The 144179-nt window shown below is 39.3% G+C and overlaps 2 protein-coding genes across 7 annotated transcripts; both read left to right on the top strand.

The window, feature by feature from the left end:
- The first annotated feature begins 31609 nt into the window (after positions 1–31609).
- Positions 31610–112001, top strand: CNOT2 (CCR4-NOT transcription complex subunit 2). Of its 6 annotated transcripts, XM_039391325.1 has the most exons (17): positions 37291–37368; positions 61836–61908; positions 77487–77609; positions 88113–88179; positions 91510–91657; positions 92271–92453; positions 94433–94512; positions 95648–95773; positions 98328–98452; positions 99907–100027; positions 100139–100295; positions 102110–102171; positions 102268–102317; positions 103141–103241; positions 103812–103956; positions 110857–110962; positions 111716–112001. In XM_039391325.1, the coding sequence occupies exons 3-16, from the start codon at positions 77499–77501 to the stop codon at positions 110941–110943; spliced, it is 1563 nt and encodes a 520-aa protein (XP_039247259.1). In that variant the 5' UTR covers positions 37291–37368; positions 61836–61908; positions 77487–77498; the 3' UTR covers positions 110944–110962; positions 111716–112001. The 6 variants fall into 6 exon arrangements, with proteins under 6 accessions (XP_027577737.1, XP_039247258.1, XP_027577738.1 ...); XM_039391324.1 differs by lacking the exon at positions 37291–37368 and adding an exon at positions 31649–31685 and having other exon boundaries at positions 110857–112001; XM_039391323.1 differs by lacking the exon at positions 37291–37368 and adding an exon at positions 32209–32289 and having other exon boundaries at positions 110857–112001.
- A 6206-nt stretch (positions 112002–118207) lies between these two features.
- Positions 118208–141770, top strand: KCNMB4 (potassium calcium-activated channel subfamily M regulatory beta subunit 4). The gene is made up of 3 exons (XM_027721953.2): positions 118208–118572; positions 128803–128930; positions 136822–141770. The coding sequence occupies exons 1-3, from the start codon at positions 118234–118236 to the stop codon at positions 136988–136990; spliced, it is 636 nt and encodes a 211-aa protein (XP_027577754.1). The 5' UTR covers positions 118208–118233; the 3' UTR covers positions 136991–141770.
- Positions 141771–144179: the final 2409 nt, after the last annotated feature.

Below are 144179 nucleotides of genomic sequence, written 5' to 3'. Positions count from 1 at the left end.
ACAAATTATATGATCTCTAACAGATTTTTGCAACTGGATGATTATAGATTTACCTTATTCAATAGATTTACCTCTGGAATAGTATTTGAATTTCCACTACCACTTTTACACCTTGCATCAGGAGGAGAGAAAGAAGAGTGTGCTCAGGAGAAAGCCCCAGCAAAGCTCCTGATGGCAGCAAAGGTGGCTGGAGAAACTTGTGATAAATTTCAGGGAACCAGTACCTCAGCAAGAAAGGGGATTAATTGCTGCATACATGTATGCAGTCAGTAATGGCAGATAACTTGGAATGAAGATTAATTGTTTCCCTAATATGTTATGTTTGTTGGCCAGACTCTGCTTGCCTGGCTGCTACAGTCCTGTGGGAGCCCAGCCAAACAGTCCCTTAGGACCACGTGAAAAAATGAGGGATTATCCCTTCATGTGCCCTTTATGGTAATTTCTAAATATTTTAGTTTAAACTGTGCTCATGTCACCATACCAATCTAAGACTTTCCCTGAGGCCGACCTGTGCTGTGAAGCTCGCCATTTCCCCAGGCAGAAAGCTTTTGGGTTGGAGAGATCTGGGAAAATGGAAAAACTGGCAAATAAATAAGAAATATAATGTCTAGGGAAGATCAGTATTTATTCTCTAAGGATCGCTTTTCTTGAAGAAGACTGGGATTTAGTGAAGCTGTCACTCTGAAACACCTGCCCTCACTTTGTCAGGGTCCTCATCTGAGTCTGCTGTGTGATACGTGGCATCAGGGAGGCACTTTCAGATGCACATTTGTCACAATTAGCACTAAAAATGACTCATCTGCAGAACCTTGGTTTCTCTGCTGACTTGCATTAGTCCTGCACCTGCAGGTTTCTTCTAAGTCCAGAGAAACTACTCACCATCTATATGGTGATCTTAGAGGAAAGGAGAATCAGGCCTTGTGTCTATCTTACAAAATCACTCTCATCCTGGAGCCAGTGGCATCTGATATGGTGGAAATTGTCATTACAGGACTAGGAGCTGGCTTTTAGAAAAATGAATAGTCTTCTCAAAGACATATCAGAGCCTGGAGTATTGATGAGACAGATCACTAATGATAGTTTGCGTTAAAAGTACAGCACCAAGGAAGTTGAAGTTCCATAAGATTAAGCACTTGAAAAGTTTTCATTATTATATAAGCAAAGTTCCTCATAATTTGGATGTCTTGAGGATCTCTGATATTTACAGAGTCATTCAGCTCTCTGCAGGCAGTTGGCTGAAATTCACCCAGATCTTTATTAATTGATGTTTGCAAGCGACTCTGATCCTGGAAGCATAATTCCCCAGGAATCTTTTGCATGCATCACAAAAATGACGAAGACATCCTTGTCTGTAATCCCGTTGAAAGACTAAGTAGTAAATGGATGTGTAGCCTGGATTATTCCATTCCTTTTGGAGGCAGCTCTTGCAGTTAAGGAATAGCTTGGCAGAAGACACCTTGAATTCTCAGTTCAGGTTTTGAGTCTACATTTCTTCTTTTTTTGCTTGTAATAAGCACTGCATTATTTTCACAGCACAAGATTTGAAATCCTACTCTCGCACTGAAAATGTAAATACCAAAGAAGAATAAAAAGCAGCAGCGAAGATGGCAGGACCTTAGAAGTATAGATCTTCCTAAACACTAGTGTTGTTTTATATGTCCTTGGTGAGCCAGCAATTCCTTGTTTCACTGAACTACAGAAAAGTATGAAGAATTACTAAATTGGTGCACGATATCCATGAAATGGGAATTTTTATGAATGTCATATATTAATCCCTCTGATCTAGTAGCACGGTTGCAGAATATAATTAGTAGCTCTTTCACCAAGAGTCAACATTTGTCAAGTTATCATTAGATTAAAAATGGCTTTATGTGCACATCTTGTATAATCTCAGAAACCAAGTTCTTGCATACTATCAAGCAAGTACAGCCTTCCTGTAGAGGTGATCCCAGTGACTTTTTTGTGTGCTCCAAGAGTTAAGGTGATATAGAGCACCTAGTTAAGGTTATGCAAGCATCTGGCCCTAAACACTATGTAGTGCTCTCAGTTGCCTAAATAACATGGAAGAGAGTGAAAGCACATTGATATAATACTGATATAAATACCTCCTTAGCCCAGATTACTATGGGTCTCCTCACAAGAGTTATGAGAGAAAAAAGTAAGGGTAAGGAGGCTAGAATGAGAAAAGAGGCATGTAGCAGTGATCAGTCATCTGTAGTTCTCAGAATTTAATCAGGTACATATTTTTTATTTTTAATTTAATTTATGTTAATTTAATTTATTTTTATTTTATTTTTAAGCAAGGACTGGACAGATCATGGAAAAGAACTGGTTGTAATTATGACTTCTTACAAATTAGGACTTGTAAATTAAAACTTCTGTGCTACTTGCAGAGCTGTTTGATCTATATCCAAATGTACTGCTGCTGTAGCAGACATGGCCTTTCACTGCAGTGAGTGGTCTGATAGCTCACAAAGTTTAATGTTGCAACAAAAAGTCACTGCTTTTTAGTGTCATTTGTTACTTATGATTATTAATGAATACTATACAGAAGGCTGTCTATACTTAGCAGTCCTCATAGAACAACATTATCAACCTTTCCCTTGCTTGTAAAGATATGTTATTTCAACATGTAATTTAATTAGCACTTTAAGTAATGTGGTATTTTCTGATGAATGAACTTGGATGCCTGTCTTATGGTTTAATACTAGACCCATGCAGTGCCAAATTCTGCTCTTGTGTTTATAACTTCAAGCTTGCTGGCACTTAGTGCATCTTGCTGAAATGAGGCAACTAATGAAGTGAAGCATGTATTAACCTTGATTTCCTTTCCAGTCAGTGGAGAGATTTCAGTGGACTAATTAGCCAACTGGAAGATGCCTATGTTCCTTATTGATGACTGAGCACCAGGCACTGAAATAGGTGAGATGAATCTGAGCCACTGAACTAGGATATCCTTATATGCCTTTAGGGTAGATCTCAGACCTTAATATTTTGAACTGTTCATTTGCAGAATATGCATATGCTCAACAAATTAACACACAGAATATGCAATCAAACTGTCAAAAATACAGTATCTTTCTTGAGAAAAAGAAGGAAAAAAGCCCACACCGTGGATCAAAATTAGTGTTTATTTTTTCTAATGTTGCTCTCCACATTGGTGGTATTGGTCACAGCTTGGTATAATCTGTATACTTCTTCCTTCTTTTTACTTACTTCTTACAAACTTAAATTAAAAGTTAAAATAATTTGTGGACTTCTTAAACTCGCTAGGGGACAATGCATACTATTTTATGTCAGAAAGCAATGTCAGGAACTAGATCTTAGTACAAAAACATTGAGAGTGCTCCTACAAGGCAAGATGTCGACATCAAACCAAAGGTCACTTAATAGTGCATCTAAAAGTAATATTTTAACTGAAACCTGATGGACAGGGAAAATCAAAACCAGCAGGAGAAAAATAAACTCCACTTGTGTTGGAATCTTCCATTGAAAGCAAGTCCCATGTAAAGGATGATACTGCAGCCAAACCAAATTTATGTTTAACTGATTGGTAAATAGGACTTATACACTGCACAGATGTAGCACTCTGGTGCTCTCTGCTTCTTGTCCTCTGTTGTGATGGAGAGCATGTCAAACACTATATAGCAAGGATTCTGGTGTAGGCTTGTCTTGATGAAGAGCTAGATTGTAGTCAACAGCAGAAACTTCCAGTCACCATTTTCCAAGTGTCTTCTATTACCATTTCCTCTTGGGGCCAGGAAGAGGGGGGAAGTTATGTTTGGTAGTCCAGAAGTAAACAGATCTACACTGGCTTAAAATCTCTAAATAAGCCAGTCTCAGGTTTTGAATGAAGTTGATTCATACGGCTTAGCCAGTTTTACGAATTTCCTAACTTGCAGCGTTCCATTGCAGAGCCCTCGAAAGTTTCTGTCTGGGTATTGCATGTAATATTTCTTTCACTTAAAGCATAGGTAAAATTCTTAACATTTAACACTGTCACTTGCAGAGGTCAGCTGCCTCTTTCCCTCCCCTTAAAAGAAATATCGTATATGTGAAAATCTCCAAATATGAAAATCAGTGACAATAGCTCCAATAAAACATGTATCCCCAAACCTGTTGGTAAATTCAAAGAAGAAAAGCAGAGTTTACTCTAAGCTAAATTTAGAAAGCCAGTATTTGATTTTCAAAGCTACACTAATGCAAGAAATCCATTTCTGTGGGTATACAGAAAACACATTCACCAAACATTTATTGTTTTCAAGAATTCTCCTAGAAGCATTAAGTTACTTTGGAAAAAATCTTCATCTTCGTTTTCAATTTCTTTAATACTTTTTTTTATCCCCATCCCAAATAATTTCAAAGGTGTTTTACGAACAGACAACAAACCAAAGTGTTGGGAAAATCTTTTAAAAGTTGGAGAAAACAAGTATGTACAGATGAAACAGCTAATACTTTTTCTTTCCATGGCCCTTGGCTATCCAACAACATTGAAAATATTGCCATGTGTATCTACCATTAGTAGAGAATGAAAAATATAAGATACTGGAGATGGTAAAAGATAATAAAAATTAACTGGTTAAAATACTAATTTGGACCTGGACCACTCTTATATTTTTGTCTTTTAATCAAAAGTATTCTCTTTACTTCTGGCCATATTGATGGTATATGAGGATCTGTTATATTTACTAAAAAAGCCCCCCCATTTATGTTTTTGTGTAGGTGCATACACATTTTCATGAATATTAATGGAATAGTCTACTATGTGGAAATATATTGATTGCTGTCAATAGGAGCTGCAATTATAGATCCTACAAAATGTAACATCTTCATCTTCAGAAATTTGAAAGTAAGGCTCACTTTCTTGCCCAAAATTGCAAGACCAGAGCATTCTCCTGGACAAATGAAGCAGAGCTCCACAAAGGACTGACTTATAAATTAATAAGAAAACAAAAAAGTTTCTCTTAGAATGAAGAGGCATAAATGCAGCTTATGCAGAAGGACAGAGCAATACTCTCCTAATATGGACTTCCAGCATTTAGCGATATTTACATTATTCTTGGAGTTGTTCCTGACCATGACATATTGGGCTACTTGCAGCAGCTGGAATCAGCTAGTGTATGATGGTATTTTAACCAGCTTTTAAGACAGCATATATGCTGGCCAGTATTATGAAAGAAGTTTTACAGCAGGAACTATTGCATTCTTTTCCTGTAATATTAAATTTCTATTTCAATAGCTAGCAGCATGAAGGTGGTCAGACAATGCCTTTGAACAGGCTGGATTTTAATCCTGGGAACTCTCTGCAAGAACGTAGTACTCCAAGAAGATAAATTGGTGTACATGAATCAGAGCATAGAAACTATTCTATTTATTAATGGTGCCAGGTAATTTTCAATTATAATAATAAACCTCTATACATAAACTTGAAAAATAATTCTGTATGTAAACTTTCCTTTTTTAAAGGAAGACTTGTGAGGACAAAGTCACAGGAGATGAGGTAGTTTCTTCCAATAGGAAAAATCAACATAGAACAACCCAGAGAATAAAACTCTGAAATGCAAAGCATGTATTTGTTTCTGGTTTAGTGTATTGGTGCAAAGAAGTAGAACCGTTTGACGTGTATGATCAGTACATTGCCTGGGCTAGTCTAGGATAGGCTTTGCCTTATCTATTTTGAAGTTTGCAAGAAGATGCTGGAAACCATACCTCTTTCTTCAGCCTCCAGCTGTTCCTGTAGCCCTGCTTCCTGATTTCCCCCCTGTACCCAGGCACCTGGTTTCCTACCGCTGCATCCACTCTGCTTCTGGACAAGTCTCAAGATTCTTGCACCAGGATGTCTCCATTGCATGCTCACCGTACTCCTCTTTAAGGCATATTGCAGCAAAACAGGCTTTGGGCAGACTGCCAGGGCAGTGCATTTTGCATTCCTCACACAGGGTTTATCGCTGAGCAAAGCTGGTTGTCAGTATCTTAACCTTCATGAGAAAAAAATGTCATCTGGAAAAGGAAGTACATGTGTTTGACTTGAACTAAAGGCTTACAGAGACAACCTCTCAGGGTTGGACATGACTCTTTTACTAGTGCTTAGTCCTTTAGGTCTGGCCTGCAGAAGTCAGTGAGCTGGGCATCCCTTATTCATTAATACTGAATTAACATTGAAGCCTGGAGAAGAACAACTTCAGTCTTGCCCAAGCATGTCCACGGACTGGAGGTAGGTTAACCCAGACACACGACAGAAAATTCATATTTCCAGCCTGGCTGTGGGAACACAGGCATTACCTGATCCAATAGAAACTAGAAGTAGCACAGAGAGACAATACATGATCAGACCTAAACTCTGTTGGTGCAAAGTTAACTTGTTAATACTAGGTTGAACTAGTGAGTGTGTTGTACAGGACACATACTGGTGCCCAGTGTGGTTTTGATCTGGCTCCAGGAATACGACCAACAGCTTTGTTGCATGGTCCAGCCAGAGCCTGAGCTTTTCTTGCACAAGCTGTGCATGCCACTTCCCAAAGATCTGTCAGGCATCTCAGAAAGGGAGAGAAGCCAAACTATAGAAACACTGAAAAGTCGCAAAAATGGTTATTCTTCAAATCTGTTTGATGTTCCTGTTGTCAGTTACACAAATATAGCAGGGTCATTGTTACAGGATAGGCTATTTTAAGACAGACTAACAGAGTCAGATTTCAAGATTTACTTAGATTCTTAGCTTTGCCATTGCATATGTTAGCTTTTTTTTTTCCCCAAAAATGGCTCAATTAGACCTAATGTCTAGCACATATTCCCTGAGGAAGGATGCCAAGCTGAGCTGTGACATATACTTGTTATTTCACACTCTTCTACTGTTACTTGGGGTGAATTTGGTCACACCGGTCCTGCTCAAGCTCTTTCAAAACAAACTAATCAGGTAGAGTCTGTGGTCCTCCACGATTTTTAGGAGACATGGTGCAGTGATCACGTGTTCAAAGACTTTTCAGCAATTCAATTTCTTTCTGCTCCTTCCTTGGTAAAATAGGGGAACCTAGGAACCTTGGTAAAGCAAGTTAAAGTCCATGAACAAAAGTACTAGAGAACAAGGTTTAGGTGTTATAAGACTTGGCTCTCAATAAAGAATTTTCTTCCTTCCCAGTGAGGTTACTGTGCTATTAAATGAAGATTGCCATCATTATTTTTTTCTCCAGTACTTTCTTGTATTTCACATGGTTTTCACTATTTTTGAGAGTAGAAAAGACCTTACAGTGACCTCTTTACAAGGATTAATAATTTAAACTCCCTGCAAATGAAAATCCTTTTGTCAGGGCTCCTCAGCCTCATATAGAGGACTTTCTTAGGATATGCAATATGATCTCCATTAGTTTCTTCTTGTGGTCTGAATTTCCTCTTTCGTGTCCTCTCTTGCGTTTTAACACTCTGGAGATTGTTTGAAGCCAGCAGCAAACTACAGAATTTTTTCTCTGCTAGCATTTCTTTTTCAAAGAAGGCTTGCAATGGCCACTCCAGTCCCTATTAGCAGAGAAAGGCTTTGAAATGCACGAGGCTCCAAAGCATGGTCATAGTAATGATGAGCATACTCACAAAAAGCCAAAACCAAAACCCACACACAAAAAAAAGAGTTGGTTGTTTAAATTGATGGTAGCCACTATACAATTAAAGAGATGAGAAGGTCTGTTTGTCTTTTAGAGGAAGGTTACCCAGACACTGGCTTCTGCTTTACTACAGGTTGGGTCAACTATAGCCCTGCGACTCACCCTGTAAATGCCTTGTTATTGTTTCCCATATGGATTTTGCTCTTGCGTCTTGTCACAGCCTCAGGATGTCCCTGCTAACCTGTGACTGTCCATTGCAGAGTAAATGTGAGGTTACCCAATACCTCCCAGTGCAACTGCAGGATGTCTGGGCTGGGAGGCTGCCCACTGACCTTAGAGTCTGACAGAGACAGGACAAATCTGAGAAGCTGTTTGGCCCTGGCCCCAGGGGATTTCTTGTCATTCAGCAAAGAAGGTAAAAGCTAAAAATACCCCCACCCCCATCCTCAGAAGCCATGTGATGAGCCCAGAGTGGGGAGGGCAAAGGCCCTGTTATCTGGGCAAGGTCCTGGAGAAGTGCTTCAGCTTCTTTGCCTGACATCCTGCCAGCGGCTGCCCCACTCTGTGCAGGAGCAGGCAAGTGCTGGCAATGAGGGACTGTGGCCAGAGATGGAGTTAAAACAGGTTTTGTTTGAGGATGAGTCTTCAGCTGCTGTACCCGCCACCAAACCCCTCCACGTGGTGAGACCTCACAGCAGCCTCATGCCAACAGTGAAAGTCCTCAGGCTAAGTCCAGGGATAAGTACTTTCCAACAAAGTAATGCAAACAGAGCAAATAAATGAGTCAGTCTGTTTAATCCTATCTGTAAGCACACAAAATTTCTCAGTTACTCTGTCAGGTAATCCTGGCCTGGATAGAATTAAGTTTGTTAGCCCCTTCAGTAAGGCAGCATTAGTTAAAACGAGAATGCATTATATTCAATCTATCAAGCTAATCTGCTGTGCTAATGCGATAATCTTGGAAAGACAACTTGTGGGAGATCTCTAAGAAGCTGAAGTTTACTTTTTCTTTTATTTTTACCATTTTTAGGGGAGTTCTAGGATAAATATATGAAACATCCAAATTCTGAGAAGGTATTGGTATAAAAAAGAATTAGTATATGACAATATAGCTTCAGCTGTGGAATGACAAAGCACTTCATTGTCCCAAAATAAGCATTTTGTTACTGTTGTGGCAATGCTTTTTTTATAGTGCATTTCAGAATGTAGCCATGGAAGATTAGACAAATATGCTAATAAGAGAGGAAAATATGTGAGATTTTACATGAGTGTAGGAGAAAAAAGGTGATATGGATTAAACACCCTCTTGCTTGCTCCTGCAAGTTAGTCTCTCTGCAGCATTTATGCTTCCCTGTCATACCTGAGAACCTTAATAAGAAAGATGCAAAGCCCAGTTTTGAAGGTGTCAAGCTTTTTAACTTCATGGAGTTTGGATCAGGCCTGGAGGATCAGAGTGCACAAAATGATCTGTAACAAAACACTAAGGCATTTTGAGTTTAATGAAATCTGGAGGGAACCACTTTCATGACAAAATGAACCATGGCAATGTGGATACCTCACTGACTGGGCTTTGCCACAGATGAGCAAATACTGTGATTTGCTTGGCAAACTCAAGGTCTTAGCAATTTCCTCTCATGACCATGTGACCTGAAGCACACACCCACAACATGTCACCCATGTCAGCCTGACCCTGAGTTCTTACTCATGAACTCTCATTCTTCATCAACCCCTAGGCAGTGCTCCTCACATTCCAATTGCTCTCTCACATAAAGAGTAGCTGCACCACTTTGCCTTGCTGGCCTGTCTTTCCTAAAAAGTCCATAGCCATGCATGGCAGCACTCCAGTCCTGTGAGCTATCGCATCATGTCTCTGTAATGGCAATGGGGTCATGGCCCTGTGACTGCACACAGATCTCTTAATTTTACCTGTTTATTCCCCGTGCTGCATTTGTTGGTGTACAGGCATTGCAGAGAGGTAATCAAGCATCCAGACTTCCCGGGAGGGATGCAAGAGGATCCACCATAGCCATACGAACCCTTGAGGTGGTTGGCTTTATGGCTCTCATCTTCGGAAGTAGCTAAGGAATATTTGTTGCTGCTTTGATTGGCCTGGCTTATTCCCCAAAAAGCCACTTTGGATTATTCCCCAAAAATTCCTCAAAGCCATTTTGGTAATGTTGTGCTTTGGTCAGTCCACTTAAGCTAATGTATCCCTATTTGAAGGAATGACTCCAAAATAATATGCTGAGTACTGTATGTAAGGGGCTGGAAAAGCCTGTCTGTGCTGTAATCACCTTGGACATCCAAAGATAGTAGAGCTGCAGGTGCTCTATATGTGTAGCCTTTAGTTTTCATAAATCTGACTAGATGGATATGTGAAAATAGTTATATTTTATTCACCAGTAATATCTGGAACTTGTTGAAATTTTTATTTTCATTAAACATGCAAGAACACTATGTACTGTGGTGTGATTTGAATGCATAATTTAAAAGGAAAATTATTTTTTTATATTTTACGAGGGTTATTTGCTGCTATTTCTACCTAGAGTTTATTAAATCAGATTTTTTTTGGTAAAAGCAGTTACATCCAAGGTGAGGATGCAACACTGCATTTACAAATTCTTTTACCAAAAGCAGTACTAATCACATACTTACAAAACTTTTTGGAAGATTTTTGTCAGTCTTTATGAACCAGCTAAAATATATGTTTTTTAACAAAAAGAGTCTACAGAGTATAGAAAGTTGACAAGTAATTCCCTGTACAATGTATTCAGCAAGTCAGAGTGATTATTACTCAGACAGTGTGGACTGTCTGCCCAGACTTTTGCAGACAAAATCTCTGAATCACTGCTGCCTTTACAGTTGTGAAGATTATTTGGCTGGACCCCATACTTTTAGTCTCCCCACTCATCTGAACTCTGTCACTGTTCCATTGCTTTCTTCTGCAATGAAATTCAGCAGAAAATATCCTAGGCCTGTATTGCTTTTGATATAATCCCATCAGATGCACTCAATAACATACTGCTCCAGACACCCTAAAACTGTTCTCCTGTATACAAGTTTTATCAGGTCACTTAGTGAAATTTGCTTTAAGATGAGTGTGCTCACCATGGAGAGCGCAGACTATGAATATTAATATCACAGTATATAATTGCAGTGTTTAGTATGAAATTCAAAGTGCAGATACAGATATGCACCATAAAGTTCTTGCTTCCACGAAGTCCACTGAAGTAGAAAATCATTTTGAAGCTAAGCAAGGCATGATCAAATAAAATCCCTTGACTGATTCTCTGGATCTTTAAACTCGCTTAAGTTTTATGTGCCTTAGTCAAGTAATTTTCTACAGTTTACAAAATGCTAACAACAACACAGCTGAAAAATATGATCTGGTATTTGAAAGGTCTTTCAATTTGTCAGGAAAAATGTCACCATGTCATATTTGTTAAAATGCATTAACATTTGTGACTATTGTTTTTTGTTTGTGGGATGAACTTCTTTATCTAAACTACATGACAACAGCTGAATTGCTACCCTCCTGGTGCAGAACTTCAAAAACATTAAGATGTTAAATTTTTATTTCAAAAATTTTTACTAGAAAAAAGGAGACGGGGAAAAAACTATTTTCTTTCTTGTTCCCTTTAAAAAGATAGAAACAGACAGAATAAGGTGAAAACTGTGGGAAGGCAAACACCTTAGCTCTATACTTTTTGCTGGAAATACTGTGTATATTACCTTGAAGTGCTTGTAGCATTCAATTTTACAAACCCTTAATATGGAAAAAGAGTTCTCCAGTTGATGTGCAGAGTGAGAGAGGAGATGGAGAACTTGACTTTGTCTGTGCCATGCGGGTACTGAACTGTGGAGGATTTGTGTCTCGTTGAGAACCAGGGAGGATGTCCTGGGCCAGATGCAGATGGACATTTTGTCCCAAGACTCAGCATGGGATAGTGCCTTCCACTCATTACAACTGCCCAGACTTAGTGAGGTCAGGCAGCAGCAAGCAGGGAAGGCAGAGTGCAGGAATTTCCTCTGGTGTCCTCCCAGGATGTCACACTGCTGCTCAGTCAGCCATACTTTGTGTTCTCACGTGGCAAATGGACCCTTAAATCAGACATGACAGATGACATTTTCCATTTTCATACTTTTAAGCTCCGCTTCGTCTTTGCTGAACCTTCAGTGATGCCCTGAACATGGGCTCATTAAAGGTCTTCTGTGCTAGTACCAAAGTGTTGCTACCAAGCTCTGGTGCCTATATATTGTGCCAATAGGGATAGCCAAATTTAGCTATGTTTATCAAGTGCTGCATGATGAGGTGTGTATATTTGTCATTCCCACACTTTAACTTGTGCTGTCATAGCATTAGCAGAACAAGCATTTATTTGTAGCAGTAACCTTCATGAGGAGATACTAGAAGAGATCCATGTGATGGGATGCAACATGCTGTTAAGAGCTAGCTGAGTGCCTGAAATTATCTCACTAATACTTCCTACTATAAAGTGGTAATCACGGGGGGCTGGAATTGTTTATAGGTGACTGGGTGGGGAGTTTCAGAAATTCTTTTGCACATATGGAGAAAAGTATTCAGGCTGTTTCTGGTTTTGAGAGTATCAAGGAACATGAAAAAGAACTAACCATTTGTCCCGAAATTATTAAGAACAGACAAATGAGTTGTTTTGAGGAAGCTGACATGATTCAGGAGCAAGAGACAGTGCCTATGTGCTCTCAGACCTAGAACCAAGCTAGAAAGCCCAAAGCCATCCGTGATTTTCTCAGCTTTTACTTCGTCTCATCTCCTGCTATCACCAATGTGTGCCCCTCTGACCTTCCTCCTGGGAGGGAAAGCAGTATGAAAGAGACAGTAAGGCCACCTGGATGCCTGCTCGGCATGAATGCCTGCCAGAATTTGAAGAAGTGCATGCCCATAGCTACTGAAACACCTGGAAACCCACAGAGGACAGGGGCATCTGCGAAGGCAATGGCAGCATCCCTCTCTGTGTGAATGTGTGTGTTGTCAGGCTGTTAGGAGGGATGTAAAGAGAAATGTCAGGAACACCTTGCTCCCTATGCTTGTACCATGTAACAAGAAGGAAACAGATTTGGTTCCCCTGGCCTGGTTTATTGTGAGAAACACATCTCAGCATGTCTGACATCTTGTGGCTAGTGAAACACCGGGAGGGCCACTAGAGGGCTCAGAAACTGCTACTGAGTTAGGAGTGAGGAGACGCTCGAATCCCATATATTGCCACGTACTGCAGTTCGGTCATGATTGCAGCACATACTTGTGTGATTTATTGTGGTGTTTACTTCATTGACCACTACCAGGATTAAATGGCATCTGCAAAATATATTCTTGTCAGTTTGACACATCAGTCTATTTGCTCAGCGATGCATGTCAGCATCATTGAGTCCTGTTTGCAAATGCAGGGTATTAATTGTCATTGAAACTGAGTATCCAGAGGTTGAAAACAATTACTTAAGAAGTGAATAAATTCCAAATTGCCACCTACAGGGGATTTGCCATTTTGGAAAACTTTTTACTTTCATCTTACTGAAAAAAGACATAATAATATACTGAACACTTCAAAGGTAATACAATAGGGAATTATGTCACAGATTCAGGTTATGGTGTGCATAGCTTATCTGTGTTTCTCAATTACTGAATAAAAAGGCAAGCTGTTGCTCGTGTTGAAATTACTGATTCCTGCAGTTATTTTTTACGTAGCCTGCGAAAGCTGTTCAAAACCATTTTGGCTGAATTGTGTTCTGTCAGAAAATAGTTTCATTAAAATATAAATATTTTGTAGGAGTGTTTAAATTTAAACAAAGTAAGAGATGAAATAAAAAGTCTGACATAAGATTTCATCCTGTCAATTTTTTTCATGTCGATTACTAGCTCAGTGACTCCAACAGAACATCTTCACTGAATAGCTAAAACTAATTACCATAACATGTCTGCTTTTTCTGGGATTCTTCCTGGGCCCTAATCTACTGAGTTCTGTGAAGTAATATACCTTTAAAATGCAAAAAAAGCTTTCACATAAGAAAACAGCATGGCCTGATGTGCTCCTGTTTATTTTCACTAGTTAAGTTGTAAGTTTAAAGTAGAGAGCTCACGGTTCATGTTCTTATTGTCACTTATCCATCTGCAAAACAACACATTGTCAAAGCATCATCAAATCACTGCTTAATTCTGCAGACTGGACGCTTACGTTTGTTTTGATTTTAAATATTGTACAGTTTATTTTGTTTTCTAAAAGTAGTTTTATCATGAAGATGGTACACAGTTTGAGAGTGTCAAGGAAACTAAGTTTATCAGCATAAATAATGCGATCTTATATTGCTGCCCTTAAAATAAACAATGAGATGTGTGATGGCTTCCATTCCTTTCTTACTATAAGGTATGTAGGTAGGCATAACACTTTTCATTAAATCAGCTGACATAGCTGAATTAAATGAACATGCTGTCAGACAAACAATTCTTATCTCAGTCTAATAACATTATATAAAAAGAAAATATTTCTAGCCTGGGGTTTTGACCCTTTTTTGCCAGAGCTGACAGAGATACTGTGTGCTCAAAAGTTTATTTAGTTTTTGCAGATGGTTTAACAAAAATATCACCTCTTTCTACAAGCATTTGCTTGTACTGGATTTTGGAACATCATGCTTAAAACACTGCTTTGATGAAACACTTGTTCTTTGTTGCTTGACATAATTTGCTTTAAATATTCATTTAAAATATATATTCTTGTGTATGATTTTTACTGGTTCACTACCAGTAAAATATTCATTTCAGTGCTTATATCAGCAAAGCGGTGTCCTGTGGAATTTTATTTTCTTAGACCTGGGAAGATTCTTCTTGTGTGTAGAGGTCCAAGTTACAGCTCCTTATTGTTTGTATGAGTGAATTACACTGTTGTTTCCATTATTAGATATTTCACTGAGGCAGCTCAGTCTAAAAATCTATGACATACTATAACTAAATATCAGAGTTTCAATACTGGAAAAAACTCAGAGTAAAATTCAGCACATGCCAGGATTTAATCCTGGTGGAAGGTGCCTACTGCATAACCACAAGTTACTGCATGATGGGTGCTGACTATAAGACCTTTCTGCGAGCTGCCAAGATCGGAGACCTACAGGGACCTAAGCATGGTGCAGAGAATAAAGACAGCCTGTTCTGAGAAAGTGCTTCTCTTAGAGAAAGTTTTGCAATTTTTTTTTTTCTTTCCAGGGCTGAAGAACCTCACTGTCAATGAGTTACTTTCTAGCTGGTTTTAGGAGATGGACACAGCCTCTCAGCATCCTGACAAGGCATTGATTCAACCGTGACTCAGTGACTCAGAAGGAAATGTGTCATGTAATGAGTCATCAGCATTGCTACTCCCAACACCTTTGCTCTAGCAATTTAGATCTCCCATATGAGAGCTGACAGTGACCTCATCTTACTTGTGGTTCCACAGGACAGTGAAAGCAAGAGATGTCATCACTATGAGGCAAAAATACAGTGGAGACTGTTCAGTTGTTACTCTGGAGTTTGACATCTGAAGCCCTTTGTACTAGTCTTCCTTTTTTTGTGGTTTTTAATAAGGATGCACAGCTGCTCAAGTTTTCAAGAAATGAAAAGCCAGGATAGAATTTACAGTATATTGTGGCCACTGTTAGGATAAAGATCAATCATATTTATTCACACTTAAGACTATGGATATCTAAATATGATCTACAGCTGGAGAAAAGACCCTGAGATTAGCTCAGTTGATTAGAGCATGATGCCACTAACACCAAGGTTTGTGGGTTTGATCCCTCTATAGGCCATTCACTTATGAGTTGGACTCATGATCCTGGTGGGTCCCTTCAAGCTCAGAATACTCTATGAAGAATTGGAAAATTGTGTCATTTTTTTTTCTTGTTTTTTAATCTATTAAAAACACTATTACAAGGAAGAATCAGTTCACTTACAAAGAAAATTGGAAATTAAGAAGGTTGGGCCATTAAAGGAAGCAGAACATGCCCAAAAGGAGCTATTTCTAAATAGTATCAATTCTTTTGTGGGAGGACCTAATGCAGTAAAGCATCCCTTACTTCGTTTCCATTTTCTGTATAAATATTTCTCATTTTGATAAAGAGTTCGAGTTTTACTTTCCAATTTTTTAATTTTACTTTTAAATTTAATATTTAATTTAATTAAATTTTTATTTTAAACATTTAACTAATTTTAATTTCATTAATTTTTAATTTAAGTGGGTGTTTTGTTTCCTGTGCTAGTATATTTAACAATCACACCACCTTCTCTAGTCTGGCTACTCAGAAAACACAAGAAAATACAGTAGCACACTGTCAAGGGGAAAATGCTTCTCTAAAAGCTGGCATTTCTGTTAGTAAAATATCATAAAACATTTTTGCTTCTGCATCTTTTATCAGAAGTGGATCGCATTCCACTGAAGATTTTAAATCTCTTTGTTTGAAAAGGCACCAAGCCCATTAAGGGCACCTGAAAAATGAGAGCCTGCCATAAGGTGCACACAGCCTTTGCCTTGTCGCTCTAAACCCCATCCTGGGTGCCACAGAACAACAGCCACTGATGTCTAAAAGTTGGCTGTAGTCAAGGAGTATGATCAGAGGTGCTGCTGTGCTGGCATCAGGCATCCTCACAGAATTTAATCTCATGACTAAAAACGCATCGTGTAATCAGAGTTGCACTGTATGAGACAGAATTTCTGAAATGTCAGCAGTTTGGTGACGTGCTTTTATGGGACCTATCATCAACCCATATGCATATAAAGGCTCTTGATTTTCCAGGTAAAAGGGTGAGTTCATCTTGATTCCCCATATGCTTAGTGAGGTTGATGAGTTAAAAATACAAGGGTTTGAAACTTTAGCTGATTATAATTAAGACTAAATTATTCATTGCAAATAAATTATCTGACAAGTTGACCATTATCTTGTTTCTGAACTGATCAAAAACCAATCTAATGTTCTCAATCCCTATTTTGTAAGTTATTTCCAAGTATTGACAACACAGGACAAAAACATTTCAGAAGACAACCATTGGCACTTATATTAGTTGTCTATCAATGTAAGATAGATAAATTTGAATAACTTGGACCAGTCTTAAAAGTTCTACTAAATGTCTGAAAAAATATATACATACACCTTACGGACCTTCCAGTACAACACTCTTTTGCGTATCTTGGTAAAAGATATTTAGTTGTAAAGGAACTTGTTTTCAGTTAGAGGAGGGGCACAGTGAGGCATTTCCTAATGTATTTTTATGTTTCTGGAGAGGCTGGCCTAAACAGCTGCAGGATGCAACACAGTGGTCAAGAGGTTATGGCCTTTTTCATTGTTTTTTATGTCATGCAAGGAAGGCTACAATAACCCCTTTTCTTTTATAAAATCAGATCTACACCCAGTAATAGTGCTTTTTCTGCCTATATCATCTCAAAGCTTCCTGCTGCTTTCAGAGAATCAGTCTAGCAAAAGCTTTCTGTACTTCACGCTGACAGGTACGTAAGAAAGCAGCATGACATACCAGCTTGCCATGGTGCCCTGTGGTGGCAACACGCCTCGGTGTACTGGTGGGATGTGGCCCTGGCTCCACTGGCTGCCCTCTGGAGAGCTGGAACCAGTGCCCTCCGAAGTGCTGTCCAGCTGTCCCAGTTTTCTTCAAGGCTCAGTAGCCACTCACTAGGTAACTGCAGGAAAGAAACCCGGGGGAGTGAGCAAAGGCTTTTGTAACCCCCAGAACTACTGTTTGTTGTGGGATGCCAGATACCCTGCGATGCCTGTATGCACAAACAGCCCCATGACCCAGCTGCCCGAATGCAGCGGTGCCTGTGATGGGAACAGGGCTATCTGCACCCACATCACAGCACTGGTCGCTAAGATGGGCACAGGCCCTTGACAGTGGGCTGGGTGCCATGTGAGCAGATGAAAAGCAGCAAAGCCATGCCAGGGATCTGGCTGACTTCATTCCAGGAGCAGCAGCACCGGGGTTGGCAGTATCACACCTGCAAGCTATTGGTGCCAGCTTGGCTAAAGATTTTAGACTGAGGTTAATAACTGGCAGGCCATGTGGATAGAGGAGCATGTTTATGTCACTTCAGGTAAGAAGTAGATCATTCTGAAAATTTTAAATAAGAGTTTAGTGGCCACATGTGAGAAACTGTTGGATTGAATTTTTAAATAAGCAAAAAGAAAACAATTACTTCCAAGGTTTGGGTGGGGGGTTTGCCTTTTAGGGGGCTACAGGCTGTCAGATTTTTTGCATTTCAGAGTCATGAGATTAGAAATCCTGTTTGAATTCTTCACACTAGAAGATGACTGGCATGATTGGTGTCCGAATGTTGATCAGATTTTTGAACATTTTTCTTCTTTCAAACCAAAACATCTACATAAATGCTTCCTTCAAGGAATAATGTCACCCCGTTTGTTCCTAATTAGAAGGATGTTTTGGGAAAGCAAAAGCTCTTATCCACCTTTTAAATGTGAACATTATATTTCTGAGTAGGAGGGTTATTAGACTTTGAAGCTGAGGTACATAAAATGCATTTCCAGGAAAGAAAACACTGTTGCTGAGCAAGGCTGCAGTTTTTTAGACTCAATCCTCCTGTCACAGTTCTTTGAGACAGAAAGAAGATGTAAGCAGCAAATGTAAAAGAGCCAGAGTTATGGACTCTGTCTTTATTCTTCTCTTTCCAGTCTCCTTTTGCAAAAGGATGGGAATAAGAGTGGCTAAAGAGAGGCGTATTTGCAGAGAGTCGTGCTCCTGTAAATACTGTGTGTCCTCAGTTGCCAGACTCGTGCGTGTGTAGCTAATAATAGCAATGCCAGACTTTTGTCTAATCCAAGCACTTTTTTAGCTACACTCCTACTCACTTCTGGGACACAAATTCATGTGTGACACCACAGCATGGCCAAGGCTGAGAAGAGCCAGAGCATAATGCAAGTCAGCATGCTGGTGAGTCTACAGCTGCACTCCAGCCATCATTGCCTCCCACAGTGAGAGATTTCATGATGAATAGTGGTGGTTGCCACATCCTTGGCCTTGGAGATGATCCTCCATGATGTGTCATGGTTGGAAAGAAGCAGTTGCAGCTGAGGTGGTTTCCCAGATGCAAAAGCTTGTTTTGGCATTGTGGTGGATCAGTACAATCCCTGATATATCGGTGTGCTCTGACGGAGCTGAAGAAATCTGTGTACAATCCCTTCCCCCCAAGAGCAGCATAACAGCTAAAGGCTTATAAAAATCCTGTCATGCAAAAGAGTAAAAAGGTCATTAAGACTTCACAGTGAGAAGAGAGAGGCAATGCTAAAGAAAATGCCGGATGAAGGCAAGTATAGAGTGCAGAGCTATACCAAGCAGGGAACAAAAAACAAGGACCCAAACAAGAATCCAGGCTAGCAACATGCTTATGAAAAGCTGAGACACTGAGAACAGCCTAAAAGACAGAGGTTTTATGGGCAAGATACCCATTTCCACTGATGGGTCAAATGGACCTGAAGAAATTATCAAAGGCCAGAGGGAGAAAGAAAGAAAGAGTCCCTGATGAGATGAAGAGAGTAACCTAGGGGGGAATCCCAGAAGAAGGGAGAGAAGGTATGAGGAATGGTGTCATGAACAATAAAAATTTACTGACCTAAATCCCAAAGAACACTAAAATGCAGCAGGGAAACCAAGCAGAGATTTATATGCTAAATTTCTTATGCTGCTTAAAATGAAATTCAGTTGAAGGTATTTAATTCAGAACTAGGCTTTCCATAGGATTTGGATTCTGGGACAACACAAACTAAAATAATGTGATGTATTCAGTACTTATCACTGCTCCAGAGATGTTCACCACAGTTGTGCTGGAGCATCCCAGATACAGGTAGTAGATCATAGTATATAGATCTATATATCCATAGATCTATAGTACCTATACCAACACAAGAATTCAGAGGGTGAGCTGAAAGGACCAATGCCAGTGGCAGTGCTGTGGGTTACCCAGCCCAGGAGAGGCTTGCAACTACACAGGTCAGTGCTGGCACTCAGCATGCAGACATGCAGCGAATGTTCAGCAGGGACTTTTGTCTTAGGTTATGACATTCTCCAGGCACTTCACGCAAGATCAGAATTTAATTTCAGAAGGTAGACTTAAAATAATTAAATGCTGAATATATGATTTAGAAAGTATCAATGGATGAAAAATGTTACTGTTGTAAGATGTGAAAACAAAATCACTGCAGGTCACTCGGTTGAAAAGCTAAACGGGAAAATATTCTTACATATAAGCTCTAAACAAAGTAGAAATGTATCTATAATAGAATTGAAGTGCAGACATTTCTGTTATGCTTTGGCATTTTAGTTCCTTTTGTATGTGAAGTGAATTTCATTTCTCTGGCAATTTTGATTTGGTGTAGAAGTAGTGTTTCAATACTTCCACCACTGACTTAAAATAATCAGGGTATATCCCCTCTGGAAGAGTTCACAGTCTAAAATAAACAAATACTAGGACTTGGGAAGTCATTCTGTTGGACAATGAGTGCAAATGCCAGCTATATCTACCAGACAAGAGAAACTAGAATGTATTTTAAAAACAGTTTGGTTTTACAAAATTTTTCCAGTTAATTGTTACACCAGAATTTCAGGGAGCGAATGTTTGTGTGAAAATTATGACGGGGCATCTCTTTCAAGAAACCCAAAGAAAGTCATGTGATATGCCGCAGCAGGGATTACTTGTGAGCTTTTATTTCTACCCCAGGAGATGGGTTTAGAAAGTAGGATCCACAACTGCACTGTTTCTCTCCAGAGAACTGTAACAGTACAGTATTCACACACATGACACATATGCATGTGACACAGCCCTTAAAACACAATTCTTATTTTCCTTGCTGTGGGTGGGTAAAGCCGGAGTGCTTATAAAATGTCTCTTATAAAGAAGTGAAGGATTGTTTGCCCAGTTTAGAGAATACAAACGAGGAATTATTCTAAACTAATTCAATAGCTTTTTTTCCCCCAGACTGCCATAAAATGTAAAATATTTGATAACACTGTAAACAAAAACATCATTGTTTGCATTTTTCCAGATGAATTTGTAAAAATTACTACTATATTATACCACAGGAATTTTAATTATATGTTACAAGTGATGAATTCTTTAATGCATTAGATATGATTAAACTTATGAAAATGTTCAATGGTGAGCTTAGAAAGATATGTTTTTGTCCCTAGGGTTAATCCCTTCCCTCCAACATAATTTTTATCTATAGCATCAGTAAAATCTTCTACTGAAACTAGGATGAGGCCAAGACACAAAAGTCACTTCACAGTAGATTTGAATTAAGGTATTTATTTCCTGATAACTAGTGAGAATTTAAAAGAATCATGCATTTCTTTATTTACAATGGCAACAGATAATGGAAGGAAAAGCTGAGACTGGACACTTGGAATAGAGCAACCACCTGGAAAAACACAGAGAGAACAGACTGCTTCTGGGGGCAGGGCTCAAGTGATCTGCTCCAAGCTTCACTGGAAACCGATATCCTCTGCTCCACAGAAGCTGGCTATGGTTCTGGGAACCTTCCAGGGCAGGTCCTGACCTAACACAGTGCAACGTGGGCTCAGTTAAACACAAATCTTCAACAGGTAATTAGCAACTATAACAAGGATAATACTAACAATAACATTGAATTTTCTCTCCCCAAATCCTTCTTATGAATGCCTATGGGAATTGCAAGAGAGTATATGAAACTACTTAGGTAAATGGGAATTCACTCATGAAAAGTTAAGCTAGCAGCAGTTAATGCCCAGCAATAAATGTTTCAGTTTCAGTTCAGACCCAGATGATATTGGCAATGAGCGTCCTACACTGCACTCCCTTTTATTGCTTTAGTGGTTCAGCAACTAGCAGTGATGGCTACAGATACTGCTTTAATGATTGATTGGACGGTGAAACCCCCATCTGCACCAGAGGACAAAGCAATGCCATCTGAAGTACCCCAAAGGCAATGAATGATGACTGACTCAGGTGCTTCCCCCAAGAAAAGGGGGAAGAAGTGCAAAGGCCAAACTTCCTAGTGCTTCACTGCACAGTGGAGCAATGCACAAGCTGTGCTCTCAGGGTAGGTCCAGTCGATGTTTTGCAGACAGATGTGAAGCTTCTCTCACAGCTCATCCTCCCTGAAAACAACACAACTTTGTTAGCTGAGCACAGAGACCTAATTATCAATGTTCCTGGGGTAAGCACCTTTTTGTCAGTTTGCAATGTGAGTATCTGTAAAAAAAACCCCAAAGAAACAACCCAAAATACGGCTACCTACCCCCAGGCCGTGATGTCATGATGGCTCCTGCCAGGTCTGCAGGGTCACTGCACACTCTGATCCACTCCAGTATGGGCTTGCTGACCCACACTGAGCTAGTCCAAAGCTTTTCCTGATTTTATGTTGACTGTGGAAGGATGGACAGTATCTGGTTTGGTATTAAGCTAGGCTCTTGATTTGGCTCAAAGCCTACTGTTACAAAATTATTCCATTTATGTTTTTTTAAACAAGTATGAACCAACCAAAGAAGGGCCACGACCTTTTAGAAACAATATTGGGATTTGTGAAGTCAGATTTCTTTTCTGACCAAACGTCAGTTGGTTTCAGGGGTTAGGGCACCAACTGTCTTCACTGGATTAGCATGAGAAGTATCCATAAATGTTCTCAAAAAAGAAACACTGGAGATTGAGTGGGAAAGTTGGCATGGGGCCAGAGTATATCTGGTCCACTGAAGATGTCTCAGATTATCTCGCATTTGTACACTTAAAAAAAAATCATGCTCATAAGCCTTCAGCTAGTATTTCACTTGGGTGCTAGTACAGATTGCTAACAAGGATGCAGCAACCACAACTATTCACCCCAAAATCTTTTGCCATTCTAACAATACTAAAAATAATAAAAATCTTCCTCATGATATTCCACGTTTGAATATAAACTGCGATTTGTCATACTGTTTTTCTCCCAAGGGAACACTTGAACTGGAAAGGCCAAGCTAACTAGGGTAAGCTAGTCCATTCGAAGTCCCAGTCAGCAGCTTTACTCCCTCACTGGAGCTTGGGAGAGGAGACTGTAACAGGACTTTTAACAAGTCACTCAAGTTCTTTTTCATCATCTCTTCCATTTCTATCTTGTCTATTTTGACAGTAAGCACTCAGGAAAGAATTTTCTCCAGCTATGTATTTATAACACTAGAACCTTGATCTCTGGAGCTTGTAATTTAAAATAAATATGCCTTCATACTAAAAAAAACCCCAGATATAACTTAATCAATATGAAAACAGAGGATGTTAGAATTGCCACTTACATTTTAAGAAGTTAATAACAATTTCATGTTAAAAAAATTGTTTTCCTGCAGTAGATTTTTCCAGCCCTGAGAAAGGCAGGGTTCTTTTGAAATTGTTCTTAGGACTATACATTAGGTTTACATTATTTTATATCTAGGATCTTCCTACTAAATTAAATCTTGCAATCAAGGGAATACTTCCAATTCTCTTACGCCAACATAATATTTCACGACTAGATTTACCGTCTAGTGCATAAAAGAGAGACCTTTCTGTATACTTTTCAAACACAGGCCCTGAGCAGTAAATCCTTATATGTGCGCACAACCTTATTTTTTAGGAAACAACTCCTGAATATGCAGAGCTAGTAATATTTAGTCTACCCATTTGAGTAAATAGATTGTACAATTTGTCCCAGCTAGAGCTAGCCATCTGAGCACCACACATCCCACCTATGGTAGCCCTCAGCAGACACACCCACACTCGGAAGGCAGTAGAAGGAGTAAAAATTCCCTTCTCTCTCCGCTGATTTGCAGGAAGATTGGATTAATAGCTTAGATCAGGCACCTCCTTCTCAGAGAGCTAAAGGTGGTGAGATGAATCGTGTCCCTAGCTTTCAAATTCACCTGACTTAACACTAAAGGAAAAATATTAAAAGTAAAATACAATTGTGTGTATGAGACACAGGACTCCTGCCAGTGTGTGATACTGTATTCTTTCAGTTACCAGTTGGAATCAGTGTTACACTGTTGCTTAATTATAAGGGAAAGTGTGTATACCCCACAGGCTTGCTGTGAACATAAGCTGGCTGGGATCATACCTAGGAAAAAAAGAATTTAAAATGTGGAGGGCTGTCTTTGTGGTTCTGTCCCTCTGCTCAGGCATGTACCACCTGCCACAGCTTATGCCTGAAAAAGTGCTGCAGAACTGTGATTTTAATGCTTTCATTTCTAGCTATCACAACACATAATGAAATAGGATACATCCTGGATACAGAAATCATATTTGTAAGTTTTGCACTATATGATCTCTGTGTTTCAGGCCTATACCAAAATCTTTAGGGCTCCCCAACAAGCATAGCAGTTTGTTTGCACAGGAGCCACAGCAGGAATAGGACTAGTCTCTTGTACTAGAAGAACTTGCTGCTTATTGCAAGCATATTTACATCACTGTGTGTGTGTTCTCAAAAAGAGAGCAAGATGAGAGAAAGAGATAAATAGAGAGAAAGAGAAAGAGAGAGAGAGGGGGAGAGAGAGGGAGAAAGGGAAAAAAATTTCTTACTTTTCTTCTCTGTAGATGCTGCCACTTTCTTCCGTGCCAACTCAAGCAAGAAGGAGAGCTAGACAAGGAGCAAGGCTGCAATTGGAACCTTGGGCTCTGCTGGAGCTCATGGGAGCATGGCAGGCCACTGACTTTAAAATCCTGCTTATTTCTACTGAGACACGTCCGACTGAGGAAGCAGCAAACTGCTTTGGTCAGTTGATCTCTGCATGCAGAATAGCTCCATTGCTCTCAGATGTGAGCAGTTCTTCCATTAAGAGTCCTGAAAATGATGAGCAGTATTGGAGTGGGAAGAGGTGTGGGAGGTTCAAATATTTGAGCATGCAATATTTACAGCTGAATTTCTGCATCATGAGACTTCACAAATAGCTTGGCTTCATGGTAAACAGAAGTCTGAATTTATGATCCTGAATGGGACAGGAATAGGGAAGCAAGGCAGTATTCAAGGTGTTTGGGGAAGTTTTGTAACAAACCAGCATCCTATCAGCTGCGGCAAATCCGAGGCCAAGGACATGTCTGGAGGGTCCTGAGCTGGCATGTGCCCATACTTGTATCTCTTGCTGGGCTGTGTAATGAAGCTGAATAAGAGCTCAAAAGTTGCTTCTGTTGCTCCACTACAGAGCACTACAATCTGTGATACAGCGGTGTTGTTGCTTAGCTGGAAAGGCTCAGTCACAGTCCTGTGATGGTAATGGTTATGGAGTTTCCTAGAAATTCTGGGGGTTGGCTTTATGCAAGCCACAATAGAAAGCAATTCAGTTCAGTGTACTGGCTGCAGACAGATCAGCTTTGATGCAGGAGGTTTCTCCTCTCACCGGCCTAGCAATGTTGCTGCTTGAATTGGCTAAGGAGGCAAGCAACAGCTCTGGGCTTACAAATCTGGGTTTCAGCCTTCACTGGATGAACAGTCAGATACACCAGACTCTATGTCAATGTTCAGAGTCTTCCAATGTGATGATCAGGATCCCAGCAAAGTTTTCAGCTTAACAGCTGACTCTCCTCTCAAGCAAGCACAAAGCCCAGACAAACACTTCCACAGATAACAAGTACTCCAGGGGTCTGTCCACATGTGAAACTATCTCCAGGTTTCAGGGCCAGCATGAGACATGAGTGGCTAAGAGCACCACTGGCAAGCTCAGGAAACCTTTTCCAGGCACTACCAATATTCTAATAAGGGAATGAGTTGGCTGACTTGGGCTGCCCAGGCAGCAGTGCTCTTGTGGGTCTTCTGTAGCTTCATGTTGGTAACTTGCTTGAACGGGGCTGAGGCTATGCTGCCAGCGTGCTGCCCAGTGGGACAGTGATACCGGAGTCCTCTGGCTTCTGGTGGGATAGCAGACTGTCACCATCTGATGTAGCCAGGGGTCCTTTGTTGGGCTCATTAACACTTATTCAGGGGAGAGCACATTTTTGGAGATAGGCCTGGCTGTCAATCTTGAAAAACTGTCAAAAAGCAAGAACTAGAATTCAGCACTCTCCAGCCCCCTAGGCTGTTCCCTTCCCCACTTGAGACCTGTCATAAAGGAAAGGAATCATCCTTTACTGTAATTGTTTTCCTCAGGGTCCTGGTTACATGTTTTCTGATCATTTTTTACAAAGCTGTTGTAATCACTCTTTATTCCCAGGCTAACTTTTAATTATGACCATTTTAACCGCTTAAGTTTATGTTTCTATTAACAGAGACTGCAGCTTAACGGAGAGAATGTAGCTCATATTCATTGTAACTACATTAGTTAGTCACGTGGAAAAGTCATGCCAAGGACACCCCAACACCTGGAATAAAACATTGACTGTCTTTTGACAGGATCACAAGTGATGTTCCCCAGGACTCAGTATTTGGGCCAGTTTTGTTTAATGTCTTTATTGATGGTCAGCATAAGGAAATTGAGTGCACCCTTAGTAAATTCACAGATGACAGTATGTTGGGCGGGAGTGTTGCTCTGCTGGAGGGCAGGAAGGCTCTGCAGAAGGATCTGGACAGGCTGGATCGATGGGCTGAGGCCAATGGTATGAGATTCAACAAAGCCAAGTGCCAGGTCCTGTATTTGGTCATAACAACCCCATGCAGAGCTCCAGGCTGGGGGCAGAGTGGCTGGAAAGCTGCCTGGCAAAAAAAGGTCCTGGTTGACAGTCTCAACATGAGCCAGCAGTGTGCCCAGGTGGCCAAGGACACCAATGGTATCCTGGCCTGTATCAGAAAGTGTGTGGCCAGCAGGACCAGGGCAGTGATCATCCCCCTGTACTCAGCACTGGTGAGGCTGCACCTCCGATCCTGTGTTCAGTTTTGAGCCTCTCACTATAAGAAAGACATTCAGATGCTGAAGTGTGTCCAGAGAAGGGCAACAAAGCTGGTGAAGGGTCTGGAGTACAAGTTTGATGAGGAGCAGCTGAGGGAGCTGGGGTTGTTTAGCCTGGAAAAAAAGAGGCTTAAGGGAGACCTTTCCACTCTCTATAGCTACATGAAAGGAGGCTGTAGCCAGGAGGGGATTGGTCTCTTCTCCCAGGTAACAAGTGATAGGACGAGAGATGACCTCAAGTTGCACCAGAGGAGGTTTAGACTGGATATTAGGAAAATTTTTTTCACTGAAAGAGTGGTCAGGCTTTGCAACAGACTACCCAGGGAAGTGATGGCATTATCATCCATGGAAGCATTCAAAGAATGTGTGACTGTGGCACTTGGGGACATGGTTTAGCTGTGAACATGGCACTGTTGGGTTAACTTTATGATCTTAAAGATATTTTCCATCCTAAACAATTCTAGGATTCCATGATTCAATAGTTTCAAATGAGAAATAGCACTTCAGACCAGGCAGCTCTCCAACACTACCAGAAAGCATGACACTGACTAAAGTCTCAAGAACTAAGGGAGGAAGGGTTTCTCTTTCCCCACTGCCATAAATTCCATCTCTCTGGGGATAATGTTGCTTGGGAATGTCAGTCAGCACCTATTCTGGCACTGACTTGTGCCTCTCTAATACTTCCCTCCTCTGGAAAACATATTTCCATCTGCAGCATTATTCTTCTCTTTGTCTGAAAAAAATACTTGGAACTGCTGCTATCTCTAACTCTTGATTTATCCTCTCATTTACTAGCACTCTGGCAGACCTCTTAGTTCCTATTCAGCAATGTGAAGCATCTTATTTTTGGAAAATTTTACATTTTATCTCCTCTTCAGGGTCATATTATTTTCCAGAATTGGCAGACTTCTTTTTAAACTTGGTATTTTTTTCCCCCCAATACTCTGATATAATTAGCACTAAATCAGACACTGAAGGCACTAGAGCAGAAGGCTGAGAAAGGGTTTCCTGATAGTAAAAATATGAAAGGCTGAGATAAAGATACTTCTGCTCCCAATATTCCCTCCTGGAAACTACAAATCCAGCAGATGAGAAGCCATCTGTGTGGATACCTTGTGATGCATTTTAACACTAAAACAGTAATTGAGCTGCACTTCCAGGGCTTCCCTTGCCAGCAGCCATCCCTGGAAATCCCCTGTAGGAGTGAAAGGATAGATAAGGACAGTGCCATGGAAACAGCTGATCCTTTCCTTACCTTTCCTAAATACACTACCAATTGGAAACTAACTTGCAAAAGTCAAACTAACTAACCAAATCCATATAAATCTAAACATTTTATGCTCAATTTAAGTGGTGTAGTAATTAAGAACTATGAGAAAATACAGTAAGAAAATGTGAGGTCTTAGTGTTTTTATTCTTTAAAAAAATGCTTTAACACCTCTTTGTGGCGAGATCTTTAATATTAGGTTTGGTGTGCACTTTGACACACCTTTATCCTTGTGTTTTAGAAATATTTAAAGAATCAAAAAGGCTATACTAAAAAAAAAAAAATCCACCATGTTCTTCTAGAGCAAAGATGAATGCCCAGGAGTGCTGTAACCCTACAACTTTCCAAAGAGAGCAACTGAGAGACTTCTGCACATCATGCAGCAACAAGGATATCAGGGAGAAGCTGCAGCTCCATATTCATGAGTGTCACACAGTTGTGAGTTCAGCAGAAAACAGAAATTTCTGCCTCTTGCAGAAGAGGTATTTATTTTACTGTTTTATCTAATCAAGTGCATCTTGCAATCAATGGGCAGTATCTTCTGGTTCAAGCTATTTCTTCCAAGGGATTTAAACTCTAATCTGAGAAAGGAAAATACAGCCTGTTTCACTACTGCTGAAAAGCTGCCAACCCTTGCTCTAGGTGATTGCTTTGACTGTGTTTGTTTTTCCTGAAGAATACTGGGAAAATATGTAGGTGGGAGAAGGAAGGACTCTTGCTGCGTTCCAATGAATTTTTTGTTCTGTTTAAAAATGGCTTACAAGGTTATTTATCATGTTTTGCCTCTACTCATAATTGAGAATCGTGATCTTACTATGATTAATTTAATTTCATGTTTTGGTGAAGTGGAACAGCCTAACTCTGCCCTGCACATACTCTGGGCAATTCGCCTTCCTTCCTCTTCTGTGGCTGCATTGTCCACATCTTTTGGAGACACCTGGAGTCATCGAGCACCCACAGACTCTCTGGAGCAAAGGTCCAGAAAAACTGCAGAGAATTTCCAGTGAACGCTGAGATCCATAAAGCATTTGGGTATTCTAAGCACACCTGACTCTCTTGATGACCTCTTCCCAAATTTTCCACCCTTTGGAAAATTTAGCCCTCTGTGGGCATTAGCAGAAGCAATAGTCAGCTGAAGTCCAAATGGCTCCTAGACATGTATCACGACTTCAGAACATGCATGTTAAGGCCCCAGCTCTCAAGAACATTAGGTCAAAGGTTGTGTCAAGTGACTTTAACAGCACCACTTGAACTGTTGACTGCAGGGGCCTGCACACACGATCACATGCAGGACAGGTTTTCTGTAGTCATGTTTTATAGTTCATTCACCTGTGCTGCCATAGACAAAAGCTTGCAGATTCACTCCCACAGACCTTACACTGGTTCAAGATGGATGTGTATCAGCCTGTGAAGTAAGTCAAAGGAAAAAAAAGGGACCATTGATTAAATGAGATTAAAAATAACAAATGCATACCTGTTTGTAGACAAAGACTTGTAGGAGGTAAAACAGTACTATATATGGCTCAAAATGGATTAGGAGTGTCCACACATGATTACCAGTCCCTGCATTAAATGGGCTCAGAGCACCTCTTTACTTAAGCAGGTGCAACTATGGGAAACAGGCCTCACCATTGTGGAAAAATGTATTGAATCAAGATTAAAAGTAGCAAACGTACAAACACATACTTGAACACACCCTCTTTAGTGGCTTCAGGGTTTTTTTAAAAACATTAAAACGCTAACTGCTTTCACTTTCTTTAAGAAAACAAATGAGGAAGTCGAATACACAGCCACTACAGCCTGAGTAATGAGGTTGCTCAACTAAACACATCTTTAGGAAGGGCAGGATAAATTTTTTTAATTAACAGAATTTAAACCACAATTTACACACGTTGTGGGTGCTAGGTAGGTAGTTGTATTAAGCTAACCAGTCTAAAAAAATAAATGGTACTTTTTTCCCATTACCTAGCTCTGTTGAACTATACAGGCTTCTAGTCTTATAAATGTTAATTGTTTTGCATGTAAACTGTAATTTTGCAATGGCCAGAGAGATCAGTTCATGTAGATGCAATGACAATGTCAGGTGCTTAGTTCACTTGCATCACACTGTTGAGTACCATCTTAAATGACTTCTCTTTGGGACACTGGAAAAAGAATTAGCTTTTGAAAAAGAAACTCATAATATTAAAGTGTAAAATAAAACATAATGAAGCAAAGTGTTTATAAATGGGTATAAAAGAGTCTGACTATCCAAACGGTTATTTAGCAACACTGCTGATGAATAACATTGTTTATTGTTTTCAGTCTAAAATAACACTGATTATTGTTTTCAGCTTTTATATTTGTCACGTGGTATGAAGAACTGTTTGATTTTTCAGATTGAACAACAAAAGTAGTCCAGAAGTTCACACTCTACTTTAAACAGCATGTCACTTTTGGTGCTTTTAAAATGGTTTGTTTGTAGCAAATATATGCATATTTGAGTCACAAAAGAAAGGTTAACTTATTAGAATAGTAAAACAGTGTTTTCCTGGATGATGTGTATAGACATTCATTTCAGTGACATGGCACTCACGCTCATCATACAATTGAGCTGCATAAAAAGGTGGCAGCATTAAGAAACTGTCCTCCTGTCTTTGGTTAAAGACTGTTCTTTCATCTTCAAAACATGTGTATGTTGACAGACGTGTTACTGTAATACTAATGTTTCTATAATAGTGTTGTGCAACCTACTGAATTCTTAATTCAGTAATTCTAAAAGCAGTTTGAAGGGTCAAAACCAAACCTGAGAAGAAAGCAGACATGAAACTATTGACAGAAACCTGCTATTTCTGGCTAAGTATCACATGCTCATCTTTTTGTTTGAATTATTAAACTTTATGATGATTTCACAATAATATTAAGGTAGAGTGCCATTGTTTTTCTTGATGGAGCAGAAAGCTCACCAATAATGTTGGCCTTGATCCTGTAAACACTTGTGCAAGGCTTAGCTTTTGTACCATTGACAGTCTCATTGAATTCAAGAGGATTATTTGCATTATGAGTGTTTTGTGCATCACTTGTACTTGCTGTACTTGAGCCATTGCTGTAACATTCATGTTTTCAGGGTCGATAAATTGAAAACAAACGCCCAGTTGCATCATCTTGGTAATGTTCTTCCACTTTACTAACACACGAAGTGGATAGTAGGGCCTTCCTCTCCGCTGCTATCACACTGCAGAGAAAATAGGAATTTTCGCACAATTTCCCCCTTCGGGATGTCGTTCTTGACCTAGATCCCCCGCAGGATAACACACAGCCTGCGGTGAAGCCAGGCCTTTCCTTCTGCGCTCTGTAACCCACGGGCAGCGGACAGGCCAGGGCCACGGGGGATGGCACACCCCCTCTGGAAGCTGGGGCGCTTCCAGGAGAGTGCGTCCCCCCGGGTTAGGTCTGCACAGGCCCCCGGCACCCGCGGGGGCGCACGGGCGAGGAGAGGACCGGGGAGCCCTGCTCCGCCCGGACCCCGCTCACCCTACGCCCCGCTTTGGCCCGGCACCCCCGGCCTGGGCGCCACCCTCTCCCCTCACGAAACGGGACCCGGGCCGGGCGCGTCCCCGGCCGGCAGCGCCTCAGCGGTGCCGCGGAGCGCGGCGGGACCCACGGCCTGTGGGCCCGGCCCCCAGCGCAGGGCCGCGTCTCCCGCGGGAGGCGGAGGGAGCGCAGCCGAGGGAGCTGCTCCTTCCTCCTTCCTCCTCCCTCTCCTCCCCGTCCCCCTCAGCCTCTCCGGAGGGCCGGGCCGTTCCGGGCAGTGCGGCGGCGCTGCCCCCGCCCCTCGGCGCTGGCGGCCGGGCCGAGCGGCGGCGGGGTCACGGCGGCGGCCGGGTCAGAGGGTAAAGGTTGCTCCCCCAGCATCCTCCGTGCTGGATACTCAGCCATCTTGGATCCGCGGGACAAGAAAATTCATGCGGTGAGTCCGGCCCCGGCCGCCCCTCCCCGGCCCCGCCGCCGACCGGGGCCCCGCCGCCGTCCCGGCCGCGGCCCGATGCGGGAGGCCCGGGCGGCGGCGCGGCCCGCGGCGGGGTTCGGCGGGCCCGGGGCCGCCCCGCCGGGTTTCCGTTTGCTTTTGTCTCCGAGGGGGAGCGGGGGGGACGCGCGGCGCCCGAGCCGGGGGCGCAGCCGCAGGCCCGGCCCGGCCCGCCACCCCCCGCCCTCCTCCGCGGCCGCGGGCAGTGGCGGCCGCCGGGCGCCGCTCCGGGGTCGGGCGAGGCCGCGGCCCAGCGGTGCCCAGGCCCCGCATCCCCGCGGCCGCCGTTGGCAGCTCGCCCCGCGGCCCTCTCGGCCCGCCCGAACGGCTCCTTCCCGCCGCCGCTCCGCCGGCCGCTCCCGGGCCTCCCCCGTCCCTCCGAGCCGGTCCCCGCGGGGCTGCGCGCCCAGCCGGCCCCCGCCCCTGCCTTCCCTGGGCCCGGCGTCGGGGCAGTGGAACCTGCCGCCCACGGCCGGGGCCGCGCCGGCCCCGCGCCTCGCCGAGCTGCCGTGCGGCCTGCGCCGCGGGCCCCGGGCGGAGAACGGCGGTGAGGCGGGGGTGCTGCTGGCTGTCTTTCTTCTGGAAAATATTTTTTTTTAGCTTGCGCCTGTTCCACTCTCTTCCTGGCGGCGGTTAAGGCGGTGTGTAAACAGGTTCTGGTTTTCCCTCGGACGTGTTTGTAAAACAAACTTGAAAGGGACCGAGCGCGGCCGCCAGAGGAAGGAGCCGGCCTTCCCCTGCCCGCCGAGGCGGCGGTGACAAGCTCTGTCGTGAACCTGGCCCGTGCTGGGGGAGGAGGTGGCACAGGGTGACAGGTTAGGGATGAGACAGGGACAGTAGAGTGGTGCGGAAAGGTGCAAGAGTCAGTGCTGGCCATCCAGTTAGTGTATGTGTGCTCCTGGTGAAAACAAGGTACCATCTAATGGGTATTTTCGGTTTTAGGGTGGGCTTGTTTTTGTGAAGTTGCAGGTAACTTTATTTTGGAGGCCCTGTAATGTGGGAAAATGAAAACACGCTTGTGTTAAGTATAGTAGCTTCTGCTGCTGATCCACATCTAACAGAAGCACGTTTTTATTTCTGCTGTCTGTTTTATCAGGCAGAAAGTTGTTTCCAACTTTGCACTCTTTTATCCCCAGGGGAAGATTAGAACTTTCTGTGTCTCCTTCATGTATATATATGTATATATGTGTGTGTAACTTGTAGTGTGTGCAGGAGACATTCCTGTATGCCTGCACGGCAGCAACATCTGGTGCTGGTGACTGGCTGCTAGTCTTAACTCTTCAGCTGGGGGAAGGGAGTTTAAGATGATCAAACCTGCTGTCACATTAGTCAGTCAAGACCTTTATGTTCCTGGAAACTTGGATGTGTTTCAGACTGTTAAGACTTGTGAAGACCTGCAAGAACAAAATAATTGTTGAAGTTTATATTGCAATGACATATTTGTTTGGACCTGGGAGAACAGTTGTGTGTGTGTTGATGTACTTTGAGTTCTCTTATAGTGACACCTTAATAGAATGCAACTTGCAAGATTGAGTTTTATGATCTGGAACATGATGTGTCCTATGCCTTTTGCTTTTCTTTTTGCCCCCAAATTCCACTGTTGTTTATGTTGAGAATTCAGCTGGCATGCTAAACTTCAAGGCGTTGACTGCTTCTGATTTTAGAAAGGGATTTGAATACTCACTATCAAGAGCTGACTGGCTTGACTTGCAAGTGTATTTCCGTTTCACTTTCAGGAAGCTGTTGATAAAGCTAAGAGTGTAGTATTAGATAAACCTTGTCTACACATCTCTTCTAGAAACTTAATATTGCTGTCAAAGCAGTCATTGTTATTGCAACCTGTTCATGTGTAAGTTCTATCAACAAATGAAAGAAAAGCCCTTGGCTAAAATAAAGACCTCAGAAATTTATAAAAAAAAAGAAGTTGAATTCTCTTTAGGAGAATCTCATTTTAGAGAATTGTTATTCAGTGGAAAAAATAGGGCAGTGTCCTGAAGCTGGATGCTAAAAACCAGTCCCATAAATGGCTGTTTTCACCTGAAAATCGTGGTCTTTACCTCACTCACTTCATACAAAAATTCTAAGTGCCCGCGGTGATAGATCTCAGAAAGGATTTCTGCTATATTTGCTGTATTTCTGAATGCATTTCTGTTTAGATAGAGATTAGCTTTGAAATTAGGAACATTATTGCTTTTTTAGCCTCTACTGTAGCTTTCTTAAAAATTACACTAATTTTCATGTTGGTGCAAGGTCTGTCATAGAGTAATTGCAAAGTTGTAACCTCATTACAGCTTTAAAGCAGCCTTGTGTCATAACTTTGTTTATTCAGAAATGTTTTCCACCTCCTTCTTTTTATTGACTGAAGAAGTGAATAGAACTTAAAAATACACCATAGTTGAATTAAAATAGAGGTTTCTTGCACCTGGCTATCTGTCTTGATCTGGAAACTGAAGAGAAGCATTGAATGGCTTGTTTTCCTATGAGGTAGCATAGAAAGTGTGCCAAGTACAGAATTTTGTTCTAAAGGAAGTGGACCCTTGTAGTTAACTTTTTAAAATTATGTCTTCCCTTAAAGCTATAATTTGACTGAATACAGATTTTTAAAAGGCACCTTAAAAAAATATGTTCCCAAAGAAAAAAAAAATAATTCTTAAATTCTTGGAAGAATACTTGCTGTATTTGTTGTGTGTGTTTCTAAATGTTAGCTTAAATGAAAGCCCTATGCCAGTTTCTATAGAAGTAGTTAGTCAAACTAACATTTTTTTACCATAGATTTAAATGATTGTTCTCTAAGTGATACAGTTTTTCTCATTTTAAAAATTATTATTAATACAGTGTATATTTGGATTTCAGCATTTGCTGTCAAAAGCTTAGAAGTTCCATTTAGGTGAACTTTGCTTCATCTGGGCTTTTGAGATATAAATAAATAAAAAATTGTAAGTAAACATTCTGCTATACAAGCTAATATTTTTACTTGAAATTTATCCTGATGTCTCAGATGCACTGAAGTGAGCAGTACAGCCTGTTTCAGTTGTGTTTCCTGAATCATTGGCCTTTTTTTTTGTTTTTCTTTGCAGATGTGCTTTAGCACATAGGTGCTGTGTTTGTGTGTGTTGGTTGGTCTCCTGACTGGGGTTCCTGTAAAAGCATTTGAACACTTGAAATTTTGTGTGTAGTCTCATTGACTTCAAAGCACCAATACTCATATGTTAACTTTTTGCTTGAGAGTTTTCGTGATGGATGCTGTATGATGACAGCTAACTCTGCTTTTATTGAGCATTATAACTGCGTAGGAAGAATTGTGTCAAATGAAAATACTCACAGTAGGATATTTTAAATTGTCCTTATGAAATTATTTTGGTTTCGGGGCAGGTGTGTGTATACGAGACATGGTCTGTGCTGATCAGCACAAGATTTTTATATAGGATTGAAAATCTTTGCATTCATATCCGTAAAAATGAAAAAAAAGAAAAAGGCAACCCCCCAAAACCTCAACCATAAAATGTTCTGATTGCCCAAAGATGTTACTGAGACCCTGTAATTTGTCTTGAGATAGCATTGGTTATCAGTAGCGTTAGAGAAAATATGTGCATTATTCTTTACCCTTGACTTGGTTGCTCTGCCATCCGATTGTTCTTTGCAGTCGTAATATGTTTAATTTCACAACTCTCTACGTTTCCTATGAGAATTCCTTTCAGATTAGGCTGGTGGGTTAAAAATTTGATTATAATGAAGACCTTTTTCAGACACATCCTTCTCTTGTTGAATTGCAATGCAAGACTTGTTGACCAGAAATTTAGTAGCAAGTAAACAATTGTTTCTTCCTGTTTTCATTTTGATTTGGGATAATTCTTGGGGGGGTTATTTTTCAGTATCATTTTATGCACTTGAGGTGGATCAATGATGTTTGAACACAGTTGGCTGAGGTCAAGTTATTTGTCAAAAGGTATAGTTTATTTAAACTGAAAACTAGTATAACATGCTGCTGTGTTTGTGGTACATAAAATGGAAACTCCAACTTTGCATTACTCGTGCTGAGCAGGCAGTAATCCAATGGGTAGAGTTGGATTGTGCTTTCTGTCATTCTGAGTTACATACTGAAGTGATGGTTAAGTCATTTAACCAATTTATAGCCAAGTTCTAGTCTGTAGCAAGAGGATAATGGTTTCCTGTGTTTTACTCGTATGGTTCAAGGCTTCTGTGGAACTAGGTACCAGTAGCAGTTCAGGTATATAGTTAGGGAAAACAATATTAAAACCCCTGAAATGACCAAAATAGCAATTGGGTTGTTTGTCCTTACGTGTTTCAGAATAGCACGTCCACAACATTTTCATTACAATCTAAATATGTCTGCATTTGGGAACAATAGCAAGGAGTTTCCAGGCACCAAAAAGTAGCAGTAGGACTAATTACGGCCAACTATTTTGAATTATAAAATGTTCATGTTTAGATTTGTAGTCAGCTTCTTGGCAAACAAGTTTTTTTAAGGCTGTCTCTGTAACAGAGGCAATGATAATGTAATATCATATATTATCTTTTCTGTCAAAGGGTTGTAGGACGATGCTTGTCCTGGTGTAAAAAGAATAACTAATGCTTCTGTCAGTGGACTGTGTACTTGTCATGCAGTCTATATGACTGTGTGAGTTTTTGCTTTGAGCTTCACTAGAACAGTACTTTTCCCCTTCCAGCCTACTAAAACCTTGCATTGTTTGTGGTAGAATGACTATTCCTTGTAAGTATTTTTAATGCATTTTTTGTTTTAATTGCAAAAACTATTCGTGCAAAGGAAATGTTGCCAGAGAATTATAATGATGGAAAAAAGGTCTGCCAACCTTCTTTCTGTTGCTCTACTGTGAAGGGGACTTGTTTGGGTATATGCTTGGAGCCTTTTACCATTCAGTAGGGATGAGATTTGTGAGAAAGTACTTGTTGCATATAAATATTTATTTTTTAAAAAAGGTATGAAGCAGGAAAATAGCTGTGAAGCAGGTATTATATGTAAAGACTAAGTAGGTTAAAAAAACGTATGGAAGAAGGTCTTCTCTCTTCTTGAGTGTTTCTACCATGTGTTGTGATGTGGAGAAGTGGGAATTGGAAAGGTTTTCAAAAAGAAATCAGCTGTACGCAGTGTCAACTTTTGAAAGACTAATGAGATGATGAGCAATTCTGAATGTTAAAGTACCTTGCAATATGGTGTCCACCTGTAAAACTGTTTGACGTAAAAAATCTTTTTTATGAGATGTTTGATTACTTTGTGTCAGTACTGCTCTTGATACTTCACTGTGTGGTGTACCTTTTCCAACATGCCAAAAGCACCATCATAAGGTAGAAGGGTACCTTATGTTAAAATCTTAATTTTTGGATTATTTTCTGGATGTGGATGCACATTTCTAGTAAGTTGATCAAGATCAGATTGACTGAGATCAGCAATACACATGAGAATGAGTCAGTATTACTTTTTATTTCATGGTGCAAACTGAAGTAAATTCAGGTTCCTTTGCTACTGTGATATGGAGTTAATTTTTTTATTTTTTTTTTTAGGAAACTTTGGCATTTTCAGGATGATACGTTTTGGACAGTAAATACTTGTTTTCTTCCCCCCCCAGTTTCATGAAAGTTCAGTTAGGTAAGAACATAAATGCTGTGAGACATTTGTGATGAAACAGGGAATATCCAAATTTCTTGCAAGGATAAAGTATAGTTTTCAAGAAATCACTGCTCTTCTGTACTTTCCTTATCTCAGGTCGGTGCATATTGTGACTACCAGCAGAATATGCTTGATGGCAAGTAGTATTATCATAGCAGTTTAATTAGGAATTTGCAAACTGTTGATATTATCTGTAATCCAAATCTTTTAATTGTTTCCAAAAGATATAGAACTAGTTTAAATGACTTCTTTTTTAAAGCATCTGGCAGTTCTTTTGCGGTCCTCAGTGTAGATTCATTTCAGACTAGTCTGAATTAGTTTATATAGCGAAGTTTGACAAGTCTTGAAAACTGGGATGGCCAAGTGTAGGTCTGGTTGGTAACCAGGAGTGTCTCACTGAGAGGAGGCATCTTTAACTGCCCCTGAATTGTGCAATCCAGTGTTCAGCTGCTGGGCCTTTCTGTGCTAGTGAACACCTGCATCTGCAGAGTCCATTTATTAAAACAAAATAATTTTGAGAAGTGTATTTTAAAACTCAGTAGGCTAAAGGTAATCCATAGGCCCTGCTGTACTTAGGAGAGAACCTTAAGAGGAATAACATAGTGTGCAAATGAAAAAACGGTGGTAGTAAAATCTGTTGATAGTAGAATGTGCTTAATGGATTGTTCTGTTTGTAACTACAAGAAATAAAATAATTTAAAGTAGGTCAAGTATACACAGGTAACCCAGATTTTCAGTTAACTCAAAAGTTAAGCATTTAACTGAATTTATACTTTATATAGACATGTTTATATATGGAAACTTAAATCAGAAAGAGAAGTTAAGATTCAAATTATGGTCCTACAGACCTTATAAAATTGTGTCTAGGTAGAGGAAGGAAGTTCAAATTGGTGTGCACTCTTGGAAAAGGAATAGTGAGACCTCATCCACTGTGTGTTCTGTAGGATGGCAGCTGGTCAGGCATCCTGTAAGCACATGCAGACTTCCAGAATGTGTGTACCATAACTCTCTTTTCCCTGGGACGGGGGGAAAGTCATGAAGAGACGTGGAAAAGAAGGAAGTTGAGGGTTATCGTGGTTTAAGTATTAAGGAACAGAAGAACCAATCTGTAAGAAACTAATTTTTATTAGTTCTGCTGCTCATAGAAAAGAATATGTCTTTACGATTAGTAGTTTGTGTTTTGGTTTGGTTTTTCTTTATCTAATGAATGTAAATTAACTTTCATAGTCTCAGATGGTTCAGTATTTTTTGGGACTGTAAGGAGAGAACTCCAATCTGAATCAAATTTGATATTCTACTCCAACTGAGCAGTTGTTCTTTGTGCATATTGATGTAACTGTCCAAGGCTCTGCAACAGATTCCAGTGAGGTACTTAATTTTGTAATGTGCTTCTAAAAATAAGTGCATAGTCTTATGTAACACATCTTGTATTGTTAGCACCTAGAGGCTTCATCCCCACTGGTATGAAGCAGAACACATCCTACGTAATTTTTGATTGTGGGTATTTACATCCGAAATATTTTCCCTGTCAATGTCTATGGCCAAAGAGTAGCTTTGCTTATCTTTTAGGAGTATCAAATATCTCATTTGCATGGTTAGGTATGTTACTCCTCTGCATATCTGAGCAAAACAACAGTTTTTATATAGTTCAGCAGACATTTGTTTCTCTAAAGAAGTCCCAGGGATTCCTGCTCCCAGGTATGTGCGCTTTCTCAGAGATCTCTCACTTAATTTGGCTCTGTACTGGAACTGTGAGAGTTCTGTAAGTCCGTGGATGCTGCAGGCATGAAAATGAGATGTTAATCATATTAATGCAGCTTTGAGGGCAAACTTGAAATCTCCTAGAAAATAAACCTCACTATTTTTTCAGCACTTTAGGTGACATTTATGATCAAATTATACTGTTCTGCTAGTTTCTGTACGCCACTTCCTGTAGTCTTAGCAGTGTTTTGATCTCTTTAATGTGGCTTTTCTCATGCTTTTTGAATTCAGGCTGCAAATAACGTGTTAAATGATAGTATGCATAATGTTTTGCTGATAGGATGATACCTGTACAGAACAAGCTTGTTATGTGTACATAATTTAAGGGTCAGAAATTGAATTTATCAAGAATTATAGCTTTATTATGGAGGAACTGGGTTCTCATTTTTCACCACTTCTTGAAGTAGGTGCTATATTTCTATGTTAGGAGCACAGCTGAAATTTCTGAGTAGAGGACTGAAAGTTCATCTTGAACTCTGAGGCCAGAACAGAGACAACTGTTGTTTATTCTATTACTGTCCTTCTAAAAGTTAATTTTCTATAGTGTTGTTTACTGACATCCCAAGTCCTTCACTTTACAAGGTCCTTTTCTTTCCCTGAGGAATCTAGTTCAGTGAAGAATGATTTCCAAGGTATCCGTGGTCTGAAGAAATAGATACTTGTAAAACTAAACAAACAGGTAGTCCCTTCATTAGGTTGCAGCTTTAACAATAAACGAGATTTTTGTAGATGCTTTCTAATGATTGTTTTATCTGAACAATTCAAATAATTTAATTTTCTAGCAGTGTCTAGGTAAGGTATCCATAACTTTGGGACAGGGGAAGTACTGTCAGCCCTCAGACTTCCTTGTCGACCGTAGAGGTAATCTAGAAAGATTGAAAAAGTTGTAAAACTTGGTATTTATGACACCAGAAGCCCATGCTTCAGTGTGAGGGTTACCCTTGGTGAAGTATGGGTTACCTTTGTCCTTCCTGAGGCCAAACAGCATATATACATATTCAGGTAGTTAGATATGTGCCATTTCTACATGAAGAGGCTTTGTTTCTAGCTTGGATTTGGGTTGTTCTGTGGGAGAGTGGGCAACAACAGTTGCTGTAAGGCCTGTCATCCTGTGCCTTCTTCCTTTGGTTGTGTGTGTTAAGAAACCCTTTTGACCCAGCTTATGTATTGGGAGGGGAAGTCACAAAGCAATGCACCACCCTTCCTGGAGGCCTGTGGATACCATCCCCTTATGCTGGTGATGTGGAGACCATCCCTCCGGTTCTTGGTGAACTGCTGACTGTGCCTGTGAGGGAAGAGAGGAGGATATCTAACACAAAATCGTTGTTTCTTAGCTTTGCCTTGTGCCTAGAAGCATTTTGCATTTTCCTCAATTCTGGGCTCTCCAGAAAGAGCCCTGGGACACAGCTGGAGCACTGCAGCTCTGGAGGAAGGAAGGAAATTCATTTACTGGCCCTGCAGGGCTTCGGAGTGCCATGTTCTTTGTGTAGAAAGGCCAAGACTGTACCCTAGCCACCCTAGAGCAGCCATGCACCTTTGGTAGGCAATCAAGGAGCAGGAGAGCAAGGGTGGGGCAAGCATCCCAGAGGAGAAGAGCCTATGCAGGCCAGACCCTGTTATTCTGTACCTGGTGTGTCAGCTTGGGCTTAGCCTGTCACCCAGTATTGTGCTTGTAGAGAAGAAATGCAGTGTTTTTATAAGCAAATATGTTCTTCTGTTCTGTTTGGTATTTATTTCCTCTTTTTCTAGAGTAGGAGTCCAGGGAGCCAAACGCAAGAATAACACATTGGTTGTGTATTTCATTTTTTGTGTGCCCAGTCTTCTTTTTTACGAGTGTATCCCACGGTTTCCTCACCACAGCTATCTGTTGTCTGTCTGCTGGCAAGAGAAGATTGCTAATGTGAAGGAGGCCCTGGCAGTTGGCATTTTATCACCGAGCCTTCCTGGCTTGGTTTGAGCAGGGCTGTGTCAGGAAACTGTTGGTTTCACTACGTTCATGGGGGGTTGTTAGGAGAGGGGAGTTTTGTGAAAAGAATTTCCCATTTATTTTTGTGTGAAGAATCAGTACACACTTTTTACTTTAAATACTTAATTGTCCTGTTAATGTAATTTAACTTTGTGAAGTTAGTGTTTATCCTGCACTCATTGTATAACTTGCTATTTATGAGAAGTTTTAGATTTTTGTGGAAGATGGTATAATGCGCCCTTTCCTGTCTAATGAAGCAAAACTTTGAAATTTTATGTGAGGGTTATTCAAAATCTGCCTTTTTGACGTGCAGCTTATAGAATGAATGGATAGTCTTTTATTGACTAACACAGGGTCAGAATGAGCTCACATCCCTCTAATGTTGTCCTTGACATGGCACTCTGTAAAACTGTGTGAGTACGTTTTGATCCTTCTGAGGTATGATATTTTGGTTATGAACCTATTTTCTGTGAAAACCTTTAGTCAGTAATAATTGTAGTGACACTTATCTGCTACTGTTTTTACTGGAAAAGCAAAAAGTGTATAAAAACCCCAAGGGAATGATAGATTTTGCTTAGAAGGTAAGCTTCTGAAATTGTTATGCATGAAGAACATGTAAAATAATCCAGTTGTCAGGGTTAAACTAATACTGAAACAAGAAAAAAAATTGAAAATGGTCTTGCTTAATTAGTTGCCCTCATGCTATGTAGTATCAAACCCAGAAGACAAACCAAATTCGACCTTGGTTTACAAAAGAAAGTTCCCTTTGGTGGTGTGTTTTTTCTCTGAATGCAGCTACCACGGTTCTGCTCAAGTTATACTTTTTTTTCTTTTTTTTTTCCTTTCCTTTGTATTTTTCTCTCAGAGGTAAGACTCCAGTGGTGTCACAGGAAGGGTGCTATCTTGGAATAAGATGGACAGCTGCTGATAGAGTGGGTTTGGTTTGGGTTCTCCACAAGGCCTTGTTGTTCACTGGAAACCTCACCAGGTCCTGCTCCTGTCAGGAGTCTGACCTCTGTGGAAACTGTCAAACTGGCAAAATAAAATCAGCAAAAAATCAGAATTACGAATGGCTAGATTACTAATGGAAATATGTCCCTTGAGTAAGAATGAGACTCCTAGTGATACCTTGTAATTACACATCTGTTATGAGAAACTAATTTAAATTTGAGGTTGATGTATGCAGTGATCGTGATAGAAATCTATGCAACACTGGTGAGATGATCATATTCTTGCCCATAATCATTCTTCTGTAATATCAAATAGGCTTTCAAGTTTTAGCTATTAAAAGTTTAAAATTTTTTTCACTTACTGTGAGAAGCTTTTAGCTGTGTTAGTATATAAACCTAGAGAAGAGCAGCTATGTTCCATCAAATGGTGAAGGCTTTCCCTGTGTTAATATAGGCACATGATGCTGAGAACTTCAGTTTATCTGAAGACAGGGATTTAGATAGATACAAGGCACTTAAGATAGCTTTTTTTGTCTCCTGTGCTCCCAGAATTGTTCTCTTTTTCTACCTTATGTATTCATACGATTTGTCGGGTAGTTTGGGGTTTTTTGTCCCTGTGCTTTTCTTACTCTTTCATCACTTGTTTTCGCTGAGTTTCATTTCTTCCCCAACAATTTATTGAAAAAGATTGAAAAGCAAAGTTTTGGATTACCTCATTGTTCTTCCTGATGCTTAGTCTTTGTTTTGCCATGTCATAAACTTGTCTCATTTTCAGTTCATAAACTAAGAGGGATGTAGGTCACTGTTTATATGAGCGTTTGAAGTTTTGTTACAAACTCCTCCCTCAATACATAAGACCCTGCTTCAGTGACTGTTAAAATTGCAAATTCAAGGGAATCTGAATTGAAGAAATACTGGAATGAAGGTTTTCTTTCCTATCTTAACTCAGGATCCATCTCCATGTCACTGTTATATAGTTTTCTTCATCGAACGGTGTTTTCCCCAGAGCACTCTGGTCTCACTGGTTAGAGTGGATGCATGGTGTTCTCTCACTGAGGTTTTTTTAATCCCCTTGTTCAGATCGTGCTATCCAAAATTATAAGTAAATACTAGCTTAATGTTTTCTCTCCAGTTTCTTCGTTACAGTTTCATGCAAGTGCTTTATAATGTTTTTTGAAACAGTTATATTTTATATTTCCTCACTGAAGTGACAGCCATGCATTACAAATAGAGAAACTGAGACATTGGTTTAACATTTCATAATAGAAATGCCTTTCATTTAATTTGCAGCTGTGAATAGTTAATGATTCTGCATAGACTTGTAGTATTTCAAACAGAAAACACTTGTGAAAATCTTTGTGTGGCTCCCCCAGCATTATTAAAAAAATGAAAATACAAACCTTAAGAGATAGGCACAGAATCAGTTTACATATGGGGAATTTAGGCATCTTAGCTAGACACACTGTTTTCTTCCTATAGTCTCTGTATAATTAATTAGAGGAGGATAGAGGTGCATCTTGACAGTGGTCCCTGGTCCATTGGGCAAGAAAATCCAGAAGGGGTGGGTCCAAGATCTGAAGCTCTGCATGCTGTAGCGGCAGGGTCTTTGAGACCCTTCGCTTTCCCGTCAGCATCTTACATATCTGTCTCTTTCTTTCTGCAATTTCTTTTTCTGTTCCTGTTTTGAACTCTCATTCCTTTTCTGGTTCCCTCTTCCCCTAGCTATTTTCCTGATAGCACCCAGCGGGTTTGTAAGAGAATTAAAAGTATTTCTCAGTTCTAGGTTGAAGTGTCCTTAGCTTTTCTGTAGCTAGGCTTACATCCACGCCATTGCACAGAGGTCTCATGCAAGAAGGTGAAATGTGTTGTAAATCAGTGGAGAACCTGTATGATCTCCGTGTAGCATGTGAGCAAGGTGGTGTTGCAGAGCCTGGCAGCTCAAGCAGATTTGAGCAGGTCTTCATTGTTATGGTACACAGTGCTTTCTTAAGACATGAACATATCATACTTGTCAGTGTTGCACAGTGTTCAAGTCCTAGAGCATCCCAACAGACTAGATTTTAAGATGTTTTCAGCTGGAGAGGGAGCAGTGTTTCTGTTAAAAAACATTCAGAAAAGATTGAACTATCTTAGCTACTTAAAAAAGAATAAATCTGATCAGTTTAACCTGAAAGGTAGTTAAAGGTTGTCTTTGGGCATAAAAAGCTTGTGCGTTCTGTAATTTGACCAAGTGAATTGTCTTGGTTTGAATATGGGGTCTTAAAGCAGTGACTAAGATTATCCATCACAGTATTACTGCCTGTGCTTTCTGTAACAATGTAAGTTCTTAAAAGTAAAACTGAATCTGTGTTTTCATGGCTTTTTCTTCTTCCAAAGTAGTGCATTTTAAGGCAATTTTAAACAAGGCTGAGATTAAAGTGCATTTCATGTTGCATTATTGTGCAGTTCTCTGAACATGGAGTATAAGAAGAGCTATAGAAAATTTCTGGAAAGTCCTTAATTTAGAAGTGTTAGATAAACCTCAAGTTACAAGATTTTTTTTCAGAATTCCTACCTTTAAAACATGATAGTTTTTAAAGATTCCTTTTGAAAATGGCCCTAGAGTTGAATGCTTAAAAAGTATTTTTGTGCTCTTGAATTTTATTTTTTTTCTTCTGAAAAGAAGCCTTACTTGAAGAGATAAGTTGTATGCATAGGAAGATTATTGACACTTATAAAAATGGATTGGAAAACAGGGGTTAGCTGTGACTTTATAGTTAAAGAATGACTACAATTGTTTGTGTGGTAAATGAAGATACTTTAGGTGTAAGGGTATAGGAGGATTATGTGATGAGGAAAAGGGTGAAGCGTTTAAAAGCGAAAGTGTTATGAGAGGAGTGAATGTTCTCAGGTGAGGTGAAGGTTTTAGTTTCATTTGTTGTGTTCACCTACATTAAAACTACTGTAAAAATAGTAAAGACGTTTATTTAAGCAATATGTGACTAATTTTTTCCACTTCTTTGTATTTTACAAGTGAGGCAATTAATACTCAGACTCAGCTATAAATCTTTAGGTGTCTATTTAAGATCCTGATTTATCCCACATATCTTTCTCCACTTAATTTTAATGCTTGAGATGAAATTTCAGTCCTCTGACTTCAGCAGGCTAAGAGGTAGGCATGTAGGCCTCTGGAAGTCCAGGAAAAGAAATGCAAGAACTTAAGTATCCTTGAAAACGCATGCATAAACCAAATGGGAGCATTTGCTCTCGGAATGAATAAGAGTATGTGTGTTACTGTAATGTCATAGCCATTGTAAGTGGTGCTGTGCCCTTTTCCTCCTTTTCAGACTGCTTTTGGCAATACACATACAGCAGATGTATATGTTGTGTAAATATGCTGCAGATAATGAACAATTCGGTAGTTTTCAGTAGGATGAACTTATGTGTAACTGTGACATTGTGAATTGCTGGACTAAAGCTTTTCTTCTTTATGCTTCTGTTTCCGGAGTGGGGTATTTTTTTCTTATTATGCAGGTCTCGTTTTCTTCCTGTAACCCGGAGTTTTGGTAAAATTCTTCCTATGTAAATAGGCAGTAGTGATACTAGACTTGTGCTAAAGCATAAGAACCTGAATAGGTCTCGTATCACTATAGCAAATTACAATATATTAATGATTGAGAAAACCTTGGAATAATCTTTAAAAAACACCAGAAAACCCCAAAACTAAAACCCATGCAACGATGTATAGTCAGTAGAATCCCTGTGGGATTATGTGTTTTTTAAAGACTGCCTCTGTGTGCCTGTGTGAGTAGTGATTATTGAGATCTCAAATGAGAACGTGGTTAGCATATTTTCCTCTTAGGGATCGGTTCTGGACTCATATTTTCTTCTACCCCCCTCTGTCATCCCTGTGTTGTGGTGCTTGTCCTTCTTGGTGAAGGGCCTGAATTGAATTATGGTTTGTTTACTGGCTCTTACTGCCTCCTTTTTAGGCACAGAGCATCTGAGATCTTTCCTCTTAAACCTTCTTTGTCTGGGAAAGTCAGAGTTTGTAGTTTATAAAATTTATTTAGGTTCTTTTGGCTGAGAAGTGTGATAGTTTTTTAGTATATCATTTTATAATGATGTGTAGTGGTACTGCAATTGTGTTAGTTTTGCAGTCTCTTAATGTGTACTTCCTCCTTTAGATGCATATACAAATAATTGCCAGTTTTGACTAAAAAATGTAATTAGGTTACAGTTTTGTGCTTATTTTAAGAGAATCGGAACAGTATAAAATGGATTAAGTGTAGAATATGCAGAATAAAAAGTTTGCAAGCTATGTAATTTTTGCTCAGTAAATGACTCGGTGTCCTCTAATTGAGCACTTCTCTTGAGATCTGTTGTGATAAACCCCTTACTGGGCCACCATGCTGACAATATGAAGTTAACCCAAGGTACAGACTTTGCTTATTTAAACCTCCCTAAAATATGAGCTATAGGTCTTGTCACCAATTTCTGTGTCCTAACAAAGTTCTAAATCAGGCTATGTTGCCTTTCAGTTTTTTTAACATTTTTTCTTTAACATTTTTTTCGTCAAGTGTGTGACGTACTCAAGAATCACTGAGTTTTAGTAGCATTACAATTTATCTTTATGATATGTTTGTTCCTTAAATTGTCTACTAGACATTAGAAATGTGCTTGATGGCGATGGACTTATATAAACTGATAGACTTACTAGAAACATTTACTTGCAATTGTTTTTAAAAAAAGAAGAGTTCTGGATCGGTAAGAAATGTAATGGTAAAGTGTAATTTTTCTAAAAAGAGATGTGAAAATGGTTCAAGGGAGCATCCGTTAGAGCAGCAGATGTGTGTTACTCCCATATACATCTTGTAACCGACACGTGTTGATCGTGGTGCACTTCAAAGGAGTAAGCTACTGAAACAATTTCTTTCACTTAGGCTTTTATCTTGGAATGTTTGGTCATAATTTCGGAATGCTTTACTCTGAAAGAAAAGTATGAGTGGGTTAATTGTATTTTATTGAAAACTTTTTCTTAAAGAATTTTTTACCTTGGAATCTTACTAAATAACATTAAATAGTAACTATGCCAAGTAGAAAAGATCATGACACTCTTTAATACTTGAGTTAAAAATTTTAACTTACATTTCATGTGATTTTGAAGATTCTTGAAGGGCCAGTTCTTTTAAAAGGTGAAATTCCTTTTGTATTAAGTGTCGACCTTTCTGACGCTGGATTTAATTTCAGTATTAAAACCTATAGTTTCTCAGTCTTGCAGTTAATAGATACAATAGTGATGATTCATTTTGTGTGTGTGTTTTCATCATGTTACAGAGAAGTCTGGAGATATCTGGATTTTTTTTTCTATGTTTGTTAATTCTGTAGTGAAAAGTATGTGTTTATTCTTGGTTTGCAAACATGAATTGCAATCTCCAGACTGATATGCCGTCAGGTATGTATTCCAGAATTGGTCAGTTTGGGTTTTTCTAGTTGTGGTTTGTTTTGGTTTTTATTTTTAACACGTAGATTTGTTTTGAGAGTTGATATAACCTCAGATTGGCTATGGTACATTTTGCATTTTTTCAGAACTTAGTAAGCAGTTGTCAAGTGAACTTTTTCTTATAGAACCTTCTCATGGGAAATACACCAAAATTAAAAGCATGATACCCACTTAAAAATAACTTGTGTCCAGATAGGAGACTGAGAGTGCCATCTTCTATTTGTTTCAAAGTACACCTTTTTTAAGTGACCACTTTGGGTTATTGGGGTACTTAAAACTACCTGATGGACTTGCTAAGTAATGTCTCTAATGTCTCTCTTAGCCCTCTAAGTAAATGATGTCACTGTTAAAGGGTTAATGCAGATGTTACTTAGGCATGAAGTCTAGCTTCCCTCCACTAGCTCCAAGGATCTTGCCGTAGGGTTGTTATTATGGAAAGTAAATGTCCAGATCTGGGGATTCACTGCTGCGGCTGAATTAGGAGAGGGAGAGCAGATTCTGAATCTCCTGTCTTGGAGATCAGTGTCCTGGAAGGTACTAATATTTGATAAACAGATATCATACAAGACTGGAAGGAGGGTGTCCTCTAAAATACTGCATAAGGGTTTATAAAGTGGAAGTCATAAAGCTGTTCTTCGTTTCTGTGATTTCTCTGATTCCTTGCAGCTGGTCTTGCAGCTCACAATTCCAAGGGCATAGAGGAGTAAGCTCTGTCTCTCAGAATTATTTTTACTTATCTGCCATTTCTTGAAAATGCCGGTGTTACTATTCATAGCCTGCAAAAGGTGTTTTCTGTGAGAAGTTGTATTGGATCTGGCTGAGATGGAGTTCATTTTCCCACAGCAGCCCTCACAGTGCTGTGCATTGCATTGGTAGCTAGAAAGGTGTTGATAACACACCAGTGTTTTGGCTACTGCTGAGCAGAGCTGGCACAGCATCTGTTCTGTCTCCAACATTTCTCCCAATCAGGGGGCTGCGGGTGGTCAAGATCCTGGGAGGGGACACAAGTGGGCCAGCTGACCCGAACTAACCAAAGGGATGTTCTATACCATATGACATCAGCTCAGGTATAAAAGCCAAGGAAAGGAGGAGGAAGGGGGAACATTTGTTACTTACAGTGTATGCCTTCTGAAGCAACTGCTACATTTGCTGAAGCCCTGCTTCCTGGGAAGTGGCTGGACATTGCTTGCTGATGGAAAGTAGAGAATAATTTTGGGTTTTCTTTCCTCTTTGCTTGTGCACACGCAAACTTTCACTTTTGCTGTCATAAACTGCCTTATCTCAGCCTATGAGCTGTTTTCTATCTTATTTTCTTTCCTCTGTGCAGCTGGGAAGGAAGAGTGATAGAGCAGCTTGGTGGGCATCTGGCATCCAGCCAAAGTCAACCCATCACAGAAGTGAAAAACATTAGATGGAGAGATTTTAGAAAAAGCATGGCAATTAAGTTTTTGGACATTGTGGGATGTTCAGAACAGTGTCATGTTTTTCTGTCTTGGAAGCAAGAGGTACAAGCCATTTATGCAAGGTGCTGGTTTCCCCCAGAAAGAGATTATGGAAGAACAAAATAAAGCTATTTTGTGGTGTCAGCCTTCTGAGTGAAATGTCAGCTTCAGAGCAATAGCTTTGTTACAGCTCTGTCTGAGCAAACTGTTCATCACTACCGCAAAGAGCTTTGCACTTCCTTTTTTCCCCTTCATTCATAAATGCCTCCTGGCAAACAACGGCCTGCCAGCACAGGTACCTGTAAGACGGGGAAGTGAGCAACTAAACATAAACCCAGGAGATCCTGCCAGTTGGTAAACTGGCTAGAAAGTTGCTGTGAGAACCAATGGAGAAGTTGGTTGGCAGAGCCTGCTCTGATAAACGTGGAAAGTTGTTTTTTCACTGTTCATTGCTAGACAGGCTTGCGTAGTGCCTTAGGCTCTAACAGTTATCTCTGATTTCCAGCAAGGCAGCTGAATTAAAGAGAACTGCTGCATCAGGGAAAGACAGAAAAAAGTTTCTAAAAGGATATTTTAGGTAGTTTGCTGGGTTTCTCTCCAGCTTAAGTGTCATGTAGGAAGCAATTAGTGTTCTTGGTTCTACTCACAAAATTAGATTTTGGAGGTTATAGATGGAGTATTTCATAGATGGAGCAAGATCTTGGCTCGCCAACTAGTTTAAAGGTGTCATTGAAGTAAGATGATGTGCATCTGTTCCTGGTGTGACTGATGTGAGTTTCACAGAGGATGCATTTGAGATGGACCGAGTCGAGGTGAAGTCCAAGATTCTTTCTGTATAGGATGCCCATTTCTGTAACTGTCTGTAGCATGTGTACTTCTTTTGCACAACACTTCCAGAATAATTTCTGCTTTTTTTTTTTTTTTTTTTTTGTTCTGCCTTTGATGCCTGCTTAATTATCGTGCCGGTAAGCAAATGGTTAGGAGGCTTCTGTTTTCTGTGTCAGTATTACCTTTTTACAAAAGCTACTAACCCAAAATAGAACAGTTCAGTTAGGATGAATCTGCAAAATGAGTTACTGATAAAATAAATTTTGTGGAGGAGAAACTTCAAATCTGTGATCTTGCATGCTTCTTAGGTTTTTTATTTTGTTTTTGTTCAGTTTTTATCTATATGCCTATCTTATCCAAAGGTAGTTTTCTAATGTTTCCCAGCAGTCAAATTACTTACCTTCTTTCAGTGTGTCTGTTCCCAGGAGCCAGACCCTTCCACCTTTATAGTAGCAAGTCCTAGGTCTGGCTCTTGGCTGCTGTAGGCTGACTATCCATTATAATAGGCTTGTAGAATTTATTTCTCTAAGAATAGCAGTTTTTATAGTAAGTTCTGTTTGTCTTGCTTCTCAGACTTTAGATGAAGAGACAGAAGGTGCATTCCTTGCATTCTATCCATAGTGAAGGAATGAAGGAGGCAACTCAGTGCCTTCAGTAGAAAGTATAAACCTGGGATTTGCTCTTCTGTGTAGTAGCTATTTTTAAGGGATAAAAGGCCAGCAAATACATTGCAGGAAGTATTGGAATATGAAGCAGCCTGGGGATGAAACTACTAGGAAAACTTATTAAACTTGTTAAAAGACTATATATATTTTTTATATTTAAATAAATATCATTATCTCTTAGCATTGAGCCAGTGGCTGCTGGTGGGTGAGCAAGCGAGTGGCTGTGTGGTACTTGACTGCTGGCTGGGGTTAAACCACAACAGTCCTTTTTAGACAATTAACCCTGCTCCAGCTGAAACCAGCACGTTCCAGTTCCTAGCCTAGAAAGTGAGCCCCATGGCAAGCAAAGGAGTCTACTTCACCATGTTTTCACTACAAGCTGCAAGAGAACCTTTACTTCCCCTGCTCCAAGCATCTCCCCTGTTCCTTTCATAAGCAGCGAACAGAAACCATGGATGAACCAGGTAGGGGCCAGTGAGAGTGAAACCAGTCATCTGCAAAGTGTTCTCAAACCAAATAAGCAAAAAGCCTAACAATATTTTGAGTTAACTTTCCTCGATGATTCCGCATTTGTTTGCAAGCAGAGCTGACAACTGCATAAGCCACTATTTTGTACTTTTAGTAAAGTCCACAGTGGGTATTTATTGAAGTCATGTGCTGTAGTCTCTCTAAGGCGTATGTGTATATTGAGGGTGAAGGCATGTCTCCTTATCCTTGTAATAGTAAATTCTACTTAGGATATATGTAGCTGTTTATCATGAATTGCACTTTTATTTTGCTCTGTTATTCTTGCTACATTACTGGAAAATTGCTCTACTGACAATCTAAAAATAAGGGCATTTTGGAGTTATCTAATATCCATTTAAATAGCAGTGGATAAAATGCTTGAAACATTCATGGGATATTGTCCTGTAATGTTGAGTTAAACGGAGTGATTGGAGAAAAAAGTCGCCCATGTCTGGGCTATGTTGTTTGAGTAAATTAAACAAAATAGTTCTGCATCAGTGCCTGATTGTGCTAGACTAGCACATGTGTGTTTATAGCTCCATATAAACATACAGTGCTTGAAGAGTTAAGTAGAAGAAAAATTGAGGAAGTTATAATCCATTAGATGAAATAGAATGAAATTCAATTTGCCTGTTAATTGACTTCGCTGCAGATCAACTTCAGACAAAAAAGCAGGAATAATGCAGATGTGCTCAGGTATGTGCTGAACTCCCAGTGTCCAGAGGCTGAGTTGTCGCTGTTGGCATTGTCTCCATTCTGTTTCTGCACACACTGTGCCAAATGCTGCTTGTGCTCTAAAGCTGGGACTCGGATCCTGCATCCAAAAGTTGGAGAAGTACTTGGTTAACTTGTTATTTGCCCAAATACGTTATTGAATGTAATACTCCTTTAACTGTACTTAAAAAAAATACATTATTGCAGGTTTTTAACAGATAGGAGGATTGTTTTACCTTTGAGGCTTGAGTCATATGTGTGTTCACACAGAGATCCTTGCATGCACACAGCTATTTGAATTAGAGATCTCTTCTATTTGTAAGTGGTATTTAGCTGGAGCATTCTTGGTGCCCTCCCCTGTTTGCTGACAACACTTTACTATTTTTGTTTTTCCCTGAGCTGCGCAGTTTTTTACTCAGTTTCTGGCCTTTAAATCTACTTACCCTATTTGTCATTGGTATCTGTGGTAGTGGCTTTATGGTCTCTTTAAGCTGTGTGTAGTGTAGGGCAGGGCCAAAAGATGGTGGCTAGGTGCAAAAGCTTCTCTTTATCTCTTTCTTAAACAGCAGATGAGGTGGATGCTTGTTAACTTAACCTGTCTGGGCATGTGCTCCAGGCTGTGGATTTGTAGGGTACTCTAATGGATCTCTATCTTCCCCACATCTTCTAAGAATAAAATAACTTTGTAAGACAATGCAGGTCTTCAGCCATCTTTGTCCATCAGAGGGAATACCATCTGCAAGTGCTAGTATGACAGTGGCTTTACTTCTAGGATTTAGCTGCCCACGCTGCAATGTCCTGTGTATTAGAAGCAGTAGGGAAGGGAAGCATCCCACAACCCAACAGATGCTCTGCAGTAGCTAAATTGTTCTTACCTGAAGGTGTTGCCAAAGCATAGCTGTGCTTCACTGCTGACTTTGCTTCTTCTGCTGTTGGGAAAGGAAAGTCAGGAGTTCCAGGCTTCTAGGAGGATATTTTTGATGTTGCTGTCATGTCTGGCTGTCTTGACAAAATCAGAGAAGTTTTGATAGGCAGGAATATACCTGTGTTTTGCCAAAATGCTTGTATCTGTTGTAGAGGGTCTGCCTTTTAATAAACCTGTTTGCTGTTTGACCTGAAAACAGATGGTCTTTCATTTTGTCAGAGTTTCTAGCTGACAGTGGTGTCCACTGAGCCTTTTTTTTTTTTATCCCTAAGGTGGCTTTTGTATTGCTTGAAGTTCTCAGTTTCAGTTTTTCAGTCTCTTTTCAGACTTGCAGAAATATAGTCAGAGTTGAAGTCTTCACAAGTGTTACCTCCAGTTCCAATGATTCATCTATGTTCACTCTGTTGCTGTCACTGTAGGTATCCCAGCAGGTTTGTATTGCCTGCTTTGTCCTTCCTGCCTTCAGTTTCCTTCTCTAAAGTAAAAACAAACAAACGACCCAAACCCACAACAAACTCTCTCCTTTTCTTGGTGCACTAGCCACAAGTCTTACCAGTCATGCAACTACTGTCCTGCAGCTCATCACTCACTACCTTACCCTTTCTGCAGTCAGTATGGAATTTTGCTGTATCCTACTGAAAATTTCATTGCACTGCAGAGAGAAAGTATTTTTTATGGCCTGTTTTTCTAATATCAAAAAGGAGGAGAAAGATGGAGTAATATTCTTAAGCATTCATCTTCTCCACCCCCTTTTCCTTCAGGCTTTGGGACTGGCTGTTCTCTTGGCCATTCAGGAAAGAAACTGGTGTCTCTCGATTTCAAAACACTGCAATGGAAATATGGAAGTGAGTGTCACAGAGGAAGTATCTTTTTTTTTTTTTTTTAAATGGTGCAGAACTGCTAACTGTAAAATATGTGATTGATTGGCACTAAGATATGGTGATCTTGTCTCCTTTCTCTTCATAATAATGGAATAGGGGTCTTTTGATTGAGACTCAAGAAACTGTAGTGTCAACTTGAAGCATCGTTGGTTTGTTTCCCACTGGAAGACTAAACTTCAGGCACAGTGCCCAGAAATTTTGCATATATCCTATTCAGTTGGATGCAGCTGACTGGGATGGTTTTGGGCACAGTGTCTGTGAAGACTTTTCTGCCTTAGTGTCCTCATAACTATTAAGTCTTGCTCTAGTTACCTGTCTTGCTGCCTAGAGTAAGGCCCTTAGATTGTCTTCATAATGGGTTACTCCTTCCAATGTAAAGTTTGATTTGGATTAGCTTTACTTAAGGATGGGATGCACAGGTCTTGCACTTTAGAGTTGCTCATCCCAGTGAAACAAAAATGTCACATCATCTTTCTGGAGCTGGTCAGTGAAGTGGAGCAGCTGACATGTTGCTGGTTTTGGGTAACAATGATGATTTGTATCATTACAGTATAGCAATATTGAAAAAAATGTTGTGAAGTCACGTGATGTTCAGCAGGACAAAATAATTTAACATGTCAGGGGTTGAGTGTGCCTTTAGTTGTTCTCTGGGTGTTGTGAGTACCTTAGCAAAAGTCTGACTCACTTCATGGCTTTGGTGAGTGGGAGATTTGGACCTGTAAGGTAGACGTCTACAGATAGATCTGTCATCTCTGTTATGCATTCAGAGAATAATTCTTGAAATATCAGGTCTCTCTGTGTTGGTGCTGCAGTGTGTGTGTTGGGATTTGAACACCTTAGGGTGCAGCAGGGCCAAATTTGACCCTTAGCACAGCAAGGTCAAAATTTGCCTTAGACCAGTGTATATGCCATCCCAGATACTGAGAAAGACATGAGTTTGTACACAGGGAAGAGATGTGGATTTTAAAGTTATGTTATCAGAGGTCCAGTATGAGGAAGAATTACAAGTAAAAGATGAAAAGGAGTTGTCAAATAATACAAGCTAATGAAGAAATTTGAAAGAAGCAAGTTGAGAAATGTGATTGAATGTGCAAATATTGTTAGCCATAAACTGAATATCATCCTAGGTTTTATGACTTTGAATACTGTTCCATTGCTCTTGTATGATCTTTTCAGGGCAGGAGGGATAAAAGAAAGCTTACATTATAGGAGTTCTATATTATCAAATTAAAAAAAAAAAGTTCTACCTATTCATAAAGCTTTTGAAATCTGTTGTCCGTAGGGAGACTTTTTTATTGAGATCTGCATGTACACACATATTTGTGTGTGTGTTTGTATCTTGATTCATGGATTGTTATACCCTTGCCCCCTAAGTTGGTGAAATGATAATCTTTGTTCTGCTAGAGTTGTTAAGTCATCTGGGTGATGCAAGTGAACAAGAATGTGGTTGTAAGGTGCCAAGTAGAGAGGTTTATTTTGTTTTTACAAGTAAACTGGACAGAAAAGTATACACAAGTGTGAGTGTTTTAGGAATATCTGTCCATTAATATGTTAAAGCTAGTATTAATAATCCTGCATTGTTTTTCGTCATAATAGTCAGATGTGACTTTTTTCTGAATGGAAACTGTTACTGTATTTTAGACTTATGTATGGAAAGAAAAAATGATCTTTTTGATTTTATTTTGTGAGGTGGTTAAAGGGGAAACTGAGATGAGAACAAGTTCCAAGTATTTCTTTTTCCCTACTTAATTTTACCTGGATAATAGAAAGTTTTAGAAGCCTAATTTGGATATTTCTGTGCATCTGCACTTACTAAGTGTGACAGTCACGTAGGTGGTTCTGCTTTGAGAGCAGTCTCCCATTCAAGTTGATAGAGGTGGTGTCTGTGTAAAAGATCATTCAAGATTACTGGTCCTTTATGTTCAGTGTTTGTTTTCTGTTAACTGCCTTTTGTGTAGTTGTTTTGTGCTCCTGCCAAAGCTCTGCATGTTTGAGTAGTTTGTAAATAATTTTTGATTGTTCTAAACGCAGTTTATTGGTGCCTGTTCTACTTTAGGCTTGAGCTGCTGCATCCTGAGATACTAGTGTCAATTTAGAACCATTTTAGATGAGCGCAAGATGCAGTTGAAATAGAGTATGTGAGAGCATAAATAAGTGAGCTGCAGATAAATACAGCAAGTGGTAAATTTTAGTTTAATTTATTGTACATGGTTAATTAGTTATTCATTTTAGCTGGTGGTTGTTTTTGCGTGTGACAAATAAAATGATGGCATTCTCTTTAGCATGAGCCATTGGAATTCTGGTGTGACAATTTTAGGATTATTGGCTTTGTTTCAATCAGTAAGATCAGAGGAAATGTGAAATATGCTCATTTAGATCCAGTGAGTAGGTCTGTCTCACTTATATTTAACTACCAGTAGCAAGATTGAAATCTACCTCTTTAAACTTCTTTTGTAGTCAGTGGCTTGAGATCACTCCAGGAGCGATTCCTCCCCTGACACTTCTCTTGCCTGTCTGTAAGGCAAGCCTAAGTGTTTTTGAAAGCAGGATTCTTCATGCAGCTGTTTCTTAGCTTTTCAGTTGCTGGCAAAGAACCTGTGCTGCATACTTGCTTGGTTTGGTGGAGCATACAAAAGGGCTTATTACCTAGAGAAACCTTTTCTTTTTATTTGTGCATTAGTACACACAGGATGAGTGTATTTCTGTGTAAGAAAAAAAAATTCTCAACAGATTGTTCCTGAAAATGACCAAAAATAGTTGGGATTAGAATCACTGATCAGATGAAGGTTTTTCAAGTGTGTAAAGTCAAAGCAGTTTAAGAATATTTGAATTTGAAGAAAGATGTTGGAATAAATTTCAACTATGACAAAAGCAAATGAAAATTAAAAATAATGAAATTGGCCATCAGTCAAGACTTACGAGTATGAGACTACAGAGAAAATATTTTTCGGAGTAAGTCTTCTACAGGAACAAAAGCAGGCAACTTTGTCCAGTATTCAAAATGCAAATATTAAACTCATGTATCACAAATAGAAGCAGAATATAAAAAGCTGTATCTAAGCTTAGCATAGAGGAAATTTTGTAAAATGACATTTGTATTTTAATGTTTTTTAGTATAAACACTGTTTTGACATTTTTACTGGAATTTGTAAATTAAATAATTAAATTTTTCCAATAGTGAAATATTTCCATTTGTCTTTGCTGTATGTGACCTCAGGTCTCGATGTCAGAGGCATCTTTGTTTTAGCTTTGCATGAACTTGTATTAAAGTTCGGAATGCTTGAAGAAATATTTTTCAATTTTTCTGGCCTGTACCATGTGTATTTTCTGGTTTTTTTTAACTAGGATTTTTTTGTATGGAGACACTTGTCCAAGCTATCTTGTCTTAAATTCCAAGTGGAACTGTGTCAATGTGAATACTGCATAGTATTTCTGAAAATCAAAGAGGAGAGGGGGAAAGGGAAGCTGTTGTTTGAGAAAATTTTGGATTTTTTGTGATTTTGTCAAATCTTAAGCTAATAGCCATTTTCTCTCTTTTTTTTTTTTTTTTTTTTGCTTAGATTCTTTTTTATTCTTCTGTGACCTCCACTCTGTGTCTTACTTTCTTTTCAAATAAGATGCCTCTTAGAGTGTATTATCTTCTTTCTCTTGTTGTTAAGTACTTAGCAATTTTTTTTTCAGTTAGTAAAAATGGAAGGTTGGTGACTTGGTTAAGGTTTGTAAAGCTCAGATTATAGGTGGAATTGGACTGGGCATTAGTCTTGAAGCTTATTTTGAAAGAGATTTTGTACAAAATCAAACTGTGCTGATGCAATGATGTTCTCTGGTGGTGGAGCAGAAGATTTGACTAGAGTAGAAGCAGTAGATACTGTGTATTTTAAGAAAAGCTTTTGGCATACCCTGGTATGGTCTACATAACTTAGCTAAGGAGGCGTGTCCTAGACTGAAGCTTTAATCAGTTGTCTGGAAAACTGTAGTATGAGTACTTCACTGTGAAACGGTAGGGAAACTTCAGGTTTCATATACATTTTCTTGAGCCTAGTACTTGTCTATACTTTCCTGAATTATTGGATAGAATAGAAAGTAAATGTACCCATTTTGCATAAAAATGCAAATACAGAAATGCCAAACAGTAAAAATATGTGATCAATTAGCAGGAAAGGATGTAGTGCTTGTAGTGAGCAGTGAGACATTGAAATCTGCTGTGTGTTGTTGAGGGAGAGAGGGAAGCTGACACCGTTCCAAGATGTATTCACATGAATGCCTGTGTCCAAATAGTAGTGAAATTCTGTTGCTGCATTCAAAGATGCTAGGACCTCATGTGGAGTACTGTACTTACAGGACTAAAAAGGAATGGTTCTAGCAAGATGGACCAGAAGAGCAGAGCTGTTCTCTGCTGGGAACAAGTACAATGCCATGCCTCACAAGCACCAGAGGAAAGGGAGAGGGAAAGCTGTTCTTTGCCCTCTGGGAAGAGACAAGATCATCAGGATGTTTTGTATAAAAAGGTTTTCAGGAGGTTGGAGGGAATTTGGGTAAGTATGGTCAGATGGTGGAATAGGTTCCTCAGGGTGGCTGTGTAAGGTCTCTCCTGGGTCTGAGAGCCGTTAATGGTGTTACCCAGTAAATACTGGCTCCCACCCTCTGGAGAAGCGAAGGCTCAGCAGGAGCCAGGAACTACCATGCAGGACATGGTAGCAGCTGTCAGCTTCTCTTGAGTATGAGGTAACTGTTTGCTATGGAGAATCTAATGTTTCCTGCAAAATTTTTAATCAACAAATTAACATCTGGTTTGGGAAAGAAGAATACAGTTTGATGCACAGCCTTTGGGCCAAAGAATTCTCATTTCCTGTAAAACTTGGAGAGCAAAAGCCCTGTAATGAGGTGGAATTATGGTGATTTTAATCAGAATAGAGTTTGTGTTTGTATGGGTGAAATAGACCAATATTTGTATTAGCATGTTGTCTTCTCAATATAATGTTATAGACATATGTAACAACATGAAGATTGCCATTTTTCTCATTCAGATGTATTTATTTCCTATTTGGTTTGTCTATAATGCTCTTCAGTCATATGTATTTTGTTACTTGAGTAAAGTCCCACTTGTGCTTTATCAATCCCTGTCGTAGGGATAATGAGGCTGGAGTGTTTTGGAATTTCATCAATGCTATTTTAATTTGTCTGGTAAAGATTGCATTATAATGGCATGAGATACCTTTCTTCCCTTGGAACTGAACAGAAAGCTTCTTTGGTGTTGATGCTGTAAAGAGAGAACAGAGAGGAGCTGAAAGAAACCCAGCTCCTTCTGTGACTGCATAGAGAGGCTTTGCAACCCAAGCCTTTTCCCTTCTTGCAAAACAAAGGGGGAATCTAGTTTTGTGTTTGAATTATGACACTTATTTACTGATTATACCCTAGCACCAGTTGCTTATGCTGTGATTAAGTTTGTTATATCTATTCAGGAAAAGAATATAACCCTTTCTCTCTAAGTTCTCATATGATTTTGTTATATTTACATGTCAGCTATGGTGTATGCTCCCACCAATAGGTTTATAAGACAGGATGAAAGAGCATGTGTAGCAAGTCTGAATTTAATGAAATAAAATAAATTTATTACAGTCTGAATGATTACAATGTTAGAAGAAATATGTAATATTGTCAAGTGTAGGATGGTAGAATTGAAATCATAACATTTTAAGACAAGTAAAGAAAGCAGCATTACTGAATATGAGGTGAATTTAGAATCTACGCAGAAGGGAGTTTTGGAAACTGTAAAGTTTTCTGTCCTACAGCGTTGGAGTCCTTGAAGGATCCAGTACTTTTTCAGGCGGAAGGATTCTGCCAGTAAGATTTAAGTGGTATAATTTGTATTTTTATAGCTAACTGCTGTGGGCCTGGGCAACTTGGTTGCTTTCGTCAGACACTTAAAGCCATGTTTGGTGGTAGTCTCCTTGAATAGGTCCCCTGCAATGTCAGTGCTTTGGGAATAATTTCAGTGAAGTGGGTTTTTTGTGTTCCTTAAGGCTGAAGAAAAAATTTTGCAGACTAAGCATATACAAATTAGTTAGTAAAACTGGTTTATAATTTTGCTGCTTTTCTAAGGTAAGAAACCTTAGGAAAGTATGGTGTAGTGAGTTGACCCTGGCTGGATACCAGGTACCCCCTAAAGCCAATCTCAGTCTCCCTCTGCAACTGGACAGAGAAAAAAAAAAAGCTAAGGGTTCATGAGTAGAGATAAGAGCTGGGAGAGGTCAGCAACTGATTACCTTCACGGGCAAAACAGACTCAAAGTGGGAATAGTACTTAAATTTATTACCAACAGGATAAGAGCAAAAGAGTGAGAAATAAAACAGTCTTAAAAACACCTTCCCCCCACCCCTCCTTCGTTCCATGTTCTCCCTCCTCCCCCCCAGCAGTGCAGGGGGACGGGGAATGGGGGTTGCGGTCAGTTGTTGTTTCTGCCGGAGTCCTTTCCCACTCCCGTGGGGTCCCTCCCACAGGAGACAGTCCTTGATGGACCTCTCCAGCGTGAGTCCATCCCTCGGGCAGCAGTTCTTCCCAAACTGCTGTCCTGTGGATGAGTCCTCCATGGGGTGCAGTCCTTCATGAATGAACCATACTGACCTGGGTCCCCACAGGTGCCACAAGTCCTACCTGGGAAAAGCCTGCTCAGTGTGAGCTCCTCTCTCCATGGGCTGCAGGTCCCCAGCAGGACCCTGCTTCATCCTGGGCCTCCCACGGGGTCACAGCTTCCTTCATTAATCCACCTGCTCCAGCAGGGGCTCCTCCATGGGCTGCAGGTGGGTCTCTGCACCCCAATGGTCCTCCATGGGCTGCAGGGGCACAGCTGCTCCACCATGGTCTGCACCACGGGCCGCAGGGGCCACAGCTCTGGTGCCTGGAGCACCTCCTGCCCCTCCTTCTGCACTGACCTTGGTGTTTACCTTGTTGTTCCCATGTTCTCACTCCGCTCTTCCCTGTCTGGAATTCCTTCTGTGCAACAACCTTCTGTTCTTAAATACGTTATCACAGAGGCATTACTTTAACTCCTGATTGGCTTGGTCTTGGCCAGTGGCAGGAAGTCCATCCTGGAGCTGGGTGGCATTGGCTCCACGGGACAGGGGAAGCTTCTAGCAGCTTCTAACAGAAGCCACCCCTGTACCCCCCCCGCCACCAAAACCCAGCCACAGAAACCCACTACAGGTGAGAAGGGACAGTGCAAAACACTTGGTGGAGTTTTACCATGTAGCTGCAGTACCCACATCTGCTTGTGTTTTCCTCTTCTGGGCATCACTCTTACAGTGTGGGTATGCTCTTTGGCTTTTTGGTGAAAGAAAAGGATAACTTTATGATTGTATGCAACAGCTGGTTCCTTCAACAGACCCTGAAAGGTCATCCTCTGCTTTCTGAATTGTTTTTTGGTGTTGGTTTTTCTGTTTGGTTTTTTTTGGTTGGTTGGTTTGTTTTTGTTTTATTATTTGGGATTTTTTTTTGTAGGGTGGTGTTGTTGGTTGGCGGTTTTTAATTATTTTTTCTTCACATTATTTTCTTAATAAACTAAGATTTCTGTTGGGAATGGTTTTTCTCTTCCTTCTTCTCCTTTGGATTGGGAAACAGAGATTCTGTGCTTTCACTTTAGGTTTTGTTTTTCCAATCATCTCTGAAAACTGTTGGGCCATAAATTTGAGCTTGTTCTCTTGCTGTCCCAAGCATTGGGTTTGGAAGCATTTCTGTCTTTTTATAAGGAGGAAAAGTTCCCTTTAAGATGGATAATAAGGAGTTGTCGGTATTCAAGTTCTATTTGGGTTAGCATAGAATAAATTACATACAGTTAAAACTAACTTTGGGAGCATTTGTGATTTCTTATGTGGTTTTCTTGAGAGACAAATCTGTATTATTAGAATAACTTCTCTTTACAGGATCAAGACATCTGTGCCTTTTTGTTTGGAGACAGGATCTGTAGATACATTAGATGTCTGTAGTCTTTCAGTAATTTTGTGAACTTTCTTTTTCTGGGAAAAAAATTGCAAGACTGCTGATACATCTTTTTCTCAAGTCGCCAAGCAAGTAATAATTTTGGGTTTAAAATGAAATTTCTCTTTTAATGATTGCTGTTTCAGTTTGATCTTTATTGTATTTGGATTTTTTTACTTTAAAACTACTCAGAAGCTTTTTATTTTAAGTTTATTTTCATAGTATTTGCAGTCCATAAAATGTTTTCAAATGCGTTTTTTCCTGTTTATGGAACAGTAGGAGTTGTAAGAAGGTTGGAAGAAAACAGTGTATTTTTATTAATAATGTTTTATTAATTTACTTCATTTACAGGAAGCGGTCATCAGTCAAAATTTGCTTACCTCAGCAGAGACAAAAAATTAATGGGCAAAAGTGCAGTGTGTAGGTAGGTTGCTGTTTTCAGTGCACTTAAGGTTCTTCAAAGAGAACCTTATTCCAAGGGAGTGGGAATAGCTATCAAAATATAAGATTTTGGTCTTTAAAATATTAAGGTAGTAGATTCAACAATGAGGTGTTGAAGGAACTGGCTTTGAAGTATATTAAAGTGTTCCCTTCTTTTATGAAGTTTTTATTAAAAAGTGCCTTGGAATAATGCATATGTGCATTTAAGTGGTTGAGAAAAATAAAAACAAGTGTGTTTATTTGTACATGTGCTTTAAAAATTTTTGCAAATACTTTTCTTTAGAATTTGTAAATAAAATGTTCTTTCTGATAGTCTTCCCAAATTTGAACATAACGTATGTAATATAACTTATAAAATGATTTGACACAGTCATCTTTGTTTATTTTTGTATGGTGTTTTACTACATTTAGTGCATTGAAACGTACTGCAATAATTGTTACACTTTAGTATCATTTACTGTAGTCTGTAATCATAACAAAGTTAGTCAAGGTTCTGTGATTGTAACTTTGCAGCAGTTGTACCATACAGTGGGTGGGTGAATTCTGCATTTTGGCATATGAATAACAATCACATTTTATTTATCTCCTTAAAAAAAGAAATAAAATAAATAATTAAATTTTTTGTATTAACAGAATTTGCTTTACACATAAATGTTATTTGGAATTCTTAGTGCTCCCTTAGCTCAATTAGCAAGGCTAAAAAGATCTGCAAAAAAACCCCTTAGTTTTGCTCATACAGAAATGTATGTTGTTAATAATGATATGGGATATTTCAGGATAGCATTACATTTAATTCAATAAAATTGTCTTTGAAGATGGATGGTTCAATTTCAGGACTGTTTTATCTTTACATCAAGAAATAAAAATTCAGTGCATCGTTTTTTATTGCAAGTCTCAAACTGTGGTACTATGTAAGTGTAGCCAGTTTTTATATTTGTGGCCTAAACATAGAGTGACATTTCTAAATTGGGTATTATGGCATTTTAAATATAAAATTTGTTACATTCCTGTGAATTAGGGAGGTATTTGAATGGTCTGCATACTGCATTAATTAGAGACTACAAATTATTGGGGGGGGATGTGAATGTGATAAGAAGGCATGAAGTTAAAAACATATGAGTTAGCTTTGGGGTTTTGCCAAATAGCATGTTAAAGTAGCATGGTCACATTCCCAGAAACGCGTCATGACATGCTTGGGAGTCATTAAATTAAGATGAGCAGAAGAGTTAGTAAACCTCAAGAATAGCTTGCTTTTGTGATTACTCTGTTTTACATTTCGGCAATATGTGTCTGAATTTAATGATACACTGTGGAAAGTCCCAGAAGTAATTTTGAAGAGTTTTTCCTCTCTTTTGTCACGTATTGTTTGTTGTGCTCAGTTAGAATTCAGTTGGAGGATTTAAATCCGAATGTGGACTTTCTCCTACGGGATCCTAGCTCTTGTTCCAGAATCCCAGATTGGTTGTGAGAAAGCTATGCTTGGCACAGGTTGGCTTCTTGTTCCTCAGAGTAACTTATCAGTGTGTTGCTTTTGCTTTCCAAGGCAGTCTCCAGACTGTTTTGGCTTTCCTAGAGCAAGGCTGAGTAGGTACTTTACCATTAGAGACTGCAGCTTTTAATCAGTAGTTTCTGAGAATTACTTTTTGTAGCAAAGCATGTTTCTCTTCAGTCTCCCATGTAGTGCTTGGAAAAAAGCTGAGATCTGAGCAGCCTGTGGTGTGAAATTTAGTTCCCTGTGCAGGTGAAGGCTCGGCTCTGAGGGCCAGTGTTTAAAGTGCAGTAATGGAGTATGTGGGCTAGTAACCAGGAATTTGGGAAGTTGTAGTTCCAGATACTTCAGTATCAGGAAGTTAGTCCTGACTTAATTGCTGTGATAAGGAAGGCAGATGACTGTTCTTGTTCATGAATTTATGTTCTGAACTAGGCAATAGGATCATTTCTTAAAGCCAGAAATGCTTGAGAGAGATGCATACACCAGAGTAGGAGGAATAAAGACTGGTATAGCTTGAGAGCCCCTAGGCGTGTGATTCAGGAGTGGCAGTGCAGCCCTGCTTATTTAAATTTGGACTAGATATGATACTTAGTGAAGCAGTACCAGACAGACCTGTTTTGAAATACTGGATCCATAGATGAAAAGTCATTAATTTATTGAGAGTAATCTTCAGCTCTGTTCATTTTGAAGTATTAAAATGGGTTTGTCTTGTAAAAGAAGCCAAATTTGGTTGTGCGCTTCTGTATCTCTGTTGTCTCTCATTTCCAGTTTCTAGCAATTTTGATACCAAGGAGTTTCACAGAAGCCTTTTACACAAGACTATACTTTGTATGTTTTTCTTCCTTTAAAAGTAGGTATTTTAGAACAGAACTTGGAACTGAGAGATGCTTTTGTGAGAATGTTTTCAGATACAGATTTTTGTTTGTATTAAATCCTTGCAAACACACTGTTGCTGTGAACAAGAATGAAGCAGTTATATTTCAGAGCCCCTGATTCAGAGGATATCTGTCCCTATGAATGTATATGGAGGGAGGGAGCAATGTGTAAAATTCTACTTTAATGTAAGTGCAAGACTAATTATAAAAGTTAGTGGTCTTTACAGAAAGGGACCAGAGAATTCCTGTAGGGAGCAGCATGCATACTCAGCTCTTGATGAGAAGAAATTTGGAAACATCAGAACAGAGTAGAAGTTCAGATAAATATTGTAAGTCACAAAGTTCCCAGAGGGACTCCTGTCTTTCTCCTAATTAGGCTAAGCCACAGCTTTTCTTCCTTTTTTGTTGGATCACTATAAATAATTGACATTTGAAGTAATTTTTCCCCTGAAATTTATCAGCATTTTAAGACAGAAGGCTGTTACACTGGAAAACAATAATAAAAGGAGGAAAATGGAACTGACCATGAATGCACTTTCTACCTAGAAAGCAGAAAACTTAAATGTTTTCATTTCAATTTGTTGTCAATTAATCTGAACTAGAGACTTCTCAGGAAGCCTAGAAAAATGAATACACAGAGGATTCAGAGAAAACCTTCCAAGTGCTTAGAGCTATAGTATTCTGAAAGTCTATGTAGAATTAATTCTTTTGTAAATAACCTGAAATGTAGAAACTTTTAAGTCCTTTTTAAAAGTATTATATTTTAAAAGAAAATCTACAACTCCTTAGTTTTATCTGCTTAACTAGGACTATGCATGCCCAAAACAGTAATCTAAGCATTTAATCTAAAGTTTAGTAAATTTATAGCCAACAACAACAAAAGGTGCCTCAGATCATGCATCTTTTCTCTATATGTTCTTCATGGCCTGCTGATAGATTATTTTCCTTTAGTGGTGTTTTTGAATCATGAATTAACAGGCACTGGTCAATATTTTGTTTTTTTCAATTGAAATTTTAGACTGAGGCTTAAAGCTTGATGTGAAATGAGAAGCATGAAGGTAACAATAGTAAAGATTTTTTAATATCCATGGGTTTATTGTCATTTGTTGTTATTCTTTCCCAGTGAAAAGACAATTGGGCAAATAAAGAAAATAGCACGCAGGTGCTGCATGCTGATTGGCACCCTGTGGAGTGAAAGCAGGGTGATGTACCTGCCATGTTCTTGCCAGCAGGATCAGGGAAGTGATTCTTCCTCTGTACTCAGCACTAGTGAGGCCTCACCTCGAGTACTGGGTCCAGTTTGGGGCCCCTCAGTTCAGGAAGGATATTGAGGTGCTGGAGTGTGTCCAGAGAAGGGCAACAAGGCTGGTGAAAGGTCTGAAGCACAGGTCCTGTGAGGAGCAGCTGAGGGAGCTGGGGTTGTTTAGCCTGGAGAAGAAGAGGCTCAGGGGAGACCTCCTCACTCTCTACAACTGCCTGAAAGGAGGTTGTAGCCAGGTGGGGGTTGATCTCTTCTTGGAGGCCACTAACAATAGGACAAGAGGGCATAGTCTTAAGTACAGCAGAGGAGGTTCAGGAAGAAGTTCTTCACAGGAAGGCTGATTGGACGTCGGAATGGGCTGCCCAGGGAGGTGGTGGAGTCACCATCCCTGGAGATGTTTAAGAAAAGACTGGATGTGGCCATGGTGTAGTTGACAAAGTGGTGTTAGGTCATAGGTTGGACTCCATGATCTCAGAGGTATTTTCCAGCATGGTTGATTCTGTGCTTTTGTTCCAGAGATGTCTGTACCTGCTGTAGGGATGGATGGACAGGGTATGTGTAGCAAATCCTATATGAATTTCAGTGGCGGTACCTCAGTTGCTACTTGTGTTCTTTAACTTGTCAGCAGCCCCTGTGGAAGGGGCATGATGAAAAAATTTAGAATGGCAACTATTGGTCACCCTAGTTCAGTTTCACCACCACATGTGATCAGTTACATATTATACTTCCTTAATAGTGTTGTCCATCATACAGGGATTCATCCTTCTAATAAAGTGCATTTGGACAACAGGGTGCTTCCTTTGATCTTCAGATACAGTTTCCTGACTGTTAACATACTGTAAATTGGGGCTGTGGTTATTTCATGGTCCCACCTGCTATAGCATGATGTAACCATGGTTGTAACCACATGGTTATAGCACATCTGGACCAAGGGCCCAACTGGCTGAAAATTTAAGGAGCCAACCAGGAGCAGGACTGAGACAGTAGATTTTACTGCTGTGAAACATTAAGCCTTGTGAAAATCTTGCTCAGTGATGATTCACACTGTAATGAATCCTTAATTATAAAACAAAAATTAAAAAAACCTTCCTATTCCAGACCCTTAATGTAAGAATTAGATTCTTAATGTAAGAATTGTCCAGTGAATGTGTAGAAGGTTTCTCTCTGTCACTTCAAAATCCAAAAGACTTGTTTAAGTTTTTGTAACTGCAGCCTATAGTAGATCATGGTTATGTGTTAGTATTCACCCTCCCTGTAACTGATTTACTGACACTTTTAAACGAATTTTAAAGTATCCTAAACAACCTTCTTATTTTCAAAGAACACTTAGAGACTTAAATGAACTGCTTTCTACCTGTAGTGTATCTGGTTTTCCTTGTTCTGCTTTCAGAGCTTTTGTTAGATATTTAGTTTGAGTCATCTACACCTTTCTTTGCAGTTGCTTGAAAAAATTCAGGTCAATACTTTAGATCCTCCCTTCTAGGAATCTGCAATTTTGGAAGCAAATAGTTTGTCTGCAGTATAATTTTCTTGATAACAGTGTAAGTTCAGATTATTAAAAAAAATTCATTTGATTGAGACGAATTTTTTTCTGTGTTTCACTTAGATGTGGGCAATACAGCAGTCTTGTCAAGGTTTTTTTCTGTTAATAAGCAAACAGCTTTTGATGTATAATATATATGTCCAGTCACTATATGAAATATTTTTTTTTCTTTTATACTTACCTGTATATATTAATAGTATTGCTGTTTCTGAAGTAGTTTGTTGAAGATAAATTCTGGTCAGAACTAGGGAAACATACCTTTTTGTGCGTGGCTATGTTTTGGGAATTACAAATTGTGCACAGTGCTGCTCTATGGGCTGTTTATGTACACTGCTCCCAGAAACGGTTTTCTTTGTAGCAATAAGCGTTTGGGTAAGTCCCCTTTAAAATGGGGGAAAGGATTAACAAAAGTGGTAAAGAATATGTTTGTTTAACGGTGCAGTAAAAAAAGCTTATGGCACCACAAAGATAAAGAAACAATTTTTTAAAAATTATAATAGTGAGGGAGTTCAAACACAAAAAATATTTCAGTATTTGTAAACGCTATTGACATTTGTAGTTTTTGAGAGCAAATTACTGTACACTTCAGTCACTGAAAGAGAGCTGGAGTATCTGGGTGGTATTTAGTTTAAATTAAAAATAGTTATAAATTTATGCAACATGTAACTGCCTCCAGTTATCCAGTATGTAGGTTCATGATGAAATGTATCACCCTTCATGTTCTTAGCACCCTGAGAGAAACAGAGAAACACACAGATGTAGGAATTGTGAGCAAAGCTATATACTTCAGCTGAAGATTGAGTAGACCCATTTTCAATAAAAGTACTCTTTTATTTTTTAATGAGACCAGAATAACAGGAAGCAATACCCTGTTGCTTGTTTTACCAGGCTGTTGAGGCACTAAACAGTCCTGTCTTGGAACTCTACATACAACTGTTTTCTGAGAAACTACAAGGAAGGTATGAGACGAAGGCGACCATCCCATGTCTGGGACTTGGGCCAGGTCTCAGCAACATTTGCAGTCTGAGCTTAGACTGCCAGTTTGAGGTAGCTCTGTTTTAAAATGTTGTGGTGTAAAGTCTGCCGCTTCCAAGAGGAGTTGCTTTTAATTGAAAAATGATGTTATTTAGTTTCTGATATTTGAACCAAGTTTACAGTATATATTAAGCCAAAGTTTTTACAGTATAGAAATCTGACTGAAGTCCATGTGCTTAAAATGATAGAGTGCATAGCTACTCTAATTCATTTTTGACAACCTTAATGGAGAACAGAATGATTGAAGAGGTTTAAATTGAACGTGTGGAAGATTAGTACAGTGGAAAGGCATGATAGGTGCATTTACCGCTTTCTTAATTTTTACCTGATGATTATGTTTGCAGTAGCGTGTAGGGAGCTCAGAGACTGTAATTTATCTTTTCCAGTGTGGAATAGTATCTAACTCTGAAAATTCTATACTAACATCAATTAGCACTTAAATAAAGAAAAACAATGAAGAAATGCAGTTCAGAAATTTAAAGTCTTAAATAATTATGGTACTTTTTCATGATCTTTTTTAAAAAATCAGCTTTTTTGTTGGTTTGTTTTTAAGACTGGGTTTGTCCTTGTACTTATGATATAAAAGCATTCAAAGTTGTTTTGTCACACTTTATTTTATGGCTGAACCCAGTACAGCTGTAATCACAACATAGCCTGGCTGTGCAGTCTGAAGGTTACAAGAAACAGGCCCTGGAATATTTAGGAAGCGTCTTAAGGCTTTCATAAAGAAAAAAAAAATTTTTTAAACAATAACCAAAGGATAGAAGTCTGTAATTTTAACTTGCATTTTTGCATTTGCCCTGAAGGGTCACAGACTCTTAAGTGTGTTTTAGGAGGACACTAAAAAGCCATAAATGAATTTAACTTTAACCTGTCTGTGCTCCTGGAAAATGTTTCTGCTTTTGCAGAACATAACATTCATCTGGAGAAGGAGAGTCACTGAGAGGCAAGTATGCTGCCAGGAGGTTGTGACAGCTCGTAAATGTTTCTTTCCCTTCAAGGATTCAATATATTAAACATACACAATGTTTTGAATTTTCCAGTTGTGTTTTAAGGTAAGATGTTTGATGTGCTGTGTGTGCAGAATGAATTTTTTGGCCAGAATGTTCTCAGCTATTTCTATTTTTAGAATACCTCTGTGGAGAAAAAAAAGAGCCCAAACCAAAAGGAACCGTGTATTTCTTAAAATTCAACATAAATTGAAAAGTGTTATTACCCCTTTCTTGAGGATGCTTCTAACAAATGGTTAGCAGTTTACATTAAATACTATATGTGTGAATGTACTGATAGATAACTCTTTTAAAAAATAGTTGCTTTCTTTTTCAGTTGTCTTTACCTTGTGCTCCATATACAAAAACACCCCCAAACTCACAAAAAACATACCTTCTCTTTCCCCCCCCAAAAAGCTGGAGTAGAAATGGGTCTAGTACTGATTTATTTAATGTCAACCAACTCCATCCGAGTAATGAAAGGAAAAAAAATACTCTGTTGCTACTCCATTAATCATCCTCTACATCTGACCGTACACTACTTAACTGCAGGAAATGCTTGGGAGACCAAGGCTTATTTAAAATACAATGTTTTAGATTAAACAAACATGAAAGTTTTGACTGTATCCGGGAAGAAATAGGTAGGCAGTGCAGCTGTCTTAAAAAGTAGTGGAATCAGTGTTATGCAAAAAAAACCCAAAAAGGCAAACAAGATAAATCCCCCACAAAAACCTAGTCAAACAAAAAACTACAACCAGCCAAACAAACAAAAAACCCAGCAAACAAAATGAACAACAACTAAAAAAACCCTACAGTATTCCTGGAAAGAGGAACCTGTTCAAAATCAACGTGGAAATGTCCCAGCTGGAGCAATGGTTACCCTTTTAGTTGAAGCAGAGATGCTAAGTCTAGCCTTCTGGCTGAGAGCCTCAGCTGAAAGCAAATGGAAAGTCAAAGGAGCCTTATTCTTTAATTTTTAATTTTTTATTCTTCTCACACCATATAAGAGATTTGATGAATCCTGTGATCATGAGCCAAATTTGAATTAAGTTTCAAGGTTTGTTTTTTCCTCTTGGTTTACAAGCTTTTATCTCTCTGTCTGATATATAGTGCAAAAGTTTTTAAATGGTAAATGAGCCAACAAAAGACTGTCTAGTGAACAGATACAGACTATTTAATAGTTATTGTGACATACATCATTTAATAAGGCTTAATATTTTACAGACATACAGCTCTAGAAAGCTTCTCAGTGGGCATTTTTGGCTTCAACTGAATTGGGTGTTTAGGAAGTGTTAAGAAATATTGCTTGAACAGTATGTAAGGTAATGACTCTACAGAGATAGCTGGAGGCACTTAGCAGATGAAACTGTGTCAGCTCAGCTTAGATGTGATGTAAAGGACCACAGTAAAATTAAGAGAAAGAGGGGAAAAAACCCCCACTCTCCCAGCTACAGAGCATGCACGTGGTCATCTTACTGCTCATTGACAAGCATATCAATGCTGTCCTCTTAATGTTGCTTGAGAGTCGCCTCTCTGCTGCACTATCAGCAACCATCTTCCCTTGCACGTGAGGCCCAGCTGACCTTCATGTTTCCGACTCATCCACTCCCATCCCCATGCTACCACCCCCTGCCCTGGCAGTGTCCTTGCTGCAGGCGGTTTTCATTTTTGCATCCCCAGGAGAGATAAAGCCTCCCTAAAACCCGAGTGTTGTTTCCTTTTTCTTCACCACCAGCTTTCCTTGTAAAAATTTCTGATTTGGCAGATTCTGATTTCAGAGTAAAATATTGTTTGCATGTTACTCCACCAGGGGTTTCCTTTTGTTTTTATAGCTTCTTAGGGGACTCATCAACATGAAAGGTTTCTGAGATGCTCCGTATAATGAAACCTTTATATTATTTCTGTAATACTGGGAGCAATTATCTCTGCTGCAGAAGTGAGACCACAGTGAGAACAATTGGCTGACTTGGACTAGACTAGGACCTGGTTTGTTTTCTGGGTTAAGCTCTCTTGGTCCATGTGTGCATCATCTGAGTTGTCTGTTGTTTGTGGAAAAAGTTGTTGAGCAGCTGGGAGTGATACCAAGCATCAGAGGTGGCAAAGTATGTCATACTGATATCAAAGCTGTAACACTTGGTAGAGAAGAAATATTTTGGCGTTGCAGCTCTCTTGATTGTGAACCTGAAGTCCAACCTACGTAATGTTACTTAGTTAACTTTTGTTCTAATTGCTATTAAAATGTGTTTTGTGAATATGTGATGACTACTGAATACCAATGAAAAATGAAAACCTCTTAAAAGTGGTTTTCTTCTCCCCTCCTCCCCCAAACTGTTATAAGCTTTTAATCAAAAATCATACTATACTTGTTTGTATTTTTTAACATATTTGACCTGTCTGGGGATTCTGTAAATTGAGATACTATAGTTCCAAACTTGGCTTATGGTCTGTCTGATTATCACTTAACCTGCTTAGCTCTCTTCATAGGAGTGTATTTATGTCCCCTGAGGATCTCTTCTCTGCTACATGCAGAGAAGAGATATATCTCTTCTCTACACATATTATGGAACATGCATTAGTTTAAACAACTGCCCTGTTTTGGTGCATTTTAGCAGAGGGGCAGTACAAGCAGAAGAGAGGACTAGTAGTCTGAGGTCAGACTGGCATGTCCCTGTTGAAATCCCCTGTTGCTCGTACAATTTTTTTCAGACTAAAACTTTTTGTTCCCTATATCTCCTTCACTTTGTTGTCTTGGCACCCCTCTTTGAGTTTTCAGCTGAAGTTACTTATATTATAACCAGTTCTATGACTTACTTCATACAGAGTTTTTAGAGTAGGAAGTGTAAATTTCTTTAACTGTTGACTTTTTTTTCCACTGTTTCCTTTTTTGCCTCCATGAGAAATGTATGGAATCTGTCACAATTCTAAGTATTTCAGAAGAACAGTTTGCATGTGCTTAGTGTGATTTCATTTTATGGGTTCATTTCTCCGCTTACCTGATCCAGCTTTCAGACTGCACACCCATCATATGGGTTTGGCCATACACACAGTTTCCTGCAATGGAATTTCGCTGAACACAGGAGTGTTCGTCAGTTTGCTCGGAGTATTGCAATGTTTAAGAAAATGCCAAAATCCTATTTCTTTATCTGGGGCCTGGAGGGAATGGTGGGATTTTGTTGTTTCTGAAGAACTTAGTGTGTTACGGATTTTCTAATCTTTTAAAGCTGGGCTTTACAATTGTAAATGCTCTATTAAGGAACTCTCCAGAGTGCCTTTGAGTAAATCTAGAATAGCTAACTGGGTAAAGTGTCTTGTTATATATTTTATTTTAAAAAAACCCAAACAAACGTGCCACAAAGCAACAAGAAAGGCAAGCCCAGGCATAAAACTGGAAATAAAATTCAAATAGATGCGCTTCCTGAATAAAGGGTTATCTTACTCTAATTTTTTATGAAAATGTAATTTCTGAAAAACAGGAAAACTTTTTTTGTCTACAATAAAATACTCAAAATGTTTGTCAATTACAAAATCAATTTTTAGTTAAAACTGCAAGTAGTTTTCAACCAGTGCCTTTCTGAATTACCCAATGGGATGAATCAAAGATTATTAAACAAAAAAAGGTATGAAGTTGCCTTCCAATAGCATTTTTTCTTATGGCTCAGGTGCAAAATACTAGTTGAGGGAAACTCACAAAGTAAACTTCTGAGGAGCCAGGAAAAGTACCACTGTAATAGTAAGTTTATTATGAGAGCATTTGAAGAAATGTGATTATCTTTCTGGAATGGAATTTTGAGTTTTTTGCTTATTTGTTTACAAACTTTACAGCTGAATTTCTCCTTTCTAAGGTTGGCCCATTTTCATAATAACCAAATACTAGTTTTTGTAGGCAGGTTTACTGTAACAGTTACTAGAAATGCAGGATTGTCTCTGTTATTTTATGTGCTGCTTTGCTCGTTCGTTGGGTTTTATTTTGTTTTCCCAAGACAACATAGGTACTTCAGAAGCTCGTTTTGTTTTTGAACCTAATTTTAGTTAAGTCAGGCTTCTTAATGTAACTGATGTCTTCTTTGATGGTATTCCCAAAAGACAATCAGTGAATAAGTGTGACATACAGATAGCGTATATTTAGCTGATAATTGTCTTGGTGCATCATCAACTGAGAACATACTTTAAAACTTATTTTTTGTTAACAAATTGAACTTGTTTCTTAAAAAATTTTATGATGGAGGAGCTGTCATAAGAAGGTAACAGGAGTATGCCAGTACGTAATTTATTTTCAAGATTCTTGCTGTTGTTCACTGCGTGTAGACTTAAAATAGCATTGTAAGTACTTTTGCAATATTATGCTAAAGGATGAGTTGACAGAAGTGCACCATTTTTACATTTTTAATGAATGGTTACAACTGCCAATGTGTCTTGTGCAACAGAGAACTGATTTCCCACAGTAGAACAGGAAGAGTAGTTAGAGGATTAGGAGAGGTATCTGTATGACATTAAGCTGACTAGATGGGAATTCTTTGCTTAATAAAATTGCCATGCAACTGGCATACCACTTCTGTGAGATTATGTTGGCATATGTGTGTGTATTGGTATGAATGAGGGACTTAAATACAAGAGCTGATTTCTACCTTTCTTCACCTCACCAATCTAGACTCTGTGAAGGTATGAAACCTCAGGTCACTGTTATTTTCCAAAGGGTTTAAAATGTATTTGGAAGTGCTCCATGAACTTTGCTGTATTTACTTTTGTAGCTGCTTGGACAGTTTATGAAAAGGGAGCTGCAGTATTTGTGTATGAGGTTTCCTGGTGGCTTCTTGTCCTAAGAAATAAGCAATAAAGTTCCACCTGCAGATCTTCTCACATTTGGCACAGAGCCAGTTATTCTCACACCTTCTTATGAGGACTGCAACAGTGTTTTTTCAATATCTGTTCATATGCTTTTAGCATGAGTGGCTAATGTGTATGTTAGTGAATACTGGAATAAGTTGACATGAATAGGAAGATACCTACTGCTAACTTGGCAATCATATGACACTGTCATTGCATAAACCTGCTGTAATATAAAAGTCTGCATGGGGATAAGTGCTCTGATTCAGAAGTATTCCAGCTGTTTACAGTCACTGGTGACTGCTGGGAAGTAGATAAACTGGCTGCTGGTGTTAGCTTCAAAACGAGCAAGAAGTGAGCAACCTGGCTACAGCAGCTGCAACCTAAGTGTCTAATCCCAGTTGCTGCTCTTTCTGTTACAGATCTTTAGCAACTTGACTCGTTTTATTGTGCTGTTAGTTTTGTGACTGGGCTGGATAGCGGCGTGAATTGTACCATCATGTTTCTCTGTTGTGATCTGTGCTGTGGTTCACCCTGATAACAAGTGGCAGTTCTTTCTAGTAAGAGGAATCCTGTTAGGGGGACAGGCAGTTGCCAGAATGCCCTCCAGTGCCTCTACCACTTCCCTCAGAGAGAGCGTGGACAGCTTGAGCACTGCGTGTGACTGCTTCGCTTGGCAGCATTGAATGACACAAAATTGCTTACAAAAATGCTGCTGTGAAGAAGTGTCAGTCTCTGCAAAAAGGTTTTGAAGGTCTTCAGGGTAGTTGGGCACAGTGATGCAGCTGGGTCACAGGCAGGGCTCCTCCAGATGCCCCCTCTTCCCCTGCAGCTGCAGTCTGCAGTGCACTGTTCTGCTCTCTGGAGTTCATCAGCGCAGTTCTATTAGGTGTCATGTAGAAATATGCATTGCCAATAAAAATATCAGTATTTAATCTATCTAATTATTAAAAGTTTTCTTAATTTCTTTCTTAATAGCCATGCTCTTGTTGGACTCCATATTAATATCATTGCACTTCATCAGTCTTAAGGCCATAGTCTTGATTAGTTTTTGGGCCACTGTCTTATATGATTATCAGTATAGAAAATAATCTTTTAGACAGTTGAAATTTAATGGAGAGTTTAAAATATCTTTCAGCTTTTCAGTAGATAGACTTCATATTTGGGCATACTAGCTTTCTTGCAGTGACTATAAACATATATTTTGAAAGCTTTGACCCACCAATTCAGAAATCTTTATGGTACATGTGTAGCTAGCCATGTGTAAACCTTTGCAGAAATAAGATCAAAATCTGCAGGGTCAAAGACAGAACCGTTTTCTTCCCCTTATATAGCTCCTGGATCATAGCTCAGGGTTAGGCAGTGCATTAGTACAGTACTGTATGTGCTTCAGTGACTTGCTTTCTATGACAATTCAGTTTTGTTATTGTGATGATGTATCACAAGAGAGGGTTATGTGGCAAAAAAAAAATCCTTTTCTTATCCCAGGTATTGTTAAAGGAGCATCAAAAAATTCTTCAGGGCTTGTGAGAAGCTGCCTTTTTGTTTCTCAAAAGCAGTAGTTGGTTGAGACTCACAGCTCCTCTTCATTGCTGGAGATAGCTTCACCAAAGCATTTCACTATCCCTTTTATTGCCTTTGAAGGTAACTGCTCATCTCTCTCTGCACTTTGCTCAGGCAGAGCAAAGGACAGGATAATCCCCTTAGCCTGTTAAATGCTCCATCCCATCTGGTAGGTGATAATTGCATTGTAGGGGGATTAACACAGTGGGATATGCTTACAGTGGAATGAAAACTTCACTGTAAGTGTGAAAGTCAACTGAATGCATTCTAGCATTTTGAGACCTTACATTTGCACATTTTTTGTGAATATCATAAAACACAAGTTTCATCTGAAGAAGGTATGCAGTACCTTTACATGCCATCCTTCACATGCATGTGACAGGTTATAAATTTGTTTTGAAATATCACTAGTCTGAAGATCTGAAACCCCCTTGTAGGAGTAGTAGAATAGACTTGTTTAGCCGAATCTTTTAGGGCCATTCTGTGATTATAGCTGTATTAAATGCATTCTAAGTGTTGACTTTACTTTTACTCAAAAGTCCTATGACTTTGAAATCATGGGGTTGTTACCAGAGTAGGAGTACTCATGTTATTTAAACACTGCCTACAAATCTTCGTCAGTAAAGGTGAAATTTGAATAAGCCGCACTGTGAGGAATATCACAGTAATTTTGCATTAGCAGAGAGTAGGGGATTTCAGGCTGAAAGTAGCTTTTCTTCCAGCCAACCAGAATAAATACTTTGAAACTTCAGTTTTAAGCGTGAGCCTGAGGTAGTGCAAACTGACTCTTTAAAAAAAAAATGTTAAAAATCAACCTGTGTTTTTGTAAGTTTACCTAATGCTATCAGTAGTGAAGATAGTAAATCTTAGGATTCAGAGCATTTCATAAGCTAACTGTAACTTAGCTTTCTTACCTTTCAAGTTGATAAAGATCCGTGTGAAGATAAGTAGTGCAGTAGCTCAGGGTTGATTACCATCCTGTTGTTTGCACTCTCTCCAGTCTCCCCATATGATACAAGAAACTGGCTAAGTTGCTCTGTGCTGACCAGTTTGTGCCATTTCACTGGTTTGAACATTAACCTGTTAGGTTAAAACAGGGCTTGGTTAGTCCACGCTGTGCTGTGGTAGTGTTTCATCGTCAGATAGATTAAATAAGAGTCAGATATATAAATATGCACTGTGTGCAGTAGATGCTTTAGCAACATTGTATGACCTTGCTGCAGGATTAAATTTTCTAATGAATTAAGGTTCTGTGACCAGCTGTGTGGTTGCTGTTTCTTTAGTTTCCAATTCCTGACTTAGCAGCTCTGTCTTTGTGTGCATCTCTGGCAGTAAGGGCAAAATAAAATCCAGGGGTTTTTTATGGGCTGTCTGCAGTAACTTTGCCAGTCTGTGATGAGATTGTTGAGTGTGGTTAAGCTCAGCCTTCTCTTACTTAATCATGGATCTGAGTAGGGTCAAGTAGAAAGCTGCTTTTCCAAAGTTATGGTGATGAGATGTGGAAGTGATTTCACAGATTATTTTTTTTCTTCTCTATTTTATTTTGTTATTTATGTTAAGGTGGCTGAGCTCTAAAGAATGTGCCTTTATTTTCTTCTTTTAGATTGAAAGTGATTACCTTTGGAGAGGAAAACTGGAGAAATTTGCTCTTTCATTTTCTGACATTCTGTAATTTTAAATAAATTTGGTTGAAAGGTCACAGAACTCAGACAACCAACAAAAAAATACTCCTCCAAAAAATGAAACGTGTCCCCTCTACCCACTCCAGTTGTTTCTGGAATACGAATTTCTGTCGCATGAAAATCTCTCTTTCAAGAACCATTAAATTGTCAATATACAGAAAGGATTTTTAAGAGGCATTTTCAAATATTTAGAAAACAGGGGATTTTTAACAATTCTTATGTATATTTAAATATATATGCCAAGTATGTAGCAAACCAAATCATATATGGTATATAATTGTTTTTCTTCTTATTTAGGTGACAAACAGCATGTTTGGTGCTTCAAGGAAGAAGTTTGTAGAGGGGGTTGATGGTGACTACCATGATGAGAACATGTACTACAGCCAATCATCGATGTTCCCACATCGGTCAGAAAAAGATGTAAGTTGAATAAGCTTATTTTTTCTTCTTTCAGTAGTGAGGTAGTTTCAAGTACATGAAATATATGTGAAGAAAGGCTTTGTCTAGCTTTAAGCTGTACATGACTGTTTTCAGTGGCAAGTGCTTTTATTTCAGTGAATTTATATATGTAAACCTCAGCCATATGCTTACCAGCATTTTATTTTTTCATCTTGAAGAATTGTATTTGCAACTTTAATTGGGTTATTGATTATATCTTGTGCTTACATGCTGTGTCTACAAGGTTTTTGTTGTGGTTTTGCATTTTACATCTTCAGCTGTTTTTAGTTTCTGAAAATGCCTTGTGCAGCTTGTTTGCTGAAGTATTCTCAGTTAGGTATTCCTCCCATTTGTGATACCACAAAGTTATGAAACTAGTAATTTTTTCCCCTTGGTAATGCAATACTGTATGTTAGAACTGTGTTGACATTACTGAAGCTCTGCTTCTAACCAAAGATAAATAAATAGGGCAGTAACATATTCACTTTCATATGGAGTGGCATGTAGAAATACGTGGAAGACTTGAAAGTGTGACTTGAAGTTCATGTCACCTGAAGGTCAGTAATATAATCTATTGACAGGCTTGCTTTTAATATGTGTAGGCAATGTATTCTTTTTAATTAAAAAAGAATATATATCCTTTCAAACTTTCAAAAAGGTACAATTGCTTCAAGTCTGCCTCCAAGACATGTCTTGATAGACTTTGACCTATACAAACATAAGCATTTCCTATAGACCCTTAGCTGAATTTTAATCCAGATTTTCAAAGAGAAGGAAATAGATTTAGAGTAGAAGGCTTTTTGAAACAAAATGAACCCCCCCCAAAAAGGTGTAAATGGAGCTTTCTGATTCAGTTTCATAAATTAATTTGATAAGAAGTTTCAGGTGATCCAGCAAAGGATTAAAGTGTAATACGGTATAAAGAAAACTAAAGAGGCTGCTCTTTTCTGTTTATGTTGATTACATATGTGCATGTACCACAGATGGAATATTTATAATGTTGAACATACTTTCCTGTCTATGGTCACCGAGAGGTGCAGCTAGCACTCTCAAAAACAGTACACACTATTTCTCCAAAGTGATTCTTGGACATTAGGTCTACACTTTTAAATTTGATGCACTGGGGGAAAAATTGTTACGGTGTAGTAAGAAAGGCAGAGTGAGATAAATGCTGTGCATTACAGTGTACACAGTAAAAGCTGATGCTTGGCATGTTGTGTCCCAGCAAATGAGTGTTTTAGTTGCCTGCTTTTTCTGTAGGCAATGTTGCAGAAGTGGATCTTAGAATGGCACTTCAAGACAAGAAAGGTGGGTGTTCCAGACACCAGGAGTGACAAATGAGAAATCCTGAAAGCTTGTGGGAGAACTGGCCAAAAGGGGACATAGAAGCTGCTGTAGTTGTCAGAAGAGTAATGTTATTCCAACAGGAAATAGAAGAGTGTATTTGCAAAAGCCTTGTAAAATTTTATTTCCAAATCCTTTTTAAGGTTCCCCTCCAGCCCTGTAGCTTCACTGTTGACCATGACAGCTTTCTGAGTTTATGCTTATGAAATTTTAAACTGTTAAATGCTATTGTGATTTTTTAAAAGTTGATCAAAAGTGAATTTATGGTGGTAATATTGACTGTACACCTTTGATCACTCAGGTATAGCTAAATGTATATGCTATCTTACATGTTCCATTTGCTGTTTCATTTGGTTCACAGTAGATAGAAAGGTTGGAAAGGTGGTTATATTTTCTTTCCAACCAATTTTGCAGGTTTGAAAACCTTTTCCAGTTGAAAGTAACCATGTTTTCAAATAATCTTTCCACTAGAATTTTGTTAAAAATGTTCTGTATTTAAGAACACAATAAATAGATTGACTTTGTTCTTTGGATAACGGTATTGACAGACTAAAATAAAATTGCTCAGAATTTTGTCCAAATAAACTAATAAAGACTAATGTTCAAAACCTGGATCCAGTTTTATGAACACAAGGGGGGAAAATTCCAGCGTTCTAGATTTTGAAGCACTTTGAAGCTTTCTGTCTTCACATTTAATGTGGGGATAAAATAAAGCTAGAATAAATATGAGGGAAAGGAATAAATCGTTTTTATCTAAACAAGGTGCAGTTTTACTGTAATTTAAATTATTCCTCTTTTTTCAATTTCAGTTGAACATAGGGAATGGTGAAATCCTCTTAAAATTTAGAGTAAGGACTTGAAGCAAGCATGTTTGTAGAAACTTTAAAACCTGTTTTTTGCTTTACTTTTACAGTAGGGTTTCTGGCCTTTTGAAGAGGCATTGTGCTCAGATGGGGTTTAGTGATGACTTGTGCACTGGGTTTAACTGAGTTGTGTGCTTTTCAGCTTTCTACCTTGTTTTAACACAAAATGTGGAAGTTTCCAAATTATATTAGGAAATAATTTTCACTTACTAAGTGAAAAAAAAAAAAATCTAGAACCCATCTGAAAATGATGTGAAAAAGATATTTTATGCCTTTTAATAAACAATTTTCATAACACTTAGTGGTGTGGTATTTTTTTGACTTTTTACCTTGGCTAATTTGAATTGTAAAATAATTTCCTTCAAACAATTATAAAGTGAACTATGGGTGCTCAAGTGCTCTTCGAAACTTCAAAGACTTTTGCCAAGGACAAAGACATAGCAACAAATAGTTTAGGACATGTTACTTTTATTTCAGAGACTCAGTGTAGCTAAAAGCTTTCTTTTAACTTACCTGTTCACTAGAGAGTGCAGTTCCAGACAGGCAGGACTAATACGGTAGTTGAAATGGAAAAGTTGCATGTTACTCATGTGCACAAGTGCTTCCAAGATTGTACTGATGCTGATTGGATCTATTACTTTGGGCCCAAACTTACGGTTCCTTAGATGAGATTACATTGCTCAAACCATCTGATGCTTCCTTTTTACTAATTAAGTGGCTTTGCCTTGGATCATCACATACTTGCTGTGTGAAGTAGGGAAGTGGAACAGAGTGTGTCTGTGAATGCTCTGTCAATGAATTTTTGTTGTGCACTTGGTCAGTGCATGATAACCAGGTCAGTAATTCTTTGGCAAAGAAATTAGGTATTTTATAGAACTTTTAGAACGTGAAACAGGTTAAGAAAATAGTTTAACTTCTGGCTGGAAACAAGTGTGGTCCTTTTAATGTAAATTGACAAGATGATGCACTGTGTTGCCACAAAATAATTGCAGAGCTTATTTGTGGCCAATTTCAGCAACTTAATTGAGCTGTCTATGCGCTCAGCGAAATAATTTTCAGGACATGGGTACATGTATTTTTATTTGGATAGAGTGACAATGGTAGAAATCAGTAACTCAAGGCATTCGTATACTTTTGAATCTATAGTCATCAGTTGAGCAAAACAAAAATGACTGTGAGCTTGGAGAAAAGATTGGACCAATCCATTCTGAACTTTTTTGATTTCTCATATATGGGAATGTAATAAGGGCTGTACAAGATTTGACCAGTCTAGCCTAATCCACTGAGGATGCATACATGAGAATATGAGCTGCAGTCATAAATCTGACAGTAGACAGACATACCTTTTAATAAAGATCTGCCCAAATTATCAGGAAAAGTTAGATTTTTTTTCAGTTAATGCTTTTTCTGCATCTTGGCCCAGTGCTTTGCTGTTCATTTTCTTTTCCAGTTGCTCAACAGATTGTAAAATGCTTTCAGTAACATAGTAATATTTCTGATTTGCACTTTTAATTGGGACAAGTAAAATCTAGCCTGAAGATTAGATTTGCCTCATTGCAACTATTTATCTAGCTCCCTAACTGTAGAAAGTCTTCAGATATGGATATTGAGTACAGTGAAATGGGTTGTTGATTCTGGAAACCTTCTTTCCAGAAGTTTCTTCCATCTTGAGATAGTAGAAGCATGTCTGTGATGGATCAGATTCTGGTGTTCCTCTGTCATGAGGCAGTTTCATGAAGGCAGATGTCAGTGGTTTTGTCTTGTAATGGGCAGAGAGGTGGTGGTAAAACAAAGGATGGTCTGAGGTCTTTTGCTGTGATTCTATTAAACTGATTTATAGAACCTCTACTTAACTTTTACTGTATTTTGAAATGCACGGCCTTATAAAGAGAGGGTATTTTACACGAGATAAAACCATGAAACAAGGCTTAACTTACCATCAAATTGATATCCATAATCTTGCTAAGTTTGGGAAACTATTTGTATAAGAGTTTAATCAGTCTTCTGGAAACAGCCTTGGCTTTAGGTTTGCTGAACACCATGTTATTCCAGATGAATTGTTGGCTTTTTAATACTATTATTTTAGGATTCTAAGGAAACCTATGGTATCTTATTTCCCAAGGCTTCTTTCCTGGCGTTTGTCTTAGTCATTGCACAAGAGTTCGTTAGCTTAGTCATAATTTAACTTCAGATGCTTCACATGGAGTTGTAAGTATTTAAGAATTCCCACAAAACCCTCTTGAGTCAGGAGCAGTTGTTGCATTCACGCTAATGCTGGTTGGCTGAATAGAGGCACTGTACGTTAACGTACTTCGTAATAGTCTGAATAGTTTCGATCCATTTGTGGAAGGGAAAAAAATAAAGCTTATTTTGGGAAAGAAATAGATTAATGTCTTTAATTATAAATGGCAAATGAATATTTTCACATGCATTGCTTTGCACATAAACGTTCTTGTAATTTGACTGAATAGTGGGCTGCTTTGCCCTGCTTGCTTTGTGCAACAGAGCTTGGTCTTCTCTCTTTGAAGTGTGGTTCCAAAGCAAGAGAGTTGCTTTTTACCTTCCAGGAGAGTGATTAAACATTCCTTGCATCAATTAGTGAGTATACAATAAGTTTTTTTTTTAAAAAACCAATCAACCAACCAAAACCACAAAAACAAAACAAAAACCCCAAACAAAAATCAAACCAACAAAACCCCCCACAAACAAAAAAACCAAACAAAACCAAACAAGCTTTTAAATGGATGAAAATTGCAATGCCATTAATAACTAAAAATAGTTGGATAGGACTTGCAGGGGATGAGATTAGAAACTATTCAAGGAACTTTTTGTGTTTTAATTCAGTTCCCTTTGAGAGCCTATAGTCATTCTGCCTGTAGGTTGCATTTTTGTAAGAAAGTTACACAGTTTGATGAAAGAACAAAAAGTTTCAAATGCAAAATGCACCTTTTACTATCTTACCTATAAGTTTGTACCTGAATGGATTTATCAAATAAAACAATACATCATAAACTAATTTTGCTTAGAGATGAAAGTGGTTTTTATACTATTTCACACAGTTTGCAAGTAAATATCTGAATTTGAGTTAGTTCATATCACTTTACAATTTGAAATTATGTCACAAGGAAATTAATTTTACTGTTGATGACTGTATATCATTTTCACTATGTTGAGTTTGTATTTAGTTTTTTTACAGAATAGCTAAATTACTATGGTAGGTGTTCTTTACTTTTCTGTACTTCATCTTCACTTCATCTAAAAGCTTTATTTTACTGCATCTCCACTTAACAGTGTACAGTAGTTTTTATATGTCAGCTTTAGCTTTTGAAGCGGTGTCTTGGACTAGATTAATTCCGTGCATAAAATCATCTGCATTTTCTAGAACAGGGAGGTTATGGTTTCTTACCCAATAACTCAGTTCACTGAACATACTGTTTTGTAATATTGGTGGTTTATGGGCTCAGTGTGTGGGTGTTTTGTTTGGGTGGTGGTGGGGTTTGTTTGATTTTTGTTTGTTGTTTGTTTTTTACAGCTTATTTATAAAATATTTACTTTGTTGTCCTAGTTCTTAATTGCTTTGGCATTTTTTATAGCATCTTTCAACGAGTTTTCAGTAATCTTTTAGTTTATTAATACGCAATGTATCTACACAGGGAGAATTTGGTTTTGGAGTTTTACTTGGGTAGCCATGTTAACCTCATGTTAATAATGTTATTGTTATTCAAAAACAACATCTTGCCTCTAAGGTCTTGAGATATTGCTTCCATCACCAGTGTGTTCCTACCTCCTTGGGGATTCCCAAGTGCCACTGGAGGCAGAAGGTCAAAACCATAAATGATGAAATCTGAAAGACTAAATAAAATTTCATTTATTTTTTAGTATTGTATTTCATTTTATATTTCACAAATTATTTACATCAGTAATAATTTTCACTTGCAGATAATAAGCTGCATTTATAAGGCTTTCAAAATTTCTTCATTGATTTATGATGTTGAGATTTGGAAATATTTTCGGATATTTTCTTGCAACGTGGGAATTTTGCAAGCACTGTATTAGAAGGTGGTTTAAAGAGGAGGACTAATAACACTGTTAAAAAACTGGCAGACTCTAGAAAAATGTGTAATTTTATCTGTTATTTGTTGACTTGGTTTACTACTATTTTTTAGGTCAGTATAACACTTTCCTCTGAGGCTGTGGGTCGGATGTTATTAAATAGTGCAGCACAGATGACAGGTACCAGAAATAAAGTAGTGCAAATACAAAATGGTGCTGACGTTTGCACCCCTGAGAAATCCATCATATATCAGACCAGATACTACTCACAAGCTTGCTTATTAGAACCTGTTTTGTTTTTAGGAGTTGACTTTGTAGTGCTGGCTCGATGTATTTTAACTTCAGCTTGCCCTGCGTTTAAGAAAGTAGCTTTAGGCTGTAACTGCATAATGTAGCAGCCTGCACAGTACTGTTGCTTTGCCGAGTTTTCTTGGTGCCACCCTGCCAAGGTGTGCTACCGTGGCGGTGATGGTGATGGGCGGCTGTCTCCACGCTGAGAGGGGTCTTTGCTTGGAAGAGGCAGGATGCTGCAGTGCAGGGGAAAGCAGGAGCCTGCTCAGCCAGCTCTACTGTTGGACCTCCCTTCCACCGCCTCCCTCTGCTTTCAGGGAGGCTGCAACCTATGTTCGCCGGCCTCCTGAGGGGGCTGTGAAGTGCAGCAGTTTTTTCACAGTTCTAGCAAATTTAAGCAATTGCTGGTGCTTTTTTTTTCGAGATTGTTGACACTCTTAAGTGAATTTATTGCAGTAAACCCATTAAGAGTTAATGAAAGCAGTTACAGTAAAATCTCATTCAGCACTAAGGATAGGAAATTGCCTGATAGCCCGTTACAGCTTATTGATTTTTAGTATGGACCAGTCCAGAAAAATTGAGCCATCTGCTTGGATCATCAATTGGTTTGAGTTTAGATGCATAATCTTCCATTATCAGACTGTTTGAGACTTGTGAGTAAAATGATGTCCATGTCTTAGTTGACTGTTGTCAACTCAGTCTTTCAACCTGCCAGTACTGAGTGTTGGTCCTTCCCATATACTGGCAGAATAAAGTGCACCCGTCATGTTACACAAGGTCTTTTTTGCTTGGTTGTCTCTGTGCCCTGTGGGAGATGCAAGTCTCTGTCTCCTAAAAACATGTACAGGGAAAGCCAGTTGAAACAATCTGTCTAGTTCGGTCATACCAGGTTGGAATAGAAGCAGAAATGCCATGCTACTTTTACAACTGGGTTTTGTAAATGTTAACCGCTGGCAAGTCGATTTAGATTGTTACCATGATAATTCTGAGCATTTTTTCCCTAAGATTTGGACATAATTGGCTAAAGCTTAATAGGTTTTAACAACTAGAAGAGGCTTTAGTTACCTTAAGGCTTAGTCTGCTTTAGTTTTTATTAAGGTTATGACCTTTGTCTGTTGTAGACTAAAAGAAATTCAAGGCTGACTTCCAGCCACAGTTGCAAGTATGCTCTTGGAGAGTTGGTTATATTTTGTGTGTTGTGTGGCAAGTAGTCCAGCCAGGTGAAATAATGATTGCAAAATGCCAGAAGGAATGTTTTTAGTACTACTAACACTGTACCTTTTGAGTTGTCATTATCTTTGGTAGACCAAGTTTGAGTAGACTATATTAGTGACTCAGAGGCTGTGAATGCAAATCAAGGTCCTGGTAGCATAGGTTAAGGTTTTGGCGAATTTAGTTGTTTTTTTTTCTTGTTGATATAAGTTATATGGAAATAATAGAAAAACAAGACAATTTTAAACTGTTCCTTCCTACGACAAAAAAAAGTGTTTAATAAACTAGAGAGGGAATAATTGAGATATCCATACAGCATATTCCTTCTCCATGAGATTAGAGAAATGCTGCATTTAATTTGCCTGGAACAGATCCACAGCAATTGTTATTGATTTCTTCTTGAAGTTTGTTATCTTTGATGTTCTAAGTACATTATAACATTAAGACTAAGTTGTGAGACTTAGTGAATTTAATGCTTGGCCTTTATTATGGTTTTCTATAAAGGTTTCTCTACAAGTCATTTTGCAATTAACTTTTCATGTAAAAGTAAATGACACAATAGATGTGACCTACTTTGCAATGTTTCAAAAGAAAATCCTCTTTCTAATAAGCAGTGTTTAATAAATATTATTTTCCATTCCTTTTAACTGAATTTAAAAAATCAAGTAGTACTCAGTGTAGAAGAGGTGGGATTCATTTTCTCTCTTTCACATAACGTAGTGCCTCTAAGGGGTTTTCTAGTTGTTTTTATTAGTCCAAAGTAACATTACAAATGAAAGGTTTTTATGCTGAGGTTTTGTACCATCTTCTACTTACTACATCACATGCCATCACAGCAATTTTTGAAGTCCCTGAGCAGCTGTTCTTATGAGACCTTCTTTTTTGGCTTAGTTAATCTGTCCCAGAGTTAGTAGTAGTTTTTGACTGATGTTTCTATCTCAGTGTCTGGTTTGTTTGTTGGGGTTTTTTTTTCATTTTTTTGACTTGTGAGCCCTTATCATTGTCTCTGAAGGTATCTCATAACTTTTTGCTCTCGTTTTTTTCCCACAGAGTTACAATTTGCCACAACTTGCAACATATTTTAGGATTTTCAACTTGTCAGGCTTGAATATTGCTGTCTTTAACCTGGGCACTTTACTGTCTTAAAACTACTGTAGCAGCTTATTGTATCCATGTTTAATCAATTTGTCAGTTTGGGGGAAGAGTGCTTTTGAAATATGTCTCCCGAGTGTCCCCACTTCAGCATGCTTTGGTTTGCATTGCAGAGCAATCTTGGTGTGAGTGAATTTGATTCTTTCTGGATGAAAACAGGTTGGAAGAGGTGCTCCAGAAGTGCACCAGACATGTACCACTCACTAATGGGCATTCAGTCCATGGCATCAGGTGTTTCAGTCATGGCTAGCTCTAGTTAGAAATGCAGTAGCTATATTAGCTCAGAACCAACTTGTTTGTTTTACAAGTGCACTTGTCTTTGGCTGCATTACTTGCTGATGCAGATGTGGCCTGTGAACTTGGCTGTGAGTGCTGAGTTAGAGCCACTGGTAGTTTAATTTGAAGTGTTCTTTTTGTTCACAGTGAGTTCTTCACTAAGAAAGGAGATATCTGGTCTGGTTTGACACATTTTATAGGTTTGGGGGTTTTTTTGCAGAAAGTTTTTTGTCTTGCTCTTTCAAACCTCTTGTGTACACAAGTGTGGATGTTTGTTCCTGTAGTTGCTTACTTTCAAATATGAGCATTTTGTTGGAAATATGTGTGAGTATAATATATAGGAACATATATGAGTATATATATATATGAGAAATATGTGTGAGGAGATATTTCTGATACATTTTCTGATGGTCTACAGTAATTACATGCTGTAATTTCTTTTTTCGTGTTTCTGTATATATTTTAAAAAAATCATAAATACTTCGTGATTTACAGATATGAATGCTACTTTTGATGTTTAGTGACTTACCTGCATGTCTTGTTTCGCATTTTTACCATCTGGATTTGGCCCAAGTATAGACAACTAGCTGATTCAGTTTATAAGGTTTAGATTTTACATCTGTCTAGATGATACCAACAAAGCAATTTACACTTTATCACAGTAAAAGTTATTTTGATTTGAATTTTTTGCTCTCAAGTTGAAAAAAACACAGAATCACGTTATGTCTAAGAATCCAGACATTCCTTTCCATGAAACTATCTTAAAATTCAGTCCAAGTCCAGACTACTTAACTAAACAAGCAGACATTTGCCCATGTGTTAGTAAGTACAAGTAGCATGTTCTGTGGTGAACTGGATGGATTGGATCAACTAATAGCTCTTCTTGCTCCAAGAGACAATCAACTATACCTAATGTTGATTAACTACTAATCTGTTCTTTAAAGACGTCCAGAAATTGATGTTCCAGTACTTAACTGTCCTTAGGATCACAAAGTGGTTTTTTCCAAGTGTTCAGCTTATATATTCTGTTTCTCAAATGCAGTTATACTTTCCATTTCTGCAGCAGCACGGAGAATAGTTGATTCTTTTCCTCTTAGAACACTGATGTGTGTAATATACTGTTACAGGTGTTACTGTGCAGATATTTTTGGGAGTTTCTAAAATTTTTGATGACTTTGAAGGAGTTTTCAGTTGTTTTGGCTTTCTTGGCATAACATACTGTTGCAAACTTTCAGAGCAAGATAACACAGTATTTTTGTGTCTTTAATAGCCTTTTATTCTTCTTACATTGTAGATGCTGGCATCACCATCAACATCAGGTCAGCTGTCTCAGTTTGGGGCAAGTTTATACGGGCAACAAAGTAAGAATTCTTTTTATTGGTTATATGTTTATTTTATGCTAAATATGTTACAGTTGCACACTCTGGATAGAGAATATGCAGATGGCTTTGTTTTCTGGTGATTGTAAAAATGACAGTATGTCCCCTTATGTGCAATTATTTTAAATTTTTTTAAGATATATTTTTGCTTTGCTTAGTATGCATTTTTGCAGTGTTTAACGTGCAAAGTGTCGTATACTGACACTGTATAACTGTTAAATATCCAAATATAACCATGCTATAAAAAATGTCTGTGATTTAAGCATGATTCTCTGAAAGAAAACCTAAAGAAAGTGAGCTGGGCCAAAATGAGCCTAGTTCAGAAAAATATGTAAAGAATTGAAGGAAATTATACCTTAAATATAACTGATATTTCATGCTCTGCTGGAGCACATTGAATCTTGCGTATGTGCTTGGCAACTTGCATTTGGCAAAGATTTGGCCAGTAAGATTATTGCCTTCTACACCACTGTTTTTTTCTTTCCTGTACCTTGGAAGTTTCATCTGTATCTGCCAGTCTTGTGGACACTGTTGCAATAGAAGACCTATAGAGCAACAGTCACATGTAATGCTAACTTAGGGCCAGTGTTGAGAACTGAAGCTCCTTGTAGCTGAGAGGTGCATTCAGACAGTGACTCAGAATATCTGAGTTAGATACAGTTGTACAAGTAAAACTGGTTGTGAGCATCATCTCTCCTGTGTCACTGTGTGGTTTTGAATGTTTTCAGCTGTTTTGCCAAGTGCTTCTGACTCAGATTCTACGAAAAGGTGTCTTCAGAGTACTTGAGAGAGTCTGGCCTTTTTGTCTGGACAAACTAAAAGCTTTGTTTGCTAGATGCATGGCCTTCCCAATTTCTTTGAGCTTTCTTCAAATAGCTTCTTAAAAAATATAGTGGACTTTCTTTTTTGTTGGTTTCTTTTTTGTTGTAGGGTTTGTTTACTTATCTCAGTGGCCATTGATGAGTGACTATGTATTATAAATTGGCATTTGATTATGCTACTGGGATTTATATGAGCAGCTTCTAGCCAGTCCAAGAGTCCTGTTTGTGTCTTGTCTTTTGGGTCCTGATTCTGGCACAATTGAATCTTTCAAACTTAACTGTCTACAGATACTGAAATAGTTTATTCATTCTATTTGTCAGTTATTTGTTGTTTATTTTTAAGGTCAACTTTTTTCATCAACTTAGTTGTTCATAGAGTTGGTTGTGGTGCCTAGGATGTAATCTCTAACAAGGAGGCATACATAGCCAAAACCTTAAAAGTAAATATTATCAGAAGTCAATTTCTACCAAATCTTGAGGAAAAGCAACAAGAAACTTCTGTGTTGAAGTCATGCTTATGATTAAAATACTTTTTTAGGAAAAACAAAGCTGATAATGGCTATGCGCTTTTAGTGATTGGTAGCTGTCAGTCATTAAGCAAGATGCCATGTTATAAAGTTAATGTAATTTAGACATAAAATTAGGAAGTTGGCCATTTCATTGATCAGCCTCCAGTATTATAGCCCATATAGATCTCTTGTCTCAATTAGAAAACTGGAAAAAATAAGAAAAAAGTAGGGCATTTTCTCAGTGACTATTTCAACTGCCCCTTCTTGCCAGGAATATAGTTCTACTTCGCTGTAACATCCTTAATCATTAAAAATTCTAGTTTAAAGAAAACCAACAAGAAGAAATAACCATCAGTGTAAAACTGGCTTTGCTAAAACAAATGCTTGCACAAAATTAACTTGAATGTTGTAATTGTGGTTTTTTGGTGTGCTGTATCTAGTTTAAAAGTGTATGTATTTTTTCATACCATTTTATTTTTAAAATTCCATGTAATTGTTAATCATTGTGAAATATTATTTATAATATATATTTATGCTCATTGTCATTATTCTGATGCAGTAAATTGCCAAAATATTTACAGTGAACACTTTGATATATTTTAATGATGTGTTAGGATGCTTGTTATAGCAAGTTACACTAGCTCTTAATCTGAATGTATAGAGACAGATTTGAGTGTTATAAACACTTCGAGTTTTGTTGCAAACTTTTTGGGTTGTAAATTGTAGGATAGGGCACAGACACCAGTTCTTTAAGTGTGAGAGCTAAATGACTGGGAGGTTTCTTCAGACCTTGTCTTGATAATAATTTGAGCATATGCTATGTCTGTCTTTTGCATTCTTAGTATTTAATCACATTATACAATGGCATATTCAGCTCTTCTGCAGTGGCGATCTACCATGGGAGAGTGCTGATACATCATAATTTTCTTTTGTTTGGTCTGCAAGATAAGGTTTTGAGTTCTGTGAGTCTACCTCAGCAGCCTTGTGCCAAAGCAATAGGAACTGTCACTTACAGTTATTGCATTTTATATGCTAAGTTTGTTCCTATTGCTGTGCTGCACTAAATGACTTTTATTTGTCTTTGAGCATAATTCTGGAACTTCATAAACACAGAAAAGTGCTGTGAGAATGATGAGGAACTTCATAAACCTTTTGAACATTTTGGGACAGGGCAGTAACTGGTTATCTTCTGCTCTTCTAAATTGAAGTAACTTATTTTTTTACCTTACTGAAAAAAGTGTGAAAAAAAGCTTGCATTATTCTGTCACACAGTTGTTTGTATAGAAAATACTTTTGATCACAATGTTAAAAACTCTTCTGTATGTTTCTAAATGCAAATAGAGGGCATTTAAAATTCTGCTTGCTTTCTTTTCTCAAAAGGTCAAACTTGACTTGATCATGGACACTGAAGTACTGTTGCCATAAAGAAACAACTTAAACTGTAGAGAGAATTGGCCTAAAATGTTGCTTTCGTTGTCCTGAAAACAATGTTACTGTTAAGTAAATATCCATCACTTTCTTTTTTTTATTAAAGATTTGCTTAATTTTTAGCAAGACAAATCGGTGTTCTAAATACTGACCAAATATATATACCAGTTAACATATTTCTTGAGTGCAGTTGCTAATTTTCCCAAAATGCTGCCTTTCTATGAGATAATTTATAGATTTTCATGTCTCATAAAAAACCTCAAAACTCAACCCTTCATCTACAGTATACATCTCAAAGGAAACAAAATTTTGTTAGCGACTTCGAATACAGAAATTCCTCAAAGAGCCTGTCTAAGTTAAAGAGAAATGGGGCTGAATTTGATAATTAGACATCTACTATGCAGACAAGGACTTAGTTTTTGCACTGCACTTTCCTTCAGTCTTTACACTTTTTGGTATGTTGTCAGCATAAATTGTTTCCATCTACACCTGATGGAGAAGACTTTGTTCCTGATTGCTCTGTATCTCCACCCCTCTGAATTTTTTTTCAATAGGTGCACTAGGCCTTCCAATGAGGGGAATGAGCAACAATACCCCTCAGTTAAATCGCAGCTTATCACAAGGCACTCAGTTACCGAGCCACGTAACGCCAACAACAGGGGTACCAACAATGTCACTTCACACGCCTCCATCTCCGAGCAGGTATTTATTGATAGCCAATATTTCTGCGATTGTGTCTTTTTGCAGAGCTCTTGTTAAATGGTCTGCATATTTTGCCTCACCTACTTTACAGTCTGATAAAAAAGAAGAAAAGTAGTTTCTTATGGACCACTGCCTGTGTTAGGGAAATAATACAGTAAAATAGTAAGGATTTACTGTAAGACATTATTTGATTTTTGTATATAAAGGACAAATTGCTGGCAAATTCTGCTTCAGAATGTAAGAGGTTGTTATTTGATTGTTCAGGTAAATGTACAGTTAAAATTTTTATAGGATGCCATACACTGTAAGAATATTAAGATAGTGGGTCTGAAGCTCTCATTAAAAAAGGAGTTGTAACACCTTTTCGTATTTATAATATTTAAGTATTTATCTAAACTTGACCAAGGACTTGATTAGTATGTAAAGGGTCATCTGGTATTTCTGAAGAAATCCAGAACTGCATTAATTATAGAGAGTAATCCAAACATGCCGTTTGGTCACTAAGTGCAAATTAAATTGCAACAGCTCAGAGTCCATCCTACATTAGTAATACAAATGAGTAGCCAAATACTGTTGTACAGATTCATCTCTGTGGATGGTTTTTCTCTTTCAGGGGGATATTGCCTATGAATCCTAGGAATATGATGAACCACTCCCAGGTTGGTCAGGGCATTGGAATTCCCAGCAGGACAAACAGCATGAGCAGTTCAGGGTTAGGCAGCCCCAACAGAAGCTCTCCAAGCATAATATGTATGCCAAAGCAGCAACCCTCTCGACAACCTTTTACTGTGAACAGGTAAGGCTCTTTAGTTGGACCATCCCTGTAGAGCCATGTACATGCTAATCAGGAAATGTAATTTTTATCCATTAGAATAAGTCTCAAAAACTGCTTCGTGTGTTCATTAGGCTTCAGCTGTGTTTTGGTGCTATGTTTATGCTTTCTTCATACTGATAAACTTGTTGTAAGTGCTGTCTTAGTTCTAATTATTTAATGTGTGTAGTCACAGCTTTGCATGGCTGGCTGCTTTGTTCCATGACCTCATGATCGCTGTGCTCCCGGTTTTGTCCTTTTTCTCCCTTCAGGCCCCTCCTTAGGGGAGTTGCTCTTAGAGGAGCACAAACATGCTAATGCAGTCAGGTGCCATCTCTAACCCAATATAGTATTTTATAAAATAGATAAAGGAAGGTGAAAGCTAATGTCACAGTTATCTGAATCTTAATCAGGCTACTTAGTTTTGTAGTTTCACACTGATATAGGCATACAGATGCTTTTCTCAATGATCACAGCACTAGCGATTTGGTGGTAGCAGTTTATGTTCTTGGACTCCGAGAAGACTTTGTGTCTTGCCTCTGATTACATAGAATATGCCTTTTCTATCCTGTATAGTGTCAAGTAGAGGAGAGGATAATTTTAAAAGATAATATCATATTTTAAAGTGTTTTTGAAATTTGAGATCTCAGAAGGTTGAAGTAGTAACATACTTAAAAACTCTACATGCAGAGGACAATAATATTGGATATTGATACATGTATAGAAATTATGCGTTTAAATTTCATTCAGCTGTAGAGAAAATAATGAAATCCCTGTCCGTAGGAGCATTTGAATTAAAATCCTCATCTTTCACTGTTTCATTGTATATCTCACTTTCAAGAAGCTACAGTTTTTACAAGTTGAAAAGGAAATATCTCTGGAACAATGACAGGTTCTTATTCTACAGTTTATTAGGCTACAGAAGTATAGTAGTAGTACAATATCCAATTGCTAATAGATATATTTAGCAAAATTTTGAAATCATTATTGGGAAAAAGTTTATGGTGTTTGCTTGTCAGGTGCATGAATTATGTGACTTCCAAGAAGTGTTTTCTGAATAGTTGCTTAGTTGGAGCATTGAAAATTTTTAGGTTAGGTTTTTGAACATGAAGCAATTAAGGGTATTTCAAATTAGAGTGAAATGCTTCAGATTTGTAACTGTGTAAAAAGTTGCTGTGATTTCCACTAGGAAAGCGTTTATTTATTTTTTTTTAATGGAAATTTCTAAAATATCAACTTTCATCCTGTTACGGGGGAAAAGTGAATGTCATGATTTCCCACTGGGCAGACATTCAGAATTTTACTCAGCTGGGGGCCTACCTTTGAGCTTCTCAACATCTCCAGCTCTCATGGAATGAAGCAGATTATTTGCGGGGTTGTCTTTCCAACCACACTAGACCTATATGATATTTAGATGTTTTCAGGTATTTTTGCCTGACTGTATGAAACTTTAGCTTGTGTCCTCTTATGACAGAGACTGTCCCTATGCTCGTAGTAATGCCGTGTGTACCTGGTGGTGATTGCACACCTTAATCGTTCAGATTGTGAATGAGTCGTGACAAACTTGATCACTTTCATGATCCGGTTTCCCACCTGCAAATGAATGAATTACAGTCTGACTTTTAACTACTGCATTTACTGCTGCTTCATTTTTCTGTATGAAATTATTGAGTAACGATTGTGTTTGTCATAACCTGTTGGTTGACAGATATCTTAAGACATGGTGGCTATTAAAAAACGGAGCTATTTTGAAGTCATTCTAGTTGACTTGATTGACTCTGCTGCTCAGAGTTTTCAGAAGTATAAAGGAAAATAATTAAAACCTGAGTTTAGGATAATATGGGTTGCTTAAACTTGAAATAATTTAAATGTCTAAGGGGTTTTTTTTGCCCCCTTAATACCTTCCACTGGAAATTAAAACGTACGTATACCCTTTTGTCTGACTTCCTGAATTTTTTTCACAGTATGTCTGGATTTGGGATGAACAGAAATCAGGCATTTGGAATGAATAACTCCTTATCAAGTAACATTTTTAATGGAACGGGTGAGTTTACTCTGTTTAATGTTGATCTTAAACTACAGTAGAGATTTTTTTTTACTAAATAAGTCTCATTGAAAAAACTTTGTTCTGTTGGAGTGCAACTTTCTTATAATTTTCAGTTGTTCCATAGAAATGCTGCTCCAAGAGCAGCGCTAGCAAATTGTTACTACTTCATAGCAGTGGATTTTAAAACTTTTGAAGACAAAGTACTCTGTAGTATACTCGCTGTACTTCACGTGGTTATAGATTATACCTCGTTGGTTAGAAATGCAGAATAGCTCATGGAATTGAGAAGGACCTCAGAGAAGAAAAGATTTATCCATTTTCTGTGAAAACATTAGATACATAAAACCAGTGGAAAAGCATTTTTTTTTTTTAAATCTCAAGCTCCTTTTGAACAGCTGGCTTATGTATTCCTTTCAGTCAGTTGTTTCAGTTGTGATTTTTCTCTGGGAATTACTTGAATTACTTAAATTCACCTGAATTTAATGAACTAGAGAGTGGAAAATATCCTTAGGTTCATGTGTGCTGATGTTTCTGTAGGTGGTTGCACATATGAAGCAACCTGAGGTGCTGGTGACATCACAAGAGTGGAAGGATTTGAGCATTCCCTAGGACATTGTGACGTTTTTGTAGAGCTGCAGCTCTGGCCTCACCCATGTAGTATTTTCTGCTGCAAATGAAAAAGTGTTCCCATGTAACTTGCACTGCATTGACTCTTCAGCTGCTTCAGCTTTGTCTTACTTTGTCTAAGGACAATAGAACTCTTTGATGCTGCTGCTAATATGGGTTATTCTCTCAAATTTCTTCTTGATAGCTCTTCAAATTTAAAACAGGCCACCTATACTAGTACTGTAATTTTGATCGTCTACCTGTATTTTACGTGTGCAATCTTTAATTCAAAAGGAGTAGACCTTGTTACTAAATGCTGTTGACTAGCTATTATTTAAAAGCAAACCTCAAACATCTTGGTACTCTTTAGGCAAGTCTTGTAACACAAAGGCTGTAGTTATTTGTGATAATAATAGTACAAGAAAAAAGACTAACTTAAAAAGATATGTCCTACATTTATCTTGCACATAATGAAGTCTTTGAGCAAAGTATGTAAGCAAATTAAAAATATCTGTTTTTATTGTAGATGGAAGTGAAAATGTGACAGGACTGGACCTCTCAGATTTTCCAGCACTAGCAGACAGAAACAGAAGGGAAGGAAGTGGCAATCCAACTCCATTAATAAACCCTTTAGCTGGAAGGGCACCCTATGGTAAGACTATACTGAAAGCTCTTTGAATGAAATAGGTATTTGCTTAATTCAGCTTTTGCTGTTCATAAGACAATAGGTAGTCTTTTCAAAAATGCCAGATGTGTGAGCTCCTAAGACTCATTTAAAAAAAGAAATAATTAATATTACAGTGATTGGAGACTCCCCGTTGTAAGTATCAGAATTCGTACGCTCTAGTTTTACTGTCAGTAGAGATTGTTGGGTATTTTGGTCTGTCCGGTATGATTACTCTGAGGCTGCTCGCTCGAGGTATTTCTTAGGTAACAGGTTTTATTCAAATTGCAAGAGCTGTTGATGTCTGAGTAATAAGTTACAGGAATAGTATTTGAATAGTAGAGATGTTACTGTGTAAAAAGTCAGCAGTTGTAAACATACTGTATATTTTTGCTGTTTATTAATAGTATTTGCTGTAGTACTGTTCACCGTCACTCTTATGACAAACATCAAATTTCAAAAAAAATAACCTGTAAGCGTCAACTACTATCAGTCAGATTCCAAGTAGGTATCTTATATAGTTCTGACTGAACAACTTAAAAAACAATAAAAGGAGAAAACTTTAGGTGGATACAAATCTTATTAATTGGGTCTTGAAAAAATTCAGGTAAGCTTAGTGTGAGGCACAAAACTTTTTTTTTGTTACTGCTTTAGTAGATTTTGTCATGCACGTTGCATCAGCTACTCTGAAAAGTTGCTTTTATAAAGTTGCTATTTTTGTGATACTTGTCAAATTTTTAACCAAAAATAACTTAGTGTTTTCTAACTATAAAAGCTGGTGTTTTTCAGAGATAGCTCAAACTGTGGTTGGAGATAATATATACCGCATTATCAACAGAAAGTAGCCTCATGGATTTGGCATAACCAGGCCCTCTGTGTAAGATAACTGTGAGAAAGAACCAAACAAGTTAAACTCGCCTGTGCCAAACACAGGGAAAAGTCACTTCCCCAAACAAAGACACTCAAAACTCAGACCAAGAGTGGAGACCTAATACAGCTTGCATGAAATTTTGTCCATTGTAGAATCATAGAATGATTCTATGATTCCAAACCTTCCTTGGTTTGGAAGGGACCTTAAAGGTCATCTAGTTCCAACTCTGAAAGAAAAGACATTATATGAAAAAATGATAGAAGGTAGGAGGGAGATCCAGATGTACTTCCAGCATGGATCTGGAGTTCAGCGCTCGACAGCACTGCAGCATAAAAAAAATCCCCTGTAATTGCTCTCATGCTTACACCATTTCCCCATTTTGGTGCTAGCATAGCCGTTTGCCCAACTGTATGGTGAACCACGAAAGAAAGTTCTCTGTTTGAAGAGTTATCTTGAGCTGCTTAACGCAGGGGATGCATATGGAGGTAGAAACAATCCAGAAAAGGAGGTGTGAGATGCACTGGATGCTGTCTTCCAAGACAAAAATGGAGAGCAGTTTTGGTTGTGGACAAGAAAAGAAGGTTTGAAACGGAGCAGAGACATACTTTCTTCATGCTTGGTTATTCAGGAAAATTATACTTCAAATAACTTTTAGATAGAATAAAAATATTCATTAAAGTTAATTCATTATCAGGTTTATTTATCCAGTGGAAGACATTGTAATAACTCTGGATGAAAAGGCTGGACAGCAGAAACAAGATTAACTCAGTGTTGTTCTTTTTTTTTAAATAAAGGAACTTTGACCTCTAACTTCAGAATAGTCATATATAGTCATCTACTGAACCATTTTAGATCCTATACATCTACTAAGAACCTTTGAAAAATAGGCCCTAGACTTCCTTCTGTTTTCTGTTCCTCTGTTGCAGTGTTCTTTGCAACCAAATCGCTGTATTACTTCTCTGTGTCTAGAAAAGTCTTTGCTCTTGGGTGCATTGTGTGGGAACTTGGTTTGGTTTGGTTTGGTTTGAACTGGCATAAAGGGGAAAAAAAACAAACCACATTGCCTTTTTGCTTTTCAGTAGTCAGAATCCAAATTCCAGTGTGACTGGCCTGCTCTTTTGAAATTAGGGTCAGAGCACTGAGAGTTGCAGGCTAAATGTTCTCAGTTTTCATGCTGAAAGTAGGAGTTGTTCTTACGTCACAGGCAAGTATTTAATTCGTGACATGTTCTGTTGCAAGTTAGCTGGGCGTACTTTGAGAATACATGCTTCTGAAGAGATTATGCTACAAAATTCTTCATGCAATTAGGGGATGGAGGAAAAACATATTATACTCTTAAAAGAGTACATCCTTCATCAGTGGATTTACCTGACTACAGCTTTAATAATGCCTGTAAAGATTATTTGATTATTTAGATGTGCAAAACAAGGTGGCAGTGGATGTATTTGAATTTAATCCATAGTGTTTCTCAGCTCACACCTGAATAAAAGGCTTTAGTCTAATGTGTGAGGATGTTTTCAATGAGTATGCTTTGTTTTGCTCTACCTGGTTTTTTAAAAGTCATCGCTTTACAGCTTGAGCATAGTGAAAATGGACAGTGAGCAAGATCAGCAGCAGAAGTCTTTACTTAGCGGTTGTTTAATGTTATTCCTGCTTGCATTTTGATGATAGTTGGAATGGTAACAAAACCAGCAAGTGAGCAGTCCCAGGACTTTTCAATACACAATGAAGATTTTCCAGCATTACCAGGCTCCAGCTACAAAGACCCAACATCAAGTAATGATGACAATAAATCTGTAAGTAAACCCTTAATCTTCTCTGTTTTAGTGTTCATACTTCTTTTGATGATTATATTTTAAAATGGGTAGTGACTATATCTATAACACAAGATTTTCAAATTTGCCCCTCTAAATTGGTGAGAGATTTAGCATAAGCAGCATGGAATTTCTCAGGAAGTTTTTTGGTCCAAACAGTCACTGTACCCTGCTTGGACACCTCAAAATTTATTTTTGAGAATTGGTATATATTTCTCAAGTTTGCAATTCATAATTTCTTTTTCTGTCAGTTGCAGCTCATTTTTTGCTGTTGATGCCTCTCATCAGTAGTAGTAATTTACACGTTATAACTTCTTTCTTCAAATTTGTCAAATCTTTTGAAAGTTAGGTGGTACAATATCAATTCAAGGTAAAATTCTTATATGCAGATGTGAAATCAAAGGGAACAAGCTCTTTTAATAGAGATCATTCATGGCTATATTGTAGACTAGTGGGATACATTGTATCTTAAGTATTGGTATAATTATAATGAGTTAGGTATGTAGCTTAGTTCTTAAAATTATGGGCTTTTCTTCGTTGTTTGAAAGATTTGTAATAAAAATTGCTATTTTATTGCAAATGAAACATGAACAAAATGTGGATGACAGAGGACAGTTTTTCACAGTTTTTGACAAAATGTTCTAGTTTCTGATTGTTTCATTCTAATTGCAAAAAATGTGTTAATGAGAGTGGCATAAATACTGATGAATAAATAGTAGACGTGACTAATAACTCATGTGAGAACTAAAAAATGCAACTGTTCAAAAAAAGGGGCAGTAGGAAGCCCGGACCCCAAATGTTGTGGCCAATTTTGTTGTGAGGAAGATGTTCTGATACAGTTAGCATTGAGTACAGTAAGGAGAGAGGGAGTAAATGCGATTGTGTTACTGTAGACTTGTTCTAAAGATTAATAAAGAGTGAGAAATAATGAATATGGCAGATTCTTTTGTCAGTATTTGAGTACCTAGAGCACAGTCAGTTTTCTTACCAGACATAGTGTTTACATGTCTTTCCTGATAGTTGCAAATATGCTTACTGTATGTTGCTTGCACCTGAAATTGGCTTATTATCTGTTGCTATGTCATGGAGTGTTATAAAGGAGCAAGACTGGGGGGAAAAGTACACGATGTGGGTGAGTCCAAAAGAAACTCTAGTCACAGGCACTTGGGAGATCCAAATCAGGTGTAAAATACTTCCTTATCCTTTTAAACTGCAAACTCTTAGCCTGTTAATAGCACTTACTGTATGGTGGGTATGCTTTAGGAAGTGGTAAACACTACATAAGGTTTGTCGGCAGAACAAAGCTTCAGCTTGGAGCCATTTATTAGACTGACTTGAGGTACTGGCTTAGAGTGCTTGACTGAAAGATATGATCTGTGAGTTTTTGCATTTTGGTTTGTTTTCATCATACCAACTCTGCAAATTATTTTTAATAGAATTTGAGTACATCAGGCAAAACATCATCCAGCACAGATGGGCCCAAGTTTCCTGGAGATAAAAGTTCAACTACGCAAAACAACAACCAGCAGAAAAAAGGGATCCAGGTGTTACCTGATGGTACGTGTCATTCCACTTTTTCTGCTTTAAAAGTTTTGAAAGTCTTTTAGATCCCCTTGTCGATTTCTCCACTTCTTAAAAGGAGAAAATTAATTTGTTCTTCTTGCCCAGGTCGGGTTACCAACATTCCTCAAGGGATGGTGACGGACCAGTTTGGAATGATTGGCTTGTTAACATTCATCAGGGCAGCAGAAACAGATCCAGGAATGGTACATCTTGCATTAGGAAGTGATTTAACAACACTAGGTCTCAATCTGAACTCTCCTGAGTAAGTTTCTGGTTTTTAATACTGTCTTCAGTTTTGGTTTTGTTATGCTGTCATTCATAGTACATTCACTTAGCTCACTTGACTATCAAACCCACAAGGTATTTTGCCAAACAAAATTTGAAAATGTAATGATGGTAAAATAAAATTTTTGTAAAGAAGAGAATTGTGCTTCAAGGCGTGTGAAATCCTGTTATGCAAACTTTCTATAAACCTAATGGCTTTGCTTATTCTCCTAACTTCTTTAGGACTTTCTTCAAGGAATTGACAGCATATTGTTTATAAGTGTCATGTATACATTACTTTTCAAATAATAATATATCCTGGGGATATCTACACTTAATTCTCAGCAATCTGGGGGATAAATTTGATTTAGTGTAATAATGAACAGAGCACCTGCAGTGTTACACTGCACAGAAGATAAATGTAAATGAAAATGTAATTTTATAGTTAACTTCTAGTTAGTCAGTTCACCTAGGTGAACTAGTTTAGTCATCTAGGTTTGCTATAGAGGCAGTGGGGAGAAAAGCAGTTAGTGACTGCACTAATGGTAAGAGAAGTGCGTAAGATAGGTGAGATGAATAACCAACCAACCCAGGGTGCCTCTCTTTCTCCACTAGTTACAGAAGGAACTTAGTGCAGTTTGGGCAAGACTGGTGTCTTCTAAGAACTGTAATTGTGAGAGAAATTTAATTTCTGGTGCTCTGACTTTCAACTGACAGTCTCACACCATTTTATTCCAGCAGAGATTTACATAGCATTAGCCTTATAGGCAGAGTAATATACGTATTTTAAGGTTTGCACGTACTGTATTAAAAAAACAAAGACCAGACACCATACGTGCACAGTTTCCATCTTTCACAAATTTATATGGAGCTGCATATAATCATGGAAACTTAATGAATGTGGATATCAAGCACAGGAGAAATGGTTCTTTATTTTTTAGCAGCTGTGCTGTAAATAGCTGGATTTTTAACATTCTTAATATCTAATTACTGTATAGCGTATTTAGGTTCTTGGATGGAGAGCATAGAGTTAATGTTTAATCCAGACAGTTCTGTATTATAAAGTTGGTTTTACTTTATGCTACAGAAAAACTTTGCAAACAACCCATGCAGTCCTCCGTGTCTGGCCTGCCATCTTGCCTTATGTTAAATGTTCTTTGCTCTGTGAATTGTTGTTTGAAAAACTAAAAACAGTTCACATATGAAAAGACAAATTTTTCTGCCCTGTGAGGTACTTATGATGGTAAAAAATACCTGTCTGACTTGGAAACACAACACAATAAGTGTGCTTTTGGAAACAAAATTTAAGAATTCTGTGTGTATTTCTAATGGTTTAAATTAACTCTTCTAATTCCTGTTCAGAAGAAGAGTAAAATCTTTACTGGTTAGTTTTAAAAAAAACAGCCTTCCACTATGAGCTTCTCCTCTCCTTTGAAACCATAGGCTAATAAATCAGAACCCACCAGGCTTGTGACAGCTGCTCCTAGTCAAATTGAAACCCTGTATAATATTGGATACCTGAAAAAGGGATCTCTGACACTTAAGTTTCCTAAGAAGGAAAGATAAAGGAAATCTTGACCCTGTAGTTTCCCATGGCAGTTTAAATGCAACCTTACTCTGAATATTAAAAAGAAAATTAATAAATATAACTGTTTTAGGAAATTTTCCTCCTTTTTTTCTCACCCCAGCTAGTGATTTGGTTGTGTGATAGTTTTTAGGTTTTCAGGGTTGTTTATGGAGCCTTTTTTTTTTTTTTAAGTCGGTTGGTTCGGGGGTTAATTTTTATAAATTTATGCTTTTCTTTTTCTTCAGAAATCTTTATCCCAAATTTGCATCCCCCTGGGCATCATCACCTTGTCGACCTCAAGACATAGGTAAGAGAGAAATAACTATTTAAATCAGTATTAATATTTGCAAACTGCATTCATTTACATGTCTTAATAGTTGCATCAATTCCGATTCTTTTTTAGACTTCCATGTTCCATCTGAATACTTAACTAACATTCACATTAGGGATAAGGTGAGTACATGTGTCTATGTGTGTGTATGTGTGCATTTTTTGTTACTTTATTACCAGAAATTTTCTAAATTTTCTTTCAGAGAGGTAATGTTTGAAATCAGTGCATTTTATGGATCTCCTCAGTCTTTCTAGGAGCAGTGGTGTGTTAACAGGCTGATTGGACACATCAAGCACCCATTATACCTTACAAAAAGAGAATGAGCATGCAAAAGAATAGCAAAAGAGCACAGTATGTTTTTAAGAGTTTGCCCTTCTCCCGAAGGTTAGGATTCTTACAGTGTTATTCAAATGCCAAATTAATTAAATGGAGATGTTTCTTCTTGAGATGAGTTCAAAATTGTGGTTCTCACATTTATCTGTTCATTCTGTATCTACATGAATAGGGATTTTTTGATATATATTTTCTTTCAACTGTTGTGGTTCTCTAAGAGGGATCATTGAAAAATAGTGAAAGAAGTTTTAGTAATATTGCTTAATAGAGTGTGAAGTGAGCAAATACATGCAGAAGTTGTTCTGTTGGGTTTTTTCAAACAAAATAAGTAGGTGAGGATACACACATACAGGGAGAAAATTCTGTCTTGCTGATTTGTTACATCTGTTTATTTTTCTGTTGTATCCTTTAAGTTGGAAAGGTTAACTAAAAGTGAAGAAAAATTGATTGTTTTAGTAATTATTACTCCTGTTATATTAGAGTATCATTTTCAACACACTTAGGATGGAAGCACATTCTGGATGTATCCTTGTGTTATTTAAGTGGGATAGTATGTTTTAAAACATTTATCTATTGTGATTTTTCATCCTCATTTTCTTCAATCTTTTGCAGCTGGCTGCAATAAAACTTGGCCGATATGGAGAAGATCTCCTGTTTTATCTCTATTACATGAATGGAGGAGATGTATTACAGCTATTAGCAGCAGTAGAGCTGTACGTTCAAACTATTTTGTCAGTCTTATATGAGCTAATCTATTGCAGTAATGAAGTAGTAGATGTAAAAAAAAAAAAAAAAAATCACACCCCAACAAGTTAGACATTGAAAGAAAGAAGCTTAGTCATCTTGAACTGGAAACCTTTTTTTTAAAATACCTCCTCCAACCTTGTTTTCATATGGGTTTTTTTCATTCATATAGTGGAAATCAAAAGCCTGTCCCATGTATTTTGCATTATGAAGCACTGTGAAAAAATGGCAAGTGCCAATCATTATTAAATGTGTAACTTGCCTATCTTCAGCAAAACAAAAACCAGTAAATACTCCTAAAAAGAGTTTGTTGTTTGAAACTATCAGACTTCCTAAAGTTTCATATGTGTTTATTTTGAGGTGTAATAATTTTATGGAAGAGGTATGAAATCACAGGTATAATAACAACATCATAGAAATCTTGTATTGGATTCGAATGCAATGCACAATATTAATTGAAACCTTTAAAATTAGTTTATTATGTCAATTTCAGATAACTAACACTAAAAATTATTTTTCCCTCCTATTGAAAATGAAAGATTTAACCGAGATTGGAGATACCACAAAGAAGAACGAGTATGGATCACCAGGGCACCGGGCATGGAGCCAACAATGAAAACCAATACGTACGAGAGGGGAACATATTACTTCTTTGACTGTCTTAACTGGAGGAAAGTAGCTAAGGTATCTCTTTTCCCTTGTGCAGATGTTTTAAATCTGTCAACCATGTATTTGTAGAAAGACAAAATTAAAACACAACCTTCTCCACAAAAATCTCAAACTTTTTAACCTCCTGTTGTTCATGATCCTAATTTCTGATGTGTGAGGGAATAAAGGTTGCCTAAAACACTGGCTTGCTTGTGCAAAATAAGAAGCTGTCTCTCTTATTTCCGGTTTTCTTTGGGAGGTAGAAGGACATAGAACCTCTCTTATGAGTTTTGTTACAATTGAAAGCTCTTTCCATGTACACAGTTATAGAATGGAAAGCATTATTTGGCATTTTAAAAATTGTGCTTATGAACACTTTATTATTGCTTCGGAAAATTAAATAGGATGCTACCACACCTTACTTTGGAATTAATAATGGATGTAGAATGGGTGTAGGGAATGCTTTTTTTGTTTTCGGGTGCTGTCTCTCCTTGACCGTACTTCAGGACATCCATGCTGCTGTCTAACATCAGAGTTCTTTGAAATAATAACTTCTTTTAAGGGGGAGGCATATTTTCATGATGCTTGTTTTCTATATTGTAGACCAAAGCATTAAAAAAATCAGAAAGCTACAGCTTTTTCCATTCCCAGCTCTCATAATCTATTTATCCCATTCTGTCCATGAATATTCTCAGTAATGTTCTGTGTCAGACCATCTGTAGGTACAGTATCACATCTAACAGATCAGATCAGACCAACTCAACAGATGTAATTCCAGCACGTTGGAACTATATTCTGTGGTTCCACATGCTTAGGTATTTCATAAAATCAGAAATCTTTTCACCTGCGGCGTAACTTAGGAATTGTTTGCTGAAAAGCTGTGAGCAAGTTGTATTTATACACTTGGAGATTATGAGACATTGCTTTAAATAGTTACCTATATGTGTTGATGTGTTTTTAAACATCTGTTTTAAAGAGAATAAAGTTGAGTGTTCTTCTCTCTGTGTATTTGCCATCATCTTGACATTAACTAGATATAATTCAATTTTTTTCTCTCCCCCCCCCCCAAAATTTGTTTAGTTTGTGCAAGCTCCCCTCAGAAATCAACATTTTTAGTTGCTCTAAAGGATATGGGAGGTTCTTCAGTCCAATTGCATGTGTGACTCCTTGTCTCTTCTGCCTTTCTGCTGCCATAAGAAAACCTTTGTAACTGAAGATTTTAATGGCAAGCCCTAGCTGTATGGTTTTTTTAAGCGCAAGGTAATTCCAAAACTTTTAAGCAAAAGCATCACTCCCCTCAAACGAAAACAGGAACAAAATGAAAGTTTTTGTTTCTACTCAAATTGTTATTTGATGCTTGGTATACTTCCTTAGGTTCCCCAAGATGCTATTTAAAGCTATTTTATTATTACATAAGATCATCAGAGGGGAAGTAATTACCTTTTGAAAGGATAGCTTTCTTTTTTGGAGTCACCTGAATATATTCCACTTATTTATGAGCATTAAGAGCCTCATGTAGGTTCATATATCAATGAAATTGCATTTTTAGCCTGCACGGAAACACAACATTTCTTTTACTAGGAGGAAGTGGTGCCCATTGTATAAGAAAAGTAACCTTTTCAGTGTCTGTTCTTTTCCTGCCTGTTCTAAATGTATAAATCTGCTACTTGATGCTTTAGCATTACTTTTGAAGATAGTATCGTCTCTATTTGGAATCCCGAGGGCTGTGCTGAAACTCAGCATCCAGTCCTTAAGTGATGCACACTACATCCTTCTGTTAGCATTCCTGGAGACACTGTGCTGAAAGAGAGATGGGAATCACTGCTGTTCTATGAATGGTTTTTCCCAAGGTCTACATAGTTTCTCTTCTCTTTATTTGCATGCTGAAAATAATTCTCCCGACATTAAGAAGCTGTTGATAGCTAGTAAGGGGAGAGATAGTATTTTCTAAAATTTTGCACCTGCAGTGGTAATTTAACAAGGAACATGATTATTTTATTTATTCCACACCCAATGTCCATAGGATGCAATAATATCTTTTCTTTTAGGCTGGCATATTCCTTAATGTAAAAATTTGAACTGGAATATTATTTTGAAATTTTTATTTAACTTTGATTTGTTTTGCACATGGTTATGTGCAAAATACAGCAGGCAAATTGAGTATTGATCACAGGAAGGCAGAGAATGATTTTGGGGAAAATTGTGGGGTTTTGTTACATGGAAAAGGAATTGCATACTAGAAGTAATTATGTGACATTTCCATCTGTGATAAATAAATAAGAACTTAGATGTATGTCAAGTGTGATATTAACGTTCAGTGGTAATTTTGTTACCTCTGGTATTAATTTCTGGAATTTGAAGAAGACTAATGTAGACTTACCATGACAAGAACAGCAGTATTTAATAACTGTGTTGCTTTGAATACAAAGAAAAGTATGGCTAAGTAATTTTTTTCTAACAAACACAGGAGTAATTAATAAATGTTTCAGGAAGTGAAACCTATAAGGAGCTGGAGAAGAAAAAAAGAATTATGATAAATTGCAGTCTCTTACTGTAACTGCTACGTTATTAGTGAAGGCTGGGAATATCGGTTCCTTAGAAGTCCACAATAGTACTTACTGCTTAAGAGTTCCATTAGTCCTTTGAAGCAGTCAGACAGGAATAATTTCTGGTAAATTCTGTCTCTTTTGTGTGCATGTTCAATTGTTTTTCAAGGTGCTTTATAAATTTGTCTGTTGTTCCAGTGTATATGCTCAAATATAGGGTAGCACATATTCTAATGTATTGTACTTGGCAGACATTGCTTGCAGACATTTGCAGACGTGCATTATGAGCTTATGTATTTATTGTCCCCGTTTTAAATTACGGTGCAGTATGATAGATACAGTGAAATACAGCCGTTAGATAATGTGACTAAATCGTAGGATTTAATAGATTTTTTGATAGTGTCCTACATTGATTTAACAAAAGTAAAGAAGGATGAACGAATTCTTTCAAGAAAACATCAAATATATTTATCTTTTTTATTAAACTATAGGCTCTATTTTTATATACCTAGTCAATAATAAACTGAAGAAGGAAATGCAGTAAAGTAGCTGAGTAATAAGAATTCCTAAACTGTTAGGAAATAAAATCAAATGGATTCTGTTTTGACATATTGGTATTAAATAGTGAGGAAAAAATAAATGACAATAAACTTCAAATTCACCTTAAATGCAAACTAAAATGCAGGAGAATCTGATTATAGATATGTCTGTATACGGTTTTCGTCCTAGGGCACATGGAAAATACACTGAGGTTAAAGGCGCTGATTTTTTCACTTAGGTTGTGGCTATAGTTTGCTGCTGTTGAGGAGACATGAGAAGGGAAGTAGATATGACACCAGAAGTGCTTTTGACAATTGCTCATTTACTGAAATCCTGATTTAAGTTGTCTGAAGTAAGCTATCTAGAGTTTCTCCTTCTTGCTTTTCAGTAAGGAGACTTAATCTATTTAACGAGCAAAATTATAAGACCTTTTTACTTTGATTTTATAGAACATGGACTCTTTATGGGACAGAAAGTTCAGAAAGTTAGATTTCCAAGTGTTTATTTGCTTGTCAGGGTTGCTGTCTATGTTAAATTACTCCCTATCGTCTTAAGATCAATATTAATTGAAATAGTTTCATAATTACTAGAAAGTTAATTTCTTATTCTAATAGAGATGTACCATAGCATTTCAGTTCAGCCCCTAATTTTAATTAGGGTCTTTGCATCCATCTTTAAGTCAGTATAAATGCTACTTTTAAGTTCCATTTGGAATTCTTGAGCTAGCTGTGGGATTTCTACCCTCTGCTCTTGATGGATTTACACAGTCCAGAATATTTATCCTCAGGGACACTACCTATTCTGCTAACTTTTTTGTTTTGTTGTACTCTATTAATGCTTAAGATCATTCTAAGCAATCCTCTTCTGTCTTAAGTATCCTGTTTGTACATGTGCGGGCTGATGTAACTTTACCATCAAAGTTCCTAGGATGATGTGAGAAGTGGTTATTTTCTTTGCATAGAACAATTTATTTAGTGTCACACGTGTGCTATAAGTTTTCACACACATTTAGTATTTATTATTCTTGATTAATAAATGGTATCTACATTTTAATAATTACCTCCATGTGGAAAATAAAACAATTTAACGCATTTATCAATGGATAAATGGTATTTTTTTACATTTTGTTTGTATCTGTTTATATTAATAAGTATCTGCTGTTGGCATCCTAAACCACAGTGGCAAAAACAAAACCATAAAGTATACCTGTAATACAAGTATTTTCCTATATGTAATAAATAATTGCCTTTTAGTTTTCAAAAATTCTCAGTCAATGAGTTCTCTTTTTTGTTTTGTCCAATAAAACTTTAGGTGTTCTTATACACTGCTGAATATTGAATTTGAGAATTGCCGATACTGCAGTGCAAATCAAAAAGGGTGTTTTAAGCCTGTTTATTTTAGCAATCGATGACAGTTTGAAGTGTGAACTCACATGCTTCTAAAGAAAATTTGGTAGGGAATCATACTCCTCCTTCTGAACGAGGGACATCAATTTGTGGGCCAAAGGATTGCTCAAGCTACTGAGCATTTATTCCACACACACCTTGCTTGCAGCTACCACTGCCAATAGAGGCTCACAACAGCTTTGGATTTGGAAAACCCTTTTTTAGGATACTGATACTTACTATATCTTACTAGTCTCATTAGCAGTTTTCCATGGGTAATTTTGAAGGCATTTCAGACAGAGCTTGTGGAGGTTCAGTTATCTGATTGAAGCTGACCATAGATTGATAGTAATCTGCAGGCCTTTCCATGATTATGTGCCAGATAGAAACTTTGACAACTGTGAATGGGAGAGAAAGCTTGAGTAGTATCTTTTCTATTATAAAATGGCTGCAGAATTACTGGAGATCATAGAATCATAGAATAGTTTGGATTGGAAGGGACCTTAAAGTTCCAACCCCTCTGCTGTGGGCAGGGACACTTTCCACTAGACCAGGTTGCTCAGAGCCTCATCCAACCTGGCTTTGAACACTTCCAGGGATGGGGTGTCCACAACCTGTATGAACAACCTGTTCCAGTGCCTCACCACCTTTACAGTAAAGAATTTATTCCTAATAGCTAATCTAAATCCTACCATTCTTGATCTTAAAGCCATTCCCCTTTCTCCTATACCTACATGCCCATGCAAAAAGTCTCTCTCCAGCCTTCCTGTAGGCCCCATAAGATCCACACAACCTAATCTAGCCCAACCTAATCTAGGCTATCTAGCCTTTGACGCTAAAATACATACACAGATTTGTACACCTTCATCTTGCTTCTGACCCAAGGAGGGAGCAGGCATCTATTCAGTCTCAGCACATGTATATATCTGCACAAAAAGAGAACACACACAATTTGGCATGCAGTTTTAATTAGGAATGCCAAAAGCAATTCACTTCTGCATATATTACCTAAAGGGTCAAAACAAACAAACCCATCACCCAAATAAATAAATAAATAAATTAAAAAAACCCCAACCAAACAAAAAACCCCTAAAAACTTGTTTGGAGTAGAGAGCGGGGAACCAACATTTCAGTGCAGATGGTTGTAACCTTACATAGATATTGCTATGGTTTTCCAGTTTTAGGGACAGTATTCTCAAGGGAATACAGAATGCTTCACTTTTACTTCTACTTTCTTTTTTTACCATGCTGAATGTTCTTTTTATGCTAAATGGACCTTGTCTGCGAGTTGGAGTTTCTAGATTTTATTTCTGTTGTTGAATTGACTTGGTCCTTAATTTAATTGTACTGAAATATTATACTATTTAATCACTTCAGAGAGTGTTCTAAAATAATCTGTCATTACTCTCAGTATTTTCATCTATATGTAAAAATAGTGGAGCAAGTTTGCTCTGCAGATAGAGATGATGTCCTGCTGAGATTCTCCACCGATTTAGGCAAAATAAATTAACTGTGCGTGTCCAAGGTAACTTGTTGAATTACCAAGCACTACCATTAAAGAGCAGTTCTGAAAGTTCTGCTTACCCTATTTCTTGAATGAAAATGAAATAGAGATGAGACATAATTACGCTGCTGAAAGTATCTGAAAAATACAAGATTTCAGGTTTGCTGAGTCTGGAGCTTAGATATGAGTATGAAACATGGTGAAATATTTTGATAAATTCTGGCTTAAGTAGGTTTCAGTACTTTGTGTCTATAGCATTTTAGATAGTGTTCCCAAAGGAGAAACTTAGCTAGTTTAACTTACGATTTCACAGAATTACAGAACCATTTAGGTTGGAAAAGACCTCTTTAGATCAAATCCAGCCTTTGACTGGTCACCACTATGTCAGCTGGACCATGGCACATGCAGTTGTTTCTTGAGCACCTTTAGGGGTGGTGACTCCACCACCTCCATGGGCAATCCATTCCAGTGCTTAACATCCCTTTCCCAGTATCCAGCCTGAGCCATCCCTGGCACAGCTTGAGGCCATTTGGTCTGGTAGTATGACACAAACTATTCCTAAACTTCAGTTCATCCAAACTAAGCCTCTGTACTCCTGACATGTGGAAAGACAGACGCTTTTGTTCGTAATTCAGCTCATGCTGTGATTGCATATTTGTGTTTTGTGTCTGTGCATATATAAAATTGTTTGAGATCATAACAAGGGTTTTGAGGGTCATGTAGCATTAAAAGAATAGGAGAGCCTATGTGTTGCAGGTATAATGGCTTAGGATAGTTATAATTTACTGCTTTTTCCTACTTAAAATATGGAATCCAAGATAGCAAAATCATGTGTTTCTGCCTTAGGATAAGTTAGTGCTTGATCTCCTCTGTATTTGTGCTTTTCAATGGCTGGTAGAAAGACCAGGTCTCAACAAGTAAATGATATGTCATTTGGTTTTGTCTTTTTTTTTAACTGTAGGAGTTCCATCTGGAATATGACAAACTAGAAGAAAGGCCTCATCTGCCATCAACCTTCAACTACAACCCTGCTCAGCAAGCCTTCTAAAGACTTCCCTTTTCTTGGGGTATGGCTGTCTCAGCACAATACTCAACATAACTGCAGAACTGATGTGGCTCAGGCATCCTGGTTTTAATTCCTTGAGGATCTGGCAATTGGCTCATGCGAAGGGTCACCATTTGAGGTCCTGCCTTACTAATTATGTGCTGCCCAACAACTAAATTTGTAATTGTTTTTCTTTAGTTTGAGCAGGGTCTGAATTTTTGTTTTTATTTTCTTTTTTGCCAGCAGACAAGCTTGGGTCTGTAAAGACAAGCGAGTACACTGACAAAAGTTTACCACTTAGTTTTCCAAAATGTAAAAACAAAAAAAAAGAAAAAAGACAAAAAATTAGACAACAAAATTTGCATTGTTCATTGTAGCACTATTGGTAATAAAAACTGTTTGTGCATTTTTATGTGAAGATCCTTCTCGTATTTCATTTGGAAAGATGAGCAAGGTTTGCTTCCTTTATCTTACTTCCCCTTCTGTTTTTGAAAGGCAGTTTTCGCCAAGCTTAATGCAAGAATATCTGACTGTTTAGAAGAACGATATTGCCACAGTCTCTGGTTAGTTTCCAGAGTTGTGTATTACTGAGCTTCATCTTTCCAGAATGAGCAAAACACTGTCCAGTCTTTGTTACGATTTTGTAATAAATGTGTACATTTTTTTTAAATTTTTGGACATCACATGAATAAAGGTATGTATGTACGAATGTGTATATATTATATATATGACATCTATTTTGGAAAATGTTTGCCCTGCTGTACCTCATTTTTAGGAGGTGTGCATGGATGCAATATATGAAAACGGGACATTCTGGAACTGCTGGTCAGGGGACTACTTTGTCGCCCTGTGCACTAAAGGGCCAGATTTTCAGCAGCCAAGGACATCCATACCCAAGTGAATGTGATGGGACTTAAAGAAGTGAACTGAGACAATTCACTCTGGCTGTTTGAACAGCAGCGTTTCATAGGAAGAGAAAAAAAAAAGATCAATCTTGTATTTTCTGACCACATAAAGGCTTCTTCTCTTTGTAATAAAGTAGAAAAGCTCTCCTCACTGCAGTGTTGACTTTGATTTGAGATTGTGAAATTATTTCTTCAACAATGAAAAATGGAAAAAAAAGTTGAAGTATTAAAACTATGAAACTGTACAGTGGTTAAGACACTTGAAGAGTCTTTTTGCTGCTGACAAGTAAATTTATGAGAGTTTTATATTCTTTTCCACAGCCAAAAAGTTTGGTTAACTTTCGTTTCAGATCCCTTCTCTATAATAGCAAATAATTTTTCGAAAAACGGGTGGGGTAACATGTCAAGTGATAGAAAGATGCTTCAAGAATTCGTCACAGAAGGAACACCTGGAAGAAGCTTGGGTTAGAACTGAGCTCAGCTTAGTTCCATGTTGGTGTTTTCACACTTAAAACAGAAATACATTTCATTTGATGTTCACTGCTACTTGAACTTCCAGATGCTAACAGACATGAATATACATTTGTTCTGAAAATTATAACTGTTCTCTAGAGCAGAGCAAGAAAAACCTGAACTGTTTGGATAGTTTTCTTTTTCTAGATATGATTGCCATTTCTGGTTGAGTTGCCTCTGGCCATGCAGACCATTTCAAAATACCTGAAATTACCAAAGCAAGAAAAGACACGTCAATGAATCGTGGGGGGTTGTCTTTACGTTTTGACCCATTTTTCTATGTAGTGCAGAAGCAGCTTGTTGGCATGTGTTGAATTATGCTTGGAAATTGGACCATTAATGGCCTTGCTGTGGTTATGTGTCAGGTGTATGGCATTTTAAATTCTGCACTTTTTCTAATCTCTATTTTAAGATGGTAGACATAAAAATATAAGCCTGTTGATTTTTTTCCTGTTATTAAAGAAAACTTTTCTCAACTTGAAAGAAGAGGATAATTATAATCCATATGATGGCTTACACAGCTGAAAAAAGGTGGTGTCTTTTTCTTTTTCTCAAACTAAAGCAGATTCAAACATATCTTTGATTATTCAAACATAAATTTATGAATTTTCAAAAGGATAATTTTCCAAAAGCGTCTTATTCCCTCCACAGTTAATGTTACATTTTTTATTGATGGATGTCCACTGTGACCTTTGGGGTTTTTTTTCCTTAAGGATTCCTGAAGTGGTGTTGGCGTCTTCAGATCAAATGTGATTATTTTTTATTATATGGGTTTGGGGGTTTTTTAATGTGATGTGGAAATAAACAACATATGGGAAAGGGAGCAAAATAAGTTACATTAAAATAGTAAGTATCTATGGTACTTTAAAAACAATTAAACTGAAACTGTGAACCTAAGTTATCAAAAAATTTATTTGATGATACAGTTGTATTCAACTCCTAAATCTTTCAAAAGTGTGAGATTCATGATTTTAGGTTACTTCTCACCTATGAGCAAGGAACTGCTGCTTTGCTTCTTCCAAGGAGAAAAACAGCCTGGCTTTTTTTATTGATTCAGTAAGCATATATGGAGACTTTAAAACTTAAGACTTAATTTCATATTACACTCTGGGTTGAAGCAAGAGAAAGAGGTTTAAACAGGAAAAAAGATGTAAAATTGGAACCATTTTTAGCTGATATCGTATTAATTTAAAAAATTGGAAAAAAACCGATACTACTTTTTTTTTTCCCAAAAGGAAAAAAACCTCAGCCCTCATTTATACACTCACACACGTAGCAAATGGCAACTGAATTGACCAAGAGATTTCCAAACCAACAGTTAAGGTCTGAGGCTTGTTTAATATGTTTTTACATTCCACTAGCACTATGAATAGGCAGATAATAGTATGCAGTTCTAAAAATACCTTTATTTGAGGTGGGTGTTTTTCCCCATAAATATAGCTTTGTACAACGACGTGCAAGGTAAGTTCTGAGTAGTAAACTGGGTGCTCTTGGAAACAAGAAGTATTCCTGTTTCTGGTTTGTTCAACATACAGTCGTCGCTCCATGTTGCGTGTTGTTTATAAATCTTTATTGAGCAGTTGGCTCCAGTTTCTCTGCAAATCCACTACCCTCAATTTCCAGGATTAAAATGGGTTTCACCAACTCGATTACCCCTACTATTGCAAAAAAACACTTCTTACTTTAAATTATTGCTCAAACCACCCTGCTTGTGGAAAAATCAAGGGTACCAAAGAATCATGGAGGAAGGAGTTAAGGATGCTTCACTGAGGTGTTAAAAACTGAACAAACAAAAAAGCCACCCAGAACTCAAATCTCTTCCACCTTCATACCTGGTGCCACAAATACTTAAGCACGTGAGAATCTTCATGATTAACCTAATTGAAGACCCAACTAATCCAGGGAAGCCTGCAGATACTCATATGGGTAAAAATATTTTTCATTTGATTGTGACTTCCAATGAAGTGCTGACTGTACGTGTGTTGGGATTCACAACCACACCACTCCCTCATGATATGACCTCTATGCAGTACATAACACATGTACAGTTTAATCATATCACTTTGCTCCTTGTCATGTCTGAAATCCTCTCTGTCCCCAAGCCAGTATTTTTTGTACTTGTCTGTTTCCATTTTACAGTTTCCATGAAAAAAATTACTGAGAATGTACCCAAAATAAGAACTTGCGCATTGTAGTCAGATGCAAAATTTTTTGCAGAGTGTTAAGAGACTCTTTCTGTTGACCATAAAGAGACTAGAAAGCAGTCTTTGGCACAACCTAGGCAGCACTGGGAGACATAGAGGTCTGTGAGGCCGTCGCTTGATTCTGAGTGGCTTGTAGGTGGCCACTGCTATGGGAGAAGCTGTACAGTGTCTAAATAATATTGTTTAAAGATACTTGTCACCTAGAAGGACCTTTTTTGTTTGAGTTTTTTTTTTCTGATTGAAAATACTTCCATAGCTGGATATTAAGTGAAACAAAAGAGTAAATTTGATTGCTATCTATCACACTCAAGAAAAGCTTCTAAATGCACAATTGTCATCCTAAGCATGAGGTAGCTTTTGGTTTAGGATCCTAAATATAACAATTGCTTCTATTAAAGCAAAATGTCTGAGCATTCTTAGTTTTCAAATACCCTTTCATCTGTCATGGCCCATAATTTATGCTAGTAGAAGTTGAATTCTGGTAAAGAATGCAGATTGGACTAAGCAGTTAGTCTGGGTTGACAGCTGATGCTTTTATTTTCATATATTGTATGAGAACTGAAAAGGTGTAGCTGCTTTTGTTTCTCTCTTACGAGCATGCATTCTGTCATTTCCATAAATCTGAAAGCTTCCAGTACATTGAAAAGACCTGAGGAAATGCAGCTGGATAACTTATCTTGAAATTGTGGCTTTAATTGCTTCAGTAGGTTTACCTCTTAAAACCACTTTACTGTTAGAGGCAAACTTTTTTTTTTGAAAGTAATGTTAAAGCACATTGAATGATAGTTTTGAGTATTGATGATTCTGGATTAGCAGTGCTAACCAAGTTTGTGTATTATTTTTCTAGACTTCAGTTTATTGTTTGCATTTCATATTCTCTTGTTGGTATTAATTTGCCAATATTGGATGTGGGTATATGTCAGGTTTTTCCTGCTGATACTGCCAAAATGCTTTTCTGCAAAATCACTTGTTTGAACTCCCTGTGGTGTAACAAACAATCCAGAGAAGTAGTCAGTTTTCATGGTTGGACCATCCTGCATTGCCTGTAAACGGTCCTGATGAGAAGTGAAAGGAAGGCAGGCGTCCTGAAGCCGCTGTGATGCAGACGTTGATGACCCTCTGTGGAAACCCTTCAGCGTTCTCTACATCTCTTCTGGACAAAAGGGCTGGTTTGGTTGTTCCAAATGATCTCCCTCCCCTGGAAGGCCCATTTACTTTGTGGTGGGCATCACAACATTGGTTTCAAAAAGGCGTTTTGTTATTATACATAAAGACATTTGCTGTTGGATAGGCAGTTCATTTCTGGCACTTTCCTGGAAGAGGTGTGATCAATGCCATGAGAAGCACTGCTAGGCTTCTGCAAGGAAACGGAGATGTGAGCCCAATCCCAGCAACGGGCCGTGTGGGTGTGTGGTGGCAGAGCCCCAGCGCGGGCTGGGTACATGACCACAGTAGAGGCATTCTCAGCACCAGCTGTACCAGGTGAGTCATCTGCAGTTGGCCACAGGTAAGACTGTCCCTTGGTTGTGGGGCAAGGAAGGGCCAAAAAAGCAGATAGCAACCTATTTTCCTGCTGTTGAGAATTTCATGCAGACATTTAACTTCGTATGGCAGCTTTTTCAGCCCTGGCAGCTCGTTATGCCCATGGTCCTGGAGCCAGCATCCTGACTCTTGTCCTCAGCAGGTGACAGTAGAGCTAAAATCTTTACAACAGGCCCCTACTACCCAGCTTTACTCTCTTACAAATCAGGCATTGGTGATCATTTTTCACTTCCAGTGCATCCAAATAGACTTTGAGACCTGACTGAGTCATTTATGCACAACTTCAAAATCTATGAGATCACCTGGTGAATATTCAGCACCATTCCCAGTTAAAATATAGACTCAGCATCTCCTCCAGCTGTAGATGATGTAGGGGTTGGATGCACACAGGAGGACTAACTCAAGATTGCTGTGTCACCCAGTGATCTGTTGCCTTCATTTTCATCTGACAGTGCTTTATGTACATCAGATTACAGGGAGCTGAATGGAGTACTGAAGGCCAGCTGCTCAGAAGGTAAGACAGACAAGAAGCCACAGTCCATCTACACTGGGAAAGCAGGGCTGGAGCTTCCTTTTTCAGGTGGTGACAAATCGACCTCATTAAAATTTTATTTTTTATACTACGAAAGCTATATGCAACAAGCCCCATCATTAGAGACTGCTGTCACCACAAGTGCTGGCAGCAAAGCCTGACTTATGGGAATGGATGAACAGAGCCCAGAACAAATCAAGATGAGTTCAGTTTCTAGTATAAACGCCTCCTGCAGGTTTAAGAAAAAAAAAAAAACAACAACAACCCAGGCTAAGAGCTGGCATAGTATTTCAGAAACCCATTGGTATCAGGGCAGGCTGCTTACAAAGCAGCTGGTCTGAGAGCAATGTGGTAGTGCACTGGTGCAAGCAAGGACAATATTTACATCCATTTATATTCATGTCACAGCATGGATTCTTAATACCCTTCCTGCCAAACCTTGCTCAATAGTCCATTTGGAGAACCTATGGATCAACTTTATTTTTAAAAATTTGACATTGCACTCTGCAGTGGGAAAGTGATTGAAAAAGGTGGCCAACAGAAAGTGCTATTTCCCGTATTTTTTCTGTATTTTTGTACCTTGTTGTCTGCTGTGTCATCGAGTTCAGCTGTCACCTCTGAAACTGTCACATTTTGTTCTAGCTAATTGCCTGTGATAAAGGCTACAGAATACAAATATAACTATTGCTTATGGTCCTTTGGCACCAAAGAACTTGTTGTATTGCCACAGTGGGAAATGCTGGGTTATAACCAAACTTCATTTGCAAAACAAATGTGTTTTCTTGGATTGACTATTTTTCTTGCAGACGACTTGGAAGGAAGCAGTTCCTGGGGTGAACCTTCAAAGGTCAATACCTTCCTGTTGAAAGCAATTCCTGTGTGTGACAGCTATCATCTTGCTTCCCTATTAACTTCAGATAATGGTGGAAGAGACTGGGTCTGTCTCTGCTTGCAGATACTGGGTTTGGGGCTGGCTGGAGCAGAGCACTTAACCCTGCAACCCCAAAAAGTCATGTTGAGGCAGGATGACATTTGGCCAACTCCCATTATGTCCCTTCTCAGTCAATAAGGTGAAAATAGCAGCTGCTTCCTCATTTGCACATATTTAATTTCTTTAATTTCAGATGAGATTCCTCATGTAGATGTAGAGACCTTGCAAACTTTTATGCAGGGGGCTACTAAGCAGGATTTCACACAGGGTCTTCAGGACTTAAGCAAGCCACTGGCAAGATATTGGCTTAGAGAGAGTGGGTGGGTGGGGGCCTGCAACGCACCCAAAGGGCCCTGCCCCCCACCCCCTTCTAGATATTGTACCTTGCATGATGGTACCCAATATTAATCCGGACTAGCCCTCCCCACAGCAAATCTCCAGGGGTAGATAATCCCGTTGCAAGCTGTCCCTTTCCACCCCTGGAGGGCCCTGAATTAGGTCAGACTGGATTAAGTTTGCATTTTATTTATCTAATTTTTTTTTTTTCGTGCTCGTTACACGCACACTCAGGCTCGGAGGAGGCGGGGAGGGAGGCGGGGAGCGGCGGGAGCTTTAGCCGATGGCAGTGTCTGATGCCCGGCGGCGGATGCCAGCGGCAGCCGGGCGATGGCGAGGAGCCGGGCGGCTTACGAGTACACGGAGGCGGAGGACAAGAGCATGCGGCTGGGTTTCCTCCTCATCGCCGCCGGCTTGCTTTCCCTTTTGGGTTTGGGTTGTTGCTGGCTTCGCCCGGCGCTGCAGGAGCGGGGCGGCGGCGGCTCCGCCAACTGCACGGTGCTGGCGGTGCGGCAGCTGGGGGAGCGCTTCGCCTGCACCTTCTCCTGCGGGGCCGCCTGCCGCGGCACCGCCCGCTACCCCTGCCTCCAGGTCCTGGTCCGCACCTCCCGCTCCTCCGCACCCGCCCTGCTCCACGAGGACGAGCGGCAGCTCCGCACCAACCCCAAGGTGAGACCTGCGAACGCCCTCCTCTCCCAAAATGCGGGGTGGTGGGTCCCGCCGCGGCGATGGTGTCCTTTCCGTGGCCCCGGTGCCCGCCTGGGGCGTCCCGGTCCGCGGCAATAGCCCTCTGTTCGGTGCGGGTTTTAATCTGAGGGGCGGGGGGAGTGGATGAAGTCCCGGAGCATCCCTCCAAAATACCACTCTGCTGTTGCTCAGCAAAACGTAGTATATCTCTATAGTGTGTATATATATTTCCCAAATCTTCGTTCGCGAAGCCTAGCCATGAGTATATATATATATATGTATATGTGTGTATATATATATACATACGTACTCTACAGAGTGCATCTATATGTGTTGTGTGCACATACATATCTAGCATGTCAGGAGTGGTTTAGGCTCGATATTAGGGAAAGGTTCTTCACCCAGAGGATGGCACTTATAGGCTCCCCGGGAATGTGGTCACAGAAACAAGCCTACCAGAGTTCAAAAAGTGTTTGGACAATACTCTCAGGCACATGGTGTGATTCTCGGGGATGGTCTTGTACGGGGCCAGGAGTTGGACCCGATGATCCCTGTGGGTCCCTTCCAGCTCAGGATATTCTGTGATTCTATATGGCATAGTATAACATACTATCAATGTATAATGTATAGTATACTACATACTATACTACACTATACTATACACTATCCTAAGTACAGTATAATGCTATATACACACACACACTCTATAAATACGCACACACACTATATAAATACACACGCACACACACACACACACACAAGCACGCACTTCGCGATCAGCCCCATTCATTTCCAGCCCAACCCTCCCGCGTCCGGAGCGCAGCCCTCGGGCGGAGCGCAGCGGGAGCAGCGGAGGCTCAGCTGCCGTTCCCCGTCCCGCTGAAGCCCCGGGACGCCGGCGGGGAGCCGGGGAGAAATTCCTACTGCCGGCGGGGAGATCTGTCTGCTCGGGCAGTGCCCGATGCCGCTGCGTGATCCAGAGGGTGGGGGGCTTCCTAGAGCAACTCCCCGAAGCGCAAGGGGAAGTGTTAACGGAGCCACTGCCGGCGGGGCGTCGGGGAGAGGGCTGCGCCGAAGGAGCAGTTTCCTTCATGCTGTTTTGATTCTTAGACTTCTCCATCACCCACATGAAAAAGGACAGAATGGAGGAGTCCTAAAAATTGCATCTTACAGCAAACTGGGGTAGTCTGAAGGCAACATGTGACTTGTGCTTTCTCTTTCTTTAAAGGCAGTTATTCTACCTTCTCCTTTTTCTTTTCATGTTGGGTAAAGATGGCCTTGACAGAATGCTGCCTGAATGAAGGAGATTTTATTAAGTAGTTTCCAGAAGAAAAAAAAAATGTAATGGAATCCCCCTACCCGTGAAAGGACTTCAAGTCTTGAGTGTATTGGAGAAGGAAATGTCGGTTTTTTGACTGAGATGTGGATGCAACACAATGTCAAGGGGCATGTTAAGCACGATGCAGGGGTCTGCTTGCAGGGGCCAGATAGCAGGCTTGAGTGTCCAGCTGGTATGTGCAGCCTCACATCTCCTCAGTCATACTTGCACTGATCTGGCTCTGTCCCTTGGAAGGTGGATTAAATTGCAAGCTTAGGGTTTGAGGGTTGCTTTTTTCCCCTTGACAGCTTGTGGCCTTGGAAGGGTGGTTGGGGCAAAAATCAGCAGAGTAAGAAGCAGGATGGTAAATCTGCAAGGATTTGGATTAAATTTTTGGCACTGCTCAGAAATGATGAGTGATGAAGCTGCAGTGCTGGATGGTGCCCCATAGCAGCTTGTGAGGGAGCTTTGCAAATTTCAGCTTTCCCTGGGAGTGCTGCTGCCAAACTCCCTGTGGTTACAGAGATGTGCTGTGAGTGCCTCAGCTGTCTGAGCTCCAGAACTTCACTAAATATCTCTCAATTTTCAGGTGGGCAAGGGGTAGTTGGTAAAATGCAGGAGAAAAAGCCACCCTTTCGATGTGGGGCAAAGATGACATGGTGCTGCAGAGGGTGCAGCTCTCCCTGAACTCCCTGGGCTCTCCCTGAACACGGCCCAATCGCCCCGTTGTGGCCACGTCCAGCAGGGATGGGAGGTGGAAGATGGGAGGTGGAAGATGGGAGGTGGAAGATGGGAGGTAGGTGCTGAGCCATGCCACCAGAATGACTGGGCTCAGCAACTCCGCCAGCTTCTGCAGTTTCAGCAGAGGCTTTCAAATTAGACTGTGACCACAGTAACTTTCTGAGTGGTCCAAGTGTTTTGTTTTTACTTCTTGATCCTGTTTTCTTCTACCGTTCTGGAAGTCTGGTGGGAAGAGAAGGATTACACCTGCCTGGGGGCTGGATTGCAATTCTGCAGGGAAGCACCCAGAGCTTCAGAAGTAATGCCTGTAAATGTCACTCAGAAACCTATTTTTATTTAACAATTAATTTTATATTAACAATTGATAAAGAAACAGGGCTCTGTGTTGGCAGCGTGGTACTTGCATGCTCTTACAAACATAATCTATTTTCTTTACCTTCCTCCTTGCATCTCTAGATGTGGGCTGTTTACGCTGCCTATTGATTGTTGAGGATTAAATCTGATTTACCAGATGAGCCCAAGCTGAAAGGATGCATTTTTTTTGATGTAACTGCATTCTCTAGTAGTAATTGAATTTAACTAAATGGAAAACTACATAGGAAAAAAAATGTGCTCCAATTATTTTCCCTACTTTAAGAAGCTTGTGTAAAACCAATGGAAAATAAGAAGAAAAGTTGTTTAGGTGTCATCAGGAAAACATACTGTTGTAAGGAACTGAAGTCTATTTGTTGCTTTGGTTTTCCCTTTTTTCTGCTAGTTCAGTGTCTGTGGAGCCAAACAATTATACTCTCCTTTTAATTTTTGTTTTAAAATCTCACCTTCTTTAAAAGCTTTCAGGATTTTATGTTGAAATATATTAAGCAACAGAGTAGGAATCTGCTGAATCTAATGCTCAGGATCCAGTATGTATTTATGAATGAACACTTAGGGATTCATTAACCCTTCCTGTTCCCATCACCTTCTTGCAGTATGCTTCCTTGTGTTCATGCAATTTGACATACAACGTGTTAAGCAGTTCCAACTATCTGTAAGGGGAAAAAATGACCAGTTTTGCTTTGAACAGTCTTTAAATTTTATGTTCTGTTTATCTACTTCTCTTTGTAGGGTAGCAATTTTCCCCTGTAAATCAATAGTGTGGAAAAGGCATAGTTCAGGCTCCTTACAACACACAATGCTGAATTAGTTGGCAGCTTCACACTCCCAAAAATCCCCAGTGCATTGAACTAAAAACCTTCTATTTTCTGTAGTAGAGTGGGCTGGCACTTCAGCATATTGCAGCTATGAATCTGTCTGTTCTAGCGAGGAGAAAACTGTTCTAGATGCAGGAACAATAATTTTTTTCCTCTCTTGCTTTCTAAGATAATCACATCATTGGACAGCCCAGGATTCATTTTAGCTCTTAAAAGATTATATAGCTGGGTCAGAGTTAATCCAGGAATGTATATAATAAAGCACCGGACATGATTACATTTGTGTTTAGTCCAAGAGATTTGTGGATTTCTTTATTTTCTTTTTTTTTTCTTCTTCTTTTGATTGCTGTCTCAGAGGAAGAAATTTCATTGGAGTGACAGTAGCCTTTCTTCAGCTGCCTTGATAGCAATAACAATCTCTGAAATAAGGCTTAAGGGGGATTAATTCCAAAGTCAAGTTGTCGCTATCACTCTCTGGCCATCAAGTAAGTCGGCAAGTGCATACAACCAGTGCAGGGACCAGGCTATAAATTTGGTTCGGAAAAATGACAGGGGAGTGTGTCAGCTGCTAAAACAGTTTACTTTCTGGCTTTTTAGACTTTTTCCTTCCTATATTTGAAGTTAAGAGTAGGGTCAGAAGAACTTGCCCACTGTTTTGCCAAAGAAACTTTTATGGGAGTGACTGATAAGGCAGATGTTAGCAGCTCTGCAGCAGGACCTGGTTTCCCCATCCTTGTCCTTGGGCAGGGTAGCAGAGCAACCAGCTACCGCTCCTTGTCTGCACTCCACATCTGCCCGTGCTGCTGTCATGCTTCTTTCTGTATCTGCTCCACCTGACAAGATGATGTGCAATTATCTCTTCTGTGCACTTGTAAATAGAACTGGGATTGACTTTTGGACTCCCTTAAATATGACCCATGACAGAGGAGGTTCCATAACAAAATATGCCCAACTTTACAGTAATTATGGGAGGGTCTGGTGCATCTGGTGAAGCATCAGATCTGTATTTGGGCTGGTACCTGTGATGGGCAAACTATGCAGATGCTGCCTAGCAATTCCTCTGGAAACAGCCCCAGGGGCCATGGATAAACCTCACCACCCACTTATCTCACCTGGGGCACTACTCACTGCCTCAAGCCTCTGTGATGAGTTGTGGGTTTGGTCACTCCTGGTGGGTTGTGCTGATGAAGCAAGGTGATCATCTGTGCTGACAGATGCAGGTGAAAATGAGGCATGGTGCTCAGTTCTAGCTCCCTCAGGACACCCAGATGGAAGGGGGCAATTTTTTTGTATTAATGGAGTGAGTCCACCTGCTCATCTCCTTCTACAATAGGATGGTTGTGGCAGCACTTCTTCCCTTCCATACCATGAAGCTCCCCCAGTAATGCATGGAGACACACAAAAATTTAGGAGCTCATATATGGTTGGGGGGGGGGGGGCTGACCCTGGCTGGACTTCAGGTGTCCACACAAGACACTTTATCACTCCTCTCCTCAGGTGGACAGGTGAAAGAAAATATAAGAAAAGGCTCATAGATCAAGATAAGGACAGGGGGAGATCACTCACCAGTTACTGTCATGGGCAAAACAGACTCAACTCAGGAATATTAATTTATTGCCAACTAGATAAGGGTTTTGTGTAGAAAAAATCAAATCTAAAAACACCTTCCCCCAACCCTTCCCTTCTTTTGGGCTTAACTTCACTCCTGATTTTCACTACCTCCTGCTCCCCAGGAGTGCAGAAGACAGGGAATGTGAGATATGGTCAGTTCATCACACATTGTTGCTCCTTCCTCCTTCTTCTTTTGCTCCAGCATGGGGTCCCTCCCACAGGAGACAGTCCTTCACAAACTTCTCCAACATGGGTCCTTCCCATAGACTATAGTTCTTCATGAATTGCTCCAATGCAAGTCCCTCATGGGGTCACAAGTCCTGCCAGCAAACCTGCTCCAGCGAGGGCTCCTCTCTCCACAGGACCATAGGTCCTGCCTAGACTCTGCACCAGCACAAGCTTTCCATGGGGTCACAACCTTCTTCAAGCAGCCGCCTGCTCTGGTGTGGGGTCCACCACAGGTTGCAGGTGATTATGTGCTCCACTGTGGATCTCCCTGGACTGCAAGAGAACAGTCTTATCACCATGGTCTTCACTGTGGCCTGCAGGGGAATCTCTGCTCTGACACCTGGAGCACCTCCTCCCCCTCCTTCTTCACTAACCTTTGTGTTTGCAGGGTTGCTTCTTTCAGATATTCTCACTCCTCTCTCCTGGCTACTATTGTGCAGCAGTTTTCCTTCTTCTTAAATACGTTGTCCCAGAGGCTCTAGCACTGTTGTTGATTGGAGTCCAGCAACGGGTCTGTCCCAGACCCATCTGGCATTGGCTCTGTCAGACATGGGAGAAACTTTTTGCAGCTTCTCACAGAAGCCACTTTTGTAGCCTCTCCACTACAAAAACCTTGCCAAGCAAACCCAATACACCTGAAGATCAGGTGCTGGTTTTAGTGGTGTGTTGTACTTTTGCAGAGATACTTACCTACAGCATCCTTACCACTTCATTTCATCACAGAGCTTCACAAGCTGTGTGGCATATGACGTGGAGCTTTGCCAGCCAAACAAATGGTACGTGCTCTGTCCCATAGTTCACCAGCAGCCAGGAGGATGGCCTTCAACAAGTCACCTGGCAAGTGAGTTTGGAAACTTGCTTCTTGGTGACATTGGTTTGTGTGCTGTTGAGCTGACCTACTTCTACTTATGTCTATTTACATTTAAGACTTTCTTGGTCTTGCCTTGTGGACTGTGTCTTCCGGGCTTGAGACAGCTTCCCTCAGAACCTACCAAGTCTGTCTCCTTTTTCTTAAAAATGTAACTGAGTTAGGCAAGAATTAGTCTTTGAAAAGCATGAAATGCTACCTGGAAGTTAAGCCATCATCAAGAGTTCAAGCCTCTGTTCTTTCTCTGTGATGTGGAAGAACATCTGCTCTGATGAAGGATCAGAAGGATCTTCCCACACATCTGCAGAGACACTGAAGTGGGAGCATCCTGCAGCAAACACAGACACAAATCTTACAAAACCTTGGGTAAAGATCTATTAGCAGTTCACTGACATTTTTATTGAATTGAATCCTGAGCCATCTAGCCAAACACTGGCTTTGACTGAAGAGGGAATATTATCAACCTGATACTGATTTTGAGCTCTGTAATTGAAACTGTATTGGAATTCCATAATAATTTTATTGTTGCTATGACATAGTGTAGGAGGTGCAATTATAGTTCCACGTATCAAAAGATGTGCCAAAAAGGAGTCTGCTCCATCAGATTTATTCTGACTGTCTAATCTTAAGTGCTATTCTCCAACTTCATTGTCACTTATTAAAGAAAAAAAAACATCAAAGCAATATAGAGTGGGATACTTTCACTGAAAATGGATGTTTCTGTGTGAGCTGCAATTGAGCATCAGGTGTCCTAGCTTGTTTTCAAACGGTTGGCATTTGTTTGTATTTTGATGGCAGTATTTCATGCCATGTCTTGTGAGGGAGGACTGTGTAATTAACGTTTCAGAAACTGCCTGTTGCTAAAGTGAAAGTTACAATTCCCTTTTATCTGACTGCTGACTATACTTTGGAGAGTGACACAGTTGCTCAAATAAAATCTCCAAGAAGTGTGCTTGGGAGGCTGAGTAAAGAGAGATCCATCTCTTATGTGGATCCGAAGGAGACAAAATGTATGTTGGATTGGTGGGGACTATGCTGGCAACCCAGGGAGGCAAACAAGCTCCAGTATTTGTGCAGCAGGTGATAAGTTCACATTAGAATTGGACCTTGAGTGTTCATTGTGGCTCAAGGGCTTCATCACTTTGAGTTGATGTTTCAGAGTGACCTCTGGGATTCATATTTGGACAGAGACCACTTCTCCCTTCAAGGTTGTTAATCCTCAACAGTCTCAAGCAGTGAGGTCACATCAATTTATGGTAAGACCCAGGGTGTCCCCTTTGTGTTTTCTACATGAAGATAAAGAGGTGGAAATGTATCCAGCATGCTTTATGTCAGCTGTCATTGGGACTACTTGTGCAGAGAATAGTGTGAAGTTTGAGTTGCAGAGATCATTCACTGTTGTCCCCTTCCTGTAGGTACTGGCAATACTCCCACACGCTGTCTTGCTTTGGTATGGGGAAGACAGAAGTGTTGAAGAGAGAAGTTGTCTGTGAGCCCCTTTACATCTTCCAAACCAAGAAAAATCCGTGCCCTGAAAACCTCAATGTTTAATAGCTTCATACTGAGCTAAAAGTGTGGGAACTGATAGCAAAAATTGTGAAGTAATCTGTGATGTAACTGTCCTGGGAGACTACTATAGCTTGATACTTTTCTGCTCAAATGGGCATCTCTTGAGAAAAAGAACCTCTGCAGTTGTTTCTAAGCCTGAAACTCAGGATGGGGCTGAACAACAGTTCACCAGGTCATGAACTTTGTGAAGGATTCATGCAATATTTTGTAGGGGTGGAAGGTCTCCGAAGGATCCAGAGAAAGTTTAACCAGGAGTGGTGGGGAGGGTGCACTTTCATAGCAGAGAATAGCAGTAAGCTGTAGACACAAGAAAGAAACATTTCAGAGGAGAGAGGGAATATGCATATGTAACCAGTACCACAGGAATAGTAGTTTTTGAGATAGTTGAGGAAATTTAGGCAGAAGAATGTACATTGGTACTTAGTTGTTTTGTCTACTTCTGCATTTTGTGTGCTGGCTAATTAGTGGTTGGTTTGGGGGGCTCTTTTTAGAGACCCCAGAAGCTGGGGGCTACCTACAAGCTGGGGGCTACCTACAAGCTGGGGGCTTGGGGAAGAGCAGGATGGTGACTCCAGTCAGGCATAGGCAGTCAGTGTACAATTGGTGGGATATGATACCATTGCCAAAGGAGGATCTGAAATCCTTCATAAAAAAAAGCATCAGAGCGGAGGCTGGGTGTGCTAGACCCCAGGCCAAACAGGGAAGAGGGGACCAGCTGGCATGGTTGAAGTATGTTGGGGCTGTCATGGGGGCAGAGCAGAGCCAGCATTGCACTCAGGTGTCTCCGTGCCAAATTTGCTGACTTGTCTAGCTGCTGCACAGATGTGTTTATGCACTGGGGGCATGCAGGAGAGAGGGGGGGTGCCTGCTGCTTCCAAAGTACGCAATCAAAAAAAACCACTGCTGACCAGGGAGTATTATCTAAGATGGCAATAACTGTATGTGATAAATCCTGCATTCTGGTTTCTGAAGTAGAATGGCGTTGCTGCTTGTTTCTCTCCTCTGTCATCAGCAGTGGGAACAATCTTTGTTTAGGGTCATCTGAACAGGGAACTAAAGAGAGCTTTGTGCCATGGCAACACCAGATGTGGGTTCATGTGAAAATGGGAATCCTTGCACATGAAAAAGGCAAGTTCCAGCTTGGAAGCAGAATGGAAGACCTTGCAGATTTTTCCAGTCTTAAGCATGGAAGACACTGACAACAATTGTATGTGCTGACAGAAGTGGCCAGATTTTACATCATCGGGGGAATAAAATCCTGAGATTTCTCCCTTCTCCCCGGAATGGCAAAGCTTCAAGCTGTTGTCCGGCGGAGATGGACTTGTAGGTCTGTACAGTTTGGGCATAGTGTGCAGCTGGGAGCAAGGTAGGCCCCCTGGGACACTTCACCAGAAGGAGAGGAAGCACTCACTCGGCACAGTGAGTCATGATCATCTTTATTGTCATATTAGAGAGGGTATCTCTCTACTTGTTACTGCCTTCAGGATATTGTGAAGAAATTAATGTTGTGATGATATGTGGGCACCCCTTTAGGGGCTTCCCATAGCCTACACCTCCTGCTTCCTCATTGTACCCAAGTAGGAGGCTTTTTAACTGCCTTCACAGTAACAGTTTTTTCTGTTTGCAGCTTACAGTTTTAAAGGAATTGGAATTCTCTGTGTGCACCTGAAACCTTGGTGTCCATCTGTCCTGCAGGGCGAAAAGCCTTTGTGTTATCTGAGGATCAGTTAAGCTGTGTTACTCAGTGTGGTTCAACACCTCCTGTAATGATCTCCATGGACACCCAGTACAAATAAGAGAGATTGTTCTTGGACACTGAGATTCTGATACTGCCGACATTTGATTCTGTGGACTATTTGTTTTCTATTGTTTAACTGGCTGTGGCTAGGAGGTAAGGGTGGTGTGTCAAAGACAAGACTTGGAAACTAAGATATGTGTGTGTGTGTGTGACCCGAAGCAGAGCCTCTGAAAGCCCAGTCCCAAGTGCACCAAGCTGTGGGAGGAACTTCCCTTGAGTTCTTTAGGTTTCGAAGTAGATGTCTGAGGGTGAGATCTGCAGATAGCTCAGCTGCATGTTCAACTCTTATTGACTTCTGTACAGCAGAAGCAGATGCTGAAACTTTCTGCTGAAGAGAGGCTTTGAACTTTGTTGCTTGTTTCTCTCTGTTGTAAGAGTGGAAGAACACCTTCTTTTACCACTGGATTTCAGCCAGATATCAGATATCCCATCATCTGGGAAAGCTTCCTGGACTCTTTGAGTTATTTATTAGCATGATACTAAACAAAACTTGTGATTACGTGCCTCACTGAAAATAGGAAGTTATTCAAATCCAATCCATGCGGCTGGCTAAGAATTCATCAAAAATGAAACAAAATGAAACAATTATTTTCCCATTCATCATGCAAACCCCCAAGGTGTTATGAGGCAGTTTGGTTTGAAAATGGAACAAAATATGACAAAACCTTTATTTTGTTTCTGAATGCTGGCATATTCTTTTCCAGTACCTTCATGGAGTAACTAACAATTGAAGTAAATTTCAGCTAACTTTTCTTTTTTGTTTTTGTGGAACTTGTTCTTATTATTCTCTGTCCATTTCAGTCATGCTGGCGTTATGGAAAATGCAGAGAAGTGATGCCCTGTGTTCCTGAGCACAGAAGTAACTCTGTTTTGCAACGTGTCTTGGCAGTGTTCATACATCCCTCCCTGTGCAAGAGATGATCAGGAGAACTCTGAGAACGTCACGTACAAGCAGAAATACTGGAAAGAGAAAGTGGGTTCTCAACCATTTACATGCTATTTTAACCAGCACTTGAGGTGAGTAATCTTCATTTGGCTAGGCAGAAGTGCTTATGCATCTGTTTAACAGCTGTCCATTGATTCTGTTTGAAAATATATATAAATGTATGCACATGTATACACACATCCGCCCCCCCCAAGTGACGTGGTTTATCACACAGAGCTCAGCACAGAACTCTGCAAGACCATTCTGTTGATGAAAAGCTATACAGAAAGCACAGGAGTGTTTTTATCACTTGAAGTAAAAATACAAAACTCTGAGGAAAGTTTTCCTTAAACCACGCAATTTTTATGACAAAAAGCATCTTGGCTTTTAACACTCAAATGGCAAATTTCTGGTTTGGAAATTAACATTCCTTCCCTCCACTGAGAAGAAACCCTTTTGTATTTGTGGAAGAAAAGGGAAGATCAGTAAATACTACAAACCAACTCAGGAATTGTGTTCACAGAGGATTAATGAATCAGGTATGTGTAATAAGCATTCATAGAACTGCCAGATTTCATAAATGCTTGCAGAATACAAAATAGTAAGCTAAAGCATCTCCCCTTCTGTTTCAATTCTTACTTTTACTGCTGATATTGATGTGACTTACAGGTGTATGAGGGTGACGTGTGGTTTCCTTCCTTCCATAAACAGACAGGGGAAGGAGTCCTTTTGCCTCTCTCTTTCTGATGGTGATATGCCAGGAAATAGAAGGTGATGTGGCAGCAGGAAGAGGTTAGTCCTACCCCGCAAACACTTGGAAGTTGAACAGATAAGAGAGACCTAGGAGGGAATAGCTTGGGGCTTGCAGGTGTGATTCGGGGCTCAGTGTGGGAATGTTGGCACCAGATATTCAAGTTTGTTTAGAGAAACAGGAGGAAAAGGGATGCCAGTGTGTGCTAGGACCTTGGGCGAACTGGGGAGCTGGAGCAGGGTGGCAGGTGGAGAAGTGCCTAACTCTCCTGTGGGTGGCCCACTGAGTGCCTTGGGGGCTTCAGGTTTATCCTAGGCTGGCTATAATTATTACCCCCTTCCTGGAGAGACGTAGTCAGCATGCCCAGGATGACAGTCTGTTGCCCTGGTTAACTCCTTGTGGAGGGATCCCACCAGTGCTTTGTAGCAAAAATTGTTGTTCCTTATAGAGGGGAAAGAAGAACTGCTTACAGCACATGTAGGTTAGGGCATCCTATGTGGTGACAACAGACCTGTCAGGGACCTTCTCAGGGGGTCCTTTGGTCCACAAGGTGCCAATGCTTGGGTCTGCTAATCACAAGCCCGGTTATAATTTTGGCTTCTCTGAACAGGCATGTGCTTCCAGTTCCCCACACTGCTGAGACCTGGGACCTGCAACAGCCACTGCCTGAGTGAGCAGGAGAATCGGAAACATGGGATTGTCTGCAGGAGAAGTCATGGCTAGGATTCATCTGAACTAGTGTGGACAGGATGCTGTGAAAATTAGCTTTTCTAGTCAGCAGAGAGAAACAGGAACCTTTTACCTTACCCCAAAATAAATGCCTAATATTGGTCAGATGCCAAGAGGTGTTTATTTATCTCCTGTAAATGAGCATAGGGTGGTAGGCGCCCAGAGCTATGTGATCTGGTTCTCACATTTAGGTGAAGCACAGACAAAATTTTTCTGAGGCTGCATACCATGTAGCATCTGCCATTCATGTAAGTTGACACTGAGGAATTGAGCAGCACTCAGGCAAGGTTTTTTTCCTTAAAGATGCTGAATCCTATACTGCTGAATGTTCTTGCCAGTGCAATGGTTGACTTGAAATGCTGCCTTTTGCTGATCATACAACAATTCACGTACAGCAGAAGACAGGCTCACTGCCAGAGATGCTTGAAGATAGTCTAAGCCAAAATGTGTACACCATTTATTTTCTACTGGAGATAGGAATGAACTTTGGGAGATAAGTTTTGCTGACTAGGAATGTGCATGTTAGGTATACTTTTAGAGCAACAATGACTAAGCAGCTTGTGAAGCAGTAAAAAAACCCATAATAAACTGAGGGAAAAGTCTGTTCACTTCAAAATAGAAATGGGCATATTTTCTGTCAGTATTTTTTTCACTCTATGGATAAGCTAAGTCTTCTCTGTCAGTCTATATAAAACATACAGAAAATAGCTCCTTAGAGAGAGTACTATTTGCAATATTAATAATCTCCCTTTTGAAAAGGCAGAATAAAATTCTAAGTAAACATATAGGCAATGAGTTAACATCATCTATTCTTCATCAAACTTAATTCACCTTCATTGTCAGAATTGTTGCTGCATGCAGAGTGTACTATTAGGTAACATCTCCCTTCAGTTTGGTGGTGCGCATTTCAACAGGCTACTGTGAAAAGAAAAAAAAGATGCAATTCTTACAGTTCAAAAGGGATGAGAAGCAGACTTGGCAATTTCAATCATTCTTGGTTAATATAAATTGAGATGCCCAGCAAAACTATCTCTCTGACATTTATCTTAGGGAAACTAAGAGCAGCTTAGCTTGGAGCTCAGCGCTTTACTGAAAATTGAGGTCTTGCTTTGCCACTGTAGGCACTTACTTTTAGTGTGCCACTCTTCTCTGGCTGGCAAGTTGCAAGTTGCATGGGAAAGTTGCTTTTCTGGACCTCTGGTGAAGGTGCCTGTGTGTTGGCATGATGATATTCCAATCTGAAGGAAGCCTTGCCCAGCAGAAGAAAAAATATTTTGTATTTCAGAGCATAAAATAAAGGACAAATTCAGATAAAGTTCTCAGGCTGTTGCCAAAGGTTTGAAAAGACGCTGAGCTCTAGTGCTTCAGTGTTCTGGATTTCACACCAAGTGTTCAAGGGGACCACAAGTGTTGGCAGGACCACATGCAAACAAGTGTCACAGCTGCATGTCCTAAAATGGGATGTCTGGGGAAACAGGTGGGATGGGGAAGATCCTGTCGCTTTATTTCTTCATGTTCCAGGTCTCACTGACATCCACAACAAGAACAAAAAATAAGATACCAAGGTTTCTGTCAACTCAGACCACTCTGTCGCAGAGACTTGAAGGGCAAACGCTGTCCAGTGATCAGCAACAATCTGTATGTTGTTGGGGTACCCTGCAGGGTCCTTATTTATTGGGGAATAATTATGTGTAGAAGCCCAGAGTGCTCAGGTAGTAGGGCTGCTCATCTGTAAGTGCTGGAACATAAATCTTGACTTGCCTCTTACTTCACACTTTTCTAAATTAATTCTGTCCAGTCAGAAGATGCTGTTGCTATTTCCTGTCCTTTCTTTTATCACCTGTGGAGCAGTGCTTGGGCTGACAGGAAAGGACTTTACTGTTAGTAAGACACAGCACTGCCCCTGCATGCAGCCATCTAGGTGAGGATCTCTGCATCTTGCAACAATAAGGGAAAAAATGACTGCTTGTCAGAGCGACGGGATGTGAACAACTGTGGGCAAAATAAGTGTATTGCAAACATCTTAATTCCAGATTGTTTGAATACAAAAAATATTTGTGAGATTACCCTATCCCATGCCCCCACTTTTGTCAGCTTTTGTTGTGTAACATAAGTTGCACAGTGTGGTTCATAAATGTTCATGAAATGTTTATGGGCCTGTAACTTTTTGGTCCTACATGACTTTTTGGTAATTCCTGCACTGCAATTCTTCCCATGATGTTCCGTAATGGCTCTGAAGGTTCTAATGGAGGCCTGCTTTATGTGGTGTCTGTTTGAACTGCTTGGCAACACCTAACAGGGGTGTGTTGTATAATGAAACAACTAATCCAATCAACCTGGCTCAGAGCTCCACAAGGGTCTAGCCCTGAGCACAAAGTCCTGTTAAAAATAAGTCCTGGTCTCACCTTTTAGCAATGAAAACAAAATCCCTTCCTCGTTGTCTGGTCAGTGAAAGGGAAAGCTGTATTTTTGGGGTTGAAATAGAGACTTGTTCAGGGATACTTTTTAGTTTGTTCATTCATTTTTCACTCTGGGGCTGCTGCTGGGCAGTGATGGTGGTGCTGCACAATGGCCATCTCTGTTTGCAGCAGAACAAGGTCCCAATGTCTAAGCAGGGTTTGCAAGTATTGTGGATTTTTTCCCCCTTGGTCTCTTTTTTGTCTCTACCACTGTTTTGTGCACAGATAACTGGTGTCAGGAGTTTGGGTGCATCCCCTCAAGAGGCTTTGCATTTACTGGAGACCTGAATGGCAGCATCGCTAGAAACAAGAGATTGCCCATAATGGACCTTGGGGGAATATGTGCAACCCCTCTGCCAACATCTTTGAACTGAAATGTTGTATGAAAGTCACAGAGCAAAGATAGGTTTATTAAATGCACTACACTTACAGGGACAAGGCGATATATTTAATTATATCTGCTGATTTTTACAGGGAAAATAAATAAGTTTCCAGGCATGACATACCTCGTTTGGGTTCAACATGAGTGCCTCAGCACCAGGAGAGTGATGCTGTGGGGGCTTCCAGCAAAGACATGAGAAGGTTTCCCCCAGGGACACAGCACCTTTCCTTTTCTGTTTCCAAGCCAAACAACAAGCCTTCAGATTCTGGGAACAGGCACATCATCTTTAAAAAAGCAGCAAGAAAAAGTCAAAACTGCAGATTCAGTACATGCTAGCCTCACCATGCAAAACCAAAGCAGTTACATTACTGTGTTTAGAGTGTCCCGGAATCCCAGAATATTCTGTTGGAAGGCATCCACAAGGATCATCAAGTCCAGCTCTTGGCACTGCACAGGACCACCCCAAGAAACACATCATGTTCCTGAGAACATTGTCTGAATGCTTCTTGAACTCTGTCAGGCTTGGTACTGTGACCACTTCTCTGGGAAGCCTGTTCCAGCTTCCAACCACCCTCTGGGTGAAGAACCTTTTCCTAATATCCAACCTAAACCCTCCCCGACACAACTTCAGGCCATTCCCTTGGGTTCTGTCACTGGTCACCACAGAGAAGAGAGAAGCTTTGCTGAAATCCAAAAAGATTACATCATCTGGCTTCCCTTGGGCAACTAGTTGGGTTACCTTGTCATAAAAGGAAATTTAGATTGACAAGCAGGACTTTACCCTCATGAAGCCATTCTGGCTCTGACCAATGACTGTGTTGTCCTTCAGGTGTTTTTCAATTACTCCCAGAATAATTTCCATAATTTTGCCAATCACTGAAATGAAACTGAGAGGTCTGTTGTTTCCAGGGTCATCCTTCTTGCCCTTTTTGAAAACTGGGACAAAGTTAGGCAGCTTCCAGTCAACTGGGATCTCTCCAGATTCCCAGGACCATGGGAATTGATCCAAATTTGTCCCACTATTTTTTTATGCCAAGAGTCAGTACCAAAAGGCTACATCCCAGAGGGTTCCGGAGTTTTCCTGGGTGTCAGATCACCATCCAAAAGTGCTGCTCCCTCCTCTTGACTAAAGAAGGGCATTTAATATCTTAATTGTGGTGCCAGAAGCCATTTATTGAAGTATTTTTGGAGGACTCAGTCATGTCTTGATGCATTGTCTGCAAAGACGCTGTGTGCAGTCGACAGTGAGTCACTGCCATATAAAAATTGCACAGGGACTCTTGCTGAAGCTAAAAATAGCAATAATACCCACCTGAACCAAAACCTCATCTTGAGGCTTAATTAAAGGCCTCTGTCTTTGACTCTTTTCCAAAAGGGAAATTCTTTTAAATTACTAAGTTACAGTCACACCTATAATGAGTGTTTGGCATCCATTGCTGCTAGCTTTGGTACGTGTTTTCAAAAACATTTAGGAATTTGTCAAAAAGATACCTTACTTTCCCCAATCACACTTTCTTTCCTTTAACTGAATGCAATTTTCTAAGTTTTCTTCTTGCCCCTTATTTTTGAAATCTTTGATGAGTATCTGCTTAAAAAACCCCAAACTTAAAATTCAATGTCACTTGTAAGCTGAAAGTTGTGAAGATTGAGTGCTCTCTACTTATGGCCTCATTGCCAACTAGCACTCTGTTATGCACAGATGATGATACAGTAAATATGAGGGAAGCAGTATTATACTTCTTGTGAAAGGATTTTTCTGTTCAGGTGTTGTCATTCTTATGGCATAGGCTGGTGAGTTTGTGCCTATAAAGTTATTACTACTTCATTCAATTTATAGTCTCCACCTGTGCCTACCTATATATATTTAGGATTTTGGTTAAGCAGACTTCATGCACTCCACTGTTGAATACACCTGGGGTTCTTTTGGCAATTTTTTATGTTGCTGAATTTCAACTTCTTTATAGCTGAGCTGCTCATAATCAGTCTTATTCTGCTTCTTACTACACAAACAAAGAGAGATGCATGGTGTCAGCCTTGGGGACTTGCAGGCTGGCACAGTGCAGAGGATCCTTCACCTAGCAATTTTGGGTGAGAGATCCCCAAATGCAAATCCAGGTGCAATTAAATCTGGGATAAGTTGTAGCTTGACAGTCTAGCTCCATTAACTCCGTAAGGATGGATTAAACTCCATAGATTTGCAAACATCTCCATAAATTAACTTCTCAGTGAAAGAATAAGAGGTTCTTCTTCTTTCCTCTATGGAGAATGCTTTCTTGGTGCTGCTTTCTGATCAGGATAAAACTATTGTGGGAGAGACAGCACAGTCATTGAGCAGGTGTCTGCTTCCATGTGCCACTAAGAAGAGCTTAATTCTCAGGACCTGGCTGGATGAGCCTGGGTTGGCAGGGTTTTAGGCTGCGGGGTTTGTTGCTCTAAAGAGTGTCAGATAGCATTGATAAAGCAACACGTGATGGGAAAGTTCAATGTAAATGAGGACCAACATGAGTCAAGGCTATAGATATTTTCCTAATTAGAGAAAGTCTGTTTCTTTCCTTTGTAGGTAATTTTCCAGGGGCTGCATGTGTCTGGCTTTAGATGAGAAAGCAGCAACAAAATGCAAATGCCATGAGACTGATTTAGTAACTGTTAAACTGCAAGGAGAGCAGAAAGAGCCAGAGCTGAGGAAAACCTGGCATCGGATTTCCCAACCGACTTCCCAGACTTGGAAGAGGCGGATGGACAACTGATATTTCAGACACGTGGCACAGCTAAATTTCTGAATATCTTAAGATGCTTCCTCCTTGCTATTAGCCTTTTCCCTTGGAAATGCATAAACCTGTTACAGACCCGACCATGACTGTGTGTTAGATGCTGTTGATGGAGGCATGGAGGTTCAAATGTTTGAGGGAGGCTCCCCAAAGTGTCCCTGTAGTAGCCTACTTGGACGCTGCTGTTTGCAGCACCAAATCACAGCTTATTGTTGAAATAGCCACTGCTGGGAAGGGGCTGAGTCGGGAACCTTGGCCACATGGGGCCAGGCTGTCGTCCTCCTGGGGATAGACTCTGTGCAGACTCCTGCCTGCCAGTGCAACTGGGCCAGCCTGGGCCACCAGCAGTTCAGGGCTGAGGACAGGGACCGGCTCTGTACCCAAACCACAGCCAGGACTTACTTCACCGGGAGCCTTCATGAACACATCAGCGCTCCAAGCTAAAAGGGAAGCTTTGATTACACTTAAGCCATTGCACAGGGCTTGATGACATCTGAGCTAGACATGTATAAATGCTGCCTGGTATTATGTTTTTGCTAGAGTGGTTTTTCCAATCCACAGTCAGTGTGATACTGTATCTCTCACAGCTCTTTGTGATGACCATGACCCCTAGAACACCTGAAGTACCAACCCCCCCCCCCTTTTTTTTTTTATCCAGATAAACTTGTTAGCCTGTAAACACTGCAAGTGGAAAGCTCTTACAGCCCACCACGAGTGCTGGTGATAAACGGGCAAACGAAAGCAGTGAATGAAATGGTCCACTTAATCATTTTCTAACACTGTAGCAAATAAAACACCTTTACTCTTTCCATGGTGGACGATTTCCACTAATGATGAGCTGATGATATTGAGTTGATTTATATTTTCTACATTTTCTGTTCCTGCTCTTCACAGGCCAGATGATGTGATGCTGAAGCGCACCCATGATGAGACTGTCCTCTTGCACTGCTTCCTCTGGCCTGTGGTGACATTCCTGGTTGGAGTCCTCATCGTGGTCCTGACCATCTGTGCCAAGAGCTTGGCTGTCAAGGCAGAGGCAATACAAAAGAAGAAGCATTTGTGAGTGGCAAGGCTGCTGATGGAAAAGAAAAATCTGCAAGAAGGTCTCAAGTGGGGAAACTTGACACACCTGCAGGTCTGCGGGGCACCCTTCGTCTCCTACCAGGGTCTGATCTGATGGTGGAGTTGCTCTTGCCTCAGGATTTTTCTTAGAAGACTGCCCCATGAAATGCCAGCTAATTGCTTCTTCTGCTATGACAGTAAATAAGTATATTCTACCAAAAAAAAAATAATCTACACTGCACCAAATATGCTGTGTGCTGTTAGTGCTGAACTGCAGCTACCCAAGTCCTAGTGGAAGTGAGACAGTTTATAAAACTCCCTGATGATGCTCATTTCATCTCTACAAAGCGATCTTTGCTAATGTTTAATATTAAATTTTAAAATATTTACTTTAGATAGACCTTATTTTCAAAATAATAAAATTTGATTGTTTTGGGTTTTTTAACCTTTGGAATTTTTTTTTATTTAAAAGGAAAGGCTTTAAGACAAACATAACACTGTGCTGATTTGGGTTTTTTTCCCACTGTGTAGAACTTAATTTTAAAATTCAAACTTTAACTTCTGTCTAGACTAAGTCTTTCATCATCACCTGTTCATTTTGATGAAATGTAGAAATCTCTCAAAAGTAGTTATCAAAAAAATGAAATATTATTGGAAAGATGATTAAATGCTGGATCTAATTTTATTGCCTCAGTGGTATTCAGTCCCTACAGTTGTTCTTGTCCCCTCTCAGATACACTCTTCATGAATGCTCTCAGACTGTAAGCATCAGGAATTTTACATCAGTAGTTTTACATTAATATATTTTACTAGCATCTTCCCTCAAAATTGGAGTGCCTGTGCACTTGCTGAGGAGAGCCTGTGAGCAATGGTGTGATCCTTCTCACCAGAATCCAGGAATAGCCAGGGAAGACATCAGCTCCTTGTAGGGCTCTAGGTGTTTGCTGCTGAACTGCCCATCCCAGTCACACCAGCTCCATGAAGGCTCCCATGCAGGGGACGCTCCAGAAAATGCAAGGCAATTCGGGCACGGAATCTTGCTGAGTCTCCTTTCTCTGCTTGCTCCAGGTCCTCACTGTGTATGATTGGAGTACCAGCCCTCGTCCACTTGCTCATTGCAGAGATTTCCATATTTCTGGCAGTTTCCCTGGGCACATTTTTTTGCATACCATAGTCAGGGGCTGAGGCCAGAGTAGCTTCATGGCACACGTCCATACTCCCACAGGGCTGGACCCCCCTGGGACCAGCTGTGCAGCTTTGCAAGGCTGAAGTGCAGCAGAGAAGAAAAGCCGTGTGGCTCAGTCAGGAAAATGAGTGATTACTGGCAAAGCATTTTAATTTACATTAACAATTCTGCAATTCTAAACATACTGTGCATTGTACTAATCTCTGATATTCTTAGTATTACGTTTAAATACCTTGTGTTTCGTTGTGATTTTAACACTTAACAGAAGTATTTCCTGAGGATGAGAAAAGTGCTAGATTTGAAAGCCTGAAAGCTTAGTTGGCACAGTGACAAATCTGCTTGTATTGCCCAGTGTCCTCTTCAGATGAATTGTATTGTGTGTTTTCCAACTGATTTCCATGAGGCTTCTTGTACACATTGTGGTTTCCAGTGATAAGGGTGATATATGGCAGGGGCAGCAGGTGACTGGAGGTCATTCCCAGCCCCCCTTCTTACTTGCTATGTGACTTTTGGAGAGTCCTCTGGTCCGGGTCCACACTGGGATAGCTGTTCCTTCAAAGGAATTTAAGGAAATATGTTTGTGGAGGTAGGAACTTGATGCTTCTTGGCATGTTACTCCACGTGAAAGATCCAGTTCGTGTTGGTTGCACATGTTCAAGCACCTCCAGTCCCATGGATGAAAAACAGTTCTTGTGAGAAGAATTTCCAGTTCTCTGTGTTAAACATCACCCCTTTGGAGATGCCTGTTGCCAGGCTCAAACAGATAACCTCTGTCTCAGCCTGCTGAGAAATATAGTGCTGGATATACAGGGTGAAGAGAGGCTATGAGCTCAGCCTGTTAGAGGAAAGCCTGCCAACTTCTGGAAGGGCTGTTCTGCAGAGGGCACTCTTTCATTTCACTTGTATCTTCAAGTTCACTTGCAAGCAAGGCCACTGCTTGCATCCTCTGCTATTCTCTTGCCTCAGCAACCCACAGAAACATTGCATCGTGTGTCTCATTCAGGGGGTTAGTTACTATTTTTTATACATATATATTACTTTTCCACACTATGCAAAGCACAGAAAGCTGCCATTGTGGGGTGGTTTGGTTACCTGGCTAAGGTGATGGCAAGTTCTCTTTGTCTATTTCTGCACGGTAGCTTCTTACAGTTAAGGAGAATAACTCTGATTTTCTGCATATATCCATCCTTTGTTTTCCCAAGGCAGAAGGAAATACAGAGTGACACAGATTCATCATGAAATTTTAAGCCAGTACCTTGGGGCTCGCAAATCCAGATTAACGAAATCCGCTCTAGCTTTGCTCCAGAAGCTTTTGTGACTGAATTGTACAGCTGGTTCTCTGAGCAAAAAGCAAGAAGCAAATTGAGCTGATGCAACTCACTTGATTGGCAATCATATATCTAAATCTGTTGGAAATGTCATTTGCAAAGGCCTCTGGAAGAAAGTAATGGTTGCAGAGATGATATTAAATTATCTTACTGTAAGATTAACATCCCAAGTTAAACATCTAAATTAGTATGCAAAGACAGGCAGTATGCAAAGACTGGCATGGCAGTGTGTGATACTAAGGGGAAAAAAAAATCCTAAAATTCACTTTTCTGTCCCAGCCCGCCCCTCATTGATTTAGAAACATATTTGTAATCTCTGTACTTGGTTGTGGAAGCTGGGGATTTCCTTTTAGTGGATTATTCACTGATTTCCTCCTTGGCTTTGCAGATTTCCAGTTTTGGTGGTGTATTCTCTGAAACATATTTGCAGCCAGAGCGGCTGCTTTTCCCAGAGCCATCTGCAGAGTCAATTTTTGCATTTTATTCAATATTTATATGCCACTGCATTGAGGAATTTTCTTCTGTCGTGCTGTCTACTGCTCTGCTTTAGTAAGACCTGCCTTCTCTTTCATGCGGTGCAATTACATAAATTTTTTTATGTGGTATCTTTCCTGTTAGCTTCTTAGGCTCATTTTAAAAGTCAAAGTAATAAGAGCATTTTTTTGTTGCACTTCTCCTGCTTTTTGTGTTTTGGTGTTGCCAGTAATAGACAAGATTTCACAATATGTTAGAAAATTCAGCTACTGAATGAAGAGCTTAATTCAATGCTCGGAGTAGATGAGGGATGTCATGGAAGTATCCAGGGACATTTTAAAAGACCATTACTCACAATTTCTGCTATAAATGTAACCCTATGATAGAGGTCCAGCACAGAGTGATGGATTTTAAGGACATTTGTAAACTGAGCTCTTCAGTAGGTGCCGGAGAACGAAAGTTAGAAAGTGCAGTGGAAAGGTAGCCCAGGTCCCAGTTTCCAGACTTGTGCTTCCAGGTGGGTTTTAAGGGATTTGTCCTAGAACAGAACAAAGATGTCTATGAGGCATGAGAGTGCAGGGTTCTCCGTGGATCGGCCACCTTGGCTCAGCCTGCCCCTGACCACCTTAGCCCTGGTGATGGTGTCCGTGGGGTTTCCCTGCCTACAATTTGCTTCTGGGAGCTCTCATTCCTGAGCCAGGGCTGCAGTGTCATGCCCACAGGAGCAGGTGTGTCTACAGAGGGCTATCATGCATCTGAGCTCATTTCACACACTACATGAAAGAATCTGTCAAGCATGTGTTATCCAGTCAGAGTCCATCTGGGAAATGTGAAAGAGGAAACATTGGTCAATGTTTAAAACCCTTTAATAAATAAGGTTGTAGGGCTTAAGTGTCCTTGAGGAAGTGTCTAATGCAGTTTGCTAGGGGTTTGGGCCTTACTCAAAAAATTAAACCTATTTAAGACTCGCAGTGGGTCTGGTCCAATGGCAGGACCATGTGGATTGCCTGTGAACAGAAGGAATGTGCTGTGCAAGCCTCTTTGCTCAGTACTGCAAATATGGGAGCTACCTGCTGAATTGGGTTTCTGCAAACTTAAGCCTAAATGACCAAAGTATTTTAAAGCCAAGAACAAACATGTGGAAGAGGAGACATCCACAAGAGTGTCTATTAAGAAAAGAAAAACACTCAGGCCATGGCTTATGTTTAGATAATCAAATGAAAGGAACTACAGCTGAATTTCTAATTATGGCACCTATAGTATCATGTAAATATGGTCTTTCAATCCTGGGCAGAAATCTTATAGCCAGAGCTACTGAAAAATCAACTGATTTCTGTGTGGGGGTTCTCTGAGAATCAAAGGCTATTTGTTTTGGTTTTTTTTTCCTCGGCATAGGACAGCTGCTATTCCTCCATTATCTTTCAATCAGAAACCAACCTCTTCCCTTTCTGGTATCTTAAGAGGCTGCTGTGCTGATCTGTCAAGTTAACAGTCTTTGCTGCAGAGAGCATGAGCAGGAAAGCCTCCAAGGGAATATGCGTGCAATTAATCATACTGCCTTGTCAGGTCACAGAACCACTGAATGAATCAACCCCGAAGTTTGATATTTGAGAGTCTGTGCAATTCTTGTTCTGGTTTGATATGCTGGTGCGAATGCTGCCATTGCTTGCACTATGTTTAATTCACAGCTCTTTGGTGGTTTAATGGTTTGAAGCATCATAAGCTGAAAAATCACTTTGCATGCCTTGGATGCATGGCTGGAGATGCTATACATATTTTAAAAAAAAAAAAAGAATAGCCAATTACAGTATATAGCTGTAATTTGTATGTAAAATTTTATTATAAAATACTTTTGGCATAGCTGTAAAATTTCATACACACCTACAATACACAATCTCCAAACAGCACATACAGAAATCCACCAGAAATGTCTCCCAGAAATGCAGTAGTTTTGATATTGCATTAAAAAAAAAAAAGCCATTTCTCTGTGATTTAATTTAATGAGCTAATGGAGTGTCAAACATTACTTTTCATAACATAACTACTTTGTAACTTTTCAGCTAGCATAAGGTTTATCTCTATTTTTATTTGCATGCCAATTATCATTCACCAAAAGCTGTTGGAAAAAATCAACCAGTAAGCTCTTTCATATAACTGCTTGTTCTACAACTGAGAGTTTCTGGACAAAATGCTTCAGCTATTTGGATCCCATACAGAAGGATCAATTAAAAAAGAGATGTGAGCAGCTAACATTTTGTTTCAAAAGCCCCAAAGAGCCAACTTTTAGGCCATTTTCATTCCCTCAATATAGGATAAGGGCAAATTCAGACTTCAAACAAAGAGCAATTTCTGATCATGCCTATCAGAACATGTGCCAATATTGAAGTCTGTCTTTTCATTGTTTGCAAGGCTGCATTTCAGTTCAATATATTTCCGTGCAAGATTGCATTTTCAATGCGTTTCAGTCCAAGAAACACAGACCCCTATACTGAAGGCTTGCAGAGTTGCTACTTGACTTGTTCAGGTCAGCTGCTTTCAGCAGAGCATCAACCCTTCTCCACTTGGCAGGACAGCAGTTTTCCCCCAGCCCTTTCCCCTCTGGCAGTAAGTCAGTTTTGTGGTACCCACAGGAGAGGGGACAAAGCGACCACCTGCTCTCTGTTGCCGTGCCCGTTGAGGTCGGAGGAAGCAGCATCTCTAGGGTGTAATATTTGGCATTTGCCAGGGGCCTGGATATCAGGAACGCTGCCTGGATGTGGGGCTATGGGGAAGGAGCGTGACTGAGGGTCACCAGGGAGAGAGCTCCCACCTAAGGGCAAATGCAAAACATTGGAAGGGGTATGGGTTTGGCAAAGAGTGAAATCTTTTGTGGAATTCAAAGGACTGAGCTATCTTTCCCTGCACTGTTCCTCTGAAGAAAATGTTTGAGATTATTAAAAAATTACCTGTGAAATTTTCAGGAAATTTGTTCTTAGGCAGGGGCAGATTAGTTTGGAAGGACTGAATATACAACAGTCAGTACGTCTAAACAGCATAGATCCCCACTACTGTTTTCTGAAAAATCATCAAGAACAGGTCTGATACCAAAGGAAAAAAAATACGGAAAATGTGGAGTTAGCTAGTGTCTCTTGCTTTTGATGGATCAATTTTCAATTCTTATCAAAAATATAGAGAATTGGGAATTATTTCTTTTTTGTTTATAATTCCTCTACAGATTTACAGCCCGTTTTGTAGCAATAGGACGACTAATGTGTGGCTGCATAATGGAAGCTTGTTGTGGCATTAACTGTGCCTCAAAGTAAAATGGACTGGAAGTTCTTCCTCCTTTCCATCCTGCTATTGGAGTGACGCACATATGCTTAGATTTCCCTCTGTTGCTTCCTTCCTAAGCACCGTCTCTTCAGGCACACAAATACATACGTATTGTGTGGTAAAGGTTTACCAAACTCATCTTTATTCTGTATTCATGCATACTGAGTTGTCTTTCTTGATAATCAGCTTTGTAATGATCAAAGACATTCTGTACTGACTTGCATTCCTCCTCATTTTATTGTTCTTCTATCACTCCTCTCTAGCTCTTCTTGTGTTGCATTTTCAAGGTTGCTTTTATTGATAGCCAAAACAAAAAGGCAAAATAAAAGTGAAAAGCAAATTGATTAATTTTAAATTTATTTTGCAAAGACATAATAAAATTGCCTTTTTATTTTATTTGTTGTACGTTCTGTGCTTCGCTAAATAACCTTGAAGACTGTGCTGCCAAGTCAAGCATTGCTGTTAGCTATAGTCATTATGTAGCTCAAAAGCATTCTGATAATTTGGCCCTCTTCATTTAAACACTACCTATTATACCTTATGAAATCTGAGAAAAAAAGGCATAAGTGCTGCAGTCTCGTTGAAAAAGAAGGATTTTCTTCGTCTTTCAAAAGAGTAAATTTCTGGCACAAGTATCATATTAAAATCTGCTCCATCCTTGGATGAGGAAGAAGAGAGCTGGCAGCAGAGTTATTAATTGGAGTTAGGTCTCCTCACATCCATGGGAAGGAAAAAGTTCTTTTACAGAAAGCTGAACTGCTGCCTGCAGAGGTTAGATGTTATGTGAAAGGTTGGACAGCGAAACAGCGTCAGATATGAAATGCAGGGGTCCTGGTTCCTCAGTCCCTATCCCAACAACCAGCCCAGTTCTTGCCCTTTACTGGAAACAT

The sequence above is a fragment of the Pipra filicauda genome, unplaced genomic scaffold (assembly GCF_003945595.2).
Source record: "Pipra filicauda isolate LSUMZ 115617 unplaced genomic scaffold, ASM394559v2 scaffold93_size3172892_pilon, whole genome shotgun sequence".
Classification (NCBI taxonomy): domain Eukaryota; kingdom Metazoa; phylum Chordata; class Aves; order Passeriformes; family Pipridae; genus Pipra; species Pipra filicauda.
The sequence above is the reverse complement of the archived record's forward strand: the minus strand, read 5'-3'. Positions and strand labels throughout refer to the sequence as shown.

Coding starts and splice junctions, on each gene's coding strand:
- CNOT2 (XM_039391324.1), top strand. CDS start 77,499: ATGTTTGGTGCTTCAAGGAAGAAGTTTGTAGAGGGGGTTGATGGTGAC. Junction 95,774..98,327: donor AGCTGGAAGGGCACCCTATG/GTAAGACTATAC, acceptor TTTTGATGATAG/TTGGAATGGTAACAAAACCA. Junction 103,242..103,811: donor CTATTAGCAGCAGTAGAGCT/GTACGTTCAAAC, acceptor TGAAAATGAAAG/ATTTAACCGAGATTGGAGAT.
- KCNMB4 (XM_027721953.2), top strand. CDS start 118,234: ATGGCGAGGAGCCGGGCGGCTTACGAGTACACGGAGGCGGAGGACAAG. Junction 118,573..128,802: donor AGCTCCGCACCAACCCCAAG/GTGAGACCTGCG, acceptor GTGTCTTGGCAG/TGTTCATACATCCCTCCCTG. Junction 128,931..136,821: donor TATTTTAACCAGCACTTGAG/GTGAGTAATCTT, acceptor TGCTCTTCACAG/GCCAGATGATGTGATGCTGA.